Below are 141,839 nucleotides of genomic sequence, written 5' to 3' on the forward strand. Positions count from 1 at the left end.
GATAACATGGATGAATCTTGAGGACCTTATGTTGAGTGAAGCAAGTCGGGCATTGAAGGAAAAATATTACATGACCTCTCTGATATGAAATAAGTAAATCAAACTGTCTCAGAGAGCCAGAGACTGGATGATAGGCTTACAGGAAATTGAGGGAGAGAGGAAGGTTGTGAGCTGATGCCCACATGGATGAAATCTATGATAAAGTAGAGGTAAGTATTTATACAGGAAGGGATAAGATGGAGAATTAAGGATACCTTTGGTTGGGGCAGTGAAGGCTTGAGAGGGGCTAGGTTTGGAAGGGTGGGTCAGATGGCCCAAGGAATTGGGGGGAGGACTGGGGAAACATTTGAACATGGGAGATTGTTGTGTGTGTGGTTGACACCATAATGTTGAAAAAACTCTTTAGAAGATAATATAAGGAAGGATTACCTGCTTAAAGGTTCTTAAGGGGGGCGGGATGTGCACAGGGGCAGGCTTCTAGGGAGTGTGTGAGTGCTCATCTTGTCAGAGTGTGTTATACCATAGTGTGTTATACCATTATGTCATACAATGAGTGGGAAGGTGTACCCACATCCTGGGGAGGCCTGATGTTCTGAAATAGAGGGAATTGTGTCTCTTGAGAGCATTAGTGGCTCCCAAAGTCAAGTCCACAGCATTGTTGCAATTATCTGTGAATCTGGTCCTTCAAGCAGTGAAGACCAGTTGTCTCTGTGGGCTCTGAGGGGAGAGGGAGAGAGGAATAAAATAGATAGAAGCAGGGCAACTGGGGAGGGCAACGGAAGTGTTCTGAAAGATTGTGCAATGATGGATAAAGGTCATGTTAAATTATAACAAAAATGTATAAAAGTCTATAGGCTAAAATGTAAACCACAATGTAAAATATAAGGTAGCTAAAATTCTTGAAAATTTTACAGTCTAAAATATAAACCATAATGTAAACCAAAATGGAACCATGTTTGGTAGCTATGTTTCAATATCTGTACATCAGCTGCAGCAATTATAACATGAACATGTAAAAAGATCATTGCTGGGGAAGGCAGAAAAGGTTTTGATGGTAGATATATGGATATATGGGAGTCCCCTAAGTAGTATATGTGATTTTACTGTGGTCTGAAACTTTAAGACAAATTAAAAATTTTAAAAAAAAAGGTTGTAGACATTGAGGAAGAAATGAAAAAAATTGCCTTGTCACTGTACATAAAGGGCAATATCCACCACAGTGATGAAAAGCAAAACTTCAAAAACAAAGTATTATAGTATTTTTCATTTTTTAATACACCAATTTATTTTTACTTAATTTTAGTTTTTCTAAATTATGTATTCTATTTCTAATCTTTAAACCTATCACTACTATTACATTTTCCTATTAATTGAATTTGGCAATATATTAGAATTTATTGTTGAAGAAGTTTTGGACCTCAAAGGGGTTCAACTATGGCAGGGGAGGCATGCTGGTGTAGGGTATTATTGATGGGGAACACATGGTTGGGAGGAAGTTCTAGAGGGCATGTATATAGGGTACATAAAAATGTTCGGATATGTCTTGGGTATTTTCATAGTAGTTAGAGTTACAAACGACAACTGAGGGAGTGCTGAGTTCCCAGCCATAGGAGCTCTGTCACATTCCCCAATGGAATAGCAACAATTCTTCAAGAGCAAGGGCAAAGACCAGTAAAGAAGGATCCTCCAATGATGAGCCCTTGATACTGATGACTATGCTTATGAGCCTGTGTGCCTGAAAGTTCTATGAGGCCTAGAGCTGCAGGGTGCCTAGAAGTTATCTCCTGAGAGCCTCCATGTTGCTCAAATGTGGCCACTCTCTAAGTCAAACTGAGCATGTAAATGCATTACCATCCCCCCAGCATGGGACATGACTCCCAGAGATGAGCCTCCCTGGTGCTAAGGGATTACTACCAATCACTAACTGGTGATGCAACTAGGAAAAGACTTTGATTAAAAGGGGGAAATGGTAAAGACAAATGAATTTATATGGCTAAGAGACTTCAAAAAAGAGTCATGAGGCCATCATAGAGGTTGAAATTAATCATGCCTCATCAGGATCCCAGAGACAGCCAAAGTAGATACAACCCCAGGCACTGGTGCTCCTGAGGGCTATGGAGACACACAGGCTCTACAATCATGGCAGTTGACTCTGGAGTTCAGCTCTTTGTCAGTGGGCCCTACTTTGGAATTTGTGTTCCTGAGTGTGATGGACTTGGACCCAGATTCAGATGGGACCTCTCTACACATGCCTCTTCTATCACTTTTACTGGACCTGTGGTTGGTGCTGGGGTTGGTGTATACCCAGGAGATTTCAATCTCTGGACCTGCCATGTGCCACCTGGGCCCTGAGCCTCAGCAGAGTTGCAGCTCCTATTCTCCGGTTTGTTGGACTTGCACAGGTCAGCTAATAGGGAGGTGAAGATGGTCAACTACCACACCAGGGAACCAAGAGTGCCTATAACTCCAAGCAGGAGAATTGTGTCCATCAGCCATGTGGGATCTAAGCCCCCTCTTGATATAGAGGTGGAGTGGACATCAACAACTCAGCATCCACAGGATGGAGGAATAAAATATGGATTAGATTTAACTTACTGTATTCTACTATAGAACTATTGTGACTAGTAATGGAAGAAACTGTAGCACTGATCTGGAAAAGGGGCCCTGCTGAGGGCAGGGAGAGGGAAGAAGAGATGAGATGTGGGGGCATTTTTGGGACTTGGAGTTGTCCTGAATGATATTGCAGGGACAGATGCTGGACATTATATATCCTGCCATAACCCATTGAATGGACTGGGGGAGAGTGTAAACTACAATGTGAACTATAATCCATGTGGTGCAACAGTGTTCCAAAATGTATTCACCAAATGCAATGAATGTGCCACAATGATAAAAGAGGTTTTGATGTGCGAGGAGTGGGGCGGTGGGGTGTTGGGTATGTGGTAACATGTTATATTTTTTAATGTAACGTTTTTTGAAATCCATGTATCTTTTTTTAAAAAGACAATTTAATTTTAAAAATTAAAAAAAAAAAACACCGTAATGAGATATCATCTCACACACATACACACACAAAAGCATAATAAAGATAAAAAGAATTGAATCAACCTTGCATCCTCAGATAAACCCAATTTGGATAATGTGTATTTTCCTTTACATATAATGCTGGATTCTATATAATAATATATATTTTAAAGATGCCAAGTCTTTATTCCTCAGTAATATTGACCTATAATTTTCTTTTTCTATCCTGTCTGGTTTTTCTAGTATGGTAAATTTGACATTATGATCTAATTTTGATAGACTCCCACAGTTTGCTTTGAATTCTAATTAAAATTCCAATTTTGTTAATGAAAAAAGTAATAATAATAAAACTGCTTTTAAGACAAAATGAAAAATGTAAGACACTGGGGAATAAATGGAATAAAATGCCACTATACACACAGGACAACAGATCTTACAGTGATGAATGAAAAAACATCAAAAATTTTTAATATTCTTTATTTTTTTAATATTCCAATTTTTTATTTTAGTTTTACTTTTTCTAAATTATTACGTATTTTATTTCTTATGTTTAAACCTATCATTATTATTTCATTTCACTATTAATTGTATTTCATGATCTTGGCTTCATTTTTGAAGAAGTTTTGGACCACAAAAGGGTCACAAATGTGGCAGGGGAGGATCATTGGTATGGGCTTCAGTGATAGGGGACACATGGAAGGAAGTTCACCTGGGCAAACCTATAAGGTACATAAATATGTTCAAATGTTCATGGGGCATTGTCACAGTTGGTGGAGATTCACACAATAACCCAAAGAATATTGAATTCCCATCCTGGGAGCTCTGCCATATTCTCTAATGGAACATCACTGATCCCCGAAGTGCAGGGCAATGACTAGTAAAGAAGGATGGTCCATTGATGGACCCTTGATACTGACAATTATGCTTATGAGACTTTGCTCTTAAATTGCAACTTAGCCTAGTGCTACAGGGTGCCTAAGAGTTCCCTCCTGTGAGCCACCTTGTTGCTACAATGTGGCCTCTCTAAGCCAAACTCAGCATAAAAATGCTTTATTTTCCTCCAAGCATGAGTTATGACTCCCAAGGATGAGCATCCCTGGCACCAAAGGATTACTACCAAGCACCCAAAAGCAATGGAACTGGAAAAAGACCTTGAATAAAAGGGGGAATAAGGTTAAAATCATGTCCTTTTTCAAGCAGATTTATGAGCAGATTTCTATCAAGTAAGTCTTTTTCTTTTCTGCCTAATCATCCTAATACTTAAACGCATCAGGGAATAGCTCTGCTGGAAAAGCATTTATTCCATGCATGACATCCCTGTCTATGCACTCAAGGTTCAAAATATGAAAACCTGTTCTGTGTGTGTTTGAATAAAAACCATAAATAAATGTTTTCTTTAAACAAAAAAAAAGGGGGGGGAGTAAAGACAAATGAGTTTATATGACTAGGAAACTTCGATGTGAGTCGGGAAGTCATTCCAGAGGTAATGCTTACATAAGTCTCAGTAGGAGCTCATAGATTGACAAAGTAGATACTACCCCAAATAATGGGGCTCCTGAGTGCTATGGAGACACCCAGGGCCGGCCTACTGTCACAGCAGATAGCTCCAGAGTTTGGTCCCTTGCCAGTGAGCCCTATTTTGGAGTTTGTGCTCCCCAGTGTGACAGAGTTTGACTCAGGTGTGACTCTCTACACATACCTCCACCATCCCATTTTATTTGAATCTATATTTGGTGCTAGAGTTCTTAGATGTATGTCCAAGAGATTTGAATCTTTGGGCTGCCCATGTACCAGCTAGGACCTGAGCCTCAGCGGAGTTTCAACGCTTACTCTCCAGTTTATTGGACTCACTCAGGACAACTAACGAGAAGGTGAGGATGAATAACCACCATGCCAAGGAAATGAGAGAGTCTACAGTTGTAACCAAGAGAGTCCCATCCATCAATAGGCAAGATGGTGGCAGAGTAAGGCACTCCTAGAGTCAGCTTCTGCTACAGGAGAGTTAGTAAACACCCAGAGCTATCTGGAGCTAGCTGAAACACCTATCTGGGGCTTCCAGGAGACCAGAAGAGCATTCTGCAACATCCTGGAAAGAATGGAAAGAGGAGACTGCCCATCTGCAGAGAAGACTCATAAGTAGAGACCTCAATGCCAAGGAGGGCAGTGCCCATCCTCTACTGGAGGCTCAAGCCGCCTTGGGATCTGTTCTGGGACTGGAATTGAAAGCTCCATTTCCCAAAAACAGGGGAACAAGAGACGGTTTTTCAACAACTTCAGCTACTTATGAGTAAATTCACTAGGCTAAAGTATAATCCTGAGAAAGCTAAAGTTTGAATCTGTCCAAGTCAGAAAGAGGCCAGTAGCCACCATCTTAACTCCATGCCTGGCATTAGGAGAAGTGGGGCAGAATGAAAATCACAGTGCTGGTAGGGACTGGCTTCTTTCCATCTAGATCAGTTTGCAGCTCTAGCATAAGACCAAACCCCACCTGGAATCCAGGGGGACCTGTGCCAGCCTCTCCAGGAAATTACCGGTCAAGCCACAGAGGCCAGTGATCATCCTACTTTGACAGCACAAACTGTCCCAGGAGCTATTCTGTGGCTGGAATTTGAAGCTCCATTTCCCTAAAACAGGGGAGGAGGAGATGGTTGGACACTGATTTCAGCTACTGATTGGCAGATTTGACTGGCTAAAGTATAACCCTAAGAATAGATAAAGTTTGAACTTGTCCAGGTCAAAAAGAGGCTGGTACTTGCCATTTTGACTCCGACCCCAGCATGAGGGAAAGCTGGGCTGACAGAAAATCACAGTGAGGGTAGGAACCAGTTTCTTTCACCCAGATCAGCCTACAGCCCTAGCCTAGGCATCAGCCCCACCCCTAGCAGGGAGAAGGCTGGCAGGCCCTGCACCAGCCTATGCAGGAAACTGCAGGTACATTTGATTGGCACAGACTGAATAATCAGAAATCTATCAGGGCAACTGCAGTCGTCTTGGACCCACACTGCTTAGATTGCTGCCCACAGCTGCAGCTTCATCACCACCCCAGGCAGGGGAGAAAAGGACAAGAAGGACATCCGTCTCTCTGGGCAACTAGAGTATAGGCCTAAACAACTTGAATTATTCCACACAGCTGTGACCCCATCCCTACCCCTGGAAAAGGAGAAAATTGGGAGAAGCTTCATCAGTCCCTGGGGTAATGAGGGCAGCTTGAGCCTCCACAGCTTATAACACCAACTACATCCTTGGTTTCTACTGCACAATCAGCAAGGGAGAAAGGACAAGAAGCCCTAAACTAAAGAGAAAAACTGCATCGAGAATAATTACTCTAGTAAGCCAGGTGCAAAGACATCAACAAAAAAATTACATCCACACCAAGAAAAAGGAAGCTATTGCACAGTTAAAGGAATAAGTTAAGCCTCCAGATGACATAAAGGAGTTGAGACAACTAATCATAGATGTTCAAACAAATCTCCTTAATAAATTCAATGAGATGGCAAAAGAGATTAAGGATATTAAGAAGACATTGGATGAGCACAAAGAAGAATTTGAAAGCATACATAGAAAAATAGCAGATCTTATGGGAATGAAAGGCACAATAAATGAAATTTTAAAAAAACTGGAATCATATAACAGCATATTTGAAGAGGCAGAAGAAAGCATTGGTGAGCTTGAAGAAATGGCCTCTGAAAGTGAACATACAAAAGAACAGTGTGCTATATCATTGGGTGGAGACCCATACAATGAGTGTATAAGTGTACCCACATCCTGGGGAGACCTGATGTTCCCAAATAGAGGGAATTGTGTCTCTTGAGAGAATTGGTGGCTCCCAATTAGTTAGGGCAGTCTACTATGCCAAGCCCTCAGCATTGTTGCAGTATTTATAAATCTGGTCCCTCAAGTAGTGAAGATTAATTGTCACTGCGGGCCCTGAGGGGAGGGGGAGAGAGGTATAGAATAGACGGAAGCAGGGCAACTAGGGGGCAATGGAAGTGCTCCACAAGATCATACAATGATGGAGATAGGACATGTTAACTTACACCAAAAGTGTATAAAAGTTTATAAACTAAAATGTAAGCCATAATGTAAAACATAAGGAAGCTAAAAATTTAGAAATTTGTACAGTCTAAGAATATAAACCAAAATGTAAACCATAATGTAAACCATAATGTTTGAAAGCTATATTTCAATATCTGTACATCAGCTGCAGCAAATATAACATGAACATGTAAAAAGATCATTGCTGGGGAAAGGGGAAAAGGGTTTGATGTTGGGTATATGGGAGTTCCCTATCTTGTGTATGAGAGTTACTGTGATCTAAAACTTTTTCTAAAAATTAGAAAAATAAAGAAAGGATATAGACACTGAGGAAGAAATGAAAGAAAGTGCCTTGCCACTGTACATACAGAGCAACACCTATTACAATGATAAAAGGCAAAATGTTTGAAACAAAGTTTTATAATATTTTACATTTATTAATACACCAATTCATTTTTACTTTAGTATTTCTAAATTATTATGTATTCTATTTCTAAGCTTTAAACCCATCACTGTATTTCAATTTCCTATTAATTGAATTTGGCAATATATTAGGTTTCATTGCTGAAGAAAATTTGGACCACAGAGAGGTTCAACTATCGCAGTGGAGGAACACTGCTGTGGGATGTTATTGATGGGGGGCACATGAGTGAGGGGGAGTTCTCCAGGGCATGTATATAGGGGACATAAAAATGTTCTGATACATGTTGGATATTTTTATAGAAGTTACAGTTACAAACATCAGCAGAGGGAGTACTGAGTTCCTACCCAGGGGAGCTCTGTCACATTCCCCAATGGAACAGCAACAATCCCCCAAGTGTAACAGCAAAGACCAACAAGGAAGGATGGTCCAATAATGAGCCCTTTATACTGATGACTATGCTTATGAACCTGTGTGCCTGAAATATGAACTGGCTTAGAGCTGCAGGGTACCTAAGAGTTACCTCATGAAAGCCTCGATGCTGCATAAATGTGACCACTCTCTAAGCCAAACTCAGCATGTAAATGCATTGCCTTCCCCCCAGCATGGGACATGACTCCTGGGGATGAGCCTCCCTGGCCCCGAGGGATTACAACCAATCACTAACTGCTGATGCAACTAGAAAGAGACCTTGAATAAAAGGGTCAACTCAGACCAGCAGAATATCTCAGCCCAAATGTATGATCCAGTGTTAAAAATGACTTTTTGACCTTGAATAAAAGGAGGAATTGGCAAACACAAATGAGTTTATATGGCTAAGAGTCTTCAAAAACGAGTTGGGAGGTCATCAGAGGGGTCACACTTATGCACACCTCAGCAGGACCCCAGAGAGAGCCAAAGTAGATGCAACCCCAGGTGCTGGTTCTCCTGAAGGCTATGGAGATCCACAGGGTATATGGTCATGGCAGATTGATTTGGAGTTCTGTGCCATGTCAGAGGGCCCTACTTTGGACTTTCTGCTCCTGAGTGTGATAGAGCTGGACTCAGATGTAACCTTCCTACACATGCCTCTTCTGTCACTTTTACTGAAACTGTGGTTGGTGCTAGGGATGGTGCATGCTTAGGGGTCTGGACTGCCCATGTGCCAGCTGGGCCTTGAGCCTCAGTAGAGTTGGGACTCCTACTCTTTGTTTCTTTGGACTTACCCAGGCCAGCTAACAGAGAGATGAAGATGGTAAACACCACACCAGGGAATCAAAAGTGCCAACAACTGCAACCAGAGGAATTGCATTCATCATTCATGGAACCTAAGCCCCCTTTTTATCTAGAGGTGGAATGGACATCACCATCCCAGGGTCCACAGGATGGAGGAATAAAATATGGATTAGAGTGGGCTTACTGACATTTTACTATAAAACTATTGTGACTAGTAATAGAAGAAATTGTAGCATTGAGGTGGAGAATGAGACCACGGTAGTTGCTGAGGGCAGGGAGAGGGAAGAAGGGATGTGATGTGGGGGCATTTTGGGGACTTTGAGTTGTCCTAAATGATACTGCAGGATCAGATGCTGGGCTTTATATATCCTGCCATAACCTTCTGAATGTATGGGAGGAGAGTGTGAACTACACGTAAACTATTATGTATGTGGTGTAGCAGTGCTCCAAAATGTGTTCAACGAAGTGCGATGAGTGTGCCACAATGATGGAGGAGGTTGTTGGTGTGGGAGGAGTGGGGTGCAGGAGTCGGGGGTATACGGGAACCTCTTATATTTTTTAATGTAACTTTATTTTGTGTGATGTATATATCTTCAAAAATATATAATTTACAAAAATGATGGGGTGGGGGTGGGGAGTGGGGTATATGGGAACCTCATGTTTTTTAAAATATTTTTTAATGTAGTGTTCTTTGTAATCTATTAACTTTAATTTAAAAAGTGTAAAAATAAATAAAACAAAATGGATCAAGGACCTAAATATAAAAGAGACAACTATAAAGCTCCTAGAAGAAAATGTTGAGAAACATCTTTAAGATCTTGTGGTAGGGAAACGGACTTTGGCCCAGTGGTTAGGGCGTCAGTCTACCACATGGGAGGTCCGCGGTTCAAACCCCGGGCCTCCTTGACCCGTGTGGAGCTGGCCACGCGCAGTGCTGATGCGAGCGAGGAGTGCCCTGCCACGCAAGGGTGTCCCCCGTGTGGGGGAGCCTCACGCGCAAGGAGTGCGCCCGTGAGGAAAGCCACCCAGCGTGAAAAGAAAGAGCAGCCTGCCCAGGAATGGCGCCGCCCACACTTCCCGTGCTGCGGACGACAACAGAAGCGGACAAAGAAACAAGACGCAGCGAATAGACACCAAGAACAGACAACCAGGGGAGGGGGGGAATCAAATAAATAAATAAATCTTTTAAAAAAAAAAAAGATCTTGTGGTAGGTAATATTTTCTTAATCTTATACCGATAGCACAAACAATGAAAGAGAAAATTGATAAATGGGACCTCCTCAAAATTAAACACTTTGTCCTTATAGGACTTTGTCAAAAGGGTGAAAAGGCAGCTGAATCAATGGGGGTAAATATTTGGCAATCACATATCTGATAAGGGTTTAATATCCATGATATATAGAGGTCATACAACTCAACAATAAAAAGTCAGACTGCCTGATTAAAAAATGGGCAAAAGAGTTCAAAAGACAATTGTCCAAAGAAGAAATACAAATGGTGAAGAAACACATGAAAAATGTTCAACATCACTAGCAATTAGGGAAATGCAAATCAAAACTACGAGATATTATTTCACACCTGCTAGACTGGCCACTAGTAAAAGTTGGAAAAGTGTAAGTGTTGGAGGTAGGAACACTTATTCACTGTTGGTTAGAATGTAGAATGGTACAGCCACTGTGGAGGACAGTTGGGCATTTTCTAAGGATGTCGAATATAGACTTACCATGTGACCTGGATATACCATTACTAGGTATATAGCCAGAAGAACTGAGAGCAGTGTAACGAACAGACTTCTGCACACCCATCATTATTCACGATTGTTAAAAGCTGGAAACAACCCAGGTATCCATCAACTGATGAATGGGTAAACCAATTGTGGTGTATTCTCCCAATGGAATAGTATGCAACCATAAGAAGAAATGTGGAAGCATGACAACATGGATTAACCTGGAGGACGTTATGTTGGGTGAAGCAAGCCAGATACAAAAGAACAAATACTGTTTGATTGTGCTATTATGAACTGAATATATAATGTAAAATTATGGAGTGACGCCTTCTCCCAGGGGCTCCAGGCACCCTCTGCCTGCCCCTTCTCCCCCAGCAGCTGGGATCCTAGGCCCTCCCTTCAACAACACGTGCTCGCACCCGGAGCCCCTGCACGCCGGCTTTGCGCTCCCTCCCTCAGCAAACACTTCAGCCCTGGACGAACCCCACGTCCCCCCGGGAAGCTGCGTGGAGGAGAAAGGCCCCAAAGGACCAGCCGGCCCCGCGGGGCGGCCCCACCACCGACTTCAAGAAGCCCAGCGCCGCTGGCATCCGCCACGGTGTGGGCACGGCTGGTCCCGGGCCCGAGGCTCCTGGTCTGATAAGGGCTGAGCGCGGGGCTCCCCTCCTCCGCGCACAGGGCACTTCCCCGCCGCCCGCAGCCAGAGCAGGCGGTGGTCGCAGTGCTGAGCGGACGGATGTGAAAGAAGAGCCCGTGCCCCGTCACTGCACCCCCAGCCCAGAGCCAGCTCCAGGCCGGGGGACTCAGAGGGACCCCGGCCCCCCTCCCTGCCGGCTTGAACCGCGGCGTGGCCCCGCGGCCCTGTCAGCGCCTGGCCCTGGCCCGGGGGCGCTGAGCAGTTGGGTCCCCACAGCTCCGCCTCCAAGCCAGGAGAGTCGCAGCTGGACCCTGGGGCGCGGGTTGCACCAGCCCGGGCGGGGCTTTCTCTCCAGGAGAAAGGGCCCCTCAGGACAGGCGGGGGCTCCCAGAGCCCCTCCCGCTCCCCAGCCGGCTTTCCCTCCCCACCCCTCCAGAGGCAGCCCCAAGGGAGAGTCTGGAGACCCTCGGAGCCCGTGGCTGGCCCCGCCTCCCTCACTGCCTGCTGCATGCCCTCGGCGCTGGCCCCTCCTGCAGGGCCTCGGTTTCCCCCTGGAGCTGGTCAGGGGAGGACCGCCTCCTGCTGGGTGAGGAGAGGGAGGCGTCCTCAGCCTGCGAGCACCCTCTGGGTTCCACTTGCGTTCCCCGCAGAATTGACAGTAACAGGACCAGAGAGATGCCTGAGCCCAGCCTCTGCCTCCAGGCTCTGCTCCCAGGCCGGGGTGGGGAGAGCAGGTGGGGGGCGAGGGAGTGCCGGGTCCTCATCCGCCAGCACCCAGACCCTTCTGGTAACATGCTATTAAGGAAAAACGCAGCGATTTTGAGGGTCCTAGAGGCCCCCTGTGAGGGTCTGGGGGAAAGGGGCGCCTCGTTTAGCCCCTCCCACCCCGCACAGATCCTGTGACTCCCCCTTGCTGTTGTGAGCAGCCCCGCAGTGCTGCAGGTCACAAAGTGGCCACGTCAGCCTCATGGCCGTCGTAATAACCTGGCCCCGGGGCGGCGGAAGGGGGCGAGCAGGCAGTTGCGGCTGGTGCCCAGAGCCAGTCGCTGTCTTGCTTGGCGCGCTCCGTGGGTGCGTGGCGAGGTCGTGCGTGTCTAGGCTAGAGCCGCGGGCCGGCGGCCGCTGAGCACGCGCAGAGGCGGAGGTAGCGCTTGGAAGAGACTTTGGTGGACTTGCTGGGCCTGACTCCAGGCTTCCAGAGAGACCAGAAAGATGGGGAGCCGCGCTCCCCGGGCGCCCGGGCCAGCGCCCTTATGGCTGCTGCTGCTGCTCCTGCAGCTGCAGGTGTTGAGCGTGGGGGGCAGACCCCATCAAGTTCGGAGCGGGAGGGGCGCGTGGCTCCAGAATTCAGGGGATTTGGGAACCTGCCAGCCCTCCTTGGATCTCTATTTCGTCCTGGACAAGTAAGTTGCTGGGGGCGCCTGGTGCACTGGGGGTGGGGGTGGGGGGGCGGGGAGGGTTGTTGGAGCAGGTCCAGGCTCCACAGGGAGGTTCTGCCTGGGTCCAGGGCCTGGGGAGCCCCTGTTTTGTGGGCGCTGCGGGAGGCCCAGGGGTCAGTCGCAAGAGAGGTGGCACTGGGAATGCCTCGTTTCCCGAGGCAGAAGGATGCTCCAGGTTTTTGTGTCCAGATACTTTTCCGTTGGAGGTTTCTACTGAGAAATAGACTAAGATGCAAGGCAACCAAGACGTTCATTTGGCCTCAATGGCAATTCGGGGAGCAGAGATTCAGGGAGCACCCCAAGTAGTGTTGTGTTGTGGCATTTCCAAGCAGGAGATTTCAAAGCAAAAGACGAGCACAAAAGTTGACTGTGGTTGGAGGATGGTTGGGGTTATGTTAGGAGTTAGCTGAGTCCTTTCATTGCGCTTTGCTTTTTGGTGTGGGGATGCCCCTGAGGTTTTGAGGAGCCTGTGCCTGAGGCTTTGCAGACTCGAGTGGTTTGTGACACCTGAGACCTGCCTAAGAGTCACCTCCCGCGTGGCCTCCTGACTCCATTTGAAATCTCTTGGCTGTCAAACTCTGTTTTCTTTTAGTTCTTTATAAGGAAGGGAACATAAGCCACCACAATGTTTCTGAAGCTTCTGTCCCTTCTTTTAAGTGGCCTCCAAGTGGGCTGATCTTTAGTCTAGAAGACTTCTGTCTCTACAGGGTCCCAAAGAAGCAGGTTCGTGGCTTTCTTTGGGTATTTTAAGTGTCGCTGGTGCTTGGAAAATCCTTTGCTTTGCTTCTTCTGGTGGCTTTGCTTCCTTCTTCACAGTCACTTTCAGGAGCAGCTGGTGGGTCTGCTTGTGGCCTTGGCCCCTGGGCAGTGGCTCAGGTGCCTCCTGGCCCCTGTGAGGTTGTCCTTCCAAAGAAGGAAAGGGAGGTGCAGGGTCAGCCTTGGAGAGATTGTCTTGCTTCTACCTTCAGCTCCTCCTGTTGGGTTGGCAGTGAACTTTGCATTCATTGAAGAGTAATGGAAGTGCAGCCAATGGTAATTCTGCTGGAGCACTTTACGGTTTCACCGTGGTTGTCTTCTTTCATCCTCCAAACAGCCCTGGAATGGACAGGAGCAAAGGGGGGTGTCCATCCAAGTCTGGGTGGGAGGGGTGAGGCCCTAGGGGTGAGTGAGGGACCCAGGGTCAAGTGATGGCAGCAGATCTTGGAAGAGAATCCTTTCCTCTGCCCAGTGGGGGGACTTCTGACACACCCTGGACAGTCTCGCCTGGTTGACATCCCCTTGGAGAGTGGATCAGGGTTGGAGGACGGCTGGATCTGGAGGGGATGACAGCCTCTCTAGTTTAGTCTTTTTGGAAAGGGCAGTGAGGCCAGAGGGCCCCCCGCTGCTGGGCAGCCATCCTACTGCTCTCCCAGGCTCTGCTGTTTGGCCCAGTGGGGGCACAGCCCAGCCAGGGTTGGAGGAGGAGCTCTGGCACCAGGGGTGTGTGAAATCACATTAACTGAGCACTTACTACATGATAAGCAACGAACTAGACACTTTAGTCCCTGACAACTGAGGGAGTGTGTTCGATTCCCCTCTTTTAGGATGAGGCGACTAAGGCTTGGAGGGGCTAAGTGGGTTGGTCAAGGCCACATAAACCTAGTTTGCATTTATATTTCCTTACTGGCTAATGATGTAGGGGCTCTTTTCATATGCTTATTTTTCATTTGTGCATCTTCTTTGGTATGTTCAAGCTTTTGCCTTTTGTTTGACTGAGTTTTTTATGCTTCTGTTGTTGCATTGCAAAAATTTCTGTATATTTTAGACATTAAACCCTTAGTAGTCTATGATCTGCCACTATTCTCCCATTTTATAAAATATTTTCAGTTTTCTTAATACTGCCTTAATGAATTAGTTTTAATTGTTATGAAATGGAACTTACATATTGTTTCTTTTGTTGTTCATACTTTGGCATCATATCTATGACTCCATAGCCAAATAGTATATCATAAAGATTGTTTTCTTCAAAGAGCTTTGCATTTTTAGCCATTATAATTAGGACCTTCATCCAATTTGAGTCAATTTTTGTATATGATATGAGGTAGGAGTCGAGCCTCATTCCTTTGCAAGGGGATATCCAGGTTTTAATGATGTCATTTGTTAGAATCTAATCTTTCACATATGTGTGTTACTGACAATTTTGTACAAAATCAATTGTCCATATATGTTTGGGCTTATTTCTGTACTTTCAATTCTATTCCAATGGTCCAACGATGCATTATCTTTAGGCCAGTTCCACACTGTTTTTTTTCTTTTTTTTTTTTTTTTTTTGCTTTATAGAACAGAAGTCCTCTTTTATTATGAAATTTTTCAATTACACACAGAAGTAGAGAAAATGATACAGTGCAACCTGTATGTACATCACCCAGACTTTACAAATAGAAGGTTTGTCACATTTTCTTTTTCCATTTTAGTATTTATTTATTTATTTATTTTAAGGTACCGGGGCCAGGGATTGAACCTGGGACCTCATATGTGGGAAGCCAGCACTCAACCAATGAGCCGCTTCAGCCTCACTGAATTGGCTTTATCGTTTGATTTGCTGGTGCTTGTCTTTGTTTTTAGTAGGCACTGGGGACCAAACCTGGGACCTACCTTGTGGGAAGCAGGCGCTCAACCCCTTGAGTTACATCTGCTCCCCACTGCTATTGTATTTTTTCTTTTTTTATCTTTTTTTTTTAAAAGATACACAAAATGTTACATTAACAAATATAAGAGGTTCCCATATACCTCCACTCCCCTCCCCCCCCACTCCTCCCACATCAACAACCTCTTTCATCAGTTTGGCACATTCATTGCATTTGATGAGTACATTTGGGAGCAGTGCTGCACCGCATGGATTATAGTTTACATTGTAGTTTACACTCTTGCTGCTGTATTTTTTTTTAAATATTTATTTATTATTATTATTTTTTAATTACATTAAAAAAATATATGAGGTCCCATTCAAACCCACCGCCCCCGCCCCCCACTCCCCCCGCAGCAACACTCTCTCCCATCATCGTGATACATCCATTGCACCTGGTAAGTTCATCTCTGAGCATCACTGCACCCCATAGTCAATGGTCCACATCATAGCCCAGACTCTCTCACGTTCCATCCAGTGGGCCCTGGGGGGATCTACAGTGTCCCGTAATTGTCCGTGAAGCACTATCCAGGACAACTCCACGTCCTGAAAATGCCTCCACATCTCATCTCTTCCTCCCGTTCCCCACACCCAGCAGCCCCCATGGGTACCGTTCCCACACCCATTTCACATTTCCTCTGTGGACATTGGATTGGTTGTGTCCATTGCACACCTATGTCAAGTGAGGGCTTAGATTCCACATGGGTACTGGATGCACTCTTCCCGCTTCTAGTTGTAGACACTCTAGGCTCCATGTTGTGGTGGTTGACCTTCTTCAACTCCATGTTAGCTGAGTGGAGTAAGTCCAATAAGTCAAAGTGTAGGAGCTGAAGTCTGTTGAGGCTCTGGGCCTGGGTGTCATATTATCAGTCCAGAGATTCAAATCCCCTACATATATCTTAAACTCAGCACCAACTACAATTCCAATAAAGTAGCATGCAAGTCTTGTGAAAAGAGATCCCCTCTGAGTCCATTTCCATCACGCAGAAACACCAGCTCCAAAGAAGGGCCATCTGTCATGGCAGTGAACCCCTTCTGCCATGACCATAGAACCCGTGGGTCTCTTTATCCCTCAAAAGAACCAATACCTGGGGTTGTATCTACCTTATCTGTCTCTTAGACTCTGTTCAGTTGTACATAGGGGTATTCCTTCTGACAACCTCCAGACTCTTTTTTAGAGACTCACAGCCTTATAATCTCATTTCTCCTTTCCATTTCCCCCTTACATTAGGTCAAACCGCTTCCCGAAGTCATGTTATTATATGTAGACAGGTATATTCTGCTGTTCCGCATTGAATCTTTAATTCAAGGTCATTTTCTAGTTGCTTCTTCAGCTGGTATGTGGTAGTGATCCCTCGGTGCCAGGGAGGCTCATCCCCGGGTGTCGTGTCCCACGCTGGGGGGAATGCATCACATCTACACGCTGAGTTTGGCTGTGAGAGTGGCCACATTTGAGTAACATGAAGGCTGTCAGGAGGAAACCCCCAGGCACAATGCTACTCTAGGCCTTGTTCTTATTGCAGGTGCATAGGCTCAAAAGTGTAGCCATTAGTATCAAGAGCCCACTGTTGGGCCCTCCTTCCTTCCTGGTTCTTGCCGTTGCACCTGGAGGATTGCCGCTGCTCTCCCAGGGCCCACAACAGTGACCCCCCGGCCAGGAGCCCAGTACCCCCCCAGCTGTTGTTTTTAATTGTTTCCACTATGAGTATATATAGACATTACCATATACCCTGGGCATATGCCCTGTATAACTCCCTGTCAACCATATATATCCTGTCAATAACATCCCATATCAGTATTCCTCCGCTGCCATTGTTGAACCACTCTGTGATCCAAAACTTCCCGTAAAGTGAATCCCAACATAATGTCAGCTTCAGAAGAGTCTTAGATCACCAAAATTCATATATACAATATACAGTATTTCCCCAGATCCACCATAAAACCTTTTCCCTTCCACAGCAATAATCTTTTAACTTATTCATATCATATTTCCTGAAACTGATGTACAGATTCCGAAACTATAGTTTTCAAACAAGGTAACATTTGTGCTTACTATGTGGTCCATACTTTAGGTTGTACAGTTTTCTACATTTTTTAGTTATCCTATGTTTTGTCTTATGGTTTTCATTATTAGTCTGTCGTCCCCTATATGTTTTTGGTGTAATATTAGCTGTTTTATATTCATCCTCGTGTACTCTCACATAACTCCTCTTTTGCCCCCTTATTTACCTTTGTTCCATCCATTGCACGTCCATTTTCCCCTCCCCTTAGGGCCCACAATGCCTGCCAATCTAATGCCCTGGGAGCCGTCCTTTCTCACGAGAGATACAGTTCTCTCTATTCGACGGCATTAGTCTTCCCCAGGATATGGGTCCACCCCACCCAATGGTAGAACCCACCTTGGCAAAATGAGCCTTCAGCTATTCCCTCCGGAGTCCGTCCCGCATCAGAAAATACCCCCTGAGCGTCCTAACCAGGTGACCCTCCTATTTATACTTTGATACGTTTTACTCAACATTTAGTTCTCAACGAACTTCTGGCACTCTCCCATGTTTGTATGTTGCCCCTCCCTCCCACCTATTTCTTGGACCATATTACCCCTCTTCCCATCCCCAGCCCCCCTCAAACCCAGAAAACCCCACCCGAAGGTAACCCCTTGCCCCCATTTTGTCCCTTCTTTGTGCTCATACTTACCCCCAGCTCATCACAGATTCCACCCCTACAGACATTAACTCACATCCTTCCTCCACCCCCCGATTTCCAGTAAGCCACTTTTCCAGGCTCTAGCTCTCTGAGGCAGTTAACTTATTTCATATCATTGAGGTCATATAGTATTTGTCCTTCAATGCCTGGGTTGCTTCACTTAACATAAGATTCTCAAGGTTCATCCATGTTATCACGTGCGATTGTAGTGTATTGGTTCTTACAGCTGAGTAGTATTCCATTGTGTGTATATACCACATTTTATTGATCCACTCATCTGTTGATGGACTTTTGGATTGATTCCAACTTTTGGCGATGGTGAACAATGCTGCTATGAACATTGGTGTACATATATCGGTTTGTGTCCTTGTTTTCAGATCTGATGGGTATATACCCAGCAGTGGTATTGCTGGGTCATATGGCAAATCTATGGATAATTTTTTGAGAAACTGCCAAACTGTCCTCCAGAATGGTTGGATCCTTCTGCATTCCCACCAGCAATGGATGAGTGTTCCCCTTTCTTCACATCCTCTCCAGCATTTGTATTCTACTGTTTTTTTCATGGCTGCCAATCTTATGGGAGTGAGATGGTATCTCATTGTAGTTTTGATTTGCATTTCCCTGATAGTTAGGGATTTGGAGCATTTTTTTATGTGCTTTTTAGCCATTTGTATTTCTTCTTTGGAGAAGTGTCTGTTTAAATCTTTTTCCCATTTTTTAAATGGGTTGTTTATCTTTTTGTTTTCGAGATCTATGAGTTCTTTATATATGTAAGTTATAAGTCTCTTATCAGATATATGGTTGCCAAATATTTTCTCCCATTGTGTGGGTTCCCTTTTTACTTTCTTGACAAACTCCTTTGAGGTGCAGAAGGCTTTAATTTTGAGGTAGTCCCATTTATCTATTTGTTCTTTTGCTGCTCGTGCTTTTGGTGTGATATTCATGAAGCCATTTCCTATTACAAGGTCCTGTAGATGTTTCCCTACACTGCTTTCTAAGGTCTTTATGGTCTTGGCTCTTATATTTAGGTCTTTGATCCATCTAGAGTTGATCTTTGTATAAGGTGTGAGATGGTAATCCTCTTTCATTCTTCTACATATGGCTATCCAGTTCTCCAGGCACCATTTGTTGAATAGGCCATTCTCTCCCAGTTGAGAGGGTTTGGTGGCTTTATCGAATATTATATGGCTATATACATGAGGTTCTATATCTGAACTTTCAATTCGATTCCATTGGTCTGTGTGTCTCTCCTTATGCCAGTACCATGCTGTTTTCACTACTGTAGCTTTGTAGTATGTTTTGAAGTCAGGAAGTGTGATACCTCCTATTTCGTTTTTCTTTTTCAATATGTCTTTGGCTATTCGGGGCCTCTTTTTATTCCAAATAAATTTCATAGTTAGTTTTTCTAGTTCCTTAAAGAAGGCTGTGTTGATTTTTATTGGGATTGCATTGAATGTGTAGATCAGTTTTGGTAGGATAGACATCTTAATAATATTCAGTCTTCCTATCCATGAACAGGGAATATTCTTCCATTTATTTAGGTCTTCTTTGATTTCCTTGAACAATCTTGTATAGTTCTCGATGTATAAGTTTTTTACCTCTTTAGTTAAATTTATTCCTAAGTATTTGATTTTTTTATTTACTATTGTGAATGGTATTTGTTTCTTGATTTCCTCCTGATCTTGCACATTATTGGTGTATAGAAATGCTACTGATTTTTGCGCATTGATCTTATAACCTGCGACTTTGCTAAACTCATTTATGAGTTCTAGGAGCTTTGTTGAAGATCTCTCAGGGTTTTATATATATAGGATCATGTCATCTGCAAATAATGAAATTTTGACTTCTTCCCTTCCAATTTGAATGCCTTTTATATCTGGTTCTTGTCTCAGTGCTCGAGCCAGTACTTCCAAGACAATGTTAAATAGGAGCGGAGACAATGGGCATCCTTGTCTTGTTCCTGATTTTAGAGGGAAGGATTTCAGTACTTCGCCATTGTAAACAATGTTGGCTTTAGGTTTTTCATATATACTCTTTATCATGTTCAAAAAGTTTCCTTGTATTCCGATCTTTTGGAGTGTTTTTATCAGGAAGGGGTGCTGTATTTTGTCAAATGCCTTTTCTGCATCTATAGATATAATCATGTGGTTTTTTTCTCTCAATCTGTTTATATGGTGTATTACATTGATTGATTTTCTTATGTTGAACCATCCTTGCATACCTGGGATAAATCCCACTTGGTCATGGTGTATAATTCGTTTAATGTGTTGTTGAATACGATTAGCAAGTATTTTGTTAAGTATTTTTGTGTCTAGGTTCATTAGAGAAATTGGTCTGTAATTTTCCTTTCTTGTGGTGTCTTTGTTTGGCTTTGGTACTAGGGTAATGTTGGCATCATAGAAGGAATTAGGCAGTGTTCCTTCTGTTTCAATTTTTTGGAATAGTTTCAACAGGATTGGTGTTAGTTCTTTCCGGAATGTTTTGTAGAATTCACCTGTGAAGCCGTCTGGCCCTGGGCTCTTCTTAGTTGGGAGATTTTTAATGACTGATTCTATCTCTTTGCTTGTGATTGGTTTGTTAAGATCATCAATTTCTTCTTTCGTCAGTATGGGCTGCTTATGTATTTCTAGGAATTTGTCCATTTCCTCTAAATTGTCATTTTTGTTGGAATATAGTTTTTCAAAGTATCCTCTTATGATAGTCTTTATTTCTGTGGGGTCAGTGGTGATATCACCTTTCTCATTTCTTATTTTGTGTATTTGCATCTTTTCTCTTTTTTTCTTTGTTAGTCTCGCTAAAGGTTTGTCAATTTTGTTGATCTTCTCAAAAAACCAGCTCTTGGTCTTGTTTATTTTTTCAAGTGCTTTCTTATTTTCTATTTCATTTAGTTCTGCTCTTATCTTTGTTATTTCCTTCCTTCTTCTTCCTGTTGGGTTACTTTGTTGTTCTTTTTCTAATTCCTTCAAATGTGCAGTTAATTCTTCAATTTCTGCTCTTTCTTCTTTTTTGATATATGAATTTATGGCTATAAATTTCCCTCTCAGTACCGCTTTTGCTGCATCCCATAAATTTTGGTATGTTGTGTTATCATTATCATTTGTTTCAAGGTAGTCATTGATTTCTTTTGAGATTTCCTCTTTGACCCACTGTTTTTCTAAGAGTGTGCTGTTTAATTTTCAAATTGTCGTGTGAAGTCTGGGTCTCTGTCCCTTGCAAATTTCCAGCTTGCCTCCACTGTGGTCAGAGATATTGTTTTGTATGATTTCGATCTTTCTGAATTCATTAAGCCTTTCTTTGTGGCCTAGCATATGGTCAATCTTGGAGAATGTTCCATGTGCGCTTGAGAAAAATGTATATCCTGCTGTGTTTGGGTGTAATGATCTATATATGTCTATTAGATCCAGCTCTTCTAATATACTGTTCAAATGTTTTGTTTCTTTAGTGATTCTCTTTTGAGATGTTCTGTCCAGAGTTGATAGTGGTGTATTAAAATCCCCCACTATAATTGTAGATGCATCTATTCTTTCACTTAGTTTTTCCAGCGTTTGCCTCACATATTTAGAGGCGCCCTTGTTAGGAGCATAAATATTTATGATTGTTCAATCTTCTTGACAAATTGTCCCTTTCACTAAAATATAGTATCCTTCTTTGTCTCTCACAATTGTTTCGCATTTAAAGTCTATTTTGTCTGATATTAATATAGCTACTCCTGCCTTTTTTTGGTTGTTGTTTGCTTGTATGATTGTTTTCCAGCCATTCACTTTCAACCTCCATGAGTCTCTGGGTCTAAGATGTGTCTCTTGTAGGCAGCATATAGATGGGTCGTATTTCCTTATCCAGTGTCCCAGTCTGAATCTTTTGATAGGTGAGTTTAATCCGTTGACATTCAGTGTTATTACGTTTAGAGAGTTATTTATGGTAGCCATATTTTGGTTGGATTTGTGTTTGTTATATTTTGTTTGTATTATTTTATTTTCCCCTTCTATTTTTGTCTTTCTTGTTGCTTTTACACTCTCCTCCATCTCTGACTGTCCTGTTTTTTCCTTTCTTCCTGCAGAATTCCCTTAAGAATTTCTTGAAGGGGAGGTTTCTTGTTGATATACTCTTTCAGTTTCTGTTTATCTGTGAATATTTTGAACTCTCCATCATTTTTGAATGCTAGTTTAGCTGGATAGAGTATTCTTGGTTGGAGATTTTTTTCCTTTAGTATCTTGACTATATCATACCACTGCCTTCTTGCCTCCATGGTTTCAGATGAGAAATCAGCACTTAATCTTATGGAGTTTCCCTTGTATGTGATGGTTTTCTTTTCTCTTGCTGCTTTTAGAATTTTTTCTTTGTCTTGAGCATTGGATAATTTGACAAGTATATGTCTTGGGGTGGGCCTGTTGGGGTTTATGACCAGTGGAGTGCGCTGTGCTTCTTGGATATGTACATCTGTCTCTTTCAGTAGATTTGGGAAGTTTTCATTCATTATTTCCTGCAACACTCCTTCTGACCCCTTTCCCTTCTCTTCTCCTTCTGGAATGCCTATAATACGTATGTTTGAGCGTTTTGCGTTATCATTCAGGTCCCTAAGTCCTATCTGGATTTTTTCTACCTTTTTATTGACCACTTCTACTATCTGTTTGATTTCCAATGCACTGTCTTCCACATCACTAATTCTCTGCTCTGCCTCTTTTAGTCTGCTGATATTTGCTGCAAGTGTATTTTTGATTTCTTGAATTGTGGTGTTCATTTCCATCATATCTGTTATTTTTTTGCGCATGTCTGCAATTTCCCCTCCAAGTGTTGTCTTCACGCTGTTAACCTCTTTCATTACTTCATTAAATTTGTCGGTGATAAATGTTCTGAGATCTTTCATTGCTTGTGCGAAGTCCTGGCCCCCTTCCTGATTTTCAGTTTGTTGATTGGATTCAGCCATGTTTTCCTGATTACTGGTTTGGTTTGTAGATTTTTGTTGCTGTCTTGTCAACATTTTTTCTTGACGGATTTAATCAGTTCCTTAGCTTCTTTGTCTAGTCTTGGAGATTAATTAGCTGTTGTTTTTGCGTAAGTGTTATATCTTCTCTTTGTCACTTTGTTCTTCTTATTCCAATTTCTTATTGCTAGTTAAGCTCACTTTAAAGGAAAATATTAGTGCTGGGGAAAGTCAATTGTGTAAGGAAGGAAAAAGTGTGAAGTAGTATTGGTGATATATGTTTACAAAGCAACAATATGAGTTCTGGGAGGATGGAGGTTAGATCATGTAAATTGTGTAGAGTTATAGTAGTAGGAAAGTACCTATAATGAGGTAGACGACTGAATATGGGAGGAATGTGGTACGTACTAAGAGGCTATTGTTTTCGTGAGAGCGGGAAAGAGAAAAGAAAGGTAATAGTTTCAGGGACGAATACCAGATGGAAAACTAAACAAAGGTATTAGAAATTAAGAGTTAGACACTTTGTGGATCAAAGAAAGGGAGATGGAATATAGGAGAGATAGCAGATGGTGGAGGATATCAAGTTGTAGGGGAAAGGGGATAGTGTAGATAGGCTAAATCTATTCACAGAGAAATGAGGCAGTGGAGGGTGAGGAAACCCAGCAAATGTGAGGTATTTCCTGTAGGACCTATTGTATTGTTAAGGTAAAATAGTATAAGAAGAATATTGGGGACAAGATAGAGAGGATTGAGAAAAAAAAAAGAACAACAAGAACAACAACAACAAAAAATAAAAATAAAAATAAAAAATAAAAAAATAAAAAATAAAAAAAACAAAGAATAGAAACCCCGCCGCCAGGCTCGGCTGGGCTCAGCTGGGCTCCGGTCCCCCGCCCGCCGCCCGCCGCGGCTCGGCTGAGCTCGGCTTTCCCGCCCGCCGCCCGGCGCGGCGTGGCTGGGCTCGGCCCCCCCGCCCGCTGCGGCTAAGCCGCGCTCGGCCGGACTCGGCTTCCCCGCCCACCGCCCGCCGCCACGGCGCAGCGCGGCTCGGCTCTCCCGCCCGCCGCCCGCCGCGGCACGGCTAGGCTCGGCTGGGCTTGTCTCCTTCGCCCGCCGCCCGCCGCCCGCCGCAGCACAGCGTGGCTCGGCTCTCCCGCCCGCCACCCGCCGCGGTGCTAGCTGCCTCGGCTCCGCCTACCCAAGGAGGGAGTCCTCCACACGTAGCTGGGATCTCCGTGTATATTTCACAGATGGATCCTCTCTGTTACCTTCCCTCCAAATCGATGTCCAGACACCTCCGGACCAGGAAAAATCCCGAAACAGCCGGTCCCAAAGAGTCTCCGACGCCTCCCAGCCGATTCCCCCCAGGAGCTAGTAACCGGGAAGTTCACTCAGCCGCCATCTTGCCTCCCCCTCCTGAAAAGTTCCAAATTATATCTTATAGACCAGTCCTTTCCGTTACCTTCCCACCAAATCGATGTCCAGACACTTCCTGCCCTGAAAAAATCCTGAAAAAGCCTGGTCCCGGAGAACCTCCAGCGGTGCCCAGCTGCCTCTTCCCAGGAGAGACGGCAAGGCAAGCTCACTCAGCCACCATCTTGCCGGAAGTCCTTGTCCACACTGTTTTGATTACTGTAACTTTGTAGTGTATTTTGAAATTGGAAAACGGTATGCTTTCAACCTAATTCTTCTCTTTCAAAATTGTTTTGTTATCTGAGGTTCCTTGCAGTTCTATGTGAATTTGAGGATCAGCTTTTCCATTTCTGCAAAAATGGCTGCTATAATTTGACAGTGATTGTGTTGGATCTACAGATTCTATTGGGCAGAATTGACATTTTGGCAATATTAACTCTTTCAATCCATGAATATGGGATTTGTCATGCCACACATTTATGCCTTCTTTAATATCTTTCAATTCTCTTTTGAAATTTTCACTATAAAAGATTTTACATCCTTGCTTAAATTTATTCCTAGATATATTATTCATTTATATGCTGTCATAACTGGAATTGTTTTCCTATTTTTGTGTTTAGATTGTGCATTGTTAGTATATAGAAACATAATTGATCTTTAATGTGTTAAACTTGTACCCAGTTGCTTTGCTGAATTTGTTAATTCTAGTAGTTTTCTTATGGATTCCCTTGGCTTTTCTATTTAAAAGATAACATCATTTGCAAAATAGATAGTTCAATTTCTTGATTCCAATTTGGATACAGTTTATTTCTTCTTCCTTCTTAATTGTTCTGGCTAGGACTTCTAGTACAATATTGAATATTGAATAGCATGATTAAAATGGGCATCCTTATCTTGTTTCTGATTTTAAGGGGAAAGATTTCAGTTTTCATCATTGAGCAAGATGTTAGATGCGAGTTTTTCTTTTTTCTTTTTTGTCTTTATTTTTTTTGTTACATTCAAAAAATATGAGGCCCCATATAACCCCCACCCCCTCACCCCACTCCTCCCCCATAACAACAACCTCCTCCATCATCATGAGACATTCATTGCACTTGGTGAATACATCTCTGAACACCACTGCACCTCATGGTCAATGATCCACACCATAGCCCACACTCTACCACAGTCCACCCAGTGGGCCATGGGAGGACAAACAATGTCCGGTAACTGTCCTTGCAGCACCACCCAGGACAACTCCAAGTACCGAAAACACCCTACATCACATCTCTTCCTCCCCCTCCCTACCCCCAGCAGCCACCATGGCCACTTTCTCCACACCAATGCCACATTTTCTTCTATTACTCATCACAATAGTTCATGAATAGAATATCAGTAATTCCACTCTAATCCATACTCTATCCCTCCATCCTGTGGACCTTAGAATGGTTGTTTCCACTCCACATCTATATCAAGAGGGGGCTTAGATTCCACAGGCATGCTGGATGCAATTCTCCTGCTTTCAGTTGTAGGCACTCTTGGCTCCCTGGTGTGGTGGTTGACCTTCTTCACCTTGTTGGCTGAGTGGGGTAAGTCCAATAAACCAGAGTGTAGGATTTGCAAGTCTGTTGAGGCTCACGGCCTGGCTATCACATGGTCAGTCCAGAGATTCAATTCCCCTGGGTATACATTAAACCCCAGCACCAACTACAGTTCTGGTAAAAGTAACAGGAGAGACTTGTGGACAAAGATCACATCTGAGTCCAGCTCCATCACACGGAAACACAAACTCCAAAGTAGGGCCAACTGACATGGCACTGAACTCCATCTGCCATGACCATAGAACCTGTGGGTGTCTGTAGCCCTCAGAAGAACCAGTACCTGGGATTGTATCTACTTTATCTGTCTCTGGGGCTCTGCTGAGGTGTGCGTAAGGGCAACCCCTCTGATAACCTCCTGGCTCTTTTTGGAGACTCATAGCCATATGAACTCATTTGTCCTTTCCATTTCTCCCTTTTATTCAGGTCAAAAAGCATTTTTAACTCCTGGTATTATATGTAGACTGAGATATTCTGCTGGTCCGAGTTGACCCTTTTATTTAAGGTCATTTTCTAGTAATTGACCTTTATCATAAAGAAAAAGTTCCCTTCTAATCCTAGAATTCTAAGTGTTTTTATCAAGAAAGGGTGCTGGTTTTTTTCCAAGTGTGTTTTCTGCATCCATTTAGATGATCATGTGTTTTTGTTTCCTTCATTCTATTCATGGATTGATTTTCATATATTGAACCAGTCTTGAATTTTGGGATATATACCACTTGGTCATGGGTACAATCTTTTGTCACATGCTGTTGGATTCAGTTTGCTAGCATTTTGTTCAAGTTTTTGGCATCAGTATTCACAAGGGAACTTGCTCTGTAATTTTCTTTCCTTATTAGCCTTTGGTATCCAGGTAATGCTGGCCTTATAGAATGAATTATAAAGTGTTCCTTCTTTTTGAATGCTTTGGAAGGATCAGAGAAGGATTGGTGTTATTTTGTACTTGAAGTATTGGTAGAATTAACTATTGAAACCATCTATTCCTGGACCTTTGGTGAATGGTTCTGTTTATTCAGTGTCTTTATTTGTTATAGATTTGTACAGATTTTCTCTTTCTTCTTGAGTCAGTTTAGGTAGTTGATGTATTTTTAAGACTTTTTCTAATTGACCTTGGCCCTCTAATTTGTTGGTATAAAATTGTTTAGAGTACTCTTTTATAATTCTTTTTATTTCTATAAAGTCAGTAATGATATCACTATTTTATTTTGATTTTAGTTATTTGTATATTTTTTCTTTGACACTGTAGGAAAAATACAGTCCTTTTTGTCCAATTATCATAAACCCAAGTTTATTTCCATTGATTGTCTCAAATGGTTTTCCATTCTCCATTTCATTAATCTGTGGTCTAATATAGAAATTATTTCCTTCCTTCTGGTAACACTGAATTTATTTTGCTCTCACTGGTTCATCAGGATGTGAAGTCAAGTTATTGATTTGAGATTTTTCTCTTCTTTTTCATATAGGAATTCATTGCTATAAATTTCCTTTTCAGCACTGCATTCATTCTATCCCATGAATTTTGGTATGTTGGCTTTAAAAAAATCTTTCTAAGTATTTTCTCTTTTTTTCTTCCTTTTTAATTAAAAAAAATGTTACATTAAAGGAATATGAGGTCTCCATATATCCCCTACTCCCCTCACCCCACTCCTCCCACATCAACAACTTCTTTCATCATCGTGGCACATTCATTGCATTTGGTGAATACATTTTGCAGCACTGCTGCACCACATGGATAATGGTTTACACTGTAGTTTACACTCTCCCCCACTCCACCCCGTGGGCCATGGCAGGACATGCAATGTCCAGCATCTGTCCCTGCAGTTCCACCCAGGACAACTCCAAGTCCTGAAAATGCCCCCACATCAGATCTCTTCTTAATTTCCTCTGTGATTTCTTCTTCAACCCACTGGTTTTGAAGAGTTTGTAGTTTAATTTCCACATATTTATAATTTTTCCAGTGATCCTTCTGTTATTGATTTCTAGCTTCCTTCCATTGTGCTCCAAGAAGTTACTTTGTATGATTTTCATTTTTTAAAATTTACAAGTATTATGCCCTAACAAATGGTCTTCCTATGGAATGATCCATGTGCACTTGAAGGATGTATGTGTTCTGTGTCGTTGGGTAAATTGCCCTATATATGTCTCTTAGTTCTAGGTGGTTTATGGTGCTATTTCAATTTTCTATTTCTATGCTGATTTTCTGTCTCAATGTTTTATCTACTATGGTAAATGGTGTGTTGAAACTATTATTATAGAACTGTCTATTTCTCCTTTCAGCTTTTTCTACTTTTTCTTCATGTATTTGGGGCCCTGTTGTTACATGCATATATGTTTTATAATTGTTATATCTTCTATTTTAGTTGACTCTTTTAGCAATATATAATAACCATCTTTGTTTCTTGTAAGAGTGTTTGCTTACCATATATTTTTTCAGATATGAAAGATATCAGATATCCATCTTAGCTCTCTTTTGGTTATAATTTGCTTGGGGCATTCTTTTTCATTTTTTCACTTTCAACCTATTTGTGTCTTTGGAATAAAAATGAGTCTCTTGTAAGTGCATATAGTTGGATCATGCTTCTTTATTCTTTCTGCCAATCTCTACCTTTATATTTGAGTGTTTAATTCATTTACACTAAGGTATTTATTTAAAAGGCAAGACTTCTAGCATTTTGCTACTTGCTTTTTGTATGTCTCATCCATTTTTACCCCTCTTTTGCTCCATTATTATCTACCTTTTTTTGCTAAGGTGATCCTTTATCATGACCCATTTTGAATCACTTCTCATTTCCATTTGTGTAGCTAATTTGGACTTTTTTGTGATTAACATATGGATCACATTTGACATAATAGATCTATTATAGTTTATTTTCAATAGTTTACACATAACCTTTTCCTATTTCTCTCCTTCCCTATGTTACATTTATTGAAAGGTTCTTCTTACATGTGTGCTCTATAATGTATCATTATGGTTGACTTTATGCATTTGAACTTTAAGCCATATAATAAATAAAAGATGGTTTTACAAATGACACATGCAGTAATATTGACATTTACATTTAGCCATATATGTACCTAAACCACAGGTGTTTATTTTTCAAACAGCTTGGAGTTGATGTCTAGTGTTCTTTCCTTTCAATATGAAGGAGTTCCTTTAACATTTTTATAAGGCATGTCTATTTGTAATGAACTTCCTCAGTTTGTGTTTATTTGGAAATATCACAGTTTCTCCCTCATATTTGAGGAGAACTTTTGTAGATATATTATTTTCCTTTGACAATCATTTTTTTCTTTCAACTCTTCAAATCTTTCACGCCATTGCCTTCTGTCTTCCATATATTTGAATTAACAACCAAATGTTAATCTTCCTAAGCATCCCTTTTACAAGATGTATCACTTCGTTCCTGCTGTTTTCAAGATTCTCTTTTTATCTCTGGGCTTTGCCATTTCCACTAAAATGTGTCTTAATGTAGATCTCTTTGAATTTATCTATCATGAAGTTGATTGAGCTTATTGGATTAGTTTATTTCTATCTTTCATCATATTTGTGACATTTTTGGCAATTATCTCTTTTAGAATTCTTTCTTCCACTTTTTCTCTTCTACCTCTGGGATTCCTATGACATATGAATTGGTACACTTGATATTGTCCTACCATTTCCTTATACTCTCTTCACTTTTTCATTCTTTTTTCTTTCTGCTTCTCAACTTGCATAATTTCAATGGTCTTATCTTCTGGTTTGCTGATCCTTTCTTCTTGTTTCAGTCTGTCCATGCTATTGAATTTTCCTCATGTTAGAATAATTTTAGTTCCAGAATTTCTATTTGATTCCTCTTTATAATTCCTGTCTCATGATTGAAATAATAATTTTGTTAATATATTGTTTTCCTGGTTTCCTTTAGTTCATTTGTCCTGTTAAGAGAATTGATCTATGATCTTTGATTAGTAATCCAAGTGACTGGGATTCCTCTGTTAAAAGATTCTTTTGAATTCATTTTTCCTGCAAATGAGTCATACTTTCCTCTCTCCTTGCATTTTTGTAATTTTTGGTTGAGAATTGGACATTTTGAGTTTCGAGTATTGTGGTCACTCTGCAGGCTAGCTATTGCCTTCCTCAGTCTTCCAGATCAAATAAAAGACAAAAAAGTGAGGGGGTAGAATAATAAGGAAAAAAAACATACCCTCACCCCTTCCAAAAATGTCTGCCACCCCTTAATTCTCTAAGTAGATGCCAGTGGAAAGCTGGAAGCTATTGTTGCCAGGAAAGCCAAAATCAAGGCTTGTGTCTCTGCAGGTCCTTCATGACCCATCCACCAGAAAATACACACAAAAAGAGAAATGAAACTGTGTTAGTCAGGGTTCTCTAGAGAAACAAAATCAATAGTAGATATCTGTCAATAGTATGTGATTTTATAAGAGTCTCTTATGTCACCGTGGGGTTGCACACGTCCAGGTTCCACAGGCAGGCTGCAAAGCATGGCTCTGATGAACATCCAATGAAGGTCCTTGATGAGTTTCTGGGAGATGTTGGCTGTCCAAAGACGAGATGGGAAATTCTCTCTGAGTGCTGAATCACTTCCCCTTTTAAGGAATTCAACTGATTGGATAAAGTGTCACTCCTTGCTGACAGAAATCTCCCTGACTGATGTAGATGTAATCAGCTATCTATGCAGTAAAATCAGTGGTGACTAAAGCCTATAAATGCCCTTTTACTACAGTTAGCCCAGTGCTTGGTTGACCAAACAACTGGGTACGATTACCTGGCTGAGTTGACACATTAGTCTAACCATCACAGATACCGACCAAATATAAAGATGCTTGGATCTTTACCAGAACCCCCTTCTGCTGAGTGGGCCCAGACTGAACTTAGCATGTGTGCTGGTGTCTCAGGATTTCCCAAACTGACCTTGACCTCCAGCCAGACTTTTAGAAACTGATGTTTCCTCTGCCCACAGTGACTACAGCCAGCTACTCCTAGAATCTATGACATGTTGCCATAGCTGTGCCACCTCCACTGCCAGCACTGCAGGTCTCATGGTTTCTAGTCTTCATTACAAAAACTAAATTCTTGGCAGTCTTTCCTTACATCCTGAACTCCCATCATTGTTCTGAATGTCTGATCTGGTTTTGGGGTTACCCCCTAGTTAATTACACTCTCTTTTTCTAGCTCATTTTTTTTGAGGTGGAGGGAAGATTCTTTAATACTTCCTATTTTACTATTTTGCTCCTAATAGCTCTCATTTGGCTTCTTAAAAGAGGGGAAGAAGCACAGGTACCTCTAGGTATCCTTGGAGGGCAGGGGACAGGGTGAGCAACTCAAGTTGCCTATGGCCCAGATCAGACCCTAGGATTGATGATGCTCTACACGGTCCCTTTCTCAAACTCAGTCTATACAATTGCCAGTCCATGATGCTACTGGATTATGAAAATGGAGTATATGCTGAGCTTGCCAAAGAAATCGCCCTTGTATACACATTGCATATCCTCAAGGTGGCATGTGGCCAGAGGTGGGTGCAGAAGTCTTATCAGGACCACAGTGGACTTCTTAACCCCAGGGAACTAATGTGCCCTCTTTCCTGAGCTCGGCGCACATTCACGTGGGGGTTGGAGAAGATGATGGGGAGGATATAGGTTGGTGGAGAATACGGTAATTGGCCACATTCCAAACCCATATTGAAAGCAGAGGCCATGAAATTTTTGACAGTTTGAGTGGGGAAGGTGAGTTGTGGCCTGGACTGGGGTAAGTGTAAGGAGGAAGTGAACGCCCCTGACTGAGTGTCTGACAACACTGTGGGTAAATGGCATTACCCTTACTTTGTAGAGAATGAGAGGAGGAGGCTCATGGACTGAAAGTGATCTGTTGACACTTCTAGAAGGAAGACCTGGAGACAGAATAGAAACTCTGGAGTGTGCAACTCCAGGACCCAGTCCTAAACCAATGGCTGGGGTCCCTGGGAGCTGCTGATGTGGTCTTGGAGGCAAAAATAATCTGTTAGGGAAACGGCTGTGGCTCAATCAGTTGGGCTCCCGTCTACCATATGGTGGTAGGCTTGTGAAGGCAGGCTCGCCTGCACACCGTGGAGAGCCAACCCAGCAAGGTGACGCAACTAAAAGGGAGACAAGTAAAATCATAGAGGAGTGTGCAGCAAATGGACACAGAGTGCAGACAAAAAGCAAGCCACAAAGGGGGGGCAATAAATATAAATAAATGTACAGACACACAGAAGAAAGCACAGTGAATGGACACAGAAAGCAGACAACAAACAAGCTGCAAGGGGTGGGGGGAATTTTTTTAAAAAATCTGTTAGCTGTGTGGAGGGTCTCTGGTTATCACTCCCATTCAGGGACACCCAGGATTTGGGGACCAGGTGTTTACAGTGGATGGACTTGGAAAATGTGGGTGAGCCCCTACTGTGTGCCCACTTCCTTGACTGGGGCACCTCTGAGTCCTAGGGAAGGAACTCCATGCTGAGGGCAAAGCCTGTGCAGAGATCCAGAGAAAGCAGATGTCAGGTGGTCTAGGAGCTTAAAGAAGGAAGGGGAGAAAGGAAGAGGAAGAGGAGAGGACAGGCCAGATGGCAGGGACCTGGGGCCATGAATAAGGTTTGCTCTTCATCTCAAGGGCATTTGGGGGTCACTGAAAGGAGGCCTTCATCAGAAGTGTGGTGGGTCAGACTTGTGTTTTCAAAAGAGCCTTTGGCATCTGTGGAGAGAATGGATATGAAGGAGGAAGGATGGAAGCAAGGACTGAAGTGCAAACGAGAAGTTAGCCCAGACTTCTGCTCCCATGGCTCTGCCCCTGCAGTCATTTTTTCTTGATTTTGTCCCATCTCTGACCCTTTGTGCCAAGGCTGGCAGTGCCTGTACTCAGAAAATTCTCAAAATTCTTGTCAGTTTTGCATGCAGTTCAAGAGTGCCCATGCTACCAGACAAAAGGATTTCCCACAGATCCTTCCTGGATAAATGTATTTCCAAGCCTGACTTCCTCTGAAGTGGCTGGTTGGATCCATGAGTCATACACCTCATCTTTGCAAATTTCAGTTCAACCAAAGCCTCCTGAGGGACCGTGTTCTTGGGAGCTCCCTTCCTCCAATCTTGGGGAGGGCCCTAATAGAGCTGTTTCCGTGCCTAATCAGAATATGTTGTCTTGATTGGCTGAGAACTTTCCAAAGCATCAATAGCTGGTTCCTTTTAGACTTGTTTTCCCTCCCTCAATTTGCTAAAAATAGCAAGGAGATACCAGGCAGCATTTTCCACACTTACCTTGGAAATTTCCTAGCTAAACATCCAAGAGCTCACTTACAAGTTTTGTCTTCCATCCAGCTTAGCTACACAATTTCACCAAGTTCATTGCTACATAATAAGGATTTGCCTTTTTTCCAGTTTCCAAGAACACATTCATCATTTCCTCCTAAGGCCTCACCAGAAGCACTTTTGATGTCCATATTTCAATAAACATTATGTTCATTGCAATACAAGTATTCTCTAAGTTGATAAGAAGCTTTCTCTACACCTTTCAGTTATTTCTGAACCCTCACCAGAAACATTTGTTTGCCAATTTCTCTTTTTTTATTAGAACAGTTGTAGGCTTACAGAAAAATCATGCAAGAAAAAGAATTCAAGTATACCACCCTATTATTAATACCTTACATTAGTGTTTTACATTGGTTACAATTCATGAAAGGACATTTTATAATTGTATTATTAACTGTAGTCCATAGTTTACAATTTGGTTCTCTGCCTGAGTTGTACAGTCCTAAGTTTTCTTTAAAAAATTTAATCTAGTAACATATTTACAACCTGACATTTCCCCTTTACCCACATTCATAATGTAATTCAGGGCTATGAATCAGTGTTGCTAATTACATTCACAATGCAGTGCAACCATCGCCACCATTCCTTACCAAAACTTTAGGATCAAACCAAATAGAAATTGTATACAATTTACTTTTAATATACACATTTCTACCACTCGTCTCTTCAAAGTAATCTAGGCTTTTTTTTTTTTTAATCAAGTGCTTCACATTCTTCCAACCCTCACCCATTATCCAATTCTAAAGCCACTTCCATATGTTTAGATAATTTTAAAAGCAGCACCCCACTCCCAGTACCAAAATCTGTCTTGGTGTGCCGACACTGTTGAGGCACACAATGAGTTAGCTTAGAACAGCCTTTTATTGGCTCACAGGTTTCAAAGTCCCACACTAAGGCCCAATCAAGGACATGCTCTTCCCACAGTCTCCAGTATTTGCTGATGGCGTGCTGCAGTTCCTGAGGGTCCCTGCCTGACTTTCTGCTCTGGGGGCTGTGAGCCAGGGCCCCACACTGCCATTCCTCCTCAGTCTCCAGCCCTGCCTCCATCAGGCTGGATGGCAACACCTGGAGGAACGAGCCCAGTGCCTCGACCCTGTGAAGAAGGAAGGAATGTTCCTTCTCAGTTGCAGCTTTATCCTTCCAGGTTTCGACCAGAACGAGGCAGGCCCACTCTTGATTCTTTTCGCAGAAAAGGAAAGGCTCAGGTTGAGTGAGGAAAGCCTCGCCTGGGTCTCTGCTGGGTTGGCTGTGCCTGTCCTCAGCTGTTGGCCAAGATCCCTGCAGCTGGGATAGCCTCTGCCATTCCAGGGCCCACGCCGAAGCCCCCTGGTGGGGGGATAGCCCCACAGGCAAGGGAGGTGGGAAGGGACGTCCAGGGCTTCCCCCACCCCCCTCCGCTCTCTGTAGCACCACAGTACCCACCCACACCCTTTGTCTGCCCATGACGTGGCTCTTTTCTGGCAGCACACAAGCCTCAGAGCACATGCCAGGTGTCCCGACCTGGGTTCCAGGCCAGGCTCTGTGGGATGTGAGCCAGGCCCGTCCCTCTCCATGCTTGGGGATCTCAAGGTCAGGATGTAAAATCCCTTGGTTCTTTCTTAACCAGCTCTCTGTGCAGCCTCCCCATGAGTGCTTTGGATTTGGACTGTCCTGTCGCTTCTTCATCTCTGGGGTTTGCAGCCAAATTTGGGGGGGGATTTAACTGAAGGAAGGCCAAAGGATTTCAGCTGGTTAATTCTTTCTTGGACCTGGTGCGGCGGCTTGCTCGGTCGGTAGAGGTGGGGTCTGGCTGCGGACGAGGGGTCGGTCCAGCTCTGGACGAGGGGTCGATCCAGCTCTGGAGGAGGGGTTGGTCCCGCTTGGGACGAGGGGTCGGTCCGGCAGCAGACGAGAGATCGGTCTCACAAGGGGTTGCACGGTTCGGCTGACGGGGTCGCCCGGCGAAGCCGGTGATGAAGGGGTCGCCAGGAGAAGCAGGCGACGAACTGGGGACAAGGGAGGCCAGGCCCTTGTCGGGGGCTCCCAGGACTGGAGGGCGCACGGCAGAAGAACTACCGCGGAGACAAGGTAAACACGCAAGTCCACTTTATTGAGGGAGAGGCAACAGTTTTATAGGGGCTGGGGAAGGCTGATTGGTCGAAGCCACGCCCTGTTCTGATTGGTTGCCGGCGAAAGGTCAGTGGGCGGTACTGGACGGGGGAGGGGTGGTGGTTAGGGATTGGCTGTCGCTGTTGCTGGGGGAAGGGGCAGGGTTTAGGGATTGGTGGCTGCTGTTGCTGGGGTGGAGGGCAGACTGGAGTTTCCCGCCCACGCCTGGCTGTTGCTGCTGTCGGGGGAAGGGAAAAGGGCAGACTGGATTTTTCCACCCACGCCTGGCTGTTGCTGCTGTCAGGGGAGGGGAAAAGGGCAGACTGGAATTTTCCACCCTGTGCCTGTGCAGGGAGAAAGAAGAAGAAGGGTGCCGCCCCACAAGCATCGTGTGGCGCCATCCGGGAGGAGGGGTGGCCGCGGAAGCATGGCTGCCGAGAAGGGGAGACCCGAGGGCACTCTGCGCCCATGCCGAGCTCCCTTCAGGGGTGGCGGTGAGTCCGACCAGCCACCCTATTATGGGGGCAGCGGCTTGGCCTGCCGTGGCCGCTCCCCCGCCAGGCCACACTTCAGCCTGAGGGGTGACCGCAACCTGGAGTAGATGGTTGAGGAGTGGCTTCTGATAGGCTGATGACAGATCTAGAACCTGTCCTAAATTCTCTTCCAAAGGGGAGAGGTCCTGCCTGTCCTGCTCCTCTCCTGGGCATCTCCGAGTGTCCCTTCATCTCCCTTTGGCCTGTGACATGCAGTTGGTCCATCTTTTCTTTGAGGCTTCACACAGCTTGCCTCAGGGGGCTGCAGCCTGGATCCCCCAGTTCACACCAGGCCTGAGCCAGTGTCAAAGCAGAGATCTAGCCAACGGCCCGAGGCAGTGAGCCTGGAGTCTTCCAACAAAATTCTTTCAACCCATGAAATAGGCTGCCACACAGCTTCCCTACAGCCTTGGCTGTGACTTGTACCCCCTTCCTCAGCATCCTTGAGATCCTGGTGTACTGCTGGATTAAGTCAGTTTCCAGGAACTGACCTTAGGAAGGCAGCAGATGCACAAGGATGAACAGAGACAGACAAGGCAGCAGTTAATCTGTGCTCTCCCTTTCAGAGGGCCATCCAGGTTCTCTTGTTTTCACCTTCTCAGGACCCCTCACAAGGCCACAAGGAGGCACCTGTGGCTGATGTGCAGGTGTGGAATAAAGGGCATTCCAGGGTAAAGGCTGGATGGGATGCCTGGTCCCACCTGCAGCCTCCTGTCCTTTCCTCTGACACTCCTGCCATCCACCACTTCCTGCTGGGAGTTGTCATCTCACTGCCCAAGAAGCATCAGCCCGCTCCGGACAGTCCTAGTAGCCAAATGTTGGGGCCTCTCCCCAAGATGCTTGAGACCTAGTGGCTCACTGGATGCCCTTGCAGGCCAATGGCCCCATGTGGCTTTTTTGGTCTGACCTCAGTATATTCAGGCAGTGGGAAGATCAGGAGGAAGGTACAGGCTTGATGCTGAAACATATTTTTTCCACCCTGTCTTGTTTGCTGCTGGTTTCAGGATTCACAGCTCAGAGAGTGGTTAGTGACCTCACAGGTCATCAGGCTCAATCTCCACCTGGGGATAGAACTGCACTGCTAATCTACCTCCACTCACACATGTCCAGTGCCCAGGGACACATTCTTTACGGAGACACTGTGAAGATAACTCTGAATTTTAGGTCAGGTTTCCTTGCATGGACCAACATTTTCATACCCTGCAGGAATGGCCCCATCAAAACTGAAAATTAACCTCCCATCTCCTGACCTCCAGTCCTACCTTCCAGAAGCAGCCACTTGCAAAACCTCTTCTTTTGTGAGCATGTTGCACATTATTCTGATAACATGGTTGTACTGAGTACAGTTTCTTATTAAAGTTTACGTATTATCTCTTGAACTCTTCCATTTTCCTAACAGAGTTAAATAATTTCAGACTAAATATTTATTGCTTACTTTGCCATTACAATATATTGTTTGTAGCTGAGCTATTTATTATGGTGTTTAGTTTTTAATGATTTGTTATGTTTATTTTTTATCTTGTTACTTCAGGGATCTTTTAGTTTCCCATGCTTTCTGATTATGTAGAAGCTTCCCTCTTATATAACTAGCTTCCCGAATTTTTCATAGATATTCTCTTAATTCTCTGAGACTATGAATTGCAGAATTTTTACATTTTATCCCGCTCACTGGTTCTTCTGAATTTTTCTGGTTGTTGCTGTAGGTACTGATATTTTGGTCACAAATTTTAAGAGCTGAGGTGTTCCTCGAGTGTCTGACCATCTTTGTCCGTTCTCATCTAAAAGGGGGGCACAAAAACACTATCATGGCTTATTGTGCCAGAATTTTTTGTTATTCCACACTGTGTCCTTCTCCAGTCTTTGGGTATCCTGTGACTCATTCTACTGGCCATAAGCCCTTGCTTTCTTTCTGTAGTCTAGACCCTCCTTCAAAATCATCTCAAACTGGGAACTTTCCTAGATGGTGTGTGTGAGTTGATGACTCTTGCTTCCTATAAATATTCTTGTAATTGTAATTCTTTGGAAGGCCCTTTTCAGCCAGGGCAAGAAGAGAAGAGTAGAGAGAAGTGTTAGCATTAGCTAGGAAAAGGAGGGGCCTTGTACTTTTTCCTGTGGGCTGCGAAGGGTAAAGTCTGTACTGTCGGTGCCTTTTCAGAAGCTAGAGCTTTGCAGTCCAGAAGTTGTCCAATGCTAGAGAAGACCCAGAGTGCCTGCACCTCCTGCAAAGGGCAGAGCAGGTGCTTTGTGATTGGAGATGGGTTCTTATCCATGCTAGCCCCAGAAAGTGTGGCCAACGACTTGACCTGCCTGACCCTCAGTTATCCCATCTGTGAAATGATAGTAACACCGGTCATCAGGTTGTCCTGGAATTGGAAGTCATGCATAAAAAGTGCCTGGGATATAAATACCCCATAAATGATAGTCCTGATATCTTTAGAACCATCTGTCCTTAGTTTCCTCATTGTCTGCTGGCAGTTTTACTTATTTAAAATTTTTTTAAAAAAAGATAAATAGATCACACAACTCTTACGTTAAAAAATGCAAGTTCCCATATACCCCACTCCCCACTCCCCACCCCCCACCCCCGCTCCTCCCACATCAACATCCTCTTTTATCAGTAAGGCACATTCATTGCATTTGGTGAATACACCCTGGAGCACTGCCCTGCTGACCGTTTTAGACACAGCCTAGAGGAGGCAGTAAAGAAGGAGGGCAGGAGAAAGTTGCTCTTGCGTGTATATCAATGTCTGTAAACAGGACATTGGGAATTGTTTTAGTTTCCTCATTGCTAAAGCAAATACCATACAGTGGGTTGGATTAAACACAAAGCCAGCTAACAGGGAGGTGAAGAAGGTCAACCACCACACCAGGGAGCCAAGAGTGCCTACAACTGCAAACAGGAGAACTGTATCCATCATCCAAGTGGAAGCTAAGCCCCCTCTTGATACAGAGGTGGAGTGGACATAACCATCCCAGGGTCCACAGGATGGAGGAGTGGAGTATGGATTAGAGCAGACTTGCCGATGCTCGATTCTGGAATTGTGATTAGTGATGGAAGTAAATGTGGCATTGAGGTGGAGAAAGTGGCCATGGTGGCTGCTGGGGGTAGGGAGTGGGAAGAAGAGATGTGATGTGGGGGCATTTTCAGGACTTGGAACTGTCCTGGGTGATACTGTAGGGACAGTTACTGGACATTGTGTGTCCTCCCATGGCCCACTGGGTGGACTGGGTGTGAGTATGAACTTAAATGTGGACCATTGACCATGTGGTGCAGCAGTGCTCAGAGATGTGTTCAACGAGTGCAGTGAGTGTCCCATGATGTTGGAGGAGGTTGTTGTAGGAGGAGTGGGGTAAGGGGGTGGGGGGTAAATGGGGACCTCATATTTTTTAATGTAACATTGAAAAATAAGGACAAAAATTTATTGGCTCATGGTTTTGATGCTAGAGAGGTCCAAGCCAAGATGATGCTTTCTTCCCAAAGACTGGCCTCCCAGGGCAGGCTGTTTAGGTCTTTGGTCCTGAGCCCCTATGTCATGATGCAATGCACATGGCAGCCTCTCCTGGTCTCCCCCTTCTCTTCTAGGCTCTGTTGACTTTTACCTTCCAGCTGCTCCCTTTCTGGCTTTTTCTCTGTGACCTTACCTATAAGGTCTTCAGTAACAGGATTAGGACCCATTCTGGACCACATACTACTGAGGCAACCTCATCAAAGTCCTTATCCTCAAGGGTTCATACCCAGAGTAATGGATTTAGTTTCAGAACATGTTTTTTTATGGGATACAGAGCTCCAAACTGCCCAAAGTTACATTAATTGCTGGAAGGGAAAGGAAGGGCCTCCCTGTGGGTTGGTCCCTCTGATGCATGCAATAGGGGGGACTTGAGTGGTCACAGATCCAGGGAGAGAGCCAGCAGGGAATAAGGAGGCCTGGGGCCAGCCTTGCCCCCATGACTTACCTCTGCAGGCCCTCAGACTGCAGGGCTGCAAGGAACCCAGGCACCTACCACTTCCTTCCATAACCTGAGTCATTCCCAGCTCCACAAAGCTGTACACAACAGATCTGTGGATGTGCAATGACCTTGAACCCAGGGGAGATACATAGATATGAGCAGCTTCTCACCTGGCCAAAAGGGGCTCTGAGCCTCAGCCTCCTCCAACCACCTCTCTTCTTCCAGGCACTGAACACAACCTGGAGAAGCTTCTCCATTTACTCAGAGGGAGAAAGTACCTGAAAGTGTGGGTGGGAGGGCCTGGGGCTTTCCCTGCTGGTCAGCACCTGATGGGCTCAGCCAGCCAATCCATCGCCCCCATCCTGGCCCTCTCGGCTCCTCCAGTGTCCACACCTCCATCTGCCTGGGGCTGACTCAGCTTCAGCACTGGAAGGTCCTGGTCCAGGAAGCTCCTCTGACCTGGGCAAATGGGCTGGGGGCGCCCCTGCCCTGCTCACCAGATGTGCCATGGTGCCTGAGGGCTGCTGCTCTCCAAGGCTGTGTCCGGGAGGGAGGCGCCTGTTAGAGAGGCTGCTGGAATTGGGGGACAGGTAGAAACTCTGCTTGCCCAACAGGGCACCTCGTCCCCCTGACCCATGCCCTCTTGTCCTCAGGTCGACGTTTGTGGGGAAAAGCTGGAGGAGCATATACAAATTTGTTGGTGACATCACGAATGAATTAAAGAAGTATGGCTTCTCCGAGCTGCGGGCCCCTTGGGCTGTGGGAGCTCGGCCCCGGCCAGGCAGAGCACACATCCCTTGGAGCCTCCAGGGGCCTGCACGTCCCTTGGGTGGGAGCCCCGAGCCCAGGGCTCTGAACAAGAGCAGAGGACAGATGGAGAGATGCCAGTGGATGCCCCCTATGGTGGCCAAGGGGTGGTGCCAAGGGGAGGGAGCTCAGTAAAATCCATCCATGGCCAGGACAGGGAGGTGGGGACCAGCTCCCCAGAGAGGGCTAATTGTTGGAGGAGGGGCGATGGGGGAGGGGAGATGGGGGAGGGGAAGGAGGGACAGAGCTGCAAGAATATCACAGTAGAAGGGAGACGCCTCAGAGATGCGAGTGCAGGTCTTGATGTCACTGCAGGTGTGTGCAGGTGTGCGCAGGTGTGCACAGTTGTGCGCAGGTGTGCACATGCGTCTTCTGGGGTGTTGGGCTCTAGGGGTGGGCAGAATGCCATCCTGGCACCCGCTCTTGCGTGAAGCCTCCAAGTCCTTCACTCAAGTTGTCGGCACTGCCTGGTGGGGAGTGGGCCCAGACGTGAGACGTGGTGGGGAGGGGACGGCTGGGCGGGGACCCGGCCTGGCTGCCTGGGCGTGCGGCTTCCAGCTGTGAGCGGCCTCTCACGAGTGGGTGCTTCCTCGCAGCCCGAAAATGCGGATCGCCTTCATCACGTTCGACTCTCAGGCCTACGTGTCCATGGACCTCACGTCAGACGAGTAAGACCCCCGGATGTCCTCAGTGGACCCAGAGGCCCCACAGGGCAGTGAGGAGCAAGCCCCAGTGTCAGGCTGGCCCTCACCCAGGACCCGGGTTCCTCGGGGACGCCTGGCACCTGGCACTGTCTCCCCCAGTGTTCTCTCCTCACCCCTTCCCCTGTCTCCCTTGTCCCGAGCACCCCCTGGCAGCACGTCCCTTCATCAGAGTCTCTGAAGAGTCCAGGGACCCAGGGGGGCTGGTGGAGACTCGTGCATGTCCTGTCTCAGCCCTGCCTGTGCTGTGAGCCCAGCTCTGTGCCTGCTCATCCCCCTCTAGATTTGGGGGGGCAGGGTCCGAACCAGGCGGGACGATGGCGGCAGTCAGGGTGCTGGAGCAAAGGGTCTGGGGAAGCCAGAGTGGGTCAAAAAGAGGAGCCCAAGGGCAGGGTCCCGCAGGCGTGGGACAGGCACAGGTGGGGGCATGCGGTGGCCTGAATGGGGTCACAAAGCCTGGAAGTGGGGCTGGTGAAGTGCCTGGTGGCCGCAGGGTCCAGGCACTTGGGGATGCCAGTGCTGGGGTCCCATCCTGAGTGGGGAGCCAAAGGAGCCTTGGGTACATGTCAGCCTGGGGGTGGTGCCTGGGGTTGGAGCAGAGCACGCTGCCCGCACCTTGGAGGGAAGCCAGGGCAGCAGGGGAGGCAGGAGGCAGCACCCGATGGGGGTGCCGGGGGGGCCAGGCCTCCCCATGGTACTCCAGGAGGAGCTGCAAGGGCTGATGCTCTGGGCAGGGGTGAGAGCATGGAGGGGGAGTGGGTGTCATGTGGGTTTGGAGGTGGGAGGAAGCAAGTCTTGGAAAGCTCCTGGGTGGGGCCGTGGTGTCCAGGGGAAGCTGGCCTGGGGCAGGAAGGCCCCCCCAGGCAGGAGGCTGCAGGAGCCGTGCAGGAAGGACACGTGCAGGGAGCCCGAAGTCCTCAAGCAGCAGCCCTGGTGGCGCATGGCCTGCAGCAGAGCTGGGGCGGCCTGGGACTGGTGCTCCCACATGTGCTCCCTGCCGGAGCTGAGGAGGGGTGGGCAGAGGGGTGGGGTAGGGCCTGAAGGGTCCCTGGACTTGGGAGCAGAGGGAGCCTGACCCCCTGGGGGGTGTGGAGAGCGTGTGGCCGTGGGTGGCAGGTGCAGGGTCCTGGTGGATCTGCTGTGGGGGCAGAGGCCGGAGCACAGGGACTGGGTGGCCCCAGCTGGGCTGTCAGGAGAGTGAGACCAGGGAGGGGGGTCCTAGGGCAAGAGGCACCTGCAGGAGGAGGGGCTTGCCCAGGGAGGGGGAGCCTGCACACCAGCCTCCAGGGGTCCCAGCCCCACCTCCTGAGCTGGGCGGGCCTGTGAGGCCACCCACACTGCCCCCCCCTCTGCCCACAACCCACCCTCCTCCCAGCTTTTGGCCTTCCTCCCCCAGCAGCCCAGGAACCCTCTTAGGCCTATTTGCTGCTTCCTCTAGCACTGGCACAAGCATCTAGTGACACTGAGCTCCCCCCCAGGGCGCTGCTGAACAGGGGAGGGGGTGGGCAGTGGAGAAGCAGGACGAGTTTTCCCAAACTCAGCCTACCATGGGCCACCTGCGGGGGGTCCCCCAGGAGTTCCACAGAAACACTGGTCCCTCGTGAGTGCTGCCTCGCAGCTGCATGTGCAGGGATGCCCCCGCTGTGGAGTGGACGGTCAGAGGCAGGGCCCCTGGGGCTGGGTGCTGGGTGCTGTGGGTCAGGGATGCACCCAGCAAGCCAGGCGGAGCCCATGGGGACAGCGGAGCCCTGTCTGCATGTGAGATGCACCAGCGTCCTTGCACGTCCACGCAGAGTGACGGTGGGAGGGCCACGCCCACCTCCACTGCCTTCTCCATGTTGCATTTCAGAGAATATCTTCAACAAGGTCTTCGGAGACTCATGCGTGAACGTAATCTGGTGTCATCTTCCTACATGAATGTAGGACTAGAGAAGGTACAGCTGCTGGAGCCTGGGGAGTTCATGCCTCTGTATCACGTTCTTAGAGGGCTCCTTGCTCATTTAACCCCCTTGTCCAACATTTCCTTCTTTTGTTGCAGGCAAATATGATGATGAGAAAATCCAGCTCTCAAGGTAAGCCCCCTCCTGCCCTCTGTGTTCTCAGGGGCCCAGGGCAAAGCCGGGTTTGGGCATCAGCGAGTTCGGGTCCCGATCCCTCCCCTATGTTCTAGCTCTGAGCTGGAGGAAGTTCCTTACGGTCTCCCAGTTACAGATTCCTCTGTACGAGGAGGCTAAGATAATACCCACCTCGCCTTTACGAGAACTAAGGTATCTGCCTGCACCTTTGGATTTGAGAGGCTGCAGGTGCATCCAGGTGAGGCCACTTACCTCTCTGACCTGCAGTTGGGAAAAGATAAGGAAGCAGACGAGGGCCCCACGCAGACATAGGGTTTGATTTATGGAACATCTTATCGACTGCCACCCTTTGTTGCCTGCTGAGCCCTCTGAGCTGCACTGTGGCTTTCGGCTCTTCTTCCTTCCACCCTGTGCCTCCCTCCCTGATGGTATTGGGTGCTGTCCTCAGACCAGGAGTGACGTCCCTCCAGGCTTCTCAGGGGGCTGCACTGTGGTTTGCAGAGCCCTTGGCTGGGCGCATGGTCCCCCTTCAAGGGCCTTGGCCAGGGGCCCTGGGGCCCGGGACACTGGCAGGAACCCCCAGGCCAGCCCGGCTCAGGGATCCCTTACCCTAAACCTGCAGCCCACCCATTACAGCAGGTCAGCCTGTGGTCTCCCTGCTGTTCTGGAGTCTTGCACCTGTCAGGTGCACGAGCTGGGTTTCCCTTCCTGGCACAGGTGGTACCATCTGGTGGGGGAGGGTGGGGTAGCCTGGCAGAAGGGGCCCTGAGTTGGGCTCAGTCTCCTGTCTGCCAGGTGGGTCCTGGCTCAGGCCCTTCTCTGCTGAAAGCCTGCAGAGTAGGGTGGCTGGCACATGCGTCCCGGTGAGCTGCCCACGCCTTGCCTGCGAGGACTTGGTGTGGGGCACTGGGCCGTGTCCCAGCATGGGCAGCCCTGCAGTTCTGCTGCCATGGCTCCCTGGTGCACCCCAAGTGCCATTCCCACCTGGCCCCTCTTTGCTTGTCCTCCAGGTAGGAAGGTCACCAGAGTGGTCTATGCTCTGACGGCTGCAAACATACCTCAAGGGGCATACTGGCTGGCTGCGGAGGAAGTGAGTCCAATCCATCATTACAGCCATTATGCTGCACTGATTCTGGGGAATTCTACTCAACACCTTCTTTCTCTTAGGCTCGAAAGGCTCGGAAGATGGGAGCTATCGTTTTCACCATTGGTGCGAACGACTTTGAGCAAAAACAGGTAAGTGAGAACAGGTAATGCAGGGGCCACCCTTGAGCCTGATTGGGGGCAGGTGTCAGAGGCTGGTTTCCCCAGGTAGCCCAGGGATGCCATCCTAACCCTCCCCCCCCCAATTACTTGGGTCTACCCCATCCACTTTAAAGGATGGAGTTGGCAGGCTCAGTTGCACCCCAGCTGAGGGTGGAGGCCGTCCCCCATGAGTTCTGCTGCAGATGAAGGATCTAGTTCCAGGGAAACACTGCCCAGACCCTGACGTGTTGGCCAGGCACTGTCCCATTTGTGGAACCAGCTGCCCCTTCCATGCCCTGGCTGTGCATCCCAACCACCTCCTCTCCCTCATAGCTGGAAGGAATTGCACATTCCAAGGACCATGTGTTTGGGGTCCCTGATCTGAACTCCCTGTCAAGCATCAGTTCCCAGGTGAGTGGAAACTGGACGTGAGAAGCCCGATGGGTGTGAGAAGCTGAAAGTGAGGAGGGGCTTGTCGAGAATCTCCCCACAACTCACACCCTGCCCTTCTGCCCACTGTGGATTCTAGGTAATTGAGAAGAGCTGCATCGAAATTAAATATCTGGAACCTACCAATGTCTGCATGGGAGGTAAGGGCTGAGGTGTCACTGGTGTAGACAGAGGTATGTGTGTGCATGTGTATGTACATCCATGTGTGTATGTGGATATGCATGTGTGTATGTGTGTGAATTGTGTGTGTGTGCCTTTCATGAGTGTATATATGTGCATGTGGGTGATGGCATGTGTTTGTGTGTGTGTGTATGTACATGTGTTGTTGTTGTGGTTGAGGCTGTATAGACCCCAGAAAAGCATGTTCTTAAAGCTATTCCATTCTTGTGGGTGTGAACCTAATGTACGTAGGGTCTTTCCCTTTTGATAAGGTTACTTCATTTAAGGCATAGCCCAGGGTTGTTCTCTGTCCTAGTACTGGAGTTGTTTAAAGTGAATGAAATTCAGAAGAAGAGAGAGACAGCAACAGAAGCAAGATGCTGGAAATAAGGACACCCAGAAGAGACGAGAGAAATCAGCAGATGCACCATGTGCCATGCAACATACATTGGAGTCCAGGATCATCAGCAGGTGGTCTTCAGGAAGAAGACCTCAGAACTGTAATCTGAAAGCAAATAAATCCCCACTCTAAAAGCCAACCCATTTCTGGTATGTTGCTTTTGGCAGCGTAGCAAACTGGAACAGATTTTGGTAATAAGAAAGTGGGTAGCTGCTATTGCAAATACCAAAAATGTTTAAAAAGCTGTTAGATGGGACAACCAGCAAAATGGCAACAGAATAAGGAGCTCCTGGAGTCAGTTTGTGCTACAGGGCAGTTAGTAATCCCCCAGAGCTGTCTAAAACACCTGTTTGGGGCTTCCATGAGACCAGACAAATATCCTGCAACGTCAGGAGCTATTCTGTGTCTAGAAATGGAAGTTCCACTTCCAAAAACCAGGAAGACATGTTTGGGCACCAAATTCAACTACTAATTAGAAAATTCAGCGGGTTCAAATATAATCCTAAGAACTGCTAAAGTTTGAGCCAGTCCAAGTTTGAAAGAGGCCAATAGCCACCATTTTGACTCCATCCCCCTGGATGAGGGTAAGCCAGGTTGACTGAAAATTACAGTGAAGGTAGGGACCAGCTTCTTTCACCAAGATCATCCTGCAGTCCTAGCCTATGCTTCAGCCCCACCTCTAGCAGAGAGGAAGCTGGCAGGCCCTACACCAGCCTCTCCGGGTAACTATGGGTTCATTTGTTTGACACGGACCAAATAGTCAGAAGTCTACCAGGTCATCTGTCATCATTTTGGGCCTGCATGGCATAGATTGCTGCCCACACCTACAGCTTCATCTCCTCCCCAGGCAGGGAAGAAAGGGGCATGAGCTTCATTAGTCTCTCTGGGCAACTGCAGTCTAGGCCTGTATGACTTGGATTATTATACAAGGCTGCAGCTGTGTCCCTACCCCTAGCAAAGGAGAAAACTGGGAGAAGCATCATCAGTCCCTGGGGCAATGAGGGTAGCTTGAACCTCCACAGCTTACAGCACCAATGACATCCTTGGCTTGTACTAAATAACGAGCAAGGGAGAAAAGGCAAGAGCCCTAAAGAGAGAAACTGCACCCAGAATAAATACATTTAGTAGCCACATGCCAAGCAGCAACAAAAAATTACAATCCACACCAAGAAACAGGAAGATATGGCCCAGTTAAAGGAACAAGACAAGCCTCCACATTACATAAAGGAGTTAAGACATCTAATCATAGATGTTCAAACAAACCTCAATAAATTCAATGAGATGGCTAAGGGGATTAAGGAAATTAAAAAGACATTGGATGAGCACAAAGAAGAATTTGAAAGCATACATAGAACAATAGCAGATCTTATGGGAATGAAAGGTGCAATAAATGAAATTAAAAATACACTGGAATTATATAATAGCAGATTTGAAGATGCAGAAGGAAGGATTGGTGAGCTTGAAGAAATGAACTCTGAAAGCAAATACACAAAAGAACAGATGAAGAAAAGAATGGAAAAAATTGAACATGGTCTTGGGGAACTAAATATCAGCAAGAGAAGTGCAAACATTCATGTCATGGGTGTCCCAGAAGGAGAAGAGAAGGAAAGGGGGCATAAGGAATATTTGAAGAAATACTGGTAGGAAATTTCCCAACCCTATTGAAGAATATAGATATCCATGTCCAAGGAACACAATGTACTCCCAACTGAATAAATCCAAATAGACCAACTGTGAGGCACATACTAATCAGAATGTCAAATGCCAAAGTTGAAGGAAGAATTCTGAGAATAGCAAGAGAAAAGCAATGCATAACATGTAAAGGACACCCAATAAGACTAAGTGCCAATTTCGTATTAGAAACCACAGAGGCTGTAAGACAGTGGTATGATATATTTAAGATAATGCAAGAGGAAAAGTTTCCAGCCAAGAATCTTATATCCAGCAAGATTGTCTTTCAGAAATGAGGGAAAGTTTAGAACATTCACAGATAAACAGAGACTGAGAGAGTTTGTAACCAAGAAATCAGCTTTGCAGGAAATACTAAAGGGAGTGCAGGAGCCTGAAAAGACAGGAGAGAGAGGCTTAAGAGAGATTCTACAAATGAAGAACATATCAGTAAAAGTAAGTAAAAGTGTAAAAAGAATAGTGAAAATAAAATACAAAAGATAAAACCCAAATATTTAGAAATAAACTTAACCAACAATGTAAAGCATTTTTATTCAGAAACCTGCAACTCATTGTTAAAAGAAAAAAAAGAAAGACCTAAATAATTGGAAGAACATTCCATGCTCACAGATTGGAAAACTAAATATCATTAAAGATATCAATTCTACTCAAACTGATAAACAGATTCAATGCAAACCTGATAAAAATTCTACCAGCATTTAAAAAATAAATGGAAAACACACTTATCCAATTTATTTGGAAGGGTAAGGGGTCTTTAATAACCAGAAACATCTTAAAAGGAAAAGTGAAGTTGGTGGACTCTCACTTCCAGTCTTTAATTCATATTACCTAGCTACAGTGGTAAAATAGCATGGTCCTGACATAAAGACAGGCACATAGACCGATGGATCCAGACTGATGGTTCAAAAATAAGACCCTCACATCTATGGTTTAGTGATTTTTGACAAGCCTGTCAAACACCTCCAACTTGAGCAGAACAGTCCATTCAACAAATGGTGCTGAGAGAACTAGATATTCATAGTCAAAAGAAGGAAAGAGGACCCCCCTATATCTCACACTTTCTACAAAAATTAACTCAAAATGGATCAAAAATCTAAATGTAAAAGCAGGAGCCATAAAGTTTCTAGAAGAAAATGTAGGAAAATATTTTTAAGACCTGGTGGTAGGTGGTGGAGTCTTAAAGGAGATAAGAGGAGGACTGAGGTATACCACTGATGTTTAATGTATGTAAAAGTTTTAATTAACCTTACTGTAAAAGTGTGGAACTGTATAGAGTTGAAGGTACCACATTACAGTTAGTAACAGCGGGTTTATAAATGGGAATGTGGCTGAAAAGGGTAGTCTAGGAATGTAAATGCCAATTGACAGAAAGCTAGAGAATTACCTAGGGACTAAATCACACAGTAAACCCAGAAGTGGGTGGGAATTGTGGTTGATGGTACAGATGCAAGAGTTCTTTGTGAGCTAGAGCAGAAGTACATCACTACTGCAGGTTGGTGGGAATGTGATGAAGCACGGGAAAACACTTGGAGTGACCTATGTGCTGTAGTTAACAGCAGTGATGTAATATTCATGCATCTATATTAAAGATGTACTGTGTTGATACTGTTTGAGTATGGAAAAAGTGTGCCAAATATATGCTATGGACCTAGTAATGATCAATGATATTATCTCATAATCTGTAACAAATGTTCCACCATGGTGTGATGTGTTGACAGAGGGATGTTGTATAAGCATTCTGTACATGTACATGATTGTTTTGTAAGTTTGTAACTTCTATCATAAAAATACATTAAAAACATAATAGCAGGGTGGTTTGGGGGGAAAATATACCAAATAAAAGATAAGGACTATGGTTAGGAGTAAGATTTTGAAGATATTCTTTCATAATTTGTAACAGATGTCTCACAACAATGCAAAATGTTGGTGGTGAGTTGATGTATGAGACCCCTGTATGATGTTATGCATGTTTGCTTTGTAAGTTCACAACTTTTCTATACACATATTATTTATGTGTGTTCATGTATAAATGATATAAACATAAAAAATAATAATAATAGGGTGGGTTAGGGAAAAATAAACCAAATATAAGATTCTTTGGTTATTAGTAGTATTTTAAGGATGCTCTTTAATCATGAGTAAAAAATGCTCCACAACAATGTAAGGTATTGGTGATAGGATGAGGTATGAGAGCCCTGTATGAGGTTTATGTTTCTTACACTAATTCTTTATCTATGTTTATGCATGAGTGATATAATTCAATAACGGTAAAAAATACAAAAAAAAAAAAAGCTGTTAAATGGGATAAAAAGTAGAGGTGGGAAGAATTGGGTGGTGCTTGATAGGAAAGGCCCAGAGTACTTTGAAGAAATTGTTGGTAGAAACACAGATGCTAAAGGAACTTCCGATGAGGCCTTACTCAGAGATGATGAGTGTGTCGTTGCAAACTGGAAGAAAGCGATTCTTGTTTTAAAGTGGCAGAGAATTTGGCAAAGTTGAGTCCTGATATCATATGGAAGATGACAGAATTTGGAAATGGCAAGCTTGGAAATGTAGCTGAGGAGATTTGAGACTAAATGTAGAAAATGCAGCCTGGCTTCTCCTTGAAGCTCATAGTAAAATGTGAGAGGAAAGGGATAAGTGAGGACTGAACTGATGGGCACAAAGAGAGCAGATATTGATGACTTGGTAAATTCTGAGCTTCTGGAAAGCGAGTCTCCAGAGAATAGTGCCCCATGTGAAAACATCTCTGAACAGAGAGCTGGTCATCAGTGTGCATCAGGACTGGGAATGCAAACATCCAGGGAGGATCTCCAGAAGATCTTTTGTCTTATGGCCTGGACCCCAGTGTTCTACCTGTGAAACCAACAAGTTTTTTGCAAAATCTGTACGAATGGAGCCATTACCGGTTTGGTCTATAAGGAACAGAAATGGGGTAGATTGATGGAAAAATGACTTCAAAGGCACAACCATGGCAGCTGAGGTCTGGACTGTAGACAGTATTCAGCCAAGAGAGCAGACCAGCCAGGCCATGTAGAAGGTGTGAGTACACCCAGGAGCCTGGAGGTCATCCCTGCCATGTGGAGGTGTGAGAATGCCCGGGAGCTTGGAGGTCAGCCCTGCCATGTGGAGGTGAGAGTACACACAGGAGCTTGGAGCTCAGCCCTGCCATGTGGAAGGTGTGAGTACACCGAGAGCTTGGAGATCAGCCCTGCCATGTGGAAGGTGTGAGTACACCCAGGAGCCTGAAGGTCAGCCATGCCATGTGGAGGTGTGAGAATGCCCGGGAGCTTGGAGGTCAGCCCTGCCATGTGTAAGGTGTGAGAACACCTGGGAGCTTGGAGGTCAGCCCTGCCATGTGGAAGGTGTGAGTACACCTGGGAGCTTGAAGGTCAGCCCTACTATATGGAAGGTGTGAGCATGCCCAGGAGCCTGGAGGTCAGCCCTGCCATGTGGAAGGTGTGAGTACACCTGGGAGCTTGAAGGTCAGCCCTACTATATGGAAGGTGTGAGCATGCCCAGGAGCCTGGAGGTCAGCCCTGCCATGTGGAAGGTGTGAGTAAACCTGGGAGCTTGGAGGTCAGCCCTGCCATGTGGAAGGTGTGAGTACAACGCGAGCTTGGAGTTCAGCCCTGCCATGTGGAAGGTGCGAGTACACCTGGGAGCCTGGAGGTCAGCCCTGCCATGTGGAAGGTGTGAGTATGCCCAGGAGCTTGGAGGTCAGCCCTGCTATGTGGAAGGTGTGAGTATACCTGGGAACTTGTAGGTCAGCCCTGCTATATGGAAGGAGTGAGTGCGCCTGGGAGCCTGGAGGTCAGCCCTGCCATGTGGAAGGTGTGAGTATGCCCAGGAGCTTGGAGGTCAGCCCTGCTATGTGAAGGTGTGAGTACGCCCAGGAGCTTGGAGGCAGCAACCTTTTGCCTTGTTGTTGGAAGAGTGCCACCACCCCAGATTTCTCAGATGCCTTGGGGATGATGGAGAGGTTGTTTGCCACCCAGATGCTTGACAAGGTGGGGCTGAGAGCTGGCTGTCACCTCAACATTTGATGATGCTGGAGCCTTCACCCCAGTGTTTGGGGTGGGCAGGGATCCTGTCAAACACCTGGAAAGGGTGGGGCTTCTGATGTACTAGGGCCTGAGGTCACACCGTTGTTCCATAACGACTCTCAGACCTGGAAATCTCATGGGTCTGCCCTGAAGGGTTTCGGAATTGTTTGGGACCCGTGACCCCTGTTTTCCTTCCAATTTCTCCCTATGGCAGTGGGAATGTTGGCCCTATGACTATCCCTTCTGTGTCTCTTGAAAGCAGGTAACTTGTTCTCTGAGTCCCCAGGTCCACAGCCAGAGGAATTGTGCCCCAGGACAGATGACAGCTGTAACTGATTTTGATAAGAAGTTTACTTAATATTGTTACTGAAATGAATTAAGGCTTCTGGGATGTTGTGATGGAATGAATGTATTTCAATATGGCAAGAACATGTCTTTTTGGAGTTCACAGGGTGGAGTGTGATGGTCTGAACCTGAGTAGACCCCAGAAAAGTATGTTCTTAAAGCTGATCCATTCCTGTGGGTGTGGACCTATAGCAAGTAGGGCCTTTTGATGAGGTTCCTTCAGTTAAGGCCTGGCTCAGGGTGGGTCTTAATCCTCTTATTGGAGTCCCTTATAAGACAATGAAATCCACACAAAGAGAGAAAGCCATGGAATGAAGAAGCTGGAAGCAACACAGCCTGGAAGAGGAGACCAGCAGATGCCACCAAGGACCTTGCAGTGTGACAGAGGAGGCTAGGGTCACTGGCAGCCGGTCTTCAGGAGGAAGGTACCATCTTGATGGTGCCTTGATTTGGACCTTTCCAAGGCTCAGAACCGTGAACTTGTATGCTAATAAATCCCCACTGTAAAAGCCAACCCATTTCTGGGATATTGCTTTCGGCAGCCTAGTGGACCAGAACAATTGTGTGTGTGGGCAGGCATGCTTTTGTGCACAGATACGAGTATAAGAGGAGCATGAACCTGTATGTGTGTATGCGTGCATGTTTGTGTGTATGTGTTTCAGACTTCATATGTTGGTGCATGTGGATATCATCATGTGTGTACATGCATGTGTATGTGTGTATTTGGGTTGTGTATGTGCATGCACGCATATCCATGTGTGTTTGCGTGTTCATGGGCGTGTGTGAGAATCATGTTTGTGTATGTATCTGTCTATGTACATGCAGTGTGTGTGTATTTGCAATGTATGCATATGTACGTGTGAGCATGAATATGTGTGTTTGGATGTGTGGTGTGTGCACATATGCATGTGTATGTGCCTTTGTTTATATTTGGGTGTCTATATGTGTGTGCATGTGTTTGTGTGTGTGTGAATGTGTGGTGTGTGAGTGTGTTTGAAGTGTGCAGGAAGTTGCTCATTTGTGAGTGGCTCTGTGAGGGTGCTTGTGGGTATGTGTGTGCAAGTACATTTTTCCCCTCTCAAAAAAAAAATGTTTACGAACAAGAAGAAAGGAAAAGCATATTTAGAGCCCCCTCGACACAGCACCAGCCGGTGGAGCACAGGAACACATGAGACGGACGTCACACAGAAAAAATTAGCCATCATCCCTGCTGCGCAAAACTGAGCGGCCATTTGAAACCTGCAAGTCACAGCATCAGAGGACGGGGAGCCCGACAAGTGCGGCTCAGGTGCGGAGGAAAGACATGGCCAAGCCTGACATCCAGCATGCCCCAGCTCAGTGCAGGAGGAGAAGGGCCTCCCAGTGTGGCAGGGGCGCCTGCTCATCGGCCGGCAGCTGCCTCCTCCCTGATGTGGAATCCTGAGCCCCGCGCCCACCTGGGAACTGGGCAGGAGCCCTCTCCCCGGCCACGGCCATGGGCCCCTGCTGAGCGCGGCCAGCGGGGACCTGCTCGACTGTGACTTTTGGTGCCGGGTCTGCGAGTGTGGGAGGCCCTCCGCACCTGGGCCGAACTCTGCTCTCACCTGTAAAGCAAGGGGTGACTCTGCCCACTGCCAGCATCCCATGGCTTTAGGGAGCCCCTTGGGATTTCAGGGGTGGAGCTCACCCTAAGGAGAGGCCTGGCAGGGCACAGTCAGGGTTTCTAAGAATCAGTGGTGAGAAGAGGCTGCTTGGAGGCGGTGTCCCCCAGAGGTGGTGTCCCCAAAGCTGCTTCCTTGCATGAGTCACCTTGGGTGTTCATTCTGGGGCAGCCTGCCCTGAAAGGAAGAGCCAAGCGAACACAGCCCTGAGTGTGTCCTCACAAGCCTGTTCCACGTTGTCCTTGCAGAAAGCCCTGATATCAAGGTGCACGGAAGAGGCTTTGCGAATGCCCTGAATAAGAAGGACATTATTTGCAGATTCAAGTTCAGCAGAACCAAGTTCAAAGGTAAGTACCTGCCCAGATGCCTCTGAGTCCCGAGTGACCCCACAGCATGTGTTGGTTCTGAGATGCCTAGCCTTGCCTGTCCTTGCTGGCCTCTTTCAGTAGACACAGTAGGGTCAGAGGTAGCATGCCACACAGTGTCAGATGGGCGAGGGGCCTGGCCCCCTCCCACCCTGACCGGAAACAGACCCCAGGCACCTGGAGCAGGGCTGAGCTCTGCCTCACAGGGAGTCCTCCCCAGGGCCAAGATGGAGGCCACAGGTGGCTCTGGGGGCATGGGCAGCCAGCCTGGGCCCTGCGCCCTGCCTGGGCCACTGGCCCCTGCAGGGAAGGTGGCTCATCCTGAGCTGAGATGAGGAGCCCTGGCCAGGCCTGCGCTCCAGAGTCTGAGGCCCAGGCCCCAGGGCCTTGGCTCCTGAGCCTGTTTTCTTTCCTATAACACGGGCCATGGTCGTGGCAAGATCTCGTAGTAGAGGGGGAGGTGCCCTTGAGGGCATAATAATTGTGTGAAAATGTAAGAAGCAGCCTATTACTTGGCAGGACGTGGCCGAGGGTGAGCAGCCTTAGGAAGCAGAGGGCCTGGCAGGTGGCCCCCAGGGAGCTGGGGCTGGGTGGGCCTTCCCCAGAGCCTGGGCTGCTGGGCAGCCCTCAGCACCCTTTGCCTGCCAGCTCCTCGCTGCCTCCGGTTGTTACGGTTGCATTTTCCTGGGCCAGTGCCTTGCCCGGCCGCCTGGTAGACCCAGCACTGCTCCCTTCTCCAGCACTGGTGGGCATCTGCTCCTCTAGGTGGGCAGAGCACGGGGAGGACCTTGGCGCTGGCTCTCCACTCAGGAGAGTGCTGTTCCCCTTTACCTGCCCTTCCCCAGCGTGGGTGGACCCGAGCTCCCCAGTTCTGATAGCCAAAACCATGGAGGGTGCCTTCTAGTTCACCTAGAAGAGAGTTCCTGGTGCAGGCGGAGCCCACCTGACGGCCCTGGAAATGCTTCTGGGTCCTTCCCAAGAGGAATGGGGGTTCCTGTGCCCCCTTGGGGGTCCCTGGTGTCCCCTCTGAGTCAGTGCTGGGCACCGGGCCCCCAGTCATACCACATGGGCAGAGCCATGGCATGTGGCACATCGTGAGCAGCTCTGATGTGCTGAGAAGAATTTGTCTTGTTCCTTCCAATCACATGTTCCTCTTATTAAAACACCTGGGAAAACTTTTGGAAAACTGAGAAATGAGAAGAAAAATTTAATAGCCAGTATGGCCCCCTGTTCCACGAGTTCTGTCTTTCGCATGTTGTTTTCACGACATGGGGAAGGCCTGTGAATTCGGGTGATGAGCTCGTTCTGGGCGGCCCCTCCCTCCTGATCTGCCTGCCTTGCCCCTCACACAGCTGTCTTGGCCATGAGCCATCTTGGCTGTGACTTGGCAGCACCTGCAGTGCCCTGCACTTCCTGCCCCTGACCTTGGACATGCTGTGGTCATCCACTCCCTGGGGCTCTGTTTTCCAGGGAATCCCAACCTTCCCACATTGCCTCAGCACCTACTTTGAAGATGAGTTTCCATATATGTCCAGATCACCAGTTTCTTGGCTCCTCTGACAATTGAGATGGGCCAACACACCCGTCCCCATGGAAATGAACCTTTTGTTGAGAAGAGCCCTGATCCGTGGTGGAAAAGAGAAAAACAATCACAATTGTTAGAGATTCTTAATTATAAGATTGATGTGGCCACAGGGAAGTAGAGGAAAGAATAGAGAATAAAATATTACCCTGATCCAAAACCCAAGTAACTATTGTTTCCAATCTCAAATGCAGCATAGTGAAATTTACTTTCTTAAAATTTATGGAAGAAAAACAGACTGAACTGGAATCAAAGAAACTGTAATCCCCTACAAATATTTCTTCATGAGACCTATGAGTTCCTAAAATTAATGAAGTGGTTAGGGCCATAACTGAGGGTTCTCTTTCATTTTTGATCCATGTGTTTTAAAAATTAAGTTACTCAGGAAATAACACCTGGATGCTAGTCCCATCAAAATTAGCGAGCATTTCTAAACTGATAACAAACTTAGTTTTTTTTAAACAATTCTATTTTATTGAATCATATTAATAAAGCATAAATCCTTCCAAAGGATATAATCATTGGTATTCATTATAATCACATAGTTGTGCCATTCATCACTTCAATCATTTTTGGAGCATTTTCATCATTCCAATAACAGCAATAACAATAATAATAAACAAACAACAAACAAACCAAACTCAACACCTCTCAATCTATGCTTCACCTGCCATACACAGAGCTGTTCTGCTCTTTGTCTAGTATATTTGCATTTACAGTGTGCATGCAGTATCACACATATTCATATTTTACATGAGGTTTCACTGTTATACAATCCCATGTTACATTTTTTAGCTTTCTTTCTAGTAATAAACATTACCTTAAACATACCCTTTCAACCACTGTCATAGCCATATAATAGCTCTGCTAGTTACAAATACCGTGATGTGTTCTCACCTGTTCCACATTTTCTGTCTTTAGCGTGTACTATTTTCACAATAGTACATGCTAAAGACATTTATTTCCAAAGATTTACAAACAACCTTTTTACCAATTCTGTACAAATTAACCCTCAGCTCTCTATTCTCTAACCTCATTCTATTTTCTGGTGACCTATATTTAAATTATTAACTCCATGAGTTTACATAATACATTTTGTTCATAATAGTGCAGCCATACAGTATTTGTCCTTTTGTGTCTGGTTTACTTCACTCATCATAAGGTCCTCCAGGTTCTTCCATGTTGTCACATGCTTCATGACTTCATTTCTTCTTAAAGCTGCTTAATATTTCATCATGTGTACACACCACAATTTGTTAATACATTCATCAGTTGATGGACACGGGGGTTGTTTCCAGCTTTTGGCCATCATGAACAATGCTATGAACATCCGTCTGTTCTTGTCACTGCTCTCAGTTCTTCTGGGTATACACCCAGTAGTGGTATTGCCAGGTCACATGGCAAATCTATATTTGACTTCTTTAGAAACTGCCAAACAGTCCTCCACAGTGGCTATACCATTCTACATCTCCACCAACAGTGAATAAGCATTCCTATCTCTCCACATCCTCTCCAACTCTTCCAATTTTCAGACTTTTTAATAACGGCCAGTGTAACAGGTATGAAATGATATTTCATTGTAGTTTTGATTTACATTACCTTAATCACTAGTGCTGTATAACATTTTTTCATGTTTCTTTGCCATTTTTATTTCTTCTTTGGACAATTGTCTTTTCAAGTCTTTTGTCCATTTTTTCATTGGGTAGTTTGCCTTTCTATTGCTGAGTTATATGATCTCTTTATATAGCATGTATATTAAATCTTTATCAGATATGTGATTGCCAACTATTTTCTACCATTGAGTCAGCTGCCTTTTTACCCTTTGGACAAAATCCTTTGAGGTACAAAAGTGTTTAATTTTGAGGAGGTCCCATTTATCTTTATTTTCTTTTGTTGGTCATGCTTTTGGTGTAAAGTTTATGAAAATACAGCCTATCACAATATCTTGTAGATGCGTTCCTACATTTTCTTTTTTCTGTCTTTCTTTCTTTATTTATTAATTTTAACAATGGGACATCATTAACTTTACTGACAAAGATTTTCTTACAGCTTCATTGAGACATAATTCACATTCCATAAAGTTAAATGTTAAAAAAGGTACAATTCAGCGATTTTTAGTACATTCACAGAGTTGTGCATCCATCACCACTATCAAATTCCAGAACATTTTATTTTGGGAGTTTTATGGTTCTCACTTTTATATTTATGTCCTTGATCCATTTTGATTTAATTTTTAAAAATAAGGTGTGAGATAGAGATCCTCTTTCTTTCTTTTGGATATGGATATCCAGTTCTTCCAGCACCATTTATTAAAGAGACTGTTCTGGCTCAGCTGGGAGGACTTGAGTGCTTGTCAAAAGCCCCTTGCCTGTAGACATGAGGATCTATTTCTGAGTTTTTGATTCATTGGTCAATCTGTCTGTCTTTATGCCAGTACCATGTTTTTAGTGATGTAGCTAAGTGTATACTTCAAGTCAGGAAGTGAGAGTCCTCCAATTTTGCTCTTCTTTTTAAAGACAGTTTTGGTTACTGAGGGCCCCTTACTCCTCCAAATAAATTTGATAATTGGCTTTTCCATTTCTGAGAAGATAAAAAGGGTGCCAGGATTTTTAATGTAGTGTTGAATCTGTAAATCAGTTTGGGTAGAATTGACATCCTAACGATATTTAGTCTTCCAATCCAGGAACACAGAATGTCCTTACATTTATTGAAGTCTTCTTTGGTTTCTTTTAGCAATATTCTAGTCTTTTGAATATAGGTCCTTTATGTCCTTGGTTAAGTTTATTCGCAAATATTTGATTCTTTCAGTTGCAAATATGGAATTTGTTTTCTCATTTCCTCCTCAGATTCCACATCAGTAGTGTATAGAAACGCTATTGACTTTTGGGTATTAATCTTGTGTCCTGCCACTTTGCTGAACTTGTGTTTTAGGTCTAAGAGCTGTGCTGTGGAATTTCCAGGAATTTCTGGAAATAGGATCATATCATCAGCAAATAGTGAAAGTTTTACTTCTTCCTTTCCTATTTGGGTGCCTTTTATTTCTTTATCTAGCCTAATTGTTCTAGATAGAACTTCTAGCACAATGTTGAATAACAGTGATGGCAGTGCGCATCCTTGTCTTGTCAGTGATCTCGGCAGGAAAGCTTTCAATCTTTCATCGTTGAATACAATGCTAACTAGTTTTTTCACTTATGTGTTTTACCATTTTGAGAAAGCTTTCTTCTATTCCTATCGTTTGGAGTATTTTCTATCAAGAAAATGTGCTATATTTTTTCAAATGCCTTTTCTGCATCATTCAAAGGGATCGTGTAATTTTTCTTCTTCAATTTATCAATGTGGTTTATTACACTAATTTTCTTGTGTTGACTCACCCTTGCATACCTGGGATAAAACCCACTTGATCATGGCATATAATCTTATTTTTTAAAATAAAGATTTATTTATTTGTTTGTTTGTTTGTTTGTTTATTTTTAACTTGCTCCCAGATGGCTCCCTTGTCTGTCTGCTCGTTGTGCTTGCTGTGTCTGCTCATCTTCTCTAGGAGGCACCAGGAACTGAACCCAGGACCTCCCATGTGGGAAGCAAGTGTCCAAAGCCCTGAAACACATCCACTCCCTGCTGGCTGTGGTGTCTGCTCATTGTGGTGGTTGAGACTTCTGCTGATTACGGTGTCTGCTGATTGTGGCAGTCTGCTTGTTGCAGCGGTTGCAGTATCTGCTTGTTACAGCGGTTGCATCTGCTCTTGCGGTGCCTGCTTGTTGCAGCATCAGCTCTCTGTGGTGTCTTCCTTAGGAAGCACTGGAAATCAAACCCAATTTGTTTAGTTCCTCATTGATTTCTTTTAACATTATTTTGTAGTTCTCTGCATGTAATTCCTGTACTTCTTTGGTTAAATTGATTCCTAGGTATTAGAATCTTTTTCTTGCTATTGTAAATGTAATTTCCCCCCTGATTTCCTCTTCGGATTATTTAATATTAGTGTACAGAAACATTATTGATTTTTGCATGTTGATCTTATATCCTGCTACTTTGCTGAACTCATTTATTGTTTCAAGTAACTTTGTCATAGACATTTCAGAATTTTGTAAATATAGTATCATGTCATCACAAATAGTGAGGGTTTTACTTCCTCTTTCCCTTTTGGATGTCTTTTTTTTTTTTTTTTTACTTCTCTTGTCTAATGGCTTTGGCTAGAATTCTGGCACAATGTTGAATAACAATGGTGACAGTGGGCATCCTTGTCTTATTCTTGATCTTGGAGGGAAAGCTTTCAAACTTTCCCAGTTAAGTATCGTGTTGACTGTGAGTTTTTCATATATGCCTTTTGAGGGATTTTCCTTTTACTCTTAACTTTCAAAGTGTTTTTTTAATCCAGAAAGGATACTGGATTTTGTCGAATGCCTTTTCTGCATTAATTGAGATGATCATGTGTTTTTTTTCCTTTCAATTTCTTAATGTGTATTACATTGATTGATTTCTCATGTTGAACCGCCCTTGCATACTAGTAATAAATCCCACTTGGTTATGATCTTTAAGTCTTTTGATATATTAGATTCTATTGGCAAGTATTTTGTTGAGAACTTTTTGCATCTATATTGATTAGAGATTGGTCTGTAATTTTCTTTTCTTGCAGTGTCTTTATCTGGTTTTGTTATTGGGATGATGCTGGCTTCATAAAATATGTTGAGTAATTTTCCCTTCTCTTCAATTTTTTGGAAGAATTTAAACAGGATTGGTGTTCATTCTTCTCAAAATTCTTGGTAGAATTCACCTGTGAAGTTATCTAGTCCTGGACTTTTCTTCGTTAGGAGTTTTTTGATGACTGATTCAATATCTTCAAATGTGATTTAAGTTCTTGTATTTCTTGTAGCTTCAGTGTAGGTTGTTTGTAGATTTCTAGGAATTTGTCCATTTCATCGAGGTTGTCTAGTTTGTTCGCATACTATATTCTCTTATAATCTTTTTTATTTCTGCAGGGTCATAGCTGCATCTCTTTCCTTTCTGGTTTTGTTTATTTGCATCTTCTCTCTTCTTTGTTAGTCTAGCTAGGGGTTTGTCAGTTTTATTGATCTCAAAGAACCAGCTTTTCGTTTTGTTGATTTTCTCTATTTTTTAATTCTCAATTTCATTTATTTCTGCTCTAATCTTTATTATTGCCTTCCTTCTGTTTGCTTTGGGAGTGGTTTGATGTTCTTTTTCTAGTTTCTCCAGTTCAGCCTGTTCTGACTTTTGCTCTTTCTTCTTTTTAATATGGGTGTTTAGGGCTATAAATTTCCCCTCTCCAGACTGTCTTCAATGTATCGCATAACTTTTTATAAGTTGTGTTCTCATTTTCCTTTGTCTCAATATGTTTACTGACTTCACTTGCAATTTCTTCTTTTTTTTAAAGGACTCTTTTCTTTTTAAGATTTATTTTATTTATGTCTCTCCCCTTCTTCACCCCCGTCTGCTCTCTGTGTCCACTGGCACCCTCGGTGGCACCTGGAAACTGCATCTCTTTTTTGTTATGTCATTTTACTGCATCAACTCTCCTTGTGTGCGGTGCCACTACTGGGTGGGCTGTGCTTTTTTCATGCAGGGTGGCTCTCCTTGTGCATGGGGCACCCCCATGCAGGGCCGCCCTGCGTGGCGTGGCACTCCTTGTGTGCAGCAGCTCTGTGCATGGGCCAGCTCACCGCATGTGTCAGGAGGCCCTGGGTATCGAACCCCGGACACTCCCATATGGTAGCCAGACACTTTATTGGTTGAGCCATGTCTGCTTCCCGCAATTTCTTCTTTGTCTCATTGAATATTTAGGAGTGTGTTGCTTAGCTTCCACACATTTGTGAATTTACCTAGTTCCTGTCTATTATTGATTTGAAGTTTCATTCCATTATGATCTGAGAAGGTGCTTTGTATAATTTCAGTCTCTTTGTATTTTTTGAGAAATGTATTGTGATCTACCATGTGGTCTATCCTGGAGAAAGATCCACGTGCACTTGGGAAGAATTATAACCCACTGAGTTTGGGTGCAACATTCTGCATATGTCTGTTAGGCCTAACACGTATTGTTCAAGTTCTCTGTTTCCTTGTTGATCTTCTAACTGTTCTATCTAATGATATGACTAGTGTGCCAAAGTCTCCAACTGTTATGGTAGAGGTGTCTATTTCTCCCTTTAGTTTTGTCAGAGTTTGCCTCATGTACTTTGGGGCACCCTGGCTAGGTGCATAGACATTTATGACTGTTATTTCTTCCTGGTGGATTGTTCCTTATATTAATATATAATGGTCTTCTCTATCTCTTATAACTTTTTTTGCAATTCAAGTCAGTTTTGTCCAATTTTTTGGTTTTTTTTGGTTACTGTTTGTGTGAAGCATCTTTTTCCAACCTTTCACTTTCAGCTGGTTTGTATCCCTCGGTCTAAGGTGAAACTCTAGTAAGCAATATATGGATGGTTCTTTTTTAAAAATCCATTCTGTCAGCCTATATCTTTTGACTGGGGAGTTTAATCCATTCACATTCAATAATGCTACTGTACATACATTATTTACTTATAGCATTTCATTCTTTGTTTTTCATGTATCAAAGATTTGTTTTCATCTGTCTTTTTACTCTTTTGGTTATCCTTTCTGCTATTCCTTCTTCTATCCTGTTTTCCAAACCTCTCTCTCCTATCTTTTCCTTTCAGGCTGTAACTCTTCCTTTAATATTTTCTGCAAAGGTAGATCCTTTTTGTTTTTTTAATAAGTTATCTTAGTTTCTATTTGTTTGTGAATGTTTTACACTGGCTTTCATATTTGAGGGACAATTTTGCTGCATAAAGGATTCTCAGCTGGCAGTTTTTCTCTTTCAATATCCTATTTGTATCATATCATACTGTTATCTTCTTGCCTCCATGGTTTCTGATGAGAAGTCTGCACTAAGTCTTACTGGGTGTTCCTTGTATGTGATGATTTGCTTCTCCCTTGCTGCTCTCAGAATTTTCTCTGTATCTTTGACATTTGACATTCTGAGTAGTATGACTCTTGCAGTGGGTCTATTCAGATTTATTCTGATTGAGATACACTGAGCTTCTTGGACATGTAAGTTCATTTCTTTTGTGTGAGTTGGGAAATTTTCAGCTATTATATCCTCAAATATTCTTTCAGCCCCTTTTCCCTTCTTTTCTCCTTCTGGAATTCCCTTGACACGTATGTTGTTGCATTTCATGTTATCATTCAACTCCAAACCCCTGCTCTATTTTTTCCATTCTTTCTTCTTTTTTCTCTTCAGTTTCAGCATTCTGTCTTCTATATGACTTATTCTTTCTCCAGTCATTTTGAATCTACTGTTGTATGCCTCTAATGTGGTTTTGATCTTACCTATTGTGTCTTTCATTCCCATGAGCTCTGTTACATTTCTGTTCAGGTTTTTAAATTCTTCTTTGTGTTAGCTCAGTATCTTCTATTGTAATATTATTTTTATTTTTAAAGAAGCATTGGATTACATAAATGTCACATAAAAATTATAGGGAATTCCCATATGTCCCATCCTCTCCCCCGTCCACATTTTCCCACCTTAACAACATCTTTCATTAGTGTGGTACATTCGTTACAATTGAAGAACACATACTGAAGCATTGCTACTACCCGTGGATTATATTTACATTATAGTTTTTAACCTCTGTCCTGCACAATCTTATAGGTTATGACAAAATATATAATGGCCTATACCAATCACTGCAGTGTCATGCAAAACAATTACAATGTCCTGAAAATACCCGGTATTGCACCTATTTTCCCTCTCTGTCCCTTCAGAAACTCTGGCGGCCACTAATTAGTGTTTTCTCAATATTCTTTATGTCTTTGGATGCCTTGTCTTTCAAGTCATTAATTTGATTTTGGAAATTTGTGTTCATCACATTGATTAATTGTCTCAAATCTTCTATCTCTTCTGAAGTTTTGATATATTCTTTTTCTTGGGCCATTTCTAACATTTTCTTACTATGGCTTGTAATTTTTGATATCCAGGCATCTGATTAGGGTGGTGAGTTTACTCAGATGCTAATTTTTTTTCCTCTTTCATAGGGCTTTAGTGGCAAGAGGCTATGTGTTACTGCTATTCTTTGATTTTTGGTTCAATCTGTTCTGAGTCTCTGGGATTGTCCTGGTTAGTTGATCAAATTGGGCTATGAACCCAGTAATGGGGAGCAGACCTGCTTCCTAGGGCTTTGTGGAGGGAGATTGCAAAGGCCAGAAAAAGCCTCTCTTTCTTATTTAATTTTAATTTTCTCACATGCAAATACTTGGTCACCCAGCAGATGGTGATCTTTGGTAACCCTCTTTCAATGTCCAGTTGAAGTGTGTTGCTGCAACATTGACTGGATCATTGTGACAAAGTTTCCTGTCTGGAGGCTAATAGCTTTGTAATTGACACTTTCTCAGGGGCAGTTCTCCAAACTTTGCTGGCTGCCCCCTCTCATTTCCCAGGTGGGAAGTAATTTCTCTCCCCTTTGTGACCTCAAAAACCAGTCCTGGTCAGTAGAGAGGGAGATTGAGAGAGTTGGATCTCTTTAATCTCTTGCTAGCTCTTAAGACAAACAATGGTGTGGCCCCATCTGGTTTGGAAGGGCCCATGGGACACAGCAGACCAAATTTGTGGGTCAAAAGCTGGGTCAGCCTTAGGCTGTGTCCTTCTCTCTCACTTTTTCTGGGGAGGTAGATCCCTAGGGCCCCATTTGTAGCCATCAATCCAGAGGCGTGAGAATTCAAAAGCTTTTATATTGTGGGGGAAGGTGCTGGCATTTGCAGCTATGGCTTTTAATGCATAGTTTTGTAGACACAATTATTTTCCCTTGCCCCTTTCTCTTCTGGGAAGTGTCCAGTCATCCCCTGGTGTCCTAAACCCTAGAAGATTATTTTCCCAAGCTGTTTATGTCTGCCATCTAGATATTTTTTAAGGAAAGAAGAGAGTCCTGTGTGTTTTTAGTCAGCCATCTTTCTGGAAGTTCTAATGTATTTTTAAAAATATTATTTATTATTATTGTTATAATTATTTATTTATCAGTTGTATTGGTGTATATCATTCATACATGAACACACATAAACAGTGTGTAGTAAAAGTTGTGAACTTACAAAACAAACATGTATGACATTATACAGAGTCCCATATATCACCCCACCCCATATATCACCCCACCCCACATCTTGCATTTTTCTGAAATATTTGTTACAAATTATGAGAGTATCATCAAAATATTACTACTAACCATAGTCCGTATCTTATATTTGGTGTATTTCCCCCCAAACCCACCTTATTATTATTATTATTATTATTTGATAAACTGCTTTTGTCTGTTATTTTATTTTATTTTTATCCCCCCCCCCCTTATGGCTTTTGCATACTGTCTGCTCTCTGTGTCCGTATGCTGCACATTCTTCTGTGTTTTTGTCTTCCTTTTTTTTTTGTTGTGTCATCTTGCTGAGTCAGCTCTCCACACTGCTTGCGGGCTGGGTAGTGCTCTGCAGCATGCAGGCGAGACTGCCTTCACAAGGAGGCCCCAGGATGCAAACCCAGGGCCTCCCATATGGTAGATGGGAGCACAACTATTGCGCCACAGCCACTTCCCCCTATGATTATTTTTTAATATATATTTATTACAGGAGTTGTGCACCTATAAAACAATCATGCATATGTGTAAAATTGCTGTACAACAGCCCTTCACCCTTCACCAACACACCACACCATAGTGAAACATTTGTTACAGATTATGAGAAAATATCATTAGACCATTACCACCAACTATGGTCCATAGTGTACATTTGGCACACTTTTTCCATATTCCTTCATGATCAACATAGTAATCTTTGGCATAGATGCAAGAATATTACATTATTCCTGCTAACCACAGTCCATAGGTAACAGCAGTTGTATTTATTCCATGCTTCTCCACATTTCCACCACCCTGTAATAGTGATGTACATCTGTTCTTGCTCACAGAAGGACACTCTTTCATCTGTACCATCAACCACAATTCTCTTCCACCTCTGGGTTCACTGTGTTATTTAGTCCCTAGATTAAGCTCTAGCTTTCTTTCAGTTGGCATTTACATCCCTGGATCACCCTTTCCAGCCACATTCCCATTTATAAACCAGCTGTTATTCACTATAATATGTTACCATCAACTCTGTCCATTTCCATGCTTTAACGGTCAAGTTAATTAAAAATTCTACATACGTTAAGCATCAGTACTCCTTCTCAGACCTCCTCATAACTCCTGATAACCTGTCCTCTAGGGTTTAACTCCATGAATTTATTCTTCATATTTCATTCATATTAGTGAGACCATGCAAGATTTGTCCATTTGTGTCTGGCTTACTTCACTTAGCATAATGTCTTCAAGATTCATCCATATTATCATTGGTGTCCCAATTTCATTTCTTCTTAATGCAGCATAGTATTCCATCATATGTATATACCACATTTTGTTTGCCATTCATTGGCTGTTGGAAACTTGGGTTATTTCCATCTTTTGGCAATTGTGAATAGTGCTGCTATGAACATCGGTGTGCCACGTGTTCTTCTGTTTGTGCCACAGACTTCAGTTCTTCTGGATATATTCCTAGTAAAGGAATTACTGGATCATATGGAGGTTCTATATGTAACTTCCTGAGGAAGAGCCAAACTGTCTTCCACAGAGGCTGCACCATTTACAACCCCACCAACAGTGAAGGAGTGTTCCTATTTCTCCACATCTTCTGCAGCACTTGTTTTGTTTTGTTTTTTAAATTATGGCGATTTTATGTGGTGTAAGATGAGATCTCATTGTCGTTTTGATTTACATTTCTCTAGTAGCTAGTGATATGGAACACTTTTTCATGTGCTTTTTGGCCATTTGTATTTCCTCTTTGGAGAAAAGTCCATCTAAATCTTTTGCCCATTGTTAAGTTGGATTGCTTGTTTTTTTATTGTTGTTGTATGCTCTCTTTTATTTAGAATGGAAATCAAGCCCTTATCAGATATGTGGTTTCCAAATATTTTCTCCCATTTCATGGGATGAAGTCATTTGCATCACAGAAGTGTTTGAGTTTGAGGAGGTCCCATATATCCATGTTTTCTTTTGTGGCTCATGCTTTTGGTATAAGGTTTAAGAATCTACCACCTACCACCAGGTCTTGAAGATGTTTTCCTACATATTCTTTTAGGAGCCTTATGGTTCTTGCATTTATATTTAGGTCTTTAATCCATTTTGAGTTAATTTTTGTATAAGGCATGAGATAAGGGTTCCTTTTCTTTCTTTTGACTATGGATATCTAATTCTCCCAGCACCATTTGTTAAATAGACTGCTCTGCCACAGCTGGGTGGGTTGGATAGGCTTGCCAAAAATTACTTGACCATAGATATGAGGGTCTACTTCCAAACCATCAGTTTGGATTCACTGGTATATGTGTCTGTCTTTATGCCAGTACCATGCTATATATTTTTTTAACCATTGTAGCTATGTAATGTGATTTAAAATCTGGAAGAGAGGGTCCTCTAGCTTTGCTTTTCCTTTTCAAGATGTTTCTGCCTAATCAGAACCCCATTACCCTACCAAATAAATTCAATAATTGTGTTTTCCATATGTTTAAAAAATGCTGGTGAAATTTGTATTGGGATTGCATTGACTGTATATCAAATTGTGTAGAATTGATGTCTTAATGATATTTAGTCTTCCAATATATGAGCTTGGAATATTCTACCATTTATTTAGGTCTTTTTAAAAATTTCTTTTGACAATGCATTGTAGTTTTTTGAATGCAAGAGCTCTACATCCTTGGTTAAAATTATTTTTATATATCTGATTCTTTTAATCACTAATGTAAATGAAATTTTTTTCCTGACTTCCTCCTCAGACTGCACATTATTAGCGTATAGAAACATCACTGATGTTTTTGTGCATTGCGGGTTGCTTATTGGTATAGCATGCTGATTGATTTTCTTGTGCTGAACCACCCTTGCATCCCTGGTATAAAACCCACTTTATCATTATGAATAAGTTTTTAAATATGTTGTTGGAATCAATTAGCAAGTATTTTGTTGAGGATTTCTGTACCCGTATTCATTAGGGAAATGGGTCTGCAATTAAAAAAATTTTTGTAATATCTACATCTGGCTTTGGTATTAGGGTGATATTGGCTTCATAGAATGAGTTTGGTAGCGTTCCTTCTTATTCCATTTTTTGGAAAGAGCTTGAGTAAGATTTGTATTAATCATCTTTGAATGCTTGGTAGAACTCACCTGTGAAACCATCTGGTCCTGGGCTTGTCATTTTGGGAGTTGTTTGATGACTGTTTCAATCTCTTTACCTGTGATTGGTTTGTCAAGGTCTTCTATATCTTCTAGGGTCAGTGTAGGTTGTTCATACATTCCTGGGAATTTTTCCATTTCATCTACATTGTCTAGTTTTTTGGTGTACAGTTGTTCATAGTATCCTCTTACGATATCTTTTATTTCTGTGGGATCAGTAGTAATGTCCCCATTTTCATTTTTTATTTCATTTATTTGCATCTTCACTCTTTTTTTCCTTGTCAGTCTAGCTAAGGGTTTGTTGATTTTGTTAATCTTCTCAAAGAACCAATTATGAGTTTTGTTAATTTTCTCTATTGCTTTTTGTTCTCCATTTCATTTATTTCTCTTCTGATATTTGTTATTTCATTACTTCTACTTGCTTTGGGATTCATTTGCTGTTGTTTTTTTCTTCTTGATTTTAGCTCTTTCTTCTTTTTTAGTATAAGCATTGAGTGCCATCAATTTCCCTTTCAACACTGCCTTCACTGCTTCTCATATGTTCTGATATGTTGTGCTCTTGTTTTCTTTTGTTTTGAGATATTTATTGATTTCTATTGAAATTTCTTCTTTGGCCCACTGATTATATAAGAGTGTGTTGTTTAATTTCCATATATTTGTGAATGTACCCTTTTTCCACCTCTTGCTGATTTTCAGCTTTATTCCATTAAGATCAGAGAAGGTGCATTGTATAATTTCTATCTTGTTGAATGTATTGAGATCTGCTTTTGCAGAGTTAAAATGGCAGCTACTGGGTGCTTTCCAACTTGAACAGGTTCAAACTTTAACTGTTTTTAGGGTTATATTTTAGCCAGCCGTGTTTACTAATCACTACGTGAATTCAGGGACCAACTATCTCTTCCTCCCCCATTTTTGGGAAATGGAGCTTCCAACTCCAGCCATGGAATAGCCCTTGAGGCAGCTTCTCCACCAGTGGAGAATGGACACTGGCCTCCATAGTGTAGAGTGCTCTACTCATGAATCTTCTCTGCAGATGGTAGGTCTCCTCCTTCCATTCTTTCAAGGATGTTGCAGGATGCTCATCTGGTCTCCTAGGGCCCCCAAGCAGGTGCTTTACATAGTTCTGGGAGATCACCAACTGCCTTGTAGGATGAGCTAACTCTCAGAGCATGCTACTCTGCTGCCATCTTGCACCTCCTCCCTCTAATGTATTTTTTTCTAATTTTTCATACTTTATTCCTTGTATGAATAGGTTAAGAAAGTAGAATTTCCCCAAGCACTGATTTATAGATAATGTGAAAAAGCAGCACACAAAACAAAACATTCAGTTTCACAGATAGTTACATTCAATGATCACTTTAAATGCAATTTCAACTCTCATTTTAAGCTAAGTGCAATAATAATTTAATACAAGATAGTTAAATACACACACAATCTGTATATCCTGAACTACAAGTGGTTTCTGTGGCCACATATGCTTTTAGGCAAGTACACATTTCCACAATGAACAAGTACTAACAAATATATTAATAAAACACTACCCCAAATGCTTATCCTGCCATCAGCTTTTTAAGCAATGCCATTCATGCTACTGAAAGCATTTCTTTTTAGAAGATTTAAACTGACTTGGGAAACTCAGTTGTAAAGCTTGACAAACAGAATGTATAAACCCCAAAGATTTTAAATTTAAAAAAGCCTACCAACACTGAGGCATTTACATGAAACTTAGTTTCTCAAAAAACAAAACACTCTTGCTATGTGAAGAAAATTAAAACAAATGACCACTTAAGACACTTAAGCATTCTCTAAAAATACCGTATTTTCCTATATCATCATCTACTTAAGAGAAACACAAACCAGTTCACTTCATTAGTAATATCAGAGTTTTGTCTAGAAACTTAAGAAAATACAAAAAACATGTCTCAGCTATCACAGGATCAAAGGTGCCATTTAATTGTCACATATAAAACAGCTACAATATAGCCTACAATGACAAAAAAGGACACCTAACACATAAGTACTACTTCATCATCTAGTCAAAAGTCAGAAGGAATTACATGAATTGCAAGGTACTTTGACTTATATATGATCATTAAAACCCAATGACAATATAAAGACAGGCAATTAAAGACTCAAAAGCTCTAAAATTGAAGACAGGAAAATAAAGGCTGAAACCTGTATGTTTCTCCAGCTTTCATTTTCATGGTTAGATATCCAGACCTTACTATAGGAAATATGCAGTTACTATATATATTTGACCCAGAAGATAAGGAAGCTTTAAGAAGTACAAAAAGGATCAAGAGCCATAGTTTGTGTGATCAAATGCTTTTCTAGATTGTTTCAATTCTTCATTCATAGTAAGTCTTTAGCCCTAGCAAACTTCCTTGGGTCCTTTCGAATCAAGAAGATGATATCTTCAACTTGTACTCGACCTTGTCTTCCAACTGACATTGCCTTGTGAGTCATCTCAGTGATGACCTCTATGACAAGGTCTTCAAGAATATCCACTGACTCAGTATAAGGATTCTGGTCATCCCCAAATCCATACATCATACACTGTAGTTCCTTAGAAAAAAGTCTCTTTCTATTACCCTGTCCACCTTCTGCACCTCCTCCAATTTCTTCATTTTCTTCCTCAAATGTGGGGTCTTCCTCTTCATCTTTCTATTTTTAATTTCATCCATTGTGTCTTTAATTCCCATAAGCTCTGTTACTTTTCTTTGCAGTCTCAAATTGGTCTTTATGCTCACTCAGTGACTTCTTAATACTCTTTATCCCTGTAGTCATATTTTCTTTCAATTCTTTGAAGTGATTTGGGAGTGTTGCATGATTATCATTCATTAATTTTCTTAAATCCTGTATATCTTCAGGATATTTGGTCTGTTCCTTTGGCTGGGCCATCTCTTCCTGCTTCCTAATATGGCTTGTAATTTTTCGCTCATGTCTAGGCATCTGAATATGTCAATCAATTTGCTCTATTAGCCAATTTCTTCTGTTGCCTGTTTGCTGCCTCCCCCCCCCCGCCCCACCCCAGCTCTTCTTTGATACTTGGTTCACCTTATTCTGAGTCTTTAAAATTACCCAGCTTAAGTTATCAAAACTGGGCCAGGGATTCACTAATGGTGTGCAGATTTTCTCCCAGGAATTGGGGTTAAGAGAGTCCTTAAAGCAGTTTTTGTCCATGCAATTTCCAGACCATCCAGCACATGGTGTTTCTTGGAAAACCTTTCTGTGGAAGTGTTTCTTTCAATCTCTACTTTCCTGTGTGGTGCAGTCAGAGCTGAAATTCACAGCAGGCTTTGCTGGCTGAATTCATGGAAGAGAAGCCTTCTGATGCCCCTTCCCTTTTCCCTTGAAACAGCTGGCAGGGAGGAGGACATCTGTTCCCCCCGCACTGGGCTGCAGTGAGCCAGGCTTTTACCCCAGCTTAATATCTTGGGATGGGGGAGGGGAGCCCTTCCCAGCGATGGTGGGCATTTGATAGCTCAGGTTTGTTGTTTTGGGTTCTTCATCTCTCTGTCCCCTGCCCTCCTGGGAGTTGCATAGCACTGTCCTGGTCTGTTGACTCCCAAAGCAGGTCCCTAGGACAGCTTTTGGCCCTTTCTCCATTGTTTTTGTGAGAGAGTTGAGCCCTGCCTGCCTACTCCAATGCCATCTTCCTGGAACTCAACTAGCCTAGTTGAAATGAAAACATTCCACAAGAGCCACCCCTGTGAGGGGGCTGGCCTGCCACCTCCAGGGTCCTTCTGCTGGAGAGGGCAGCACTCCCAGCAGCTCTGAGCACAGCCCTCATGGGCTGCAGGTGGTGGCAGACCCAGCCTCCATCCTGCAGAGAGACAGTGGATGACGCTGCTCACCCTCCTTCCCGGGCGCAGCTGGGCCCGGGCCTTGGAAAGCAAAGGTCCTGCTCCTCCAGCCTGGGGGATGACTGTGAGGCCAAGCCCCACTCAGAGGGCGGCTTTGCAGTGCCCTTCACCCCAGTCCAGGGGCCAGTGAGTGTGCAGGCTGCAGACTGAGAGGTGCCCCTACAGCTGTGGGCATGCGCTCAGCCTCCTGTGCCCCAGTCCCAAACCCCACAGTAACCGAAGGCTAAAGGAAAGCCAAAGCATCCAAAATCCCCTCCCATGTCAGGCTTCCCCATTGCAGGAAAGGGCGCCCCTAGCCACTCAGTCCTCTCCTCCAAAGCTCACGGCCCCCTCGTGCCTCTTTGCTTCCCCCGCATCCAGCCACCAAAAGTGCTGCTGCCTTCAAGTCCACACCACCCTGGGATCTGTCAGGCCCTGGCACACTCACTGTCCTTGGATAAAGCCCACGCTGCCCGTCCTGCTCACTCCCTTCCTCCCTGCACAAGCACGAGTAGTTCTGACCTCAGGACCTTGGCACAGGCCCCTCCACAGCCTGGAAGATTCCTCCCTCAGACCTCTCCCTGATGGCTTCCTCACCTGTTGGGGCTCAAAGCAAGCACTGCCTCCTTGGAGAGGCCTGATTTTTAGTGAAGGTTCAACAGCATACAATCATTGTGAGAATCGTAGAATGAACTTGAAATACTCATCACCTGCTGTCAGTAATGGCCCACCCATGCCAAGCTGGTGACATCAGTATCCCCGCTGCTGCTTATTTGAAGCAAATCCCAGACATCACGTCAGTTCATCTGCAAATATCGTAATGTCTCCAAACGAGAAATTGTACCTGTAAAAGATGATCCAGGCCACCCTTTCTGAGAGGATGTCCCTTCAATTCCATGCTCTGTGCCTTCCCCGTTTTTGTTGTCATGCACTTCACACTCCCTGACATTTATTTTGTTCATGGTTCTATTTTATGGGATTGCCTCCCCATCCAGTCACAAGAACGTTCCTGCCTTGAGAACGTCTCTCTGCCTGCCTTGTTTCTTTTAAATACCATCGGCTGCCCAGTGCCAGGGATCCCACAATTTCTCAGAGTAGACGATGGCTGAAGGAGAGGCTGGCCCCCTGCCAGGGTCCACTTGTCTGGCCGAGGGCAGCAGGAGGTGGTGGATGGATGGACATGCACTGACCTTCTGCTGTGGGTTTTCTCTTTTAGATAAAGCAGCAAGCTCTTCTGGAGACAACGTCATAACTTGTCCTGGAGTAGAACCTCAGATACTTGGAAAGTAAGTGCCCCAACCTGGGGACCCTTGTGTCAGGAGACCAGATGGGCAGTGGTTTAGGGGTCCTGGGTGAGGACACCCTCGGCCAGGGCACCCGGGGAGCCCTCTGTACCTACCCTGATGGGTGGTCCTGGGGGTGGGCAGGGATCCGTGTGGCCCAGCTCTGCTGAGGATGGCAGGAGGTGGAGGGAGCCTGCCTTAGTTTCCCCACTGCTGGGACATCTAGCAGCCATGGGTTGTCTTGACAAGAGGGATTTCTTGGCTGCCAGTGTTGGGGCTGGAAGCTGGCTCCCTCCAGGGTGCGCAGCGCTCTGGTGCTGGCAGCCGGCAATCCTGGGGTCCCGTGGCTCCCCCACCACATGGCCGTGTGCTCTCCTCTCTCTGCCGGTTCCCAAGGACTTCCAGCGTCTTCTCCACCAAGTGGCTTTCCCTTGAAAGCCCTCAGTCACAGCACTAAGGGCAGTCTCATTCCCCTGACCGCAGCATAACGATGTCCTCAGAAGTTCCACTGACGCTGGGTTACACCCCAGGACTGGGTGCAGGTGGTGAACATGGTTTCTTCTGGGGCATGTGCTTCAGTCCATCTGGTTCCAAAGAGCTCCTGCCACTCACCAGAGCTGAGCCCATGTGCCCTGCCCACACGGAGGAGCCCAGGGAACCCCCCCATTGCTGCCACTCACGTGGCACGTGGCCACACGGTGCACAGACGATGCTGGGCTCCTGGGGCCGGCCGTGTCCCTCGGGGCCTCTGCACCAGGCCGACCTCGTGCTCTGGGGAAGGAGAGCTCGCCCCATTCTCTCCACTACCCCAGTGCCTTGCTGGCAAAGTCACTGCACCCAGGAGAGCTGGGAGCCAAAGTTCAGCCACAGAGGAGACCTGGTTGTCACCGGCCCACCCCCTCTGTGCTTTAGGCCCATCTTCGTTGAAATCAGCCTCAACAAAGGCATAACCTTCATCACCAACAACCTCAAATTCAGTGGAAAGGACTGCGTGAGTACTGGGTGGGGACACCCCTGTCATGGGGCCCATTGGCCCAGCTCTGATGCAGACACACTGGGGGGCAGCTGGCAGCCAGGGCGAGTGGTTAGGGCAGGGGTCCACCAAGACCAGAGTCCAGGCCTGCAGCACCCCTGGCTGTGTGGGCCCCAGGGCCCACCCCTCCAGGTCAGGGTTCAGGCAGGGGGATGGGGCAGCCACCGCCACACGTGGTGTCCGTGGCCCTGGGCACTGCCGAGGTGGTCTGGGCATCTGGCCATGGACTCCTGGCCCCCCTGGGGTCCCCCGAGGTGGAGCGCCTGAGGAGAGGAGGAGCTGGGGGTGGAATGCCAGGGGACGGGAGCCGGGAGGGGGCCACCCAGCCCCAGCCCAGCCCTCGGCCACACCTGTTCTCTGGCAGCCAAGGCTGGATGGTGATGGTGGCCCTTCCACAGGGGGAGAATCCTGCTGCCAAACCCACCGAGGGCAAGGCTGGGAACCCAAGCAAGGTCAACAGCCAGCGCCTCATTGAGCAAACCCCTGAGAAAGCCCCTGAGATGCCCCAGGAGGCCTCCCCAAAAAACCTCCCTGGAAAGGTCCCCGAGCAGGCCCCTGGAAAGCCTCCTGAGAAGCCCCCCACAAAGCTCTTCAGGCGTCTTGCAGCCAGAGCCCTCGAGTGGCTTTCGAAGTACCGCAGTGGTGATGCGGACAGCAGCGATGAGCATGAGCTCACTGACCAGGAGAGGAACCCCGAGGGCGAGGGCGGTGGTGAGGAGGCGGAGCCCCGTGGCTTGGAGATCCCCTTACCACCACTTGTTGAAAGCTTCATCAGCACCGGCAGCAGCGACTTCCCCTGGATCCCCGTGGTGGCTGGCGCAGCTGCCCTGCTCTTCCTCCTGCTGCTGTGCTGCTTCTTCTACCTGTGCTGTCGGGTGAGTGCCCCTGCTATGTGAGCAGGCAGGTGAGTGCCCCTGCTTCGTGAGCAGGCAGGTGAGTACCCCTGCTATGTGAGCAGGCAGGTGAGTGCCCTGCTATGTGAGCAGGCAGGGGAGTGCCCCTGCTATGTGAGCAGGCAGGTGAGTGCCCTGCTACCTGAGCAGGCAGGTGAGTGCCCCTGCTGCCTGAGCAGGCAGGTGAGTGCCCTGCTATGTGAGCAGGCAGGTGAGTGCCCTGCTACCTGAGCAGGCAGGTGAGTGCCCTGCTACCTGAGCAGGCAGGTGAGTGCCCCTGCTGCCTGAGCAGGCAGGTGAGTGCCCTGCTATGTGAGCAGGCAGGTGAGTGCCCCTGCTATGTGAGCAGGCAGGTGAGTGCCTCTGCTGCCTGAGCAGGCAGGTGAGTGCCCTGCTGCCTGAGCAAGCACCTGAGTGCCCCTGCTGCCTGAGCAGGCAGGTGAGTGCCCTGCTACGTGAACAGGCAGGTGAGCGCCCCTGCTATGGTTGCATCTCCCAAGACTGACTAAGGCTCAGGCTCCATCACCCCCTGGAGCCTAGAGGTGCCCTGGCCTCCTGCCCCACCCACCACGTGGTGCTCACGGGGAGGCTGTGCATGCTGGGCCAGGCTGCTCCAGTGCCCACGGCCTTTCTAGAGGTGACCAGAATCAAGTGTGCAGCAGGGCAGCAGGAGGACAGAGAGGAGTGCTCCTGGGCTAGGAAGGAGGGGACTTCGAGGGGCTGGAGGACCGTCCCGAGGGCTGCAGGGAGGAGGAGGAGAAGGGGGGGCAGAGAAGGAGCAGGCGGATCCCTGCCCAGGGAGCGCTCGAGGGAAAGACTGTGGGGACCATCCCACAAAGGGCTCTCGGCTTGGGGTGGCCTCAGCCTGCCTGGCCTGCCCCAGCCCTCCAGGGAGGGGCGGTGTCCCTGTGACAAAGGAGGAAACTGAGGCTCAGAGGCAGCTGTGCTGGCCACAGCCCCGCAGGCATCGGTCTGTGCCCCGCGGCTCTGAGCAGGGTCCCCACCTCTCCCAGGGGCTGAGGCTGAGCCCAAACCGCACCTTCCAGCACAGGTTATGTCTTTTTTAAAAATATTTAATTTTAAAGAAGCTTTATATTACATAAATGCTACATAAAAAATATATACATAAGGGATTCCCATAAACCTCACCATCTCCCCCTCCCACACTTTCCCACATCAATAACAACCTTCCTTAGTGTGGCACATGTGCTAAAATTGATGAACACGTATTGAGGCATTGCTACTAACCATGGACTCTAGTTTACATTACAGTTGACACTCTGTCCTGCACAGTTTCGTAGGTTATGGCAAAATCCATAATGCCCTGTACCCATCATTGCCCTGTCCTGGAGGACAACTCGAATGTCCTGAAATTCCCCTCATGTGACACCTCTTCTTCCCTCCCCCTCCCCTCAGACCCTCTGGTGGCCACTGCCTTTATATCAATGATAGAAGTTCTTCCATTGCTAGAATGTCTATAATAGAATAGTAATAAGTCTACTTTAGTCCAGTGTTCATTCCCCAGTCTTGAGGATTTGACGATGGTGATGCAGTTTCTGATTGAGAGGGGCCCTGTTTCCCAGGTGGTAGGTGGATGTTACTCTCTGGCTTGTAGTTGCAGACACTCTCTGCTCCTTGGGATGGGCGTTGTCCATCATCATCTCCTTGTCAGTTGTGCTGGATGAGTCCAATGAGCTGGAGAATAGGTGCTGCAACTCTGCTGAGATTCAGGACCCAATTGGCACATGGATGGACCAAAGATTTTAAGTCTCTGGAACATACATTTAATAAGTAGAGTGCTAATGATATTTCAAATAAAAGGGACAGAGGAGCCTTGTTTAGGGAAACTATTCAAGAGTCTAAGTCTGTTACACTGAGGAGCATAGATTCCAGAGTAAGGCCAGCTGATAGGGTGCCTATCTCCTGAGCTGCTCTGTGCTGCTTTTGGTGTTTGGGTGTCTCTAGCTCTTAGGAGCCCTGCTGTTTGAGGCATTGTTTACCATGGCAGTCAATGGGATCCTGCTGAGCCTGCTGAGATGCGCAGAAGTGTAACCTCTGGAATGACCTTCTGATTCACTTTGAAATCTCTTAGCCACAAAAACTCATTTGTATTGAATATTTCTCCCTTTTGGTCAAGGTCTTTGTCTGCATGTGTTGTTGGTTGTTGGTTGGTGTTGGTAATAATCCCTTGGTGCCAGGGGGGCTCATCCACAGGCATTATGTCCCATGCTGGGAAAACGATAGTGTGTTTATATGCTGAGTTTGGCTTTCAGAGAGGCCACATTTTGGCAACAAGGAAGCATTCAGGAGGTAACTCTTAGGCAATATATAATGTTAGGCTAAGTTTCAAATTCACAAGGACAGGTCTGTAAGTACGGTCATCAATATCGAGGGCCTGGCATCATGGTCTCTCCTCCTTCACTAGGCACTGCCCTTGTACTTGGGAGATTCTTGCCATGCTGTTAGAGAATGCAGCAGCCCTCCCCAGGATGGGAATCCAATATTCTTTTACTTACTGTGTGGGTCTTCAACCATCCAGACAGTGAACGCTTGAACATATTCATATGCCTTCGAGGCATGCCCCAGGTGGACCCCTTCCCACATTTCTGTAACCTACACCTTCTTTGAAAATAAAGTGGAAAAAATAAGACCCTGGGGGAATATACAGGAGAAATTATTACTGTACATACAAAACAACAGACCTTACAGTGATGAAAGACACAGTGTCTAAAAACTTTTTATATTATGTCAATTTTTGAAGTTTTTTTTTTTATTTTACTTGTTATTTTAAATACTAGTATTATTTCATTTTCTTATTAATCTTATTTGGCTATGTCTTTTTAACTTTCTAGTGTAAAAGGGAGCCGGACCCATGTAGGGTAAGTCCTAAGTGCGTCCTGACTTCCTGTGAGCTCATCTGCCATGCACCGAGCCTCCTGAGGCCCATGGAGGGGTCCGCTCCCACCCCAGGAGCTCCATTGCCTGTGCCAAGAGCCTGCAGAGCAGGAGGGGTGGGGGGGTGGAGGCTGCTAGGGAAGCCAGGCGTCCCCCTTCCCAGGCTCCCACCAAAGGGGCAGTGTGGGCAGCCTGTGGGGGGTCTGCCACGGACCCTCCTGAGACAAGTGGGGCACTTGAGCCCCTGCCGGCTGGCAGGATGGTACTTGCCCAGGACTCAGGGAAGCTTCTGGAAAAGGAGCCTCATGTTGCAAGGACCCAGCTCTGGGATCTGCCATGCCCTTTTCTTAATCACGGTCTCCTGGTGGGCAGAGGGGCCTGGCCAGGTCAGCCCTTGGGGCCTGCAGGGCTGAGGGTGGGCAAGGGAGCTTATCTGGCACAGAGCTGCGAGGGACGCCCACCTGGGGGAGCCCAGGGCCGGGTTCAGGGCAGCAGCCATGGGGCCAGGTGGGCCTGGGGTGGTCGCGCTTTCAAAGCTGGAGCCCGGTGGCTGAGGGGCATCCCCTGCCCATGCGCGGACCCCTGGCTGGCCCAGCACGTGGTGTCTTCATTTGCCAGGGCAGCTCTGACAAATGCCATGCACCAGGTGGCTTGAACCCGGAGGTCACTGCCTCTGGTCTGGAGGCCAGAAGTCCAGCTTTCTCCCGGATCTGCAGGGTTCCAGTGCCAGCCACTGCAGGCCTCGGGGTCCTTGGCTGGCCTCTTGCCTCGGCTACACGGCGCCATCCTTGGTCCCCTCCATCCTCTGCTTTCAGGCTCCTCCCGAGTCACGTTTCCTCCTTCATGAGGCTCCTGGAGTGTACAGAGCCCCCGCTTCTCTTTGGCCACCCATCCAATAGTGACGTCCTGGGCACGTCCTGTTACAGACGGCTCCCCCCAGAGAGCACGGCTTAAGGCGTGAACCCCTCTCTTCTGGGGCCCTCAATCCAAGCCCCACACAGGGCACAGCCTCAAGGCGAGGCTCTGCCAATGGGGGCGTCAGACGAGCGAGGGGACAGGGAAGCTTTGCAGCACTTTGGGGACGAGCCAGATGCCGTCTTGTTTGCCCCAGAGGATGCTCCCTGGAGGCGCGGGCTGTGGATGAAATCCGGGGTCCCTCACTCGATTGTTCCTTATTCACCCCACAAACATCGGCTGAGTGGCAGCACCAGCCCCCCTGGTTGTGCCCCCCTGGAGCAGGCGCTTTCTCTTCCTACAGACAGTGTGCTGCAGTCCGCCATGCCCCATGATGATTACCCGCTGCTGTGACTGCCCGGACACTGGGCATCTGAGGCAAATGGAGGTGAGGAGGGCTGGGGCAGGGGAGAGGGCGATGGTTCAGGTGCAGAGGCCCTGCTGGAAGGCTCCACCTGGGGGAGTCCAGGGTCCAGGGCACTTTACTTCCTCCCTGGGTGCCAGGGGGTCAGTGTCCCAGGCACTCCAAGTCGACCGAGCCCAGCTGCCCCTGCCCCACCTGGTTGCTGGGTGCTGGCAGGCAGCCCACATCAGGCAGGTAACCGGTTGCCACCCAGGTTTCCTCAGGTCAGGTGTGGCTCAGGTTTCAAACCCCAGCCAGCGGTGGAGGGAGAAAAACAGCCTGAGCCACAAAGAGGGGTGAATGAGTCACGTGCTGAGCAGCCGCTGTTAGCGCCTTCTCAATTCTCTGGAGACACCGCAGCTGTGCCCAGCCCAGCAGCAGCCTTTTTGGCAGAATGAGGACAAGAGCTGCTGGCTTCATGGCTGGTGACACGGGGTGCAGGGCTGCAGGGAGGAGGAGCCCCAAGACCCCATCCTTGAGTGACCAGTGCTGGGCCTTGAGTCCTGGGAGCCCAAGTCTCAGCCCTTCACCCCTCCCTGGACATGCTGCTGCCCACCTGGTCGGGAGAGCCCTGCCCAGCCGAGGGTCCTGGGGTGAAAGGGCCACCTGGAGGACAAGAGCCCCAACCTCCTGCTGGCTGGGCCCCTCCATCCTGCTCTTGCATCTGCTCCGTGCTCCTCTGCAGCCCTGGAAAGCACTGGAACAGCCAGCCCTGCCCTTGTCCTGACACAGTGACTTGTTCGGCCTGCTTGGCCCAGACCTGCCCCACCCTGTGGCTCAGGCCAGCCAGGTGCTGCCCTCCACTGGCCCAGGGCTCCTTCTGGACTGTTCTCTGCCCTTCCCACCCCCATATCAGGAACCTGCCCCCGAGCTGGGCACGGGACCTCCCACCTGGCCCCTGCCTGCCCCCTCCTCCTCCACCCCAGCTCAGGCCTCCCTGCAGACTGTGGGCTCCTGCCCAGCTCCCCGCACCCCCCAACTGCCCCCTCAGGGACCTCTCCTGGCTCCTGGTGTAGCCTACCCGACCTGGGAACTTGTCCCCTAAACGAGCCACTGACCCCCCATGCCAAAAGGGTGTCTTGTTCCAGATTCTGACACTTAGCACAGCGACCACCATCCCAGCAGGCACGCAGGCCACCAGGCTCCGCTCCCGAGCTCATGCGGGTTCTTGGGGCTCAGCGGGGGTGCCTGACCCTCTCTGGACGTGTCGCTCAGCTGTGCCGCATCCTCATGCCACGTCTCCTTTGCAGGGCAAGCTGAACCTCCTGTGTGCCCTGTTGAGTCGGCGCTGCTCCCCAGTGCGCCTGGTGCGGCCCCCGTTCCAGTGCATGGTGAGCAGGCGCGGTGCTGCACCCGCGGCGGGCCCACGCCCCAGTGCTTTTCCTCGTGACGCCTGCCCACAGGCAGGGGCCCAGCCCTGGGAAACGGCCTCAGGAGCACGCAGGCCCCAGGGGCCGGCCGTGGCTGCCCACACGCTCCTTCCCTGTGGTCTTGGATGAGAGGGGACTGTCCAGGCTGGAGGCTGAAGGGCCACGGCCAGAGTCAAGGGCAAGGGGCTGCAGAGCAGGGCCGACCGCTGGCTCCAGTACTGCTGGCCCATGAGCCACCTGGGCCTGCAGCCCTGGGGGTCAGCTGGCTGGCTTTATGCCTCCCAGGAAGTGGCCTCCCACGTGGGGGCCTCTGGGTGCAGCCCCCACGGGCTCTTCCAGGTAGCCACGGTCCCCTGGTGTGGGCTCCCCGGCACAGGGGGTAAACGGCAGCGCTGCGTGTGCACCTGGAACCAGGGCGGTGCTGTGCCCGTGGTGGACCTCCTGGGCAGCTGCCCTCAGGGGGCCCTACAGTCCTCCCCTCCAGCCCCTCCTCCAGCTCAAGCCTTGGCGCTGTGGTTATGTGCAGTTGTAAAGACCGGGAAGCAGGAGCACAGACAGGCTCGTGCCTTGCCCCACCTCACACAGCCTCTGCGGGGCTGGGATGGACAGGGACCCAGCAGCCTGGCTCTGGAGTCCAGCGCCCTCCTCGCCCTGCACTGCCTGTGCTCGGGTCAGCACTTGGGATCTCGTGTGGTCATCCTACATCACCTGGCAGCTGTGCCCACGTGGCTGCAGGCCCCCTGACCCAGACTGCTGTCCACCCTGCACGGCCTCCCCCGTCACGCTTTGTGCAAGTGGGGCAGGGGCCCTGGAGGCGCCCAGCCCTTGACCGCCATGTCTGTGGCTCCGGTGGTGCTCCAGGACTGCTCTGGGCTGGGGCACAGGCTCACTCTGGGCACGGGCCGAGGCCCTGAAGGTCACTCACCTGGCGTCCTCACCTGGGCGCAGGGAGGCAGCCGCCCACCCCTGGCCAGCCCTCACTCCTGGCCTGGCCATCTCCTCTGTACCTCCCAGGTGTGGAGACAGAGGCTCCGCCTCAGCGAAGGGCTGGGTGCTGCAGGGGGCAGTTCCTCTCCCCGCAGAGCCCCTGGCTGGCCTGCATCTGGCCATCAGGTGGACCCTGGGAACACCTGGAAAGCACGTTTCTGTAGTGGACTGGGCTGTACGTGCAAGGCTCTCGCGGGCACTGGTGTCTTGATTTCCACACCATGTTCCAGCAGACTCCTTCTCCATGGGAATCCACCTGTGTTTGTGGGCCTTGGTTGGAGCGTGTTGGGGTGGGTCTGAGACTGCATGGGTGCCCAACGGGCATCTGAGTCTTGTTCTTCTCATCCTGCCCGTGATGGAGCTGGACCAAAGGGGGCACAGATGTAGGGCTGGGGAAATCCTAACGTGACAGTGTCCTTCCACCAGCAATCTTTAGAAACGTCTCTGCTTGTGCCTCTGGACTGTGATGGCACCTGGCTCCCCTCCCTCCCACTTTCCCAGGAGATCCAGAAACAGGGTCCAAGCCCTAGAGCCCTGGACGCTGAGGCTCCCTATCAGCTCTACCGGTCCCTTCAGGAAAGGTCCTGAGCTGCGCAGTAGTGAGCTGAGGAGACGTAATGGTAGTTGGCTTCACGTGGCAATCGCTGATGGCCAGAGAGGAAGGAGAGCTGCCCCTCCCAACCTCACATCCCTTCACCCCCTCATGCCCATGCTATGGACTCAGGATCCCTGCAGCCCCCAGAGGGCTCCTCTCCTGGGTGGAGGTGTCCAGGCGCTTACATCTGCCCCTCTATCAGCACCTGTTTAGATCATTCCAGGGTGCCCCTGCAGCCCCAGGATGGGCATGATTGGGGAAAGAGACTGCAAGTGTCCCATAGACCATGCCCTGAAGGAAAGCAGAGGGACCTGCAGCCCTTGGGGAGCACCAGCCCCAGAATCAGTTGCTCGTGTTCTAGAATAAATGAGCAGAAATAAAGGAGTGAGAAACAAAGATAAATATTCCATTCTATGCCCAACAGCGACAAAACCCAAAGTTCCTGTAAATAAGTAGAACTCGATGGATGTTATCCCAGGGTGGCATGCTCTGGGTGAAGGGAGAGGCAGCGAGTCTAGAGAGAGTGGGAAATCAACATGATCTTCATCAACCCAGTGGTCAAGGTGCTCGTGATGATACTTAGTGTTGGTGCAGAGAGAGGGTGGGGGACGGACACCTGCCTGCCCTGCAGGCATCAGTGTGGACAGGATCAGCTTTCTGAAGCACTTATCATCCTATGCCTGGGCCTGTAGATGCAGCACTCTCTGTGGATGGAGGGATAGATGGATGAATGGGAGGATGGATGGATGGTTTGATGGGTGGATGGGAAGGTGGAAGAGTGGGTGGATGGATGGATGGGAGGATGGATAATGGATGGATGGGTGGGTAGATGGAGGTGTGATGGGTGGATGAATGAGCATTTATGGTTGGACAAGGGCCTGCAATGTTACTTTTGGTTATTTCTCTGACACCAAGAGGCATGTTTGGATCTGGCATGTATGAAGGCACAGAAAACCTCTTTGGGGGACAATTGTGGAAGGATGGAAGGGGTCCCTGTAACATTTCCAGGGGTGACCATAGGAAGAACTTTGTTTAACCAGTTACTACTTGTGTAAACTTGGCCTAGTTTCTTAACCTCTCAAAGCCTCACTTTTCTCATCTGAAAAACAGGGAAAAATAATAAAACTCCCTTGTGCTGCAAAATACAAAGGCCACACACCAACCAGACCCAGGCAGGGGCCCCTCCCCAGCCCAAGAGTCGCAGTCCCCAGGCCAGATGAGTAGAGGGTCTTGTGGCTCAGGGTCAGTGCTGGGAGAGAAGTGCTGTGATTGCAGGTAGGATTGGGAAGTCCCAGGAGGCACAGGCATTTTATTTTATTTTTTTCATTGATTGAAATACATCACTCATACATAAACATACATAAACAATAAATGTATAATAGTTGTGAACTTACAAAACAAGCATATATGACATCAAACAAACATATATAACATCTCGCCCTACCACCAATAACTTGCATTGTTTTTAAACCTTTTCAACTAATGATTAAAGAGCATTGTCAAAATATTACTATTAAGCAAAGTATTTTTCCCCTAACCCATCTGATTATTATCTTTATATCATTTATATATGAACATACATAAACAATTAAGTGTATAGTAAGAGTTGTGAACTTACAAAGCAAACGTGCATGACATCATACAGGGGTCCCATACATCAGCCCTCCACCAACACCTTGCATTGTTATGAGATGTTTGTTACAAACTATGAAAGAACACTGTCAAAATCTCACTACCAATTATAGTTACTATCTTACACTTGGTGTGTTTTTCTCCCAACCCACCCTATTATTATTTTTTAAATGTATTTTTTATGACAGAAGTTGTAAACCTATAACACAATCATGCACATGTCAGAATTCCCAAACAAAGAACCCCTCCATCAATACACCACAATGTGGTGTGTCATTTGCAACAGATAAAATAATATCATCTGATTACTGCCATGTCCATACTGTACATTTGGCTCACATTTTCCATACTGCCTCAGAATCAACACAGTACATCTTTTGCATTGATGCAAGAATATCGTATTGTTACTACTAACCACAGTCCATAGGTCACTCCAGCCATACCTTTCCCATGCTTCTCCACATTCCCATCGCCCTGCAGTAGTGATATACATTTGTTCTAGCTAACAAAGGACACTCTTGAATCTGTACCATCAACAGCAGTTCTCATCCACCTCTTGGTTTACTGTGCTACCCAGTTCCTAGATTATTCTCAAGCATTCTGTCAGTGGCATTTACAAAACTAGACTACCATTTTCAGTCACATCCCCATTTATAAACTAGCTGTTACTCACTGTGTGTTACCATCCACTCTATACATTTCCATGATTTTACAGTAAAGCTAATTAAAACTTCTACATACATTAAACATCAGTAGTCCACTCAGTTCTTCTCTTATCTCCTTTAAGAATCCACCACCTACCACCAGGTCTTGTGCTACATTCAGCTCACAATAGGTTGGCTTGAAGGGAAGGCAACACAGAAGTAAAGGTAGAGACACAAGAGGGGAGAGAAACCTGAGACCAGGGGACTCACGGCTTCTGGAATGAGAGCCTCAACCCTGGTTTTCCCATTGCATTTATTGGGAAACTACCAAGCAGTTGTTTGCTATCTGAACTACAACATCATTTACAAAAACAGGAAACAACTGCAACATCTAACAACAGCTACATTTAACAGGTGTAACATTTACAGTAACAAACAGGTAAACCAGTTTTCCACAACAGTCTTGAAGATATTTTCCAATAATTTCTTCCAGAAGTTTCATGGTTCTTGCTTTTAGTTTTAGTTTCTTGATCCATTTTGAGTATGTGTCTTGGAGTTGGTCTATTTGGATTTTTTCAGATGGGAGTTTGTTGTGCTTCTTGGACAGGGATATCTATGTCCTTCAATAGGGTTGGGAAATTTTCTACCATTACTTCTTTAAATATTCCTTCTGAATCTCTGGACTGACCATGTGATAGCCAGGCCCAACAGACTTGCAAGTCCTATACTCTGGTTTATTGGACTTACCCCACTCAGTGAACATGGAGGTGAAAAAGGTCAGCCACCACACCAGGGAACCAAGAGTGCCTACAGCTGAAAGCAAGAGGATTGCATCCAGCATCCATGTGGAATCTAAGCCCCCTCTTGATATAGATGTGGAGTGGACACAACCATTCTAAGGTCCAGAGGATGGAGGAATAGAGTATGAATTAGAGTGGACTTACTGATATTCTATTCATGAACTATTGTGATTAGTAGTAATCGAAGAAAATGTGGCATTGGTGTGGAGAAAGTGGCCATGGTGGCTGCTGGGGGTAGGGAGTGGAAGGAAGAGATGTGATGTGGGGGCGTTTTTGTGACTTAGAGTTGTCCTGGGTGGTGCTGCAGGAACAGTTACCAGACATTGTATGTCCTCCCATGGCCCACTGGGTGGACTGTGGGAGAGTGTGGGCTATGGTGTGGACCATTGACCATGAGGTGCAGTGGTGCTCAGAGATGTATTCACCAAATGCAATGAATGACGGAGGGGGTTGTGGTTATGGGGGGGGGGAGGAGTGGGGTGAGGGGGGGGAGGGGTATATGGGGGCCTCATATTTTTTTAATGTAACATTAAAAAAACAAATAAAGACCAAAAAAAGTAAAAAAAAATATTCCTTCTGCCCCTTTTCCCTTCTCTTCTCCTGCTGGGACACCCAGGACACGTATGTTTGCATGCCTTTTGCTGTCATTTAGTTCCCTGAGACCTTGTTCAATTTTTCCATTCTTTTCTTCATCTCCTCTTTTGTATGTTCACTTTCAGAGGCCATTTCTTCAAGCTCACCAATCCTTTCTTTTGCCTCCTCAAATCTGCTATTATATGATTCCAATCTTTTTTAAATTTCATTGATGGCGCCTTTCATTCCCATAAGGTCTGCTAATTTTCTATGTATGCTTTCAAATCCTTCTTTGTACTCATCTTAATATCCTTAATCTCTTTAGCCATCTCATTGAATTTATTAAGATTTGTTTGAACATCTATGATTAGTTGTCTCAACTCCTTTATGTCATCTGGAGGCTTATCTTGTTCCTTTACCTGGGACATAGCTTCCTGTTTCTTGGTGTGGATTGTAATTTTTTTGTCGGTGTCTTTGCATCTAGCTTACTAGGGTATTTTTTCTGGGTGCAGTTTTTCTCTCTAGTTTAGGGCTTCCTGCCCTTTCTCCCTTGCTGGTTATCCAGTAGGAGCCAAGCATGTAGTTGGTCCTGTAAGCTGTGGAGGCTCAAGCTGCCCTCATTGCACCAGGGACCAATGAAGCTTCTTCCAACTTTCTCCTTTGCCAGGGACAGGGACAGAGTCATAGCTGTGTGGAATAATCCATGTGCAGGCCTAGACTGTAGTTGCCCAGAGAGACTGATGGAGCTTCACATCCCTTTCTCCCCTACCTGGGGCAAGGATGGAACTGCAGGTGTGGGCAGCAATCTCTGCAGTGCAGGTCTAAGATGACTGCAGTTCCCCTGGTAGTCTTCTGATTTTCAGTCTATGCCAGCCAGAGTTCCCTGCTGTTGCCTGTCTAGGCTGGTGCAGGGCTCCTCAGCCTCCTCCCTGCCAGAGGTGGGGCTGAAGCCTAGGTGGGCTGCAGGCTGATCTTTGTGAAAGAAACTGTCAGCCCAGCTTCCCCTCAGGCTGGGGGTGGAGTCAAAATGGTGGCTACTGGCCTCTTTCTGACTTGGGCTGGTTCTCACCCCAGCTGTTCCCAGGGTTATCTCTTAGCCAGCCAACTCTCCCAATCAGTAGCTGAAATTGGCAGTCAACCGTCTCCTCCTCCCCTGTCTCTGGGAAATGAAGCCTCCAATTCCCATCACAGAACAGCTCCTGGGGTGTCTTGCACCACCAGAGTAGGATCATCACCTGTGTCCATGGTTTGGCCAGTAATTTCCCAGAGAGGCTGGCACAGGTCCCTGCAGCTTCCTCCCTGCTGGAGTTGGCACTGGGGCCGAGGCTGGAGCTACAATCTGACCTGGAGGGAAAGAAGCCAGTTCCCACCAGCACTGGGATCCTCAGTCCGCCCCGCTTCCCCTCATGCCAGGTGCGGAGTTAAGATGGTGGCTCCTGGCCTCTTTCTGACCTGGACAGGCTCAAACCTTAGCTGTTCTCAGCATCATACTGTAGCTGACTGAGTTTACCCATCAGTAACTGAAGTTGGTGCCCACCCATCTCTTCCTCCCCCATTTTGGGCAAGTGGAGCTTTCAATTCCAGCCGCGGAACAGCTCCCGAGGCGGCTTGTGCCTCCAGTGGAGGATGGGCACTGGCCTCCAGGGTGTGGAGCCTGTACTTACGAGTCTTCTCTGCAGACGGGCAGTCTCCTCCTTCCACTCCTTCAAGGATGTGGCAGGATGCCCTTCTGGTCTCCTGGAGCCCCCAAACAGGATCTTCAGCTAGCTCCAGAGAGCTCTGGGTGTTTGCTAACTATCCTGTAGCAGGAGCCGACTCTAGGAGCTCCTTACTCTGCTGTCATCTTGCTGGTTCCCCAGGCGCAGTCATTTTTGATGGAAATGAGACTTTGTGGAGGAGGTAAAATTTGGGTTATCTTTTAAAAGATGAGTAGATGAGAAAAAAAAGGGCATTCCAAAGAGAAGAAGAGTGTATATAAAAGCTTAGAGATGGGGAGAGCTTAGTGAATGTAAGATTTGGCCACATTCTGAGCCCCCTGAGCAGGCTACCCTGGTCCCTGACACGGTGGGATTGCTGCAGGTCAGCACAGGCACCATGGGGCCAATGAGTGACCCCAGCCAGGGGACAGCAGGTCTCTGACCCAGGAGGCGTCCACCCAGCAGCAGCGTGTCTGCGTGCTGGAAGGTTCTCCGAGCACTCCCGGGCAGCTCGTGGCCCCCAAATCCAATACCCACTGTGTCCCGGGTTGGGGGCCAGGCCCCGTGTCTTGCGGAGGAAAGCCCTGAGCTTCCTGAGGTGCCGGGCCCCTCCTCAACCCCAGCTGCGTGGGGCTTGCTTCCACCTGCCTCCTGTGTCCTCCACCGTCCCTCGTGCATGAGGCCCTGAGGTGACCCCACCACACAGGACAGGCCCTGGTGTGTGCTTGGGGTGTGGGGAGAGACGCATGAAGTCAGCAGGGCCCGGGGACCTCACGTGGTTCCAGTGGCCATTCCTGTGTGGCTTGGAGGCTGTGACATGACCGTTTCCTGGGGCCCCTGCTTGGCTGTCCTGGGTGGTGTCTTAGCTTCCTCCAGCTGCCGTGGAAGTTTCCTGAGCTCCATGGCTTCGGGTGCGCACACTGGCCCGTCCTCCATCCACAGGCTGGAGGGGGTCTCCAGGCCCCTTGGCCTCACCTGGTGATGTGCACAGCTCTGCAGGCCCCTCGAGGACCTGGGCGCCCTGGGCTCGCTTTCCAGCAGCCGGGGGGCCACATGCCTGAGAGCAGGGCTGTCTTGACATCAGGCGCCTGGTCTGGAGCGGGGCACGGGCAGGCCCTCGTGGAAGGCCAGGCAGACACGGGTACACAGGCGAGCTGGAGGACCGCGGCCCCGGGCCTGAGCCGAGGGGGGTGGGCGAGCACCCGCCGGGGCCCTGCTGGGCCTGTCCTGCTGAGGCTGGCCTCTGGGGCACCGGGGGTGCTGGGCTCTAAAGGCAGACACCAGGGTCTTGGGGTGCTGCCCGCTGGAGGCAAGCAGGGGTCCCAGAAGGCCGGGGGTCTCCCTTCTCCCAGGGGGCTGCCCGAAGGTGCGGGGAAACCCGTCCTCACTGGAGTGAGGGAGGGGCCAATGTGCTCTGGTCGCTTGCGGGGGCCTTGAGTGGAGGGTGGGGGTCCTCGGCAAGCCCGGGAGGGAGGGGCAGGGAGGACAGCAGCGCCGGGGCGGCGAGTGCCGCAGACAGACGCAGGGTCTGCACGGGCTTCCTCGCACAGTGGGTGGGGCAGACCCTCTGCCTTCAGGGGCCCCCTGCATCCCCCAGCCTCACGTCCCGCAGTGGCCCAGGGCCCTGGGGAGGGATCCTCCTTCAGCAGACACTCACCAGGGCCCAAACCAGGCAATGCTGTGGCCCCAGGGGGAGTCAATGCTGTGGCCCCAGGGAGTCGGGCCACAGGGAGAGGCCAAGGTCAGAGGTCAGGCCTGGGGAGGGTGGGGGGACCCCTGCAGAGGAGGTGACAACCAAACCTTGTCACCAAGTGGAGTGGAGGCTGGAGGCCAGCACCCAGGGAAAGGTCCACTGATGGGTGCAGGTGTCCTGAGCCCAGCCCACCATGCCAAGGGAACTGCAGCCTCCGCTCCCAAGTCGGATGACCTTCCTGTGACCTTCTCTCTCTTCTCTGCCCTACAGGGGAGGTGCCTCACCTTTGCCCCAGTGAGAGCCCCATGCATGCCGGTGGTCTGCAACCCAACCCTGTGCGCCCCACCCTGCCGCGAGGGGGTCCCTGTTGCGGCGTGCCCGCAGTACTGCCGTCCCCCCACTGCATACCCCCATCCCTGCTCCCGGGCTCTGGCTGCCTGCCCTCCACGAGCCCTGCCTGCAAAGCCTCATCGCTAAAGCATCAAAGGGCCAGGATTGTTGACTTGATGAGATGGACACATAGTTTTGGTTTTACAATCAAAAAGATGTTGGCATTTGTTGCTGATGATTAAAAGAGTTTATTAGATGGTGAGTTTCTGTCCTCTCCGAAATGCATATATGCTCCACCTGCTAGAATAACGCATCCTGGGGCCCCGTGGGGGATGGACATGGATTGTGCCTCTCACAGCACCTCGTCTTCATCCATCCGCCAAACTCTGCTCCATGAAAAAGCCCAAAGAGCCTGTTTCATGTGAATCCAGTCCTAACTTCATGCAAAGAGAAGCCTTTGAATTTCTCCTCTCCTTTCTCCATGTCCCTGGTCTCCCACTTTGGAGTCCCACATTCTGAACGTGTCATAGAAGGTGGTGAGGAGCCCCCAAGGCCACTAGCTGGAAGCACGACTTCTCCGTCCAGGTGCCCTGAACTGTGCCCAAGCCCAGAAGGATTCCACTGAACCATGTCCTCTCCACTAGAGAAGAAAATTGAGTCCCCATCTGGGTCCATCTGTCCCTGCTGGAGAATCCACACCCAAGAAGGATGAGTTTTAGTGAGCAGCCCACGGTCTCTCCGTGTCTGTGAAATCATCAGGCCCCCGGGCCCCCGGAACCCAGCGTGGCGTCCCTGACCCCCTCAGGAGGGTCTGCAAGGGCAGCTGTGACTGAGGGCGCCCAGGCATCCTCTATTATATTATTTTTTCATTTAAAAAATTTATTGAAATATATCATTCATACATGAACATACATAAATAATAGGTATGTAGTAAAAGTTGTACACTTACAACACATCATACTGGGCTCCCATATGTCACCCCAGCACTAATCCTTGCATTGTTGTGAAGCATAGCAAACTATAACAGAGCATCATCAAAGAATTACTCCTAACTACAGTCCATATCTTACATTTGGTGTATTTTTCCCCAACCCACCCTATTATGTTTTTTATTCATAAACCTTACAATTTATCTAAAGTGTAAAATCCATTGGTATAATCAAGAATTGGGTATTCATCATTTCTATCAATTTTAGAGCATTTTCATTATTAAAAAAAAAGCAAACCACTGTCATACCTATATATTAGCAATTCTGATGACAAATTCTCTTATGTGCTCTCACCATTTCTATTCATTTCCAAACATTTACAAACTACTTTTTGCCATTTCTGCTCAGATTAAACCCAGCTTTCCATTCCCTAACTACACTTTCTTCTTTGGTGACATGTCCTAGTTAGCCATTCTTTATTTTTATTTTTTTTTAAGATTTATTTATTTATTTGTTCCCCCGGCGCCTCCCCCCCCCCCCCCCCCCGGTTGTCTGTTCTCTGTCTATTTGCTGTGTCTTCTTTGTCTGCTTCTGTTGTCAGCAGCACAGGAACCTGTTTCTTTTTGTTGCTTCATCTTGCTGTGTCAGCTCTCCGTGTTTGTGGCACCATTCCTGAGCAGGCTGCAATTTCTTTCACCCTGGGTGGCTCTCCTTACCGGGTGCACTCCTTGTGCATGGGGCTCCCCTACGCGGGGGACAGCCCTGCGTGGAACTGCGCTCCTTGCATGCATCAGCACTGTGCGTGGGCCAGCTGCACACCAGTCAAGGAGGCCTGGGGTTTGAATCGCAGACCTCCCATGTGGTAGACGGACGCCCTAACCACTGGGCCAAGTCCACTTCCCAGCCAATCTTTATTGATCTTACTAGTTAGGAAACTAAACTGTCCACCTCAGTCCTGTCTTCTTGAAACTTTCAGTTGAGTGTAAGGCAAGAACAGGTTCTGGTGTTTAATCAATACTGATTGAAAGTAATAACCATAATATCACCCATGTTTAAAAAAAATTCCTGGAGGGGCCCATTTCTGCGTATGCAGGTTGTGTGTGCAGGCTTACCCTGGGACAAATAACCACTGACCTTCAAAGCCTTCCTGTCTGGTGTTGCTGCTGCTTGAGGGAGCCCCCTCTCTCCCTCCTGCCCCTCGCCCTCCTGTGCAGCCGAGTCCCCTGTCTGTCCAGCCAGCTCCCAGGACGGGCTTGGGGAGAGCATTTCCCACTCACCTCCCAGGCTGTCTGTGTGCCAGCAAATCCTCTCCCAAGCTGGTGGTAAGAAGGTTGCTCCTGTGACAAAATGCCGCATAAGGCGAGGCCGAGCAATGGGCCAACTCAGAGCCAGGAGCTAGGGAGAGGGGCTTAAAGCCCTGGGGAGGGGCTCGGCAGTCAGTTTAGGCCCCATTTGGAGACTCGATCCCAGGTCAACTGTGCAAGCGGCTTCCCCACACCGCGCTTCCTGGCTTTCTCTGCAGGATGTGAAGCCTGACTCTGTCAACTCTTTTTTCTGTTTTCTTTTTATTTGTTTCACAAAGACTAAGAGCTTCTGGTTGTATAAATAAGAGAATGCTAATGAGGAGGAACAGGACATTGCACTGCCGGCTGTTGGAGACACTCGTTCCCAGGACCTGGCTTGCACGTCCTCCACCCCAGGGGCAGGGTCCTGACGTCATATGGGTAGGAGGGAGCTACACCCCTGAGTGTGGTGACCCGCTGGCTGGAGGCCCCAGCAGGCCACGTGCCAGGTGATCCAGCAGCCCTGCCACTGCAGGGGAGGGCGTGGCAGGACCCTCTGGACTTTGACACCAGCCTGGGGAGGGGGAGCCCCCATGGTGAGAGGGGGGCTTCAGGAGCTCGCAAGGCTGCAATCTTTTTTTTTCAAAATTAATATAGTTTTTTATTATTTTTTTAAATGTTACATTAAAAAATGTAAGAGTTTCCCATATGCTCCCCCGCCCCACTCCTCCCACATCAACAACCTCTTTAATCGTCATGGCACATTCATCGCACTTGGTGAATACATCTTGGAGCACTGCTGCCCCGCATGGGTAATGGTTTACGTTGTAGTCACACTCTCCCCCACCCATTCAGTGGGTTACGGCAGGATATATAATGTCTGGCATCCATCCCTGCCATGTTGTTCAGGACAACTCCAAGTCCCGAAAATGGCCCGCATCACTATTGCCTAACATGGAAGCTTCCAGGGACCCAAGAAACCTGCACAACTCTCCACAGGCCACTTCCAGATGCCCCCAGCCTGCGGTGTCCCTCAGTGCCTCTGCCCAAGGGGCTGTTTTCATGGAAACATCAAAGCTGCGCTGCGGACAGCACAGGCCTGACCTGCCTCAGGCTGTGCAGAGGCAGCGGCCCCAGAGCAGAGGACAGGGCTGAGGGGGCGGGGCCCGGGGCTGGGTTGGAGCCAAGGGGGGCAGAGCCCTAGGGGGGGTGCCTTGGCGGGCAGCCAGGCCCAGGGCTCCAGCAGCTGGAAAGCCTTGGGAAACAGCAGCGTTTCCTCCTGCAGTCCCCTGCCCTCTGGGTGCTGCCCGCACCCCCCACAGCCCCTGCATGGAGGACTGAGGGGCTCCCAGGCAGCTGCCCGGTGCCCTTACTGGTCAGGGTCCCTCCTGGCCACCCACTGGTCACGTGACTCCAGCAGAGCTGCTGTCAGGGCCCAGGCAGGGGGAGGGGCAGTTAGGAGGGGGGCCCCGGGGCTGTCAGCGCCCCCAGAGTTGTCTCCACATGTTGGGGACCCTCTGCCTCTGTCCTCACGGGAGGCCTTGGCATCAGGAAACCGAGAAGGGACGAGGCTGGAGAGGCTGGGGTGCAGGGCCCTGCCCTGGGTGGGCCGGAGGCTGTCTCAGATGCGGCTGAGCCTGGGGTGCAGGGCCTTCCTGCCTCAGCACCAGGCGCAGACGGCTCCCAAATGGCGCTCGTAGCTTACATTCATCTCCTTGCCCAATGGCATGCCCTGGCTTCCGGGTGGACAGCTGAGGGGGCTGTGAGCAAGCGTGGAGGGTTCTGGGTGAGAGAAGTGAGCCCTGAGAAAGGCCCTCTTGTGTGGGAAAAGCCTTCAGAACCTTCTGGATGTGGAGACGTTCGGACCCCAGAAACAAGGAGAGAGGAGCCTGTCCCTCACCGGGTGAGCCACGGTGACAGGGGGTCAGGGGAGCAGACCGAGGGCCTCCCAGAGGCCGACCGGGAAGGGAAGGTGACAGGAGCGGGGAGGCTGGCGGCGTGCGCCCCTCCTCACAGAGCCAGCCAGGGGCCCCGAAGGGGCCTTGACGGGCGCCTCCCACGGGCAGTCTTGGGCGTGCAGGGACAATTCCGAAGTCGCTATGTGCAGGTGTGATTTCCAAATTGGGTGTTATCGAGGTCTTCTCGTAGGGTTTATGCGCCCTCTTAATTCTGTGTGCGTCTTTGCCAGGCTCTGTTGCAGGTTCTGTGTGGAAACTGGGTCCATTTTACGCACATTTTACGTGTGTGGGTGAACTCGTACCAGCAAGCGCGTGTATCCCCGCGCCCTGTTCCCGCACGGGTCGCTCTGCTGGGATCTAGAGGCCCTGGGGGCCACCCCCGGGGTGCCTAAAGAATGCACAGCCTGCAGGCCGAGGTCTTGCCCCGCCCTTGTGTGGTCCCTGCGATTTCCTGTCCCCTGACCTGGGCAGGGCTGGCATCAGCCTCCCTCTGCCGCTTCTCGCAGGGGACTCGGTGCCTGAGCACCGGCTCTGAGGGCATGGAAAGGAGCTGGCCCTGCACCAACGCCTCGGCTTAATGATTACAGGGACGTGACCCAGCCAGTCCTGGAAGCATCAAACCAGGATGGGGCGAGGTCACTCACCCACTACAAGGCTGGGCTCTGAGCCGTGGTCCCTGGGCTAATGCCCTTCTCGGGCAGACGAGGGCCAGGCAGGGCCAGGGGGAGGTTTGAGTCTCAGCTCCCTGTGGGAGGAGCAGTCATAACAGCCCTGGCCTCGGGCAGGAGCCCTGCGTGGTCAGGAAGGCCATGCTCTCCAAGAGGGGACAGAGAACAGAGCAGGGATCCCTGAGCTGAGAACTTGTCACATCACAGTCTTGGGGGCACATTAGGGAGCTGGCGGTTCCAGCAGGGCCTGGCAGGAGCCTCTCCAGGGCTGTGCTCCTCCCAGCCTTCCATGTGGGGGAGAACACATATTCCAGCCAATATTTTAAGTGACAGGTGGGAGGGATTGCTAATACTACATTATAAGGTACCTTAACTACCTGTGAGGACATAGTGTTATTTGAAGGTGGATTTGAAAATTCCTATTTCAAGCTTTAAAGAAACTAGTAAAATAATTTTAAAAGAAATATATTTCTTATGCTAGGAGAGGAGAGAAAATGGAATCATAAAATGCTTACTCAAAACCACAGAAGGCATAAAAAGAAAGAAAAAGATGTTAATGGAGAAAAGTGGTGGGGGAGGAGGTAGGGTATATGGGAATCTATATTTTCAATGTAGTCTAGAGCTTCTTTAAAAGAAATTTTAAAAAAAGAAGTAAAAGAAAGAACAAGGAAAACAGATAGAAAATAGTTACAAAATGATATATATTAATCCAAGCATGTCAATTGCTTTAAATGTGAATGGTGTAAATACAGCAATTTAAAAACAGACTATCAGCGTGGATTAAAAAAATAAAAAGATGACCCAACTCTTTGTTGTCTGAAGAAACCCATTTTAAATATAAAGACAAACATGAATTAAAAGTAAAAAGGATGGGAAAAGATGCACCACACAAACACTAATCAAATAGAAAGCTTTAATAATTCTGTTAACTTCAGACAAAGCAGATTTCACAGTAAGGAAAATATCAGGGATAAAGAGTGGCATTACATAATGAAAAGGTGGGCAGATTTTTCAAGACACAACAATCCTGAATATATTTGTGCCTAACAATAAAGCACCAAATGTGTGAAGCAAAAAGTGTAGAACTGCAAGGAGAAAAGACAAATCTCTCTGGAGACTTCAGTGCCCCTGTATCAGTTACAGACAGATCCAGTAGGCAGAAAATCCAGAAGAATACATTTGACATGAACAGCAACAATCAACTAGATTTAGTTGACACTGATGGAATTCTTCCTCCAAAAAAAACAGGATACACATTCTTCTCAATCATCCAGTGAACACTCACAAAGATAGCCCAAACCCTGATCCATAAAACACATGAACAAATTTAAAAGAATAAAATAAGACAAAGTATGCTCTCAGATCACAGTGCAATTAAAGTAAAAATCAGTAACAGAAAGACCACTAGAAAATCCCAAAATATTTGAGGATTAAACAACACATTTCTAAAAAACCCATGTGTCAAAGAAGACATCTCAAAGGAAATATAAAATTCGTCTCAAATATCAGGGCTACCTGCCAGATATTAAAGCTGTTTTCTTCTTAGCCTTGCTATCATTTCAATGGATAATTTATAAAATCTTGGCAGAATCAGGAGATGTATTCAATTATATGTAATATTTCCACTTAGGCCAAATGCATTCCTGATAGTCCTTTAATTAGATACCTCCCAGCAATTGGATACTTATATATGGTGATACATTATAGAAGCTTTACCTAGGCCTTTGGGACCATAGGTTTTCTCTTAGAAATATTGAATATCTGTCTCCCTTCATTTAATTTTTTTAAAGCATATAGGCTAAAGGTTTAGATGCCCCACTAGTCCAGAAAATATATCCATTTAGTTTGAAAAAGCAACATTTTTTTCTCCAAACAGTAGATTTAGAATACGAAGGCCAACATGAATTTTTAAATAAGGAGATCCAACTGAAACATTTTATTCAACCATATCTCTTAAATTTACAAATTTGAATACTGTTATGGATAAATTATATTTGCACATACTGCATAATAGGAAACATACAGAAATACTACCTTAAGTTTGTTTCTTTTTCTGTAGATACCTAGAAATGTGTTACCTTAAGTCTAATTCATGGCTTCAGAAAAGAGCATTTTGCCTTTGCTTGTCTTGCATTATGAGCCAATCTCCTCTAATAGATTTATTGCCGTTGGCAGTACTGATCACTAGAATTTTAACTGGATGGCAAAGTTTAAGTAACTCTTGCTTAATTGTATTTCTTCTAAGACTCGCTCAAATATCAAATCAAATTTACTTAACCTATGATTGAAGCAGTTCTATCAATTTCAGACATAACACTTTCTGGCATGTTTGAAACAAATCATTCCCCAAAATATACCACTCTATGAATATAAGAAAATAGGGCACTCTCAAATACCAGGCATATTAAATTCTGAGTCTATTTAAGATTGGTTTATACTGTGAGGAAAAAAATGTGTCTGCTTTCAGGAGGAAAAATGGCTTCATTCAAACAAATTATCCAAAATTTCCTCCTGATGATGGTGCAGCTATCAAAATAAACATCATCACACTTGGCACATGTGCAATAGAATGAAGTCAGAGATACCAGTCAAGGTCTTAGTTTTCCTTCTCTGCAAAAAAAATATGATGAAATGCGTCCATGTTCCAAAGCTGCCAACTTTCAAATCACTGGTATCTTTTTATACCAAAAATATATTCAACTCCCACCCCAGTGCAGAGAATATCATGAACATTTCATGTATAATATATCAGTAATCATTCACTTATTTAAAAATAGAACATATTAATTAACACAAATCCATCACCATCTCATATTTCCTGTCCTTCCAAAGCAAAATAAATATTTCACAAAGCAATGAGTGTTTCATGCAATGCACATATACATTGTACTTGGGAAACTGTGTGTATGCTAGTGTTCCAATATATTTGTTTATAGATGTGCATTATTGCCATTTGCATGTGAATAATGGTCAACCATTTTCTATTTGACCCTTTGCTTGGAGGGCAGCATTCATCTCTGTTTAAATTATATGCTCTTTGCAACATATTGGAAAGCTAACCTGTAAGACAAAACTCTCACTGTTGGTTTTCCTTCATGGAAAATGGTGCACAAAGTCTTGTTTAAGTGAGTAATACTACTGAAAATAGAATACATCCCTCTGAGCCTCTCCCATGTCCAATCAAGAATGAGTCAAATTTGAAACATGAATCTAGGAGAATAATACAAACGTCCAGCTTCAATTTACAAATTGATACATACAAAGCTCAATCTTCGGCAGATCAAAGTAATAGAGACATTCTGACAGTGAATTGTGTGGTTGTTGGTCAATGCTCTGACCCACGAGGTAAGCCAGTTTGTGAGCGAAGTGGAGAGGCGCAGGAACGCAAATCACATCCTGTAGGAGGAAAAAAACTAAGAGGAAGTTTCTGTTTCTGAATTTAATTTACATCTATTTTCTCTAGATTTACATTTTCACATATGTCACATCACAGATTCAAAACATAGGCATGCAAGTTTGATCCATTCATTTTACAGATCTGGAGGAAAACCGGGATCAGAAGATCCTTACTGGCAAGTTATAATACATGCGGCACAGCTTGTAAGTCAAATGTCGCACTGTGTCTGGGGTCAAGCAAACGGTGTCGTAGATGACATAATGTGTGGGAATAATAGTCCCGTGTTTCACAGGCTGACTCACAATGAAGAAACCATACCTGGAATTATAGGACACATGAGAATCAGCTCATTGCAGAAGAAAAGCACGTAGTGAGTGGAGGTTCTGAAAACATTTAGTCTGTTACTCAACAGAAATGCGTTCCCTGCGACGGTTTGCTCGGTCGGTAGAGGTGGGGTCTGGCTGCGGACGAGGGGTCGGTCCAGCTCTGGATGAGGGGTCGGTCCCGCTTGGGACGAGGGGTCGGTCCGGCAGCAGACGAGGGATCGGTCTCACAAGGGGTTGCGCAGTTCGGCTGACGGGGTCGCCCGGCGAAGCCGGTGATGAAGGGGTCGCCCGGAGAAGCAGGCGACGAACTGGGGACAAGGGAGGTGAGGCCCTTGTCGGGGGCTCTCAGGACTGGAGGGCGCACGGCAGAAGAACTACCGCGGAGACAAGGTAAACAGGCAAGTCCACTTTATTGAGGGAGAGGCAACAGTTTTATAGGGGCTGGGGAAGGCTGATTGGTCGAAGCCACGCCCTGTTCTGATTGGTTGCCAGCTAAAGGTCAGTGGGCGGTACTGGAGGGGGGAGGGGTGGTGGTTAGGGATTGGCTGTCGCTGTTGCTGGGGGAAGGGGCAGGGTTTAGGGATTGGTGGCTGCTGTTGCTGGGGTGGAGGGCAGACTTGAGTTTCCCGCCCACGCCTGGCTGTTGCTGCTGTCAGGGGAGGGGAAAAGGGCAGACTGGAATTTTCCGCCCTGCGCCTGCACAGGGAGAAAGAAGAAGAAGGGTGCCGCCCCACAGGCATCGTGTGGCGCCATCTGGGAGGAGGGGCAGCCGCGGAAGCATGGCTGCCGAGAAGGGGAGACCCGAGGGCACTCTGCACCCATGCCGAGCTCCCTTCAGGGGTGGCGGTGAGTTCGACCAGCCACCCTATTATGGGGGCAGCGGCTTGGCCTACCGCGGCCGCTCCCCCGCCAGGCCAGCAAACCACTCTTCAGCCCGAGGGGTGACCGCAGTTCCCCAAGCAGAAAGTGTTTTCTTAAATGAAGCAGTCTGTCGAACAGGTAAACAATGATATAATGACACAACTCCATAAAGGACATTTAAATCATTGGGATGGTACTGTCAGGTGCTTTAGACGAATAAGGTACACACAGATGTCTAGAGAGAAAAATAAAATTAGCACATTTGCTATTACCTACATATTATTTCTAAACAACATACATTTCAAAAATGCATATATATTTATATTGTGTGTATGTGTGTATATATATGTTGTAGGTTATATATGTCAAAAGAACTTTTATTTACTCTAGTTTAAAGATTTACCCATATTGTTGGATAGATCTTATTATCCAGAATTACATAATAAAATGTTGCTAGTCCATTCAGTTGCCTGTTGAGTAATTCCCCATCATATACAGGCTTCAAAATTCATTATCCATTCTCTTGTTGTTAGTTTCCTCCTAATTTTTTTTTTCCAGTCTAAAGACATGAGGAAGAGTCTAACCGGTGCTTTCTTAGGCCCAAAATGCAAGTCGTTCTCTAAAGTATATAGCCAGATTGGAGCTTAGGTTGAGCAGCTGCGAATTCAGAATTGGTCTCTTTCTGGTGAACTGTTAGTTTTGTTTACTTCTTTTGATCAATATATCCAAGGCCAGCATTTTGAGTTAATATTCTGGTGAACTGTTAGTTTCGTTTATTTCTTTTGATCAATATATCCAAGGCCAGCATTTTGAGTTAATATTCTGGTGTGTTTTTCCATCCCCTTTTTTCCCCCAATTTTATCATACTTTTAAGATTTACTAGGAGTGTTTCTTCCAAAGAACAACTAACTTAATGATTTTTCTCCAAACTGCAATCTGACGTAAGGAGCAAGGTTAATGTTTAAATTATCAGGTTTATTTTATGTGGGCCATATTATTTTGTTCTTTACATTTATGTTTTTTCTGTGTTTTGCTTAATCCTTTCCTGTCTTCTACTAGATTGATCAATATTTCTGCCTTTCTTTCAATTTCATTTATCCCTCCTCCCACTCTATTGAGATGGAAGTCAAGTTTTATTTCACTTCATGGTTTTCCATATATTTTAATTTACATAGTCAACTTAGCAAGTCTAAAGTTAATCATTTAAACTTTAATTTAACCATTCTACCTAGCAACTGACGATCTCTAGATTCTTTAGCCCTGATCCCTATTTTCCCATGCAAATGGTATTTATGTCCAATATTTTATATCTACCTAGTTCTTACATACTCCCCAAATTTGACATTTATAAGGTCAGTGTTTTAAACTCCCAAATATGTTTGATAGCATTGCTTCTTGAATCTCATTCCTTCTTTATTTGTTCACTCTCCTTTTCCCTAAATATATACTTTAAGATAGTTATATTTCAGTAAAGGTCTGATGCACATATACAATATGTATAATTATCTAAATCTTGTTTTATTTCACTCTCACCTTTGAATGATAGTTTAACTGGGTATCAAATTTTAGGGTGAGAGTTACTTGTTAGCATATTGAAGATATTATTTCAATGTCTTAGGCTTTCTATTGTTGAATGGAATTTTTATTGTTTAGCAATAAAATATTTTCCTCTTCTGATTTTAAAATCTCTTGTCTCGGATATTTTGATGTTTCACTATGTGTCTAGGTATTGATTTATTTTAATTGTTCTTGCTTAGGTTCTATTATTCCTGAATCTAAGAAGTCAGGTTTTCAACAATTCTCTCTTTAAGTATTGACCCCCTTCCTGCTATCTCCACCTTTTTGAACTTCTACTCAACCTATAGCAAATCTGCTAGCTTAGTTTTACACTTCAATAATCTGTATTCATACCTTCCATCTCTCCATGACTGTGCACTGAATTCTGTGAATTTCTTTGAATGGATTTTGCAGTTACTTATTTCTGTTCTTTTGTGTCTAACCTGCCCTTTAACCCTTCTATCTTCTTTCTATCTCACTTCTACTATCTTTATCATTGCTAGATATTCAATTACAAAGTCAACTTTCTATTCAACATTTATCAGTTCGCTTATGTTCTGTTCCATTATACATATATATAATCATTTAAAAATTCATTTATATAAACTATTTGCAACACTTTATCTGAAACTTGTGTGTTTAGCTCTATGTTGTATTGCCTGCAGCTTCCCTCTAAGAGTTGCTTCCTCAAAAGAAGACAAAGCAATTTCTGAATCATCATTTTCAATTATTTCTTGATGTCCATATTATCCAGTCCTGATTTTTAAAAATTAAACTCTGTATTTTGTTGCCAAATAACTGTTAATATTACTTTGGTATTGAATCACCCCAGTTCAGAGGAGATAGGTATTACATGCAGAAAATTTGCACATAAGAGAAATTGTGCTTTAGCTTAGTTTAGATGCTGTCCCCTAGAAGTGCAACAAAACATTTAAAAACAATAAACCTCCTTAGGGTGTTAATTTAATACTTTGATTTTTAGATTATATTTGCTAAGACCTGACTTTGATGACTGAGGAGTGTCAATATAAGCACAATTTACTCTCTCCTATGATTGTAACATACAATTTAGGGCTCCATCAAAAAACAATGGTTTTGGGTCACAGACTCCTATGAAAGTGAAATTAAGAAACCCATCCAACCAGATCACCAAGCATGATTCCTATATCCAAATAAAGAACCACAGTGTAAAAGTAATAATATAAGCTCAAAATAGGTGTAAAGAACCAAAAATAATTTCTAAGAAGAAGTTATTTGAATTAAATGACTTTGCTAAACTGAAGTAATTTGAGAAAATTATATAATCAGATCTTTAAAAAGTGAAAATAAAACTAAAAAAGGGCTTACTATTCCCTTCTGGGCATCTCTACATCGATAATCAAGCCTGGAAGTGATTTTGAATTCTTCCTTGAGACTCAACAAAAAATCTGATGTTAATGCATTTCTTCACCACAATTACAGTCAGTTTGGCACTTTAAAAAATTGTGATAAGTGCTACAGTGTCTACTCAGTCTTATCTTGGAAGCATTCAATATGTGAAAGATCATATACATAGGATCTCCTAAAAGAGTTTGCAGGGAGTGGGTGTAGCTCACAACAACAAAAGAGATGCAGTTTCTCAGTGCTGCCACGGGTGCAAGCAGACACAGAAGAACACATAGTGAGTGGACACAGAGAGCAGACAACGGGGGGGGGGAGAGGGGGAGGGGAGAGAAGGAAGAGAAATAAAAAAATAAAACATAAAAAAAATGGCATGGTATTCACACAAGGATAGACACACTGACCAATGGAACTAAATTTAGAGTTCTGATACAGATCCTCATATGTACAGTCACCTGATACTCAAAAGGCCACCAAGCCTACTCAACTGGGAGAGAATGGCCTCTTCAACAAATGGTGCCTGGAGAATTGGATATCCATAAGTAAAAGAACGGAAGAGGATTACCTTCTCACACCTTATACAAAAATAAACTCAAGATGGATCAAAGACCTAAATATAAGAGCCAAGACCATAAAGACCTTGGAAAGCAATGTAGGGAAGCATCTACAGGACCTTGTAATAGGAAATGTCTTCATGAAATTCACACCCAAAGCATGAGCAGCAAAAGAACAAAAAGATAAATGGGACTTCATCAAAATTAAAGCCTTCTGCACCTCAAAGGAGTTTGTCAAGAAAGTGAAAAGACAGCCTACCCAATGGGAGAAAATATTTGGTAACCATCTATCTGATAGGAGACTAATATTCTGCATATAAAAGGAACTCCTGTATCTCGAAAATAAAAAGACAAAAGACCCATTTAAAAAATGGGCAAGAGATTTGAACAGATGCTTCGCCAAAGAAGAAACACAAACAGCTAAAATGCACATGAAAAAATGCTCAAAATCACTAGCTATCAGGGAAATGCAAATCAAAACTACGAGATACCATCTTACTCCCATAAGAGTGACAGCTATCAAAAAAAAGAAGACTACAAGTGCTGGAGAGATTGTGGAGGAATGGCAACACTCATTCACTGTTGGCGGGAATGCAGAAGGATCCTGCCATTCTGGAGGATAGTTTGGCGATGTTAGTTTGCAATAATTAACAAACTGTACCTGTTTCCCCTGATATGCACTGGGAAAAAGGTAAACCCCCTCCCCCCTGTGGCACTTTCCCACAGGTTAAACAAAGGAACCCAGTAAGGACAGGAGTAAAGGGAGATAGAGATCTTCACCATCTGCACATCAGAGGGAGAGGGAGATCTTTACTACCTCTAACTGCATATCAGAGGGAGATGGAGACAGAAACCTTCACTATTTACAGACCCTTTTAAAACCCTACAGATCAAAAGAAACATTTGCTCTGGCAGCTTTCCAAGAAGCCATAGACAGCCTCAAACCCCTCCCACTAACTATCATTTCTCTGCCTAGGAAAGTTCTGTATAAACTCAAGTTCCCCCTTTCCAGGAGTGGGCTGAAGTCTCTCTTCAGACCCCCACCATGCTGGTGGGGAGATTGAAATCTGTTATTCAGATTCCCTCCATTGGGAGAGTTTCTCAGTAAATAAATTCTTTGCTTATGGTCAATCAGTCTCCATGTCTCAGTAAGAGCCGTATTTTCTCTAACAGGTGATTTCTAAAAAAACTAGCTATAGATATGCCATATGACCCAGCAATCCCATTGCTGGGTATATATCCAGAAGAACTGAAAACAGGGACACAAACAGATATATGCATACCAAAGTTCATAGCAGCATTATTCACTATTGTCAAAAGTTAGAATCAACCCAAATGCCCATCAACAGATGAATGGATAAATAAAATGTGGTATATACATACAATGGAATACTACTCAGCTATAAGAAGAAATACAGTACAAATACATGGGATAACATGGATGAATCTTGAGGACCTTATGGTGAGTGAAGCAAGTCGGGCATTGAAGGAAAAATATTATGTGAACTCTCTGATATGAAATAAGTAAATCAAACTGTCTCAGAGAGCCAGAGACTGGATGATAGGCTTACAGGAAATTGAGGGAGAGAGGAAGGTTGTGAGCTGATGCCTACATGGATGAAATCTATGATAAAGTAGAGGTAAGTATTTATACAGGAAGGGATAAGATGGAGAATTAAGGATACCTTTGGTTGGGGCAGTGAAGGCTTGAGGGGGGCTAGGTTTGGAAGGGTGGGTCAGATGGCCCAAGGAATTGGGGGGAGGACTGGGGGAACATTTGAACATGGGAGATTGTTGTGTGTGTGGTTGACACCATAATGTTGAAAAAACTCTTTAGAAGATAATATAAGGAAGGATTACCTGCTTAAAGGTTCTTAAGGGGGGCGGGATGTTCACAGGGGCAGGCTTCTAGGGAGTGTGTGAGTGCTCATCTTGTCATAGTGTGTTATACCATAGTGTGTTATACCATTATGTCATACAATGAGTGGGAAGGTGTACCCACATCCTGGGGAGGCCTGATGTTCTGAAATAGAGGGAATTGTGTCTCTTGAGAGCATTAGTGGCTCCCAAAGTCAAGCCCGCAGCATTGTTGCAATTATCTGTGAATCTGGTCCTTCAAGCAGTGAAGACCAGTTGTCTCTGTGGGCTCTGAGGGGAGAGGGAGAGAGGAATAAAATAGATAGAAGCAGGGCAACTGGGGAGGGCAACGGAAGTGTTCTGAAAGATTGTGCAATGATGGATAAAGGTCATGTTAAATTATAACAAAAATGTATAAAAGTCTATAGGCTAAAATGTAAACCACAATGTAAAATATAAGGTAGCTAAAAATTTTGAAAATTTTACAGTCTAAAATATAAACCATAATGTAAACCAAAATGGAACCATGTTTGGTAGCTATGTTTCAATATCTGTACATCAGCTGCAGCAAATATAACATGAACATGTAAAAAAATCATTGCTGGGGAAGGCAGAAAAGGTTTTGATGGTAGATATATGGATATATGGGAGTCCCCTAAGTAGTATATGTGATTTTACTGTGGTCTGAAACTTTAAGACAAATTAAAAATTTTAAAAAAAAAGGTTGTAGACATTGAGGAAGAAATGAAAAAAATTGCCTTGTCACTGTACATACAGGGCAATATCCACCACAGTGATGAAAGGCAAAACTTCAAAAACAAAGTATTATAGTATTTTTCATTTTTTAATACACCAATTTATTTTTACTTAATTTTAGTTTTTCTAAATTATGTATTCTATTTCTAATCTTTAAACCTATCACTACTATTACATTTTCCTATTAATTGAATTTGGCAATATATTAGAATTTATTGTTGAAGAAGTTTTGGACCTCAGAGGGGTTCAACTATGGCAGGGGAGGCATGCTGGTGTAGGGTATTATTGATGGGGGACACATGGTTGGGAGGAAGTTCTACAGGGCATGTATATAGGGTACATAAAAATGTTCGGATATGTCTTGGGTATTTTCATAGTAGTTAGAGTTACAAACGACAACTGAGGGAGTGCTGAGTTCCCAGCCAGAGGAGCTCTGTCACATTCCCCAATGGAATAGCAACAATTCTTCAAGAGCAAGGGCAAAGACCAGTAAAGAAGGATCCTCCAATGATGAGCCCTTGATACTGATGACTATGCTTATGAGCCTGTGTGCCTGAAAGTTCTATGAGGCCTAGAGCTGCAGGGTGCCTAGAAGTTATCTCCTGAGAGCCTCCATGTTGCTCAAATGTGGCCACTCTCTAAGTCAAACTGAGCATGTAAATGCATTACCATCCCCCTAGCATGGGACATGACTCCCAGAGATGAGCCTCCCTGGTGCTAAGGGATTACTACCAATCACTAACTGGTGATGCAACTAGGAAAAGACCTTGATTAAAAGGGGGAAATGGTAAAGACAAATGAATTTATATGGCTAAGAGACTTCAAAAAAGAGTCATGAGGTCATCATAGAGGTTGAAATTACTCATGCCTCATCAGGATCCCAGAGACAGCCAAAGTAGATACAACCCCAGGCACTGGTGCTCCTGAGGGCTATGGAGACACACAGGCTCTACAATCATGGCAGTTGGCTCTGGAGTTCAGCTCTTTGTCAGTGGGCCCTACTTTGGAATTTGTGTTCCTGAGTGTGATGGACTTGGACCCAGATTCAGATGGGACCTCTCTACACATGCCTCTTCTATCACTTTTACTGGACCTGTGGTTGGTGCTGGGGTTGGTGTATACCCAGGAGGCTTCAATCTCTGGACCTGCCATGTGCCACCTGGGCCCTGAGCCTCAGCAGATTTGCAGCTCCTATTCTCCAGTTTGTTGGACTTGCACAGGTCAGCTAATAGGGAGGTGAAGATGGTCAACTACCACACCAGGGAACCAAGAGTGCCTATAACTCCAAGCAGGAGAATTGTGTCCATCAGCCATGTGGGATCTAAGCCCCCTCTTGATATAGAGGAGGAGTGGACATCAACAACTCAGCATCCACAGGATGGAGGAATAAAATATGGATTAGATTTAACTTACTGTATTCTACTATAGAACTATTGTGACTAGTAATGGAAGAAACTGTAGCACTGATCTGGAAAAGGGGCCCTGCTGAGGGCAGGGAGAGGGAAGAAGAGATGAGATGTGGGGGCATTTTTGGGACTTGGAGTTGTCCTGAATGATATTGCAGGGACAGATGCTGGACATTATATATCCTGCCATAACCCATTGAATGGACTGGGGGAGAGTGTAAACTACAATGTAAACTATAATCCATGTGGTACAACAGTGTTCCAAAATGTATTCACCAAATGCAATGAATGTGCCACAATGATAAAAGAGGTTTTGATGTGGGAGGAGTGGGGCGGTGGGGTGTTGGGTATGTGGTAACATGTTATATTTTTTAATGTAACATTTTTTGAAATCCATGTATCTTTTTTTAGGAAGACAATTTAATTTTAAAAATTTAAAAAAAACACCGTAATGAGATATCATCTCACACACATACACACACAAAAGCATAATAAAGATAAAAAGAATTGAATCAACCTTGCATTCTCAGACTAAACCCAATTGGATAATGTGTATTTTTCTTTACATATAATGCTGGATTCTATATAATAATATATATTTTAAAGATGCCAAGTCTTTATTCCTCAGTAATATTGACCTATAATTTTCTTTTTCTATCCTGTCTGGTTTTTCTAGTATGGTAAATTTGACATTATGATCTAATTTTGATAGATTCCCACAGTTTGCTTTGAATTCTAATTAAAATTCCAATTTTGTTAATGAAAAAGTAATAATAATAAAACTGCTTTTAAGACAAAATGAAAAATGTAAGACACTGCGGGAATAAATGGAATAAAATGCCACTATACACACAGGACAACAGATCTTACAGTGATGAATGAAAAAACATCAAAAATTTTTGATATTCTTTATTTTTTTAATATTCCAATTTTTTATTTTAGTTTTACTTTTTCTAAATTATTACGTATTTTATTTCTTATGTTTAAACCTATCATTATTATTTCATTTCACTATTAATTGTATTTCATGATCTTGGCTTCATTTTTGAAGAAGTTTTGGACCACAAAAGGGTCACAACTGTGGCAGGGGAGGATCATTGGTATGGACTTCAGTGATAGGGGGCACACGGAAGGAAGTTCACCTGGGCAAACCTATAAGGTACATAAATATGTTCAAATGTTCATGGGGCATTGTCACAGTTGGTGGAGATTCACACAATAACCCAAAGAATATTGAATTCCCATCCTGGGAGCTCTGCCATATTCTCTAATGGAACATCACTGATCCCCGAAGTGCAGGGCAATGACTAGTAAAGAAGGATGGTCCATTGATGGACCCTTGATACTGACAATTATGCTTATGAGACTTTGCTCTTAAATTGCAACTTAGCCTAGTGCTACAGGGTGCCTAAGAGTTCCCTCCTGTGAGTCACCTTGTTGCTACAATGTGGCCTCTGTAAGCCAAACTCAGCATAAAAATGCTTTATTTTCCTCCAAGCATGAGCTATGACTCCCAAGGATGAGCATCCCTGGCACCAAAGGATTACTACCAAGCACCCAAAAGCAATGGAACTGGAAAAAGACCTTGAATAAAAGGGGGAATAAGGTTAAAATCATGTCCTTTTTCAAGCAGATTTATGAGCAGATTTCTATCAAGTAAGTCTTTTTCTTTTCTGCCTAATCATCCTAATACTTAAATGCATCAGGGAATAGCTCTGCTGGAAAAGCATTTATTCCATGCATGACATCCCTGTCTATGCATTCAAGGTTCAAAATATGAAAACCTGTTCTGTGTGTGTTTGAATAAAAACCATAAATAAATGTTTTCTTTAAACAAAAAAAAAGGGGGGGGTAGTAAAGACAAATGAGTTTATATGACTAGGAAACTTCGATGTGAGTCGGGAAGTCATTCCAGAGGTAATGCTTACATAAGTCTCAGTAGGAGCTCATAGATTGACAAAGTAGATACTGCCCCAAATAGTGGGGCTCCTGAGTGCTACGGAGACACCCAGGGCCGGCCTACTGTCACAGCAGTTAGCTCCAAAGTTTGGTCCCTTGCCAGTGAGCCCTATTTGGAGTTTGTGCTCCCCAGTGTGACAGAGTTTGACTCAGGTGTGACTTCTCTACACATACCTCCACCATCCCATTTTATTGGAATCTATATTTGGTGCTAGAGTTCTTAGGTGTATGTCCAAGAGATTTGAATCTTTGGGCTGCCCATGTACCAGCTAGGACCTGAGCCTCAGCGGAGTTTCAACGCTTACTCTCCAGTTTATTGGACTCACTCAGGACAACTAACGAGAAGGTGAGGATGAATAACCACCATGCCAAGGAAATGAGAGAGTCTACAGTTGTAACCAAGAGAGTCCCATCCATCAATAGGCAAGATGGTGGCAGAGTAAGGCACTCCTAGAGTCAGCTTCTGCTACAGGAGAGTTAGTAAACACCCAGAGCTATGTGGAGCTAGCTGAAACACCTATCTGGGGCTTCCAGGAGACCAGAAGAGCATTCTGCAACATCCTGGAAAGAATGGAAAGAGGAGACTGCCCATCTGCAGAGAAGACTCATAAGTAGAGACCTCAATGCCAAGGAGGGCAGTGCCCATCCTCTACTGGAGGCTCAAGCCGCCTTGGGATCTGTTCTGGGACTGGAATTGAAAGCTCCATTTCCCAAAAACAGGGGAACAAGAGACGGTTTTTCAACAACTTCAGCTACTTATGAGTAAATTCACCAGGCTAAAGTATAATCCTGAGAAAGCTAAAGTTTGAATCTGTCCAAGTCAGAAAGAGGCCAGTAGCCACCATCTTAACTCCATGCCTGGCATTAGGAGAAGTGGGGCAGAATGAAAATCACAGTGCTGGTAGGGACTGGCTTCTTTCCATCTAGATCAGTTTGCAGCTCTAGCATAAGACCAAACCCCACCTGGAATCCAGGGGGACCTGTGCCAGCCTCTCCAGGAAATTACCGGTCAAGCCACAGAGGCCAGTGATCATCCTACTTTGGCAGCACAAACTGTCCCAGGAGCTATTCTGTGTCTGGAATTTGAAGCTCCATTTCCCTAAAACAGGGGAGGAGGAGATGGTTGGACACTGATTTCAGCTACTGATTGGCAGATTTGACTGGCTAACGTATAACCCTAAGAATAGATAAAGTTTGAACTTGTCAAGGTCAAAAAGAGGCTGGTACTTGCCATTTTGACTCCGACCCCAGCATGAGGGAAAGCTGGGCTGACAGAAAATCACAGCGAGGGTAGGAACCAGTTTCTTTCACCCAGATCAGCCTACAGCCCTAGCCTAGGCATCAGCCCCACCCCTAGCAGGGAGAAGGCTGGCAGGCCCTGCACCAGCCTATGCAGGAAACTGCAGGTACATTTGATTGGCACAGACTGAATAATCAGAAATCAATCAGGGCAACTGCAGTCGTCTTGGACCCACACTGCTTAGATTGCTGCCCACAGCTGCAGCTCCACCACAGCCCCAGGTAGGGGAGAAAAGGACATGAAGGGACTTCAGTCTCTCTGGGCAACTAGAGTATAGGCTTAAACAACTTGAATTATTCCACACAGCTGTGACTCCATCCCTATCCCTGGAAAAGGAGAAAATTGGGAGAAGCTTCATCAGTCCCTGGAGTAATGAGGGCAGCTTGAGCCTCCACAGCTTATAACACCAACTACATCCTTGGTTTCTACTGCACAATCAGCAAGGGAGAAAGGACAGGAAGCCCTAAACTAAAGAGAAAAACTGCATCGAGAATAATTACTCTAGTAAGCCAGGTGCAAAGACATCAACAAAAAAATTACATCCACACCAAGAAAAAGGAAGCTATTGCACAGTTAAAGGAATAAGTTAAGCCTCCAGATGACATAAAGGAGTTGAGACAACTAATCATAGATGTTCAAACAAATCTCCTTAATAAATTCAATGAGATGGCAAAAGAGATTAAGGATATTAAGAAGACATTGGATGAGCACAAAGAAGAATTTGAAAGCATACATAGAAAAATAGCAGATCTTATGGGAATGAAAGGCACAATAAATGAAATTTTTAAAAAACTGGAATCATATAACAGCATATTTGAAGAGGCAGAAGAAGCATTGGTGAGCTTGAAGAAATGGCCTCTGAAAGTGAACATACAAAAGAACAGTGTGCTATATCATTGGGTGGAGACACATACAATGAGTGTATAAGTGTACCCACATCCTGGGGAGACCTGATGTTCCCAAATAGAGGGAATTGTGTCTCTTGAGAGAATTGGTGGCTCCCAATTAGTTAGAGCAGTCTACTATGCCAAGCCCTCAGCATTGTTGCAGTATCTATAAATCTGGTCCCTCAAGTAGTGAAGATTAATTGTCACTGTGGGTCCTGAGGGGAGGGGGAGAGAGGTATAGAATAGAAGGAAGCAGGGCAACTAGGGGGCAATGGAAGTGCTCCACAAGATCATACAATGATGGAGATAGGACATGTTAACTTACACCAAAAGTGTATAAAAGTTTATAAACTAAAATGTAAGCCATAATGTAAAACATAAGGAAGCTAAAAATTTAGAAATTTGTACAGTCTAAGAATATAAACCAAAATGTAAACCATAATGTAAACCATAATGTTTGAAAGCTATATTTCAATATCTGTACATCAGCTGCAGCAAATATAACATGAACATGTAAAAAGATCATTGCTAGGGAAAGGGTTTGATGTTGGGTATATGGGAGTTCCCTATCTTGTGTATGAGAGTTACTGTGATCTAAAACTTTTTCTAAAAATTAGAAAAATAAAGAAAGGATATAGACACTGAGGAAGAAATGAAAGAAAGTGCCTTGCCACTGTACATACAGAGCAACACCTATTACAATGATAAAAGGCAAAATGTTTGAAACAAAGTTTTATAATATTTTACATTTTATTAATACACCAATTCATTTTTACTTTAGTATTTCTCAATTATTATGTATTCTATTTCTAAGCTTTAAACCCATCACTGTATTTCAATTTCCTATTAATTGAATTTGGCAATATATTAGGTTTCATTGCTGAAGAAAATTTGGACCACAGAGAGGTTCAACTATCGCAGTGGAGGAACACTGGTGTGGGATGTTATTGATGGGGGGCACATGAGTGAGGGGGCGTTCTCCAGGGCATGTATATAGGGGACATAAAAATGTTCTGATACATGTTGGATATTTTTATAGAAGTTACAGTTACAAACATCAACAGAGGGAGTACTGAGTTCCTACCCAGGGGAGCTCTGTCACATTCCCCAATGGAACAGCAAAATCCCCCAAGTGTAACAGCAAAGACCAACAAGGAAGGATGGTCCAATAATGAGCCCTTTATACTGATGACTATGCTTATGAACCTGTGTGCCTGAAATATGAACTGGCTTAGAGCTGCAGGGTACCTAAGAGTTACCTCATGAAAGCCTCGATGCTGCATAAATGTGACCACTCTCTAAGCCAAACTCAGCATGTAAATGCATTGCCTTCCCCCCAGCATGGGACATGACTCCTGGGGATGAGCCTCCCTGGCCCCGAGGGATTACAACCAATCACTAACTGCTGATGCAACTAGAAAGAGACCTTGAATAAAAGGGTCAACTCAGACCAGCAGAATATCTCAGCCCAAATGTATGATCCAGTGTTAAAAATGACTTTTTGACCTTGAATAAAAGGAGGAATTGGCAAACACAAATGAGTTTATATGGCTAAGAGTCTTCAAAAACGAGTTGGGAGGTCATCAGAGGGGTCACACTTATGCACACCTCAGCAGGACCCCAGAGAGAGCCAAAGTAGATGCAACCCTAGGTGCTGGTTCTCCTGAAGGCTTTGGAGATCCACAGGGTATATGGTCATGGCATATTGATTTGGAGTTCTGTGCCATGTCAGAGGGCCCTACTTTGGACTTTGTGCTCCTGAGTGTGATAGAGCTGGACTCAGATGTGACCTTCCTACACATGCCTCTTCTGTCACTTTTACTGAAACTGTGGTTGGTGCTAGGGATGGTGCATGCTTAGGGGTCTGGACTGCCCATGTGCCAGCTGGGCCTTGAGCCTCAGTAGAGTTGGGACTCCTACTCTTTGTTTCTTTGGACTTACCCAGGCCAGCTAACAGAGAGATGAAGATGGTAAACACCACACCAGGGAATCAAAAGTGCCAACAACTGCAACCAGAGGAATTGCATTCATCATTCATGGAACCTAAGCCCCCTTTTGATCTAGAGGTGGAATGGACATCACCATCCCAGGGTCCACAGGATGGAGGAATAAAATATGGATTAGAGTGGGCTTACTGACATTTTACTATAAAACTATTGTGACTAGTAATAGAAGAAATTGTAGCACTGAGGTGGAGAATGAGACCACGGTAGTTACTGAGGGCAGGGAGAGGGAAGAAGGGATGTGATGTGGGGGCATTTTGGGGACTTTGAGTTGTCCTAAATGATACTGCAGGATCAGATGCTGAACTTTATATATCCTGCCATAACCTTCTGAATGTATGGGAGGAGAGTGTGAACTACACGTAAACTATTATGTATGTGGTGCAGCAGTGCTCCAAAATGTGTTCAGCAAAGTGCGATGAGTGTGCCACAATGATGAAGGAGGTTGTTGGTGTGGGAGGAGTGGGGTGCAGGAGTCGGGGGTATACGGGAACCTCTTATATTTTTTAATGTAACTTTATTTTGTGTGATGTATATATCTTCAAAAATATATAATTTACAAAAATGATGGGGTGGGGGTGGGGAGTGGGGTATATGGGAACCTCATGTTTTTTAAAATATTTTTTACTGTAGTGTTCTTTGTAATCTATTAACTTTAATTAAAAAAGTGTAAAAATAAATAAAACAAAATGGATCAAGGACGTAAATATAAAAGAGACAACTATAAAGCTCTTAGAAGAAAATGTTGAGAAACATCTTTAAGATCTTGTGGTAGGGAAACGGACTTTGGCCCAGTGGTTAGGGCGTCCATCTACCACATGGGAGGTCCGCGGTTCAAACCCTGGGCCTCCTTGACCCGTGTGGAGCTGGCCACACGCAGTGCTGATGCGCGCAAGGAGTGTCCTGCCACGCAAGGGTGTCCCCCGCGTGGGGGAGCCCCACGCGCAAGGAGTGCGCCCGTGAGGAAAGCCGCCCAGCGTGAAAAGAAAGAGCAGCCTGCCCAGGAATGGCGCCGCCCACACTTCCCGTGCTGCGGACGACAACAGAAGCGGACAAAGAAACAAGACGCAGCGAATAGACACCAAGAACAAACAACCAGGGGAGGGGGGGGAATCAAATAAATAAATAAATCTTTAAAAAAAAAAAAAGATCTTGTGGTAGGTAATATTTTCTTAATCTTATACCGATATCACAAACAATGAAAGAGAAAATTGATAAATGGGACCTCCTCAAAATTAAACACTTTGTCCATATAGGACTTTGTCAAAAGGGTGAAAAGGCAGCTGAATCAATGGGGGTAAATATTTGGCAATCACATATCTGATAAGGGTTTAATATCCATGATATATAGAGGACATACAACTCAACAATAAAAAGTCAAACTGCCTGATTAAAAAATGGGCAAAAGAGTTCAAAAGACAATTGTCCAAAGAAGAAATACAAATGGTGAAGAAACACATGAAAAATGTTCAACATCACTAGCAATTAGGGAAATGCAAATCAAAACTACGAGATATTATTTCACACCTGCTAGACTGGCCACTAATAAAAGTTGGAAAAGTGTAAGTGTTGGAGGTAGGAACACTTATTCACTGTTGGTTAGAATGTAGAATGGTACAGCCACTGTGGAGGGCAGTTGGGCAGTTTCTAAGGATGCTGAATATAGACTTACCATGTGACCTGGATATACCATTACTAGGTATATACCCAGAAGAACTGAGAGCAGTGTAACGAACAGACTTCTGCACACCCATCATTATTCACGATTGTTAAAAGCTGGAAACAACCCAGGTATCCATCAACTGATGAATGGGTAAACCAATTGTGGTGTATTCTCCCAATGGAATAGTATGCAACCATAAGAAGAAATGTGGAAACATGACAACATGGATGAACCTGGAGGACATTATGTTGAGTGAAGCAAGCCTGATACAAAAGAACAAATACTGTTTGATTGTGCTATTATGAACTGAATATATAATGTGAAATTATGGAGTGACGCCTTCTCCCAGGGGCTTCAGGCACCCTCTGCCTGCCCCTTCTCCCCCAGCAGCTGGGATCCTAGGCCCTCCCTTCAAAAACACGTGCTCGCACCCGGAGCCCCTGCACGCCGGCTTTGCGCTCCCTCCCTCAGCAAACACTTCAGCCCTGGACTAACCCCACGTCCCCCCGGGAAGCTGCGTGGAGGAGAAAGGCCCCAAAGGACCAGCCGGCCCCGCGGGGCGGCCCCACCACCGACCCCAGCGCCGCTGGCATCCGACTCCACGGTGTGGTCACGGCTGGTCCCGGGCCCGAGGCTCCTGGTCTGATAAGGGCTGAGCGCGGGGCTCCCCTCCTCCGCGCACAGGGCACTTCCCCGCCGCCCGCAGCCAGAGCAGGCGGTGGTCGCAGTGCTGAGCGGGCGGATGTGAAAGAAGAGCCCGTGCCCCGTCACTGCACCCCCAGCCCAGAGCCAGCTCCAGGCCGGGGGACTCAGAGGGACCCCGGCCCCCCTCCCTGCCGGCTTGAACCGCGGCGTGGCACCGCGGCCCTGTCAGCGCCTGGCCCTGGCCCGGGGGGCGCTGAGCAGTTGGGTCCCCACAGCTCCGCCTCCAAGCCAGGAGAGTCGCGGCTGGACCCCCGGGTCGGGGGCTGCGCCAGCCCGGGCGGGGCTTTCTCTCCAGGAGAAAGGGCCCCTCAGGACAGGCGGGGGCTCCCAGAGCCCCTCCCGCTCCCCCAGCCGGCTTTCCCTCCCCACCCCTCCAGAGGCAGCCCCAAGGGAGAGTCCGGAGACCCTCGGAGCCCGCGGCTGGCCCCGCCTCCCCCACTGCTTGCTGCAGGCCCTCGGCGCTGGCCCCTCCTGCAGGGCCTCGGTTTCCCCCTGGAGCTGGTCAGGGCAGGACCGCCTCCTGCTGGGCGAGGAGAGGGAGGCGTCCTCAGCCTGCGAGCACCCTCTGGGTTCCACTTGCGTTCCCAGCAGGATTGACAGTAACAGGACCAGAGAGATGCCTGAGCCCAGCCTCTGCCTCCAGGCTCTGCTCCCAGGCCGGGGTGGGGAGAGCGGGTGGGGGGCGAGGGAATGCCGGATACTCATCCGCCAGCACCCAGACCCTTGTGGTAACATGCTATTAAGGAAAAACGCAGCGATTTTGAGGGTCCTAGAGGCCCCCTGTGAGGGTCTGGGGGAAAGGGGCGCCTCGTTTAGCCCCCTCCCACCCCGCACAGATCCTGTGACTCCCCCTTGCTGTTGTGAGCAGCCCCGCAGTGCTGCAGGTCACAAAGTGGCACGTCAGCCTCATGGCCGTCGTAATAACCTGGCCCCGGGCGGTGGAAGGGGGCGAGCAGGCAGTTGCGGCTGGTGCCCAGAGCCAGTCGCTGTCTTGCTTGGTGCGCTCCGTGGGTGCGTGGCGAGGTCGTGCGTGTCTAGGCTAGAGGCGCGGGCCGGCGGCCGCTGAGCACGCGCAGAGGCGGAGGTAGCGCCTGGAAGAGACTTTGGTGGATTTGCTGGGCCTGACTCCAGGCTTCCAGAGATACCAGACGGATGGGGAGCCGCGCTCCCCGGGCGCCCGGGCCAGCGCCCTTATGGCTGCTGCTGCTGCTCCTGCAGCTGCAGGTGTTGAGCCTGGGGGGCAGACCCCATCACGTTCGGAGCGGGAGGGGCGCGTGGCTCCAGAATTCAGGGGATTTGGGAACCTGCCAGCCCTCCTTGGATCTCTATTTCTTCCTGGACAAGTAAGTTGCTGGGGGTCCCTGGTGCACTGGGGGTGGGGGTGGGGGGCGGGGAGGGTTGTTGGAGCAGGTCCAGGCTCCACAGGGAGGTTCTGCCTGGGTCCAGGGCCTGGGGAGCCCCTGTTTTGTGGGCGCTGCGGGAGGCCCAGTGGTCAGTCGCAAGAGAGGTGGCACTGGGAATGCCTCGTTTCCCGAGGCAGAAGGATGCTCCAGGCTTTTGTGTCCAGATACTTTTCCTTTGGAGGTTTCTACTGAGAAATAGGCTAAGCTGCAAGGCAACCAAGTCGTTCATCTGGGGTCCTGAATGGCAATTCAGGAAGCAGAGAGTCAGGGAGCACCCCAAGTAGTGTTGTGTTGTGGCATTTCCAAGCAGGAGATTTCAAAGAAAAAGACGAGCACAAAAGTTGACTGTGGTTGGAGGATGTTCGGGTTTATGTTAGGAGTTAGCTGAGTTCTTTCATTGCACTTTGCTTTTTGGAGTGGGGATGCCCCTGAGGTTTTGAGGAGCCTGTGCCTGAGGCTTTGCAGACTCCAGCGGTTTGTGACACCTGAGACCTGCCTAAGAGTCACCTCCCGCGTGGCTTCCTGACTCCATTTGAAATCTCTTGGCTGTCAAACTCTGTTTTCTTTTAGTTCTTTATAAGGAAGGGAACATAAGCCACCACAATGTTTCTGAAGCTTCTGTCCCTCCTTTTAAGTGGACTTCAAGTGGGCTGATCTTTAGTCTATAAGACTTCTGTCTCTACAGGGTCCCAAAGGAGCAGGTTCGTGGCTTTCTTTGGGTATTTTAAGTGTCGCTGGTGCTTGGAAAATCTTTGCTTTGCTTTTTCTGGTGGCTTTGCTTCCTTCTTCACAGTCACTTTCAGGAGCAGCTGGCGGGTCTGCTTGTGGCCTTGGCCCCTGGGCAGTGGCTCAGGTGCCTCCTGGCCCCTGTGAGGTTGTCCTTCCAAAGAAGGAAAGGGAGGTGCAGGGTCAGCCTTGGAGAGATTGTCTTGCTTCTACCTTCATCTCCTCCTGTTGGGTTGACAGTGAACTTTGCATTCATTGAAGAGTAATGGAAGTGCAGCCAATGGTAACTCTGCTGGAGCACTTTACGGTTTCACCGTGGTTGTCTTCTTTCATCCTCCAAACAGCCCTGGAATGGACAGGAGCAAAGGGGGGTGTCCATCCAAGTCTGGGTGGGAGGGGTGAGGCCCTAGGGGTGAGTGAGAGACCCAGGGTCAAGTGATGGAGGCAGATCTTGGAAGAGAATCCCTTCCTCTGCCTAGTGGGGGGACTTCTGACACACCCTGGACAGGTCTCGCCTGGTTGACGCCCCCTTGGAGAGTGGATCAGGGTTGGAGGACGGCTGGATCTGGAGGGGATGACAGCCTCTCTAGTTTAGTCTTTCCAGAAAGGGTAGTGAGTCCAGAGGGCCCCCCGCTGCTGGGCAGCCATCCTACTGCTCTCCCAGGCTCTGCTGTTTGGCTCAGTGGGGGCACAGCCCAGCCAGGGTTGGAGGAGGAGCTCTGGCACCAGGGGTGTGTGAAATGACATTAACTGAGCACTTACTACATGATAAGCAACGTACTAGACACTTTAGTCCCTGACAACTGAGGGAGTGTGTTCGATTCCCCTCTTTTAGGATGAGGCGACTAAGGCTTGGAGGGGCTAAGTGGGTTGGTCAAGGCCACATAAACCTAGTTTGGCTTTATATTTCCTTACTGGCTAATGATGTAGGGGCTCTTTTCATATGCTTATTTTTCATTTGTGCATCTTCTTTGGTATGTTCAAGCTTTTGCCTTTTGTTTGACTGAGTTTTTTATGCTTCTGTTGTTGCATTGCAAAAATTTCTGTATATTTTAGACATTAAACCCTTATTAGTCTATGATTTGCCACTATTCTCCCATTTTGTAAAATATTTTCAGTTTTTTTAATACTGCCTTAATGAATTAAAGTTTTAATTGTTCATGAAATGGAACTTACATATTGTTTCGTTTGTTGTTCATACTCTGGCATCATATCTATGACTCCATAGCCAAATAGTATATCATAAAGATTGCTTTCTTCAAAGAGCTTTGCATTTTTAGCCATTATAATTAGGACCTTCATCCAATTTGAGTCAATTTTTGTATATGATATGAGGTAGGAGTCTAGCCTCATTCCTTTGCAAGGGGATATCCAGGTTTTAATGGTGTCATTTGTTAGAATCTAATCTTTCACATATGTGTGTTACTGACATTTTTGTACAAAATCAATTGTCCATATATGTTTGGGCTTATTTCTGTACTTTCAATTCTATTCCAATGGTCCAACTATGCATTATCTTTAGGCCACTTCCACACTGTTTTGATTACTGTAACTTTGTAGTGTATTTTGAAATTGGAAAATGGTACTCTTTCAACCTAATTCTTCTCTTTCAAAATTGTTTTGCTATCTGAGGCTCCTTGTGGTTCTATGTGAATTTGAGGATCAGCTTTTCCATTTCTGCAAAAATGGCTGCTGTAATTTGACAGTGATTGTGTTGGATCCATAGATCATATTGGGCAGAATTGACATTTTGGCAATATTAACTCTTTCAATCCATGGACATGGGCTTTGTCATGCCATACATTTATGCCTTCTTTGATATCTTTCAATGGTCTTTTGTAATTTTCACTATAAAAGTTTTTTACATCCTTGCTTAAATTTATTCCTAGATATATCATTCATTTATATGCTGTCATAACTGGAATTGTTTTCCTATTTTTGTGTTTAGATTGTGCATTGTTAGTATATAGAAGCATAACTGATTTTTAATGTGTTAAACTTGTACCCAGTTGCTTTGCTGAATTTGTTAATTCTAGTAGTTTTCTCATGGATTCCCTTGGCTTTTCTATTTAAAAGACAACATCATTTGCAAAATAGATCTACTTCTTGATTCCAATTTGGATACAGTTTATTTCTTCTTCCTTCTTAATTGTTCTGGCTAGAACTTCTAGTACAATATTGAATATTGAATAGCATGATTAAAATGGGCATCCTTATCTTGTTTCTGATCTTAAGGGGAAAGTTTTCAGTTTTCATCATTGAGCAAGATGTTAGATGTGAGTTTTTCTTTTTTCTTTATTGTCTTTATTTTCTTTAATGTTAAATTAACAAAATATGGGGCCCCATATACCCCCCACCCCCTCACCCCACTCCTCCCCCCATAACAACAACCTCCTCCATCATCATGAGACATTCATTGCACTTGGTGAATACATCTCTGAACACCACTGCACCTCATGGTCAATGGTCCACACCATAGCCCACACTCTCCCACAGTCCACCCAGTGGGCCATGGGAGGACAATGTCCGATAACTGTCCTTGCAGCACCACCCAGGACAACTCCAAGTACCAAAAACGCCCCCACATCACCTCTCTTTCTCCCATGCTCTACCCCCAGCAGCCACCATGGCCACTTTCTCCACACCAATGCCACATTTTCTTCAATTACTAATCACAATAGTTCATGAATAGAATATCAGTAATTCCACTCTAATCCATACTCTATCCCTCCATCCTGTGGACCTTAGAATGGTTGTTTCCACTCCACATCTATATCTAGAGGGGGCTTAGATTCCACATGCATGCTGGATGCAATCCTCCTGCTTTCAGTTGTAGGCACTCTTGGCTCCCTGGTGTGGTGGTTGACCTTCTTCACCTCCTTGTTGGCTGAGTGGGGTAAGTACAATAAACCAGAGTGTAGGAGTTGCAAGTCTGTTGAGGCTCAGGGCCTGGCTATCACATGGTCAGTCCAGAGATTCAGGTCCCCTGAATCCCCAGCACCAACTACATTTCCGGTAAAAGTAACAGGAGAGACTTGTGGACAAAGATCACATCTGAGTCCAGCTCCATCACATGGAAACATAAACTCCAAAGTAGGGCCAACTGACATGGCACTGAACTCCATCTGCCATGACCATAGAACCTGTGGGTGTCTGTAGCCCTCAGAAGAACCAGTACCTGGGATTGTATCTACTTTATCTGTCTCTGGGACTCTGCTCAGGTGTGCATAAGGGCAACCCCTCTGATAACCTCCTGGCTCTTTTTGGAGACCCATAGCCATATAAACTCATTTGTCCTTTCCATTTCTCCCTTTTATTCAGGTCAAAAAGCATTTTTAACTCCTGGTACTATATGTAGACTGAGATATTCTGCTGGTCTGAGTTGACCCTTTTATTTAAGGTCATTTTTTAGTAATTGACCTTTATCATAAAGAAAAATTTCCCTTCTAATCCTAGAATTCTAAGTGTTTTTATCAAGATAGGATGCTGGTTTTTTTTCCAAGTGTGTTTTCTGCATCCATTTAGATGATCATGTGTTTTTGTTTCCTTCATTCTATTCGTGGATTGATTTTCATATATTGAACCAGTCTTGAACCAAGTGGTATATATACACCACTTGGTCATGGGTACAATCTTTTGTCACATGCTGTTGGATTCAGTTTGCTAGCATTGTGTTTAGGTTTTTGGCATCAGTATTCACAAGGGAACTTGCTCTGTAAATTTCTTCCCTTATCAGCCTTTGGTATCCAGGTAATGCTGGCCTTATAGAATGAATTATAAAGTGTTCCTTCTTCTTGAATGCTTTGGAAGGATCAGAGAAGGATTGGTGTTATTTTGTACTTGAAATATTGGTAGAATTAACTATTGAAACCATCTATTCCTGGACTTTTGGTGGATGGTTCTGTTTATTCAGTGTCTTTATTTGTTATAGATTTGTAGAGATTTTCTCTTTCTTCTTGAGTCAGTTTAGGTAGTTGATGTGTTTTTAAGACTTTTTCTAATTGACCTTGGCCCTCTAATTTGTTGATATAAAATGTTTAGAGTATTCTTTTCTAATTCTTTTTATTTCTATAAAGTCAGTAAAGACAGCACTATTTTATTTTGATTTTAGTTATTTGTATATTTTTTCTTTGACACTGTAGCTAAAATACAGTCCATTTTGTCAAATTATCATAAACCCAAGTTTATTTGTGTTGATTGCCTCAAATGGTTTTCCATTCTCCATTTCATTAATCTCTGGTCTAATATAGAAATTATTTCCTTCCTTCTGCTAACACTGAATTTATTTTGCTCTCACCGGTTCATCAGGATGTGAAGTTAAGTTATTGATTTGAGATTTTTCTCTTCTTTTTCATATAGGAATTCATAGCTATAAATTTTCTTTTCAGCACTGCATTCATTCTATCCCATGAATTTTGGTATGTTGGCTTTAAAAATTCTTTCTAAGTATTTTATTTATTTTTTCTTCCTTTTTAATTTTTAAAAAATGTTACATTAAAGGAATATGAGGTCCCCATATATCCCCTACCCCCCTCACCCCACTTCTCCCACATCAACAATCTCTTTCATCATCGTGGCACATTCATTGCATTTGGTGAATACATTTTGGAGCACTGCTGCACCACATGGATAATGGTTTACACTGTAGTTTACACTCTCCCCCAGTCCACCCCGTGGGCCATGGCAGGACATACAATGTACAGCATCTGTCCCTGCAGTTCCACCCAGGACAACTCCAAGTCCTGAAAATGCCCCCGCATCAGATCTCTTCTTAATTTCCTCTGTGGTTTCTTCTTCAACCCACTGGTTTTGAAGAGTTTGTAGTTTAATTTCCACATATTTATAATTTTTCCAGTGATCCTTCTGTTATTGATTTCTAGCTTCATTCCATTGTGCTCCAAGAAGTTACTTTGCATGATTTCCATTTTTTAAAATTTACAAGTCTTATGCCCTAACATATGGTCTTCCTATGGAATGATCCATGTGCACTTGAAGGATGTATGTGTTCTGTGTCGTTGGGTAAATTGCCCTATATATGTCTCTTAATTCTAGGTGGTTTATGGTGCTATTTCAATTTTCTATTTCTATGCTGATTTTCTTTCTCAATGTTTCATCTACAATGGAAAATTGTGTGTTGAAACTATTATTATAGAACTGTCTATTTCTCCTTTGAGCTCTTTCTACTTTTTCTTCATGTATTTGGGGCCCTGTTGTTATGTGCATATATGTTTTATAATTGTTATATCTTCTTTTTTAGTTGACTCTTTTATCAATATATAATAACCATCTTTGTTTCTTGTAAGAGTGTTTGCTTACCATATATTTTTTCTGATATGAAAGATATCAGATATCCATCTTAGCTCTCTTTGGGTTATAATTTGCTTGGGGCATTCTTTTTCATTTTTTCACTTTCAACCTATTTGTGTCTTTGGAATGAAAATGAGTCTCTTTTAAGTGCATATTGTTGGATCATGCTTCTTTATTCTTTCTGCCAATCTCTACCTTTTTATTTGAGTGTTTAATTCATTTACAGTAATGTATTTATTTAAAAGGCAAGACTTCTAACATTTTGCTACTTGCTTTTTGTATGTCTCATACATTTTTTATCCCTCCTTTGCTCCATTATTATCTACCTTTTTTGCTAAGGTGATCCTTTATCATGACCCATTTTGAATCACTTCTCATTTCCATTTGTGTAGATATTTTGGACATTTTTGTAATGAACTTCCTCAGTTTGTGTTTATTTGGAAATATTACAGTTTCTCCCTCATATTTGAGGAGCACTTTTATAGATATATTATTTTCCTTTGACAGTCATTTATTTCTTTCAACTCTTTAAATATTTCATGCCATTGCCTTCTGTCTTCCATATATTTGACTTAACAACCAAATGTTAATCTTACTAAGCATCCCTTTTACAAGATATATCACTTCTTTCCTGCTGTTTTCAAGATTCTCTTTTTATCTCTGGGCTTTGCCATTTCCACTAAAATGTGTCTTAATGTAGATCTCTTTGAATTTATCTTGCATAAATTCATAAATTGATTGAGCTTTTTGAATTAGTTTATTTCTATCTTTCATCATATTTGTGACATTTTTGGCAATTATCTGTTTTAGCATTCTTTCTTCCCCTTCTCTTCTACCTCTGGGATTCCTATGACATATGAATTGGAACACTTTATTTGGTCCTACCATTTCCTTATACTCTCTTCACTTTTTCATTCTTTTTTCTTTCTGCTTCTCAACTTGCATAATTTCAATGGTCTTATCTTCTGGTTTGCTGATCCTTTCTTCTTGTTTCAGTCTGTTCATGCTATTGAATTTTCCTCATGTTAGAATAATTTTAGTTCAAGAATTTCTATTTGATTCCTCTTTATAATTTCTGTCTCATGATTGAAATAATAATTTTGTTAATAAATTGTTTTCCTGGTTTCCTTTAGTTCATTTGTCCTGTTAAGAGAGTTGATCTATGATCTTTGATTAGTAATCCAAGTGACTGGGCTTCCTCTGTTAAAAGATTCTTTTGAATTCATTTTTCCTGCAATTGAATCATACTTTCCTCTCTCCTTGCATTTTTGTAATTTTTGGTTGAGAATTGGACATTTTGAGTTTTGAGTATTGTGGTCACTCTGCAGGCTAGCTATTGCCTTCCTCAGTTTGCCAGATCAAGTAAAAGACAAAAAAGTGAGGGGGTAGAATAATAAGGAAAAAAACATACCCCCACCCCTTCAAAAAATGTCTGCCACCCCTTAATTCTCTAAGTAGATGCCAATGGAAAGCTGGAAGCTATTGTTGCCAGGAAAGCCAAAATCAAGGGTTGTGTCTCTGCAGGTCCTTCATGACCCATCCACCAGAAAATACACACAAAAAGAGAAATGAAACTGTGTTAGTCAGGGTTCTCTAGAGAAACAAAACCAATAATAGATATCGGTCAATAGTATGCGATTTTATAAGAATCTCTTACATCACCGTGGGGTTGCACACCTCCAGGTTCCACAGGCAGGCTGCAAAGCATGGCTCTGATGAACGTCCAATGGAGGTCCTTGATGAGTTTCTGAGAGATGTTGGCTGTCCAAAGACGAGCTGGGAAATTCTCTCTGAGTGCTGAATCACTTCCCCTTTTAAGGCATTCAACTGATTGGATAAAGCGTCACTCATTGCTGACAGAAATCTCCCTGACTGATGTAGATGTAATCAGCTATCTATGCAGTAAAGTCAGTGGTGACTAAAGTCCATAAATGCCCTTCTACTACAGTTAGCTCAGTGCTTGCTTGACCAAACAACTGGGTACGATTACCTGGCTGAGTTGACACATTAGCCTAACCATCATAGATACCTACCAAATATAAAGATGCTTGGATCTTTACCTCCAGCAGATGCTGTTTGAGGCCAGAACGCCCTACTGATGAGTGGGCCCAGACTAAACTTAGCATGTGTGCTGGTGTCTCAGGATTTCCCAAACTGACCTTGACCTCCAGCCAGACTTTTGGAAGCTGATGTTTCCTCTGCCCACAGTGACTACAGCCAGCTACTCTTAGAATCTATGACATGTTTCCACAGCTGTGCCACCTCCACTGCCAGCACTGCAGTACCTCATGGTTTCTAGTCTTCATTACAAAACTGAATTCTTGGCAGTCTTTCCTTTCATCCTGAACTCCCCATGGTTGTTCTGAATGTCTGATCTGGTTTTGGGGTTACCCCCTAGTTAATTACACTCTCTTTTTCTAGCTCATTTTTTTTTAAGTGGAGGGAAGATTCTTTAATACTTCCTATTTTACCATTTTGCTCCTAATAGCTCTCATTTGGCTTCTTAAAAGAGGGGAGGAAGCACAGGTACCTCTAGGTATCCTTGGAGAGCAGGGGAGGGGGTGAGCAACTCAAGTTGCCTATGGTCCAGATCAGACCCTAGGATTAATGATGCTCTACATGGTCCTTTCCTCACACTCAGTCTATTTATTTGCTAGTCCACGATGCTACTGGATTATGAAAATGGAGTGTATGCTGAGCTTGCCAAAGAAATCGCCCTTGTATACACATTGCATATCCTCAAGCTGGCATGTGGCCAGAGGTGGGTGTGGAAGTCTTATCAGGACCACAGTGGACTTCTTAACCCCAGGGAACTAATGTGCCCTATTTCCTGAGCCCGGCGCGTATTCATGTGGGAGTTGGAGAAGATGATGGTGAGGATATAGGTTGGTGGAGAATATGGTAACTGGCCACATTCCAAACCCATATTGAAACCAGAGGCCATGAAATTTTTGACAGTTTGAGTGAGGAAAGTGAGTTGTGGCCTGGACTTGGGTAAGTGTAAGGAGGAAGTTAACGCCCCTGACTGAGTGTCTGACAACACTGTGGGTAAATGGCATTTCCCTTATTTTTTAGAGAATGAGAGGAGGAGGCTCATGGACTGAAAGTGGTCTGTTGACACTTCTAGAAGGAAGACATGGAGACAGAATAGAAACTCTGGAGTGTGCAACTCCAGGACCCAGTCCTAAACCAATGGCTGAGGTCCCTGGGAGCTGCTGATGTGGTCTTGGAGGCAAAAATAATCTTTTAGGGAAGTGGCTGTGGCTCAGTCAGTTGGGCTCCCATTTACCATATGGTGGTAGGCTTGTGAAGGCAGGCTCGCCTGCATGCCGTGGAGAGCCAACCCAGCAAGGGGATGCAACTAAAAGGGAGACAAGTAAAATCTTAGAGGAGTGTGCAGCAAATGGACACAGAGAGCAGACAACACAAGCAAACCACAAAGGGGGGGGCAATAAATAAAAATAAATATACAGACACACAGAAGAAAGCACAGGGAATGAACACAGAGAGCAGACAACAAGCAAGCTGCAAGGAGTGGGAGGAATTTTAAAAAAAATCTGTTAGCCATGTGGAGGCTCTCTGGTTATCATTGCCATTCAGGGACACCCAGAATTTGGGGACCAGGTGTTTACACTGGATGGACTTGGAAAATGTGGGTAAGCCCCTACTGTGTGCCCACTTCCTTGACCAGGGCACCTCTGACTTCTAGGGAAGAGACTCCATACTGAGGGTGAAGCCTGTGCAGAGGTCCAGAGAAAGCAGATGTCAGGTGGTCTAGGCAGGCCTGGAGCTCAAGGAAGTGGGGGGAGAAAGGAAGAGGGAGAGGAGAGGACAGGCCAGATGGTGGGGACCTGGGGCCATGAATAAGGTTTGCTCTTCATCTCAAGGGCATTTGGGGGTCATTGAAAGGAGGCCTTCATCAGAGGTGTGATGGGTCAGACTTGTGTTTTCAAAAGAGCCTTTGCGGGAAACAGACTTTGGCTCAGTGGTTAGGGCGTCCGTCTACCATATGGGAGGTCCGCGGTTCAAACCCCAGGCCTCCTTGACCCGTGTGGAGCTGGCCATGTGCAGTGCTGATGCGCACAGGGAGTGCCGTGCCACGCAAGGGTGTCCCCCGCGTGGGGAAACCCCACGCGCAAGGAGTGCGCCCGTGAGGAAAGCCGACCAGCGTGAAAAGAAAGTGCAGCCTGCCCAGGAATGGTGCTGCCCACACTTCCCATGCAGCTGACGACAACAGAAGCAGACAAAGAAACAAGACGCAGCAAACAGACACCAAGAACAGACAACCAGGGGAGGGGGGGAAATTAAATAAATAAATAAATCTTTAAAAAAAAAAAAAAAAGAGCCTTTGGCATCTGTGGAGAGAATGGATATGAAGGAGGAAGGACGGAATCAAGGACCGAAGTGCAAAGGAGAAGAGTTAGCCCAGACTTCTGCTTCCATGGCTCTGCCTCTGCAGTCATTTTTTCTTGATTTTGTCCCATCTCTGACCCTCTGTGCCAAGGCTGGCAGTGCCTGTACTCAAAAAGTTCTCAAAATTCTTGTCAGTTTTGCATGCAGTTCAAGAGTGCCCATGCTACCAGACAAAAGGATTTCCCACAGATCCTTCCTGGATAAATGCATTTTCAAGCCTGACTTCCTCTGAGGGGGCTGGTTGGATCCATGAGTCATACACCTAATCTTTGCAAATTTCAGTTCAACCAAAGCCTCCTGTGGGATCGTGTTCTTGGGAGCTGCCTTTCTCATATCTCGGGGAGGGCCCTAATAGAGCTGTTTCCATGCCTAATCAGAATATGTTGTCTTGATCTGCTGAGAACTTTCCAAAGCATCAATAGCTCGTTCCTTTTAGACCTGTTTTCCCTCCCTCAATTTGCTAAAAATAGCAAGGAGATACCAGGCAGCATTTTCCACACTTACCTTGGAAATTTCCTAGCTAAACATCCAAGAGCTCACTTACAAGTGTTGTCTTCCATCCAGCTTAGGTACACAATTTCACCAAGTTCATTGCTACATAATAAGGATTGCCTTTCTTCCAGTTTCCAAGAACACATTCATCATTTCCTCCTAAGTCCTCACCAGAAGCACTTTTGATGTCCATATTTCTATGAACATGATGTTCATTGCAATACAAGTGTTCTCTAAGTTGATAGAAACTTTCTATACACCTTTCAATTATTTCTGAACCCTCACCAGAAACACTTGCTTGCCAATTTCTTTTTTTTATTAGAAAAGTTGTAGACTTACAGAAAAATCATGCAAGAAAAATAATTCAAATATACCACCCTATTATTAATACCTTACATTAGTGTTTTACATTTGTTACAATTCATGAAAGGACATTTTTATAATTGTATTATTAACTGTAGTCCATAGTTTACAATGGTTCTCTGCCTGAGTTGTACAATCCTAAGTTTTCTTTAAAAATTTTAATCTAGTAACACATATACAACCTGACATTTCCCCTTTAACCACATTCACAATGTAATTCAGGGCTATGAATCAGTGTTGCTAATTACATTCACAATGCAGTGCAACCATCACCACCCTTCATTACCAAAACTTTAGGCTCAAACCAAATAGATACTGTATACAATTTACTTTTAATATACACTTTTCTTTTTTTTGTTTAATTCTTTTTTTTCCAAATTCTACTCAATGTATTCATTTTTTAAAAAGATATTACATTAAAAAATATGAGGTCCCCATTTGCCCCCACCGCCCCCACCCCACCACTCGACCCCCAATAACACTCTCCCCCATAATCATGTCACATCCATTGCATCTGGTGAGTACATCTCCGGGCATCGCAGCACCCCACGTCCCGTGTTCCACACCATAGCCCACACTTTCCCTCGTTCCATCCAGTCGGCCATGGGAGGACATACAACATCCGGCAATTGTCCCTGGGGCACCACCCAGGACAACTCCAAGTCCCAAGAATGCATCCACATCTCTTCTCTTCCTCCCCTTCCTCACACCCAGCAGCCACCATGACCACTTTTTCCACATCAATGCCACATTTTCTCGATTATTAACCACAATAGTTCATGAATAGACTATCATTAAGTCCACTCTGATCCTTACTGTATTCCTCCTTCCTGTGGACCTTGGCATGGTTGTGTCCATTCCACATCTATGTCAGTTGTAGGTACTCTAGGCTCCATGGTGTGGTGGTTGACATTCTTCAACTCCATGTTAGCTGAGTGGAGTAAGTCCAATAAATCAGAGTGTAGGAGCTGACGTCTGTTGAGGTCTGTGCCTGGCTATCATGTTGTCAATCCAGAGATTCAAATCCCCTAGATATATCTTAAACCCCAGTACCAACTACAATTCCAGTAAAGTAGCATGAAAGTCTTGTGAAAAGAGATCCCATCTGAGTCCAGCTCCATCACGCAGAAACACCAGCTCCAAAGAAGGGTCAACTGGCATGGCAGTGAAACCCATCTGCCATGACCATAGAACCTGTGGGTCTCTTTAGCCCTCAAAAGGACCAATACCTGGGGTTGTATCTACTTTATCTGTCTTTGAGGCTCTGCTCAGGTGTGCATAAGGGCAATCCTTCTGACAAGCTCCAGACTCTTTTTTAGAGACTCATAGCCATATAAACTCACTTGTCCTTTCCATTTCCCCCTTAATTTAGGTGAAACAGCATTTTAAACTCCTGTTATTATATGTAGACAGGGATATTCTGCTGGTCCACATTGAACCTTCAATTCAAGGTCATTTTCTAGTTGTATCATCAACTGGTACTTGGTAGTGATCCCTTGGTGCCAGGGAGGCTCATCCCCAGGTGTCATGTCCCATGCTGGGGGGAATGCATTGCATTTACATGCTGAGTTTGGCTTCAAGACTGGCCACATTTGAGTAACATGAAGGCTGTCAGGAGGAAACTCCTAGGCACAGTGCTGCTCTAGGCCTTGTTCTTATTTCAGGCATATAGGCTCACAAGCATAGTCATTAGTATCAGGGGCTCACTGTTGGACCCTCATTCCTTCCTGGTCTTTACTGTTGCACATGGGGGAGTGCTGCTGCTCCCCTAGGGACCATGAAAGAGCCCCCCCAGCCAGTAACCCAGTATCCCCCAGGTGTTGTTTTTATTGTTTCTACTATGAGTATATCCAAACATTACCATGCACCCTGGACATATGCCATGTATAACTCCCTGTCAGCCATATATCGCCTGTCAATAACATCCCATACCAGTATTCCTTCGCTGCCATTGTTGAACCACTCTGTGATCCAAAACTTCCTGAAAAGTGAAGCCCAATATAATGTCAGGTTCCCTTAATAGTAAAATGGAATATAGCGATGAGTTTAAAGGTTAGATATAGAATACGTATTGATTTGGAAAAATTCTACATCCTATCTTTTTCTTTTCTTTTTTCCTAATTATTGAGCTTCTCTTCACAAGAGCCTTAGATCACAGTAATTCATATATACAATATACAGTACTCCCACACATCCACCATAAAACCTTTTCCCTTCCACAGTGATAATCTTATAACATTCATATCATATTTACTTAAACTGATGTACAGACTCTGAGACAATAGCTTTCAAACAAGGTGACATCTGTGCTTACATTGTGGTCCATGCTTTAGGATATACAGTTTTCTAAATTTTTAGTTATCCTATGTTTTACATTATGGTTTATATTATTAGTCTGTCGTCCCCTATACATTTTTGGTGTAATATTACATGTTTTATATCCATCCCTGTGTACTCTCATGAAACTCCTCTCTTACCCTCACATTTACCTTGGTTCCATCCATTCAACATCGATTTTCCCCTCCCCTTGGGGCCCACAGCAACAGCCAATCTCCATTTCCCAAGGAGCCACATCCAGAGATACTTGCAACAGTGTTCAGGGCCTGACTTTCTCAACTGCCCTAATGCCCTGGGAGCCACCCTTTCTCTCGAGAGATACAGTTCCCTCTATTTGATGGCATTGGTTCTCCTCAGGATGTGGGTCCACCCCCACTCTAACTACTTGGGTCTCTACCCAATGGTACAACCCACCCTGGCAAAATGAGCATTCAGACATTCCCCAGGAGTCCGTCCTGTGTCAGACCATCCCCTCCGAGCATCCTAAACAGGTAACCCTCCTAATTATATTTTGATATGGTTTTCTAAGCATTTTACTCTCAACCAACACCTGACAAACTCTCCTATGTTCATATGTTGACCCTCCCTTCCCCCAATTTTTTGGGCAATATTACCCATCTGCCCATCCCCAGCCCCCATCAAACCTGCAAAGCCCCACCCAAAGGCAACCCCTTGCCCCCATTTTATCTCTTCTTTGTGCTCATACTTACTGCCAGCTCATCATAGATTCCACCCCTGCAGACGTCGGCTCACATCCTTCCTCCACCCCCCGATTTCTTGTAAGCCTATCTTCCAGTCTCTAGCTCTCTGAGGCAGGTTGCTTATTTCATATCATTGAGGTCATGTAGTATTTGTCCTTCAATGCCTGGGTTGCTTCACTCAACATAAGGTTCTCAAGATTCATCCATGTTATCACGTGTGTTTGTAGTGTATTTGTTCTTACAGCCAAGTAGTATTCCATTGTGTGTATATACCACATTTTATTGATCCACTCATCTGTTGATGGGCATTTGGGTTGATTCCAACTTTTGGCGATAGTGAACAATGCTGCTATGAACATTGGTGTGTATATATTGGTTTGTGTCCTTGTTTTCAGTTCTGCTGGGTATATACCCAGCAGTGGTATTGCTGGGTCCTATGGCAAATCTATGGTTAGTTTTTTGAGAAACCACCAGACTGTCCTCCAGAATGGTTGTATCCTTCTGCATTCCCACCAGCAGTGGATGAGTGTTCCCATTTCTTCACATCCTCTCCAGCATTTGTATTCTTCTGTTTTTTTTTTCATAGCTGCCAATCTTATGGGAGTAAGATGGTATCTCATTGTAGTTTTGATTTGCATTTCCCTGATAGCTAGAGATTTGGAACATTTTTTCATGTGCTTTTTAGCCATTTGTATTTCTTCTTTGGAGAAGTGTCTGTTTAAATCTTTTTCCCATTTTTTAAATGGGTTGTTTATCTTTTTGTTTTCAAGATATATGATTTCTTTATATATGCAAGTTATAAGTCTCTTATCAGATATATGGTTGCCAAATATTTTCTCCCATTGTGTGGGTTCCCTTTTTACTTTCTTGACAAACTCCTTTGAGGTGCAGAAGGCTTTAATTTTGAGGAAGTCCCATTTATCTATTTGTTCTTTTGCTGCTCGTGCTTTTGGTGTGATATTCATGAAGCCATTTCCTATTACAAGGTCCTGTAGATGTTTCCCTACACTGCTTTCCAAGGTCTTTATGGTCTTGGCTCTTATATTTAGGTCTTTGATCCATCTTGAATTGATCTTTGTATAAGATGTGAGATGGTAATCCTCTTTTATTCTTCTACATATGGCTATCCAGTTCTCCAGGCACAATTTGTTGAATAGGCCATTCTCTCCCAGTTGAGAGGGCTTGGTGGCTTTATCGAATATTATATGCCTATATATATGAGATTCTATATCTGAACTTTCAATTTGATTCCATTGGTCTGTGTGTCTCTCCTTATGCCAATACCATGCTGTTTTCACTACTGTAGCTTTGTAGTATGTTTTGACGTCAGGTAGTGTGATTCCTCCAATTTCATTTTTCTTTTTCAATATGTCTTTGGTTATTCGGGGCCTCTTTCCTTTCCAAATAAATTTCATAGTTAGTTTTTGTAGTTCCTTAAAGAAGGCTCTGTTGATTTTTATTGAGATTGCATTGAATGTGTAGATCAGTTATGGTAGGATAGACATCTTAATAATATTTAGTCTTCCTATCTATGAACAAGGAATATTCTTCCATTTATTTAGGTCTTCTTTGATTTCCTTGAACAGTCTTGTATAGTTCTCAGTGTATAAGTTTTTTACATCTTTAGTTCAATTTATTCCTAAATATTTGATTTTTTTAATTTACTATTGTAAATGGCATTTGTTTCTTGATTTCCTCCTGAGCTTGCTCATTATTGGTGTAAGAAGTGCTACTGATTTTTGCACATTGATCTTATAACCTGCAACTTTACTAAATTCATTTATGAGTTCTAGAAGCTGTGTTGTAGATCTCTCAGGGTTTTCTATGTATAGGATCATGTCATCAGCAAATAATGAAATTTTGACTTCTTCCTTTCCAATTTGAATGCCTTTTATATCTGGTTCTTGCCTCAGTGCTCGAGCAAGTACTTCTAAGACAACATTAATTAGAAGAGGAGACAATGGGCATCCTTATCTTGTTCCTGAGTTTAGAGGGAAGAATTTTAGGATTTCTCCATTGTAAACAATGTTGGCTGTAGGTTTTTCATATATACTCTTTATCATGTGTGGTCACCCCTCGGGCTGAAGCGTGGTTTGCTGGCCTGGCGGGGGAGCAGCTGCGGCAGGCCAAGCCTCTGCCCCCATAATAGGGTGGTTGGTCGGACTCACCGCCACCCCTGAAGGGAGCTCAGCATGGGCGCAGAGTGCCCTCGGGTCTCCCCTTCTCGGCAGCCATGCTTCCGCGGCCGCCCCTCCTCCCGGATGGCACCACACGATATCTGTGGGGCGGCACCTTTCTTCTTCTTTCTCCCTGCGCAGGCGCAGGGTGGAAAATTCCAGTCTGCCCTTTTCCCCTCCCCCGACAGCAGCAACCGCCAGGCATGGGCGGAAAAATCCAGTCTGCCCTTTTCCCTTCCCCCGACAGCAGCAACAGCCAGGCGTGGGCGGGAAACTCAAGTCTGCCCTCCACCCCAGCAACAGCAGCCACCAATCCCTAAACCCTGCCCCTTCCCCCAGCAACAGCGATGGCCAATCCCTAACCACCACCCCTCCCCCGTCCAGTACCGCCCACTGACCTTTCGCCGGCAACCAATCAGAACAGGGCGTGGCTTCGACCAATCAGCCTTCCCCAGCCCCTATAAAACTGTTGCCTCTCGCTCAATAAAGTGGACCTGCGTGTTTACCTCGTCTCCGCGGTAGTTCTTCTGCCGTGCGCCCTCCAGTCCTGAGAGCCCCCGACAAGGGTCTGGCCTCCCTTGTCCCCAGTTCGTCGCCTGCTTCTCCGGGCGACCCCTTCATCGCCGGCTTCGCCGGGCGACCCCGTCAGCCGAACCGCGCAACCCCTGTGAGACCGCCCCCTTGTCTGCTGCCGGACCGACCCCTCGTCCCAAGCGGGACCGATCCCTCATCCCAAGCAGGACTGACCCCTCGTCCTGAGCTGGACCGACCCCTCGTCCGCAGCCAGACCCCACCTCTACCGACCGAGGAAGCCGCCACAGCTGGCGCCCAACGTGGGGCAGTGCAACCCCCCTCTACCGACCGAGCAAGCCGCCGCAATCATGTTCAAATAATTTCCTTGTATTCCAATCTTTTGGAGTGTTTTTATCAGGAAAGGGTGCTGTATTTTGTCAAATGCTTTTTCTGCATCTATAGATATAATCATGTGATTTTTTCCTTCAATCTCTTTATATGGTGTATTACATTGATTGATTTCCTTATGTTGAACCATCCTTGCTTACCTGGAATGAATCCCACTTGGTTGTGGTGTATAATTCATTTAATGTGTTGTCAAATATGATTAGCAAGTATTTTGTTAAGTATTTTTGTGTCTAGGTTCATTAGAGAAATTGGTCTGTAATTTTCCTTTCTTGTGGTGTCTTTGTTTGGCTTTGGTACTAGGGTAATGTTGGCATCATAGAAGGAGTTAGGCAATGTTCCTTCTGTTTCGATTTTTTGTAATAGTTTCAGCAGGATTGGTGTTAGTTCTTACCAAAATGTTTTGTAGAGTTCACCTGTGAAGCCGTCTGGCCCTGGGCTCTTCTTAGTTGGGAGGTTTTTAATGACTGATTCTATCTCTTTACTTGTGATTGGTTTGTTGAGATCATCAATTTCTTCTTTCATCAATATGGGCTGCTTATATGTTTCTAGGAATTTTTCCATTCCCTCTGAATTGTCATTTTTGTTGGAATATAGTTTTTCAAAGTATCCTCTTATGATAGTCTTTATTTCTGTGAGGCCAGTGGTGATATCTCCTTTCTCATTTCTTATTTTGTGTATTTGCATCTTCTCTCTTTTTTTCTTTGTTAGTCTCGCTAAAGGTTTGTCAATTTTGTTCATCTTCTCAGAAAACCAGCTCTTGGTCTTGTGTATCTTTTCAAGTGCTTTATTTTCTATTTCACTTAGTTTTCCTCTTATCTTTGTTATTTCCTTCCTTCTTCTTTCTGTTGGATTATTTTGTTTTTGTTTTTTTTTGTAATTCCTCCAAATGTGCAGTTAGTTCTTCAATTTTTACTCTTTCTTCTTTTTTGATATATGAATTTATGGCTATAAATTTCCCTCTCAGTACTGCTTTTGCTGCATCCCATAAATTTTGGTATGTTGTGTTACCATTATCATTTGTTTCAAGGTAGTCATTGATTTCTTTTGAGATTTCCTCTTTGACCCACTGTTTTTTTGAAGAGTGTGCTGTTTAATTTCCAAATCATGGTGTGAAATCTGGGCCTCTGACCCCTGCAAATTTCCAGCTTCACTCCACTGTTGTCAGAGATATTATTTTGTATGATTTTGATCTTTCTGAATTCATTAAGCCTTTCTTTGTGGCCTAGCATATGGTCTATCTTGGAGAATGATCCGTGTGCGCTTAAAAAAATGTATATCCTTCTGTGTGTGGCTGTAATGATCTATATATGTCTATTAGATCCAGCTCCTCTAATATACTGTTAAAATATTTTGTTTCTTTAGTGATTCTCTTTTGAGATGTTCTGTCCAGAGTTGATAGTGGTGTATTAAAATCCCCCACTATAATTGTAGATGCATCTATTCTTTCACTTAGTTTTTCCAGTGTTTGCCTCATCTATTTAGAGGCACCCTTGTTAGGAGCATAAATATTTATGATTGTTTGATCTTCTTGACAGATGGTCCCTTTCACTAAATGTAGTATCCTTCTTTGCCTCTCACAATTGTTTTGCATTCAAAGTCTATGTTGTCTGATATTAATATAGCTACTCCTGGCTTTTTTTGGGTTATTGTTTGCTTGTATGATTGTTTTCCAACCATTCACTTTCAGCCTCCATGAGTCTCTGGGTCTAAGATGTGTCTCTTGTAGACAGCATATAGATGGGTCATATTCCCTTATCCAATGTCTCAGTCTGAATCTTTTGATAGGTGAGTTTAATCCATTGACATTCAGTGTTATTACTTTCCAGGAATTATTTGTGTTAGCCATATTTTGATTGGACTTGTGTTTGTCATATTTTGTTTGCTTTTTCCCCCCTTCTCTTTTTGTCTTTTTTGTTGCTCTTACACTCTCCTCTAACTCTGCCTGTCCTGTTTTTTCCTTTCTTCCTGCAGAACTCCCTTTAGAATTTCTTGAAGGGGAAGTTTCTTGTTGGCATACTCTTTCAGTTTCTGTTTATCTGTGAATATTTTGAACTCTCCATCATTTTTGAATGCTAGTTTAGCTGGTAGAGTGTTCTCGGTTGGAAATTTTTTTCCTTTAGTTCCTTGACTATATCATACCACTGCCTTCTTGCCTCCATGGTTTCATATGAGAAATCAGCACTTAATCTTATGGAGCTTCCCTTGTATGTGATGGTTTTCTTTTCTCTTGCTGCTTTTAGAATTTTCTCTTTATCTTGAGTGTTGGATAATTTGACAAGTATATGTCTTGGGGTGGGCCTGTTGGGGTTTATGACGATTGGGGTGCGCTGTGCTTCTTGGATATGTACATCTGTCTCAGTAGATTTGGGAAGTTTTTAGCCATTATTTCCTGCAATACTCCTTCTGACCCCTTTCCCTTCTCTTCTCCTTCTGGGATGCCTATAATACATATGTCTGAGCATTTTGTATTATCATTCAGGTCCCTAAGTCCTAGCTGGATTTTTTCTATCTTTTTATCAACCAATTCTACTATCTGTTTGATTTCTGATGTATTGTCTTCCACATCACTAATTCTTTTCTCTGCCTCTTCTAGTCTGCTGATATTTGCTGCAAGTTATTTTTGATTTCTTGAACTGTGGTGTTCATTCTCATCATATCTGTTATCTTTTTGCATATGTCTGCAATTTCCCCTCCAAGTGTTGTCTTCAAGTTGTTAACCTCTTCCTTTACTTCATTAAATTTGTCAGTGATAAATGTTCTGAGATCTTTAATTACTTGTGCGAAGTTCTGCTCCCCTTCCTGATTTTTAGTTTATTCACTGGATTCAGCCATGTTTTCCTGATTACTGTTTTGGTTTTTAGTTTTTGTTGCTGTCTGGTCATTTTATCTTGACAGGTTTAATCAGTTCCTTAGCTTCTTTGTCTAGTCTTGGGGATTAATTAGCTGTTGTTTTTGCATAAGTGTTATATCTTCTCTTTGTCACTTTGTTCTTCTTATTCTAATTTCTTATTGCTGGTTGAGTTCACTTTAAAGGAAAGTATTAGGGCCAGGGAAAGGCAATTATGTAAGCAAGGAAAAAGTGTAAAGTAGTATTGGTGATAAATGTTAACAGAGCAACAATATGAGATCTGGGAGGATGGATATTAGATTCATGTAAGTTGTGTAGAGTTATAGCAGGAGGTAGAGTACCTATAATGAGGTAGTTGACTGAATATGGGAGGAATATGGTATGAATTAAAAAGCTAGTATTTTTGTGAAAGAGGGAAAGAGAAAAGAAAGGCAATAGTTTCAAGAGTGGATAACAGACAGAAAACAAAACAAAGATATTAGAAATTTAGTTAGACACTTTGTGGATCAAAGAAAGGGAGGTGGAATATAGGAGAGACAGTAGATGATGGAGGATATCAAGATGTAGGGGAAAGGTTGTAGTGTAGGTAGCCAAAATCAATTCACACAGAAATGAGGCAGTGGAGAATGAGGAAACCCAGCAAATGTGAGGTGTTCCCTGCAGCACCTACTGTATAATTAAGATAAAATAAAATAAGAAGTAAATGAGGGACAAGAGAGAGAGAAAAAAAAAGAGAAGAAAGGAAGATAGAAAAAGGGGGTGGGTAAAGGGCAGGGAACAGGTAGGGAAAAGGAAAAAAAGATATACACCAACCACAACAGCAACAACAACAACAACAAAAAACCCTAAATAACTGAAAAAAAAAAGACTTTGGGGGATATGCTGTGAGAAAAGACTAGGGAATAATGCAATGTTAGCAATCAGGACATTAAAAAAATAAATAATAAAATAAAATAAATATAAACACAAAACAAAACAAAACAAAAAAGAAAAAACACAAACGTTGAGGGCTAGGACATTCAAGGACTTCAGATGGACCTCAAGGCATGATGGATTCAGGGATGGAAAGTCTGAGATATTGAAGACTCAAGAGATGTGAGTCTCTGGGGTGTGGGCCACCAGGGTTTAGGGGACTCAGACCTGGCAACTTCAAGTCCAGTTAACAGAGAGCCTGGGAGCACCGCAGTACAACACAGCCTTCAGGGATCCCCACAGCTGGGTGCCAGCCCTATGGGTGAGATCACATCCACAAACTGTATCCTGTGTGTCTGAACCCCACAATTCACTCACTCACTGGGGTCTATTCTGTGGATGTATCACCAATTTGACTTCAGGACCCCTCCCACCCTGTAAACCCCCAGAATGGCCTCCTGGGGGCACCTCTACACTGCAGCCAATTTAATGACACAGATCAATAGCCAGGCCCGGGGGTGGGGCTCCAGCTGGAAACGCTGATAACAGTCCAAAACTGAAATTCCCACGCTTCACAAAATATTCCCCTAATCAGCTTCCAGATGTCTCTCACCCTGCCAGACCCTGGTGATGTCTCTTTATTGCTATCAATTTAAGTCCACTGCAGATCGGCAGCCAGGCTTGGGGGGGCCGGGGCTCTAGGCGGAAGTGCTATTATTTGTGTCCGCAATCAAAAATTCCCCCGCTTCGCAATAAAACTCCCATTTGTCTCCCCAAATCAGTCTGCAAAGGCCTCCTGTCCTGTTAACCCCCTGATAGGCCGCTCAGGGCTTATGAATTTCCCAGTAATGCAAAGCCTCCAGAAAACGCGGCTTCTGGCGCCGGTGCCACGGGTCCACCCACCAATATACAGTTTTCTACCAATCTTCTCTTCAAAGTAATCTAGGTTTTTTTTTTTTAAATCAAATGCTTCACATTCTTCCAACCCTCACCCATTATCCAATTCTAAAGCCACTTCCATATGTTTAGATAATTTTAAAAGCAGCACCCCACTCCCAGTACCAAAAACTGTCTTGGTTTGCTGACACTGTTGAGGCACACAATGAGTCAGCTTAGAACAGCCTTTTATTGGCTCATGGGTTTCGAAGTCCCACACTAAGGCCCGATCAAGGACATGCTCTTCCCATAGTCTCCAGTGTTCTGCTGATGGCATGCTGCAGTCCCTGAGGGTCCCTGACTGGCTTTCTGCTCTGGGGGCCTTGAGTCAGAGCCACACACTGACATTCCTCCTCAGTCTCCAGCCCCGCCTCCATCAGGCTGGATGGCAACACTGGAGGAACGCAGCCTGGTGCCTCGACCCTGGGAAGAAGGAAGGAATGTTCCTTCTCAGTTGCAGCTTTACCCTTCCAGTTTTCTACCAGAACGAGGCAGGACCACTCTCAATTCTTTTTGCAGAAAAGGAAAGGCTCAGGTTGAGTGAGGAAGCCCTCGCCTGGGTCTCTGCTGGGTTGGCTGTGCCTGTCATCAGCTGTCAGCCAAGATCCCTGCAGCTGGGATAGCCTTTAACGTTCCAGGGCCCACACCAAAGCCCCCTGGTGGGGGGATAGCCCCACAGGCAAGGGAGGTGGGAAGGGACATCCAGGGCCGCCCCCACCAGCCTCCACTCTCTGTAGAACCCACAGTACCCACCCACACCCTTTGTCTGCCCGCAACATGGCTCTTTTCTGGCAGCACCCAGGCCTCAGAGCACATGCCAAGCATCCCGACCTGGGTTCCAGGCCAGGCTCTGTGGGACATGAGCCAGGCCCGCCCCTCTCCATGCTTAGAGATCTTGAGGTCAGGATGCAAAATCCCTCGGTTCTTTCTTAACCAGCTCTGTGTGCAGCCTCCCCATGAGCGCCTTGGATTTGGACCATCCTGTTGCTTCTTCATGTCTGGGGTTTGCAGCCAAATTTGGGGGGGATTTAACTGAAGGAAGGCCAAAGTATTTCAGCTGGTTAATTATTTCTTGGACCTGGAGTAGATGGTTGAGAAGCGGCTTCTGATAGGCTGATGACAGATCTAGAACCTGTCCTAAATTCTCTTCCAAAAGGGGAGAGGTCCTGCCTGTCCTGCTCCTCTCCTGGGCATCTCCGAGTGTCCCTTCTTCTCCCTTTGGCTTGTGACATGCACTTGGCCCATCTTTTTTTTGAGATGTCACATAGCTTGCCTCAGGGAGCTGCAGCCTGGGCCCCCCAGTTCACACCAGGCCTGAGCCAGTGTTACAGCAGAGATCTAGCCAATGGCCCAAGGCAGTGAGCCTGGAGTCTTCCAACAAAATTCTTTCAACCCACAAAATAGGCTGCTGCACAGCTTCCCTACAGCCTTGGCTGTGACTTGTACCCCCTTTCTCAGCATCCTTGAGATCTTGGTGTACTGCTGGATTAAGTCTGTTCCAGGAACTGACCTTAGGAAGGCAGCAGATGCACAAGGATTAATAGAGCCGGGCAAGGCAGCAGTTAATCTCTGCTCTCCCTTTCAGAGGGCCATCCAGGTTCTCTTGTTTTCACCTTCTCAGGACCCCTCACAAGTCCACAAGGAGGCACCTGTGGCTGATGTGCAGGTGTGGAATAAAGGGCATTCCAGGGTGCTCAAAGGCTGGATGGGATGCCTGGTCCCACCTGCAGCCTCCTGTCCTTTCCTCTGGCACTCATGCCATCCACCACTTCCTGCTGGGAGTTGTCATCTCACTGTCCAAGAAGCATCAGCCTGCTCCAGACGGTCCTAGTAGCCAAATGTTGGGGCCTCTCCCCAAGATGCTTGAGACCTAGTGGCTCACTGGATGCCCTTGCAGGCCAATGGCCCCATGTGGCTTTTGTGGTTTGACCTCAGTATATTCAGGCAGTGGGAAGATCAGGAGGAAGGTACAGGCTTGATGCTGAAACATATTTTTTCCACCCTGTCTTGTTTGCTGCTTGTTTTCAGGATTCACAGCTCAGAGAGTGGTTAGTGACCTCACAGGTCATCAGGCTCAATCTCCACCTGGGGATAGAACTGCACTGCTAATCTACCTCCACTCACACATGTCCAGTGCCCAGGGACACATTCTTTACGGAGACACTGTGAAGATAACTCTGAATTTTAGGTCAGGTTTCCTTGCATGGACCAACATTTTCATACCCTGCAGGAATGGCCCTATCAAAACTGAAAATTAACCTCCCATCTCCTGACCTCCACTCCTACCCTCCAGAAGCAGCCACTTGCAAAACCTCTTCTTTTGTGAGCATGTTGCACATTATTCTGATAACATGGTTGTACTGAGTGCAGTTTCTTATTAAAGTTTACATATTATCTCTTGACCTCTTCCATTTTCCCAACAGAGTTAAATAATTTCATACTAAATATTTATTGCTTACTTTGCCCTTACAATATAAATATTGTTTATAGCTGAGCTATTTATTATGGTGTTATTTAGTTTTTAAAGATTTGTTATGTTTATTTTTTATCTTGTTACTTCAGGGATCTTTTAGTTTCCCATGCTTTCTGATTATGTAGAAGCTTCCCTCTTATATAACTAGCTTCCCAATTTTTTCATAGATATTCTCTTAATTCTCTGAGACTATGAATTGCAGAATTTTTACATTTTATCCTGCTCACTAATTCTTCTGAATTTTTCTGGTTGTTGCTGTAGGTACTGATATTTTGGTCACAAATTTTAAGAGCTGAGGTGTTCCTCGAGTGTCTGACCATCTTTGTCCATTCTCATCTAAAAGGGGGGCACAAAAACACTATTGCAGCTTGTTGTGCCAGAAGCTTTTTGCTATTCCACACCATGTCCTTCTCCAGTCTTTGGGTATCCTGTGACTCATTCTACTGGCCATAAGCCCTTGCTTTCTTTTTGTAGTCTAGACCCTCCTTCAAAATCATCTCAAACTGGGAACTTTCCTAGATGTTCTGTGTGAGCTGACGACTCTTGCTTCCTATAAATATTCTTGTAATTGTAATTCTTTGGAAGGGCCTTTTCACTCAGGGCAAGAAGAGAAGAGTAGAGAGAAGTGTTAGCATTAGCTAGGAAAAGGCAGGGCCTTGTACTTTTTCCTGTGGGCTGCCAAGGGTAAAGTCTGTACTGTGGGTGCCTTTTCAGAAGCTAGAGCTTTGCAGTCCAGAAGTTGTCCAATGCTAGAGAGGACCCAGAGTGCCTGCACCTCCTGCAATGGGCAGAGCAGGTGCTTTGTGATTGGAGATGGGTTCTTATCCATGCTAGCCCCAGAAAGTGTGGCCAACGACTTGACCCGCCTGACCCTCAGTTATCCCATCTGTGAAATGATAGTAACACTGGGTCATCAGGTTGTCCTGGAATTCGAAGTCATGCATAAAAAGTGCCTGGGATATAAATACCCCATAATTGATAATCCTGATATCATTAGAACCATCTGTCCTTAGTTTCCTCATTGTCTGCTGGCAGTTTTACTTATTTAAAATTTTTTTTAAAAAGATAAATACATCACACAACTCTTACGTTAAAAAACAAAAGTTCCCATATACTCCACTCCCCACCCCCCACCCCCGCTCCTCCCACATCAACATCCTCTTTTATCAGTAAGACACATTCATTGCATTTGGTGAATACACCCTGGAGCACTGCCCTGCTGACAGTTCTAGACAAAGCCTAGAGGAGGCAGTAAGGAGGGAGGGGAGGAGAAGTTTGCTCTTGGGTGTATAGCAATGTCTGTAAACAGGACATTGAGAATTGTTTTAGTTTCCTCATTGCTAAAG

At 45.3% G+C, this 141,839-nt stretch overlaps 1 protein-coding gene and 2 long non-coding RNA genes across 3 annotated transcripts; all 3 read left to right on the top strand.

Moving 5' to 3' along the window:
• Window positions 1-12,373: 12,373 nt before the first annotated feature.
• Window positions 12,374-41,123, top strand: LOC139439135 (uncharacterized). Its single transcript, XR_011648969.1, has 3 exons — window positions 12,374-12,461; window positions 40,310-40,381; window positions 41,060-41,123. It is a non-coding gene; the product is annotated as an uncharacterized lncRNA (long non-coding RNA).
• Window positions 41,124-43,019: 1,896 nt separating this feature from the next.
• Window positions 43,020-44,307, top strand: LOC139439134 (uncharacterized). The gene is made up of 3 exons (XR_011648968.1): window positions 43,020-43,098; window positions 43,203-43,236; window positions 44,250-44,307. It is a non-coding gene; the product is annotated as an uncharacterized lncRNA (long non-coding RNA).
• A 105-nt stretch (window positions 44,308-44,412) lies between these two features.
• Window positions 44,413-89,297, top strand: LOC131279044 (anthrax toxin receptor-like). Its single transcript, XM_058299649.1, has 11 exons — window positions 44,413-44,475; window positions 44,818-44,895; window positions 45,014-45,074; window positions 53,462-53,560; window positions 72,470-72,539; window positions 73,449-73,527; window positions 73,968-74,444; window positions 77,315-77,341; window positions 78,616-78,699; window positions 79,965-80,045; window positions 88,976-89,297. Exons 1-11 carry the CDS (start codon window positions 44,425-44,427, stop codon window positions 89,180-89,182), a joined length of 1,314 nt encoding a protein of 437 aa, XP_058155632.1. The 5' UTR covers window positions 44,413-44,424; the 3' UTR covers window positions 89,183-89,297.
• The last annotated feature ends 52,542 nt before the right edge of the window (window positions 89,298-141,839 follow it).

This window comes from Dasypus novemcinctus, chromosome 6 (genome assembly GCF_030445035.2).
Source record: "Dasypus novemcinctus isolate mDasNov1 chromosome 6, mDasNov1.1.hap2, whole genome shotgun sequence".
In the NCBI taxonomy this organism is placed as follows: domain Eukaryota; kingdom Metazoa; phylum Chordata; class Mammalia; order Cingulata; family Dasypodidae; genus Dasypus; species Dasypus novemcinctus.

Coding starts and splice junctions, on each gene's coding strand:
- LOC131279044 (XM_058299649.1), top strand. CDS start 44,425: ATGGGAGCTATCGTTTTCACCATTGGTGCGAACGACTTTGAGCAAAAA. Junction 44,896..45,013: donor TGTCAAGCATCAGTTCCCAG/GTGAGTGGAAAC, acceptor TGTGGATTCTAG/GTAATTGAGAAGAGCTGCAT. Junction 73,528..73,967: donor AATTCAGTGGAAAGGACTGC/GTGAGTACTGGG, acceptor GCCCTTCCACAG/GGGGAGAATCCTGCTGCCAA.